This window comes from Zosterops lateralis, assembly GCF_965231275.1.
Source record: "Zosterops lateralis genome assembly, chromosome: W".
Lineage (NCBI taxonomy): Eukaryota > Metazoa > Chordata > Aves > Passeriformes > Zosteropidae > Zosterops > Zosterops lateralis.
In genome coordinates this window covers 2852809-2996987 of record NC_139801.1, presented here as the reverse complement: position 1 = coordinate 2996987, position 144179 = coordinate 2852809, and the positions used below count along the sequence as shown (strand labels likewise).

At 42.8% G+C, this 144179-nt stretch overlaps 1 protein-coding gene across 3 annotated transcripts; it reads left to right on the top strand.

Moving 5' to 3' along the window:
- Positions 1–45759: 45759 nt before the first annotated feature.
- On the top strand, positions 45760–136546 carry LOC310922013 (microtubule-associated protein 1B-like). Of its 3 annotated transcripts, XM_083882284.1 has the most exons (7): positions 45760–45952; positions 52048–52143; positions 107623–107705; positions 115187–115327; positions 120476–126674; positions 130774–131012; positions 131707–136546. In XM_083882284.1, exons 2-7 carry the CDS (start codon positions 52065–52067, stop codon positions 131860–131862), a joined length of 6897 nt encoding a protein of 2298 aa, XP_083738410.1. In that variant the 5' UTR covers positions 45760–45952; positions 52048–52064; the 3' UTR covers positions 131863–136546. The 3 variants fall into 3 exon arrangements, with proteins under 3 accessions (XP_083738410.1, XP_083738412.1, XP_083738411.1); XM_083882286.1 differs by lacking the exon at positions 52048–52143; XM_083882285.1 differs by lacking the exons at positions 45760–45952; positions 52048–52143; positions 107623–107705 and adding an exon at positions 110097–110148.
- The last annotated feature ends 7633 nt before the right edge of the window (positions 136547–144179 follow it).

Sequence of the window (144179 nt, the reverse complement as noted above, 5' to 3'; positions counted from 1 at the left end):
CCTGCTCTTCCGATAACCATATAAATGATTTATTCCTGTGGGTCCAGATCCCAGACAGAGACGTGTTCTCGGCTAGAAGAAGGAGCGGACTTACACTTGGTGACCAGGAAGGATTTAATCAGGCCGTGGCCCAGATTCAAGTGTCCTGTTCTAGAGCTTACCTGCCCTTAAGTACAGAGGGCGTTACCTTTGGGAATGAAGGGGAGTGACTTAGGAACAGGGGGCATTGGCATGGCCATTTTGGGGCAAAAGGGGAGTGGGGAACCTGAAGCCTGGCTGAATCACCTAGCTCTTGCCAGAGCAATCAAGCACTAGGGTGTGTCAATGGATCTTATCAGGGAAGGATTACAAAGAATTGGGAGATGCCTATTGTAAGGGGAATGACAGGGATTTGGGAAAGGGTGGTTGGTAGGGATGAACTATTTACAGAAACTTAATAACAAAAAACCATACAGAACTTTAGAAAACCCAAAATGCACATTCCAACATGGCCCTGCTTGAGCAGGAGGGTTGGGCAAGATGACCTACAGAGATCCCTTCCAACCTATGCCATTCTGTGATTCCACAATCTCTGGCATAAGATGGCAAAGCTTAATCTTGAAAATGTTTTATTGCCTCTCCATATGAATATCTACCCACTTCATGGCTCATTGTGTGGTCTTCAGATTATTAAATCACTCAGTGAAGACAAACTATTAAAGAACCTTCTGAACCACTTCACTTTAAATAAAGTTTTTAAATTGATCTGAAGTAATGCACATGGATATGTAAAGTGAGGGAAAACCCTTAAAATAATGGGAAGTTGGACGGGAGCAAATGCAGATCCAGTCAATATGGTTGATGCTACGTTCTCCATTTATTTAGTCTAAAATGGCAGGTTATATACACTTCTATATAGTTTACAGTTGCAGTTACATTCTCATTGCCATACAGCAGAGGGAAAAATGCAAACAAACATTGTTTTACTTGTTCTTAAGGTGGCTAAAGTGTTTACACTAATAACTATACTTATTAACGTCTAGAAAACCCACTGTCTTTCGTTAACACCTTAACATCTAATTTCTAACTGCGCCACAGGCTTCACAGGCTAATTTCTAACTGCACCACAGGCTTCACAGGCCTCGGTCTGGGGCCCAGGCTCGGGTAGCTCAAACCTCACTCCAAATATAGATCATGCCCTCTAAGAAATTCTGCAACAGATATGTATTTCTTTTATGCTAGGAGTGACATCTTGCCTTGGACAAAGGGCCAGTCTAAGGGTTTGTGCATCACTGAAAGGTCATTCAAAACCTGAAGATAGTACTTAAACAAAACCTGAATATTAGTGGGTAACAAATGGCATGCACCATCAGGAAGTATGTTCTAGTCTTAGATTTCAAGTGCTTTATTTAAAATTACTTGTTTGATTTTAAAAAATACCAGATTTGGAAGAAAAATACATCTTTATTTGTAACGTTCAACTATATCCAATTGTGGGATGCCAGTTTGGTATTAAATATACTAAAGGAACAAAGGCAAACCAAAACAAAGCAAACAAAAAGCCAGACAGCTGTGGGTATCAATCATTGTCTCCTTAAAAGGGCAGGACATATTCCATAATCCACATGTGCTTTGCTATTTTACCTACCGAGGTGGCATATCTTTGTGATTTGGTTGCAGCTAAGAAACTGGTCTCTCAAACATTGAGGATCACGTGTAACACCCCAGAACACTTAAATGTAAGGGGGTAAACCTAGGTTTATTTACTCTAGTTTGGCACAAGAAGAAATACCAACCAGATATTCTCAAGAGGTCAAAAATACAGAAAAGTTTACTGGCAAAATATAGAAAATTAGGGAATTTTTTCAAAGGATTAAATACAACACCAAATTCAATATAAAACCACTTATCATAGTGTTGCCTATGAACAAAAGGAAGAAACCTTGCAACGGTGTTAAAATGGTAAGATAAAAGCAACTCTTTAATGAAAGCTTTCAGGTGCACAAATATGGCTCTGCACACATGATAAAGGATTTCTGCAATTTTTATAAGGTTAATTAATTAGTATACCTAGCCAGTACATCCAATAGGAAATCAGTTACCCCAGTAACCCAAGCCTAGATCAGCCCCTTGGAGTTGGTCTAGGGCTTCTTTGCCCTATTTTCTTGTTATATCTCTTAAGCTCTGGTGTAAAACAAAATGTCCTTGTCAGAAATTCTCTTCTTAAGAATAAGACTTAACAGAATTTCAAGAATGTGCTCGTAAAGGTTAGCTAAACTATGAGAGAGGGCAGGAAAAGTACTAGAAGTTATAACTATGTATTAAGTCTACAAAACCGTGAGTATATATAAAAAAAATAAAAAGCAAACATCTTTAGGCATCAATAGCATTAACTTAGCAGTAACTTCATTAACTTAGCCAATTTAACCCAGAAACCTTTAAACCCATAAGATGCTAAGTTACCCAATATGTTCCATGAAGAGAATTAGGGGAGGAAGAGAGACAGACAGACAGAAAACCAGAAAATATATAGAAAAACACACATATAGCTACCAACTCCTAGAGTTCTAGCATAAACTCCAGGAAAGCTGGCAGGATCAGATGCAAGATCAGATGCATGAGGTAAGCACACAGAGCCCCAGGGCCTCTGTGGGCCCTCCCTCCTAGGTGGGACTTCTGGCTGCTCATCCAATCAGGGGCTGGGTTAGAACCACCCTTGCTGTGTGATTGACAGCTCTGTCAGGTCTTGGGGGGTCTGGGGGCGGGGCAGGGCATTGCCTCACCTATGCAAAGCCCAGCCTGCCCCACCTCTCACCAGACACACACACAGGCATTCCAAGCATCCCAAAATGTCTTGAGACATTGATCTAATACAGTCTCTGACAACATGACACCGAGTCAACTTTATACAGCATATCTCCACATTTCACCCAGCAGTGGATCTGTTGATACTCTTCATATTGTGTATGGGTTTCCAGATACAGAAGGATGATGACCTGAGTAACGTGATCTAGTTGAAGATGCACCTGCTCATTGCAGGGGCATTGGACTAGATGATGTTTAAATGCCCCTCCCAACACAAACTATTCTATGACAAACATAGCTACCGGAATGAGACCCCAACTCAGCAAATTCTAGGATGAACATTGACCATGGAGCTGGGTACCTGCAGCTTTCTCAGAGACACATCCATGAGGTAAAGCATATTTTCTTGTCTCTGATGCCTATATAACTTAGGTCAAAGTTACAAGGTGCTTACATAGCTTGAGTTATAAGATATCAATATAACTTGATATATCTATATAACCTGATATCAATATAACCTGAATCATATCTTTTTATACCTATATAACTTGATATAAATCACTTTCTATACAGTGTAATGTCTAGTATATGGTTAGCTAGTTGTTTCATGCTAAATAGGCAAAAAAGAAGAAAAAATTCTCACTAGGTGGATAGCTTCAGAGATTGATAAGTATAGTACTAATGAGAAATTGGCAAATGTAAAGCCAATTAGCCACAAAATAAAGAATTTAGGCTGGTTAAGATCAGACAGACCAAGCAACACTGTAACTGAGCATGCTCCGAAGCCTGAGTTGAAAAGTTCAGATGCGAAGAAGACTTTGGAAGCCTTCATCAAAGACCCTCCAAGGACTCCCGAATTGGGAAGGCGCAAGTGCAGTGCAAAAGAACTATCTAATAACCATGAGATCGTAGCATGTAAATTAGTTCCGGAGCATATATGATGATGTTATAATGACATAGTAACACTAAGGAATACTTCCTGTATAAATATACCACAGCACTTGACAAAAGTGGGTGAGTTAGGAGGAGAAATCCCCCTCACCTCCAGCGCTGCAATAAACAAATATCTGCTTTTATTTCCAGCCTATCTTTCAGGCATGAGTTTTGGCAACCTAGCGGGACAGGACCTCTCTGCCTGGCTGCAAGATCTGTTGGAGTTGGGGACTCCCTTGGTGTATCCCAGGATTTTCTGCTTCACCAGCTCTCTGCGGGGGCAGACAAGGACCAACCAACTGCAGAAAATTTAAGGCATTTGTAATTTTAAATATTCTTGGCTTGTTTAGTTAGGAAACTCCTGTAAGATGGGGGAGACATCCCTCGCAGGGTGCAGTATCACAGGAGAATTCCTGAAGTTGATACAAAGGGGTTAGAGTCCCCAAAGGAAGGGGTTAGAGTCTCTGAAAGAGATACAAGGGGTCTCAGTCCCCAAAAGAAATCTGATGACTTTTACTATTGGTTTTGGTCTTGGAATTTTGAGTTTGATTATTGTATGGTCCGTTTTGTGTATTTTCTGTAAAATTAGTGTTTCTTTTCCATGTGTGTGCTAACAGCTGTTACTGGCTGCTGTGTGTTTGCCAAAAGTTTTCACTGTCTGTGTTGGTGCCTTTACAGCTGTTACTGTTTGGGTGTTTGCCAAAAGTTTTTACAGTTTACTTTGCTAACAGTTTTAATCCATGTCCCATCCTGCTCAAATACCCTGGTTCATTCCTGCAATTTATAAGACCTCAATTCCTTGTTTTGTGTGTGGAATACCATGTCAGTTCAGTGTCCTGTGGTTGTGTGACCCTTGGGTGCATATTGAGTGTTTGTCCTGGTTTAGGGCAAATTTGGGAGGAAACTTCCAAAGGGGTCCCTCTAGAAAGCACATTCAAGCAGCCGTTCCCCCAACTGGTTCAGGAAAAGATTTCCTTGGAGAAAAGTGGAAAAAACTGTTTATTTAACAAGCAAAGTATTCACAAGCATTTAAAAAAATGAATAATATTAAACAATAAAACCTCTCACTGTTCTGAAGAGATGGCAAATTCAGAAAGTTCTTGTTGTGGAGTGTAGCTTGGCTTACTCAGTCTCTTATCAGTCCCTCCTGCGCTGGAAAATGCCATGTCCTGGGCCCTGGTGGGCCACAGGTGTGTGCTCCTGTTGCTGATTTTCTTAAATCAGGAGGTCATGATTTATATCAAGAGTTTGAACTACTGTGACTGAGTTCTGACCTGAGGCCTTGAAGAGGCCTTGAAGCCTGTTGCGCAGATAAAATTCCATCAGGTGTGTGGCGCAGCTAGAAAAAGACACCTTAAGGTGTTTGGGGAAGATAATGGGAATTTGAAGGTCACTGAGTGAAGTAGTTAGTAGGCACATGTGTAGCTACCTTAATTGTAACTAAAATAATGTGTGTTTACATTCTTTCTCTTGCTGTATGCCAATGACTGAGCTATCCAAACTGTAAACTATATAGAAGTGTATAAAAGACGCCATTTCTCTTGAAATAAAGGAGTTACGTAGTGTTACTCACATTGAGCGGACCTACGTTTTCTCTGGCCAGTCCTCCCTTTTTTTTATCAAGGTTACCCTGGCAAGATGCTCCCAGTGTTTTTCTGGGTTTTAAGTCCAGAGCAGGGCCAATCAGTTCCAAGAAAAAGAAAAGCCACAGTCTGGAGAACTTCTCTGCCTCAGCTAGCTAAAAAAAAACTAACTAAAAAGCAAAGGAGAGCTCTCTCCCACTGTCCGTGCTGCAGACAACACAGTCCATAAGAGGGAATGTGAGGGAGCAACTGCAATTTCTGAAAACAAACTCCGCACTTCTTTTCCCTCCCCTTCACTCTCGGAACCAGTCTTAAAGGTGCAGAACTTAATATTCAGCAGAAACAGAGCAGACGATTGGGGATACATGCATCATAAAGTCACCCTAGGACAGTGTTTTTATTCTAAAAGAAAATATTGGAGTCTGTCACACCTCCAATATCCACTGTGTGTGCAGTGTTGTGCGTGGGGGCTGAGAGCTGATGAAAGTAGGATTCGTATTCTTGCTATAAAGTGCAATCATGTACAATTGAAGTTGCACTGAAATGGGTAGTTCCAGCAGTAAAGAAATAGTCAAAAAGAGCCCTTTAGGGTGTGTTTTGGCCCATTGGAGGGAGTTAGGAGGCATTCCAGGAGTTAACCTAAAGAAAAGTGATTTATTTAAATATTGCAACCAATGGTGGCCCCTTTATCGATTGGACAGCAGGGAAAAATAGCCTGTGAATGGTACCTTAAATTATAATACTTTGTTGCAATTAATGTTGTTTTTAAGGAGGGAATCAAAGTGAGATGAGGCAATGTACGCAAATCTTTTTTTACTCTGAGAAATAAGCCCGAGTGGCAGAGGAAATGTGGCATAAATTTGGCTCTGCAGGATTCTTTTATGTTAGCATTAGAAAAGGATAACAAGCGGAAGATGAAGAGATGTTGTTCTGCATGCAGTATAGGGCAGAAGTGTTTGAAGTTAGCAGACAAGCATGAAAGGAACAGTGTTATAGACGTTCAGGATTTACAGCTGAATTATCCAAGGCCAGCTGCACAGTCTCCTCCAACTGTTCCCCCTCCGTCAAGCCCAAGCAATAGTGAGGATGAGATGGATGAACCTGGGGAGGTAACAAGTTCAGGGACTCCAATAACAGCATGAATGAGAAGTTAAGCGAAAAAGGCTTTGCCTCTGATAGCCCCTCTGAGAGAACTAATAGGTCCCAGCAGGGAAACAATGCGAGTGAAGGTTCCATTTTCCACTAGTGATCTGAATAGCTGGGGAAAAGAAGTTAGAAATTACAGAGACAATCCTGGGAAAGTTGCAAAAAGGTTTGAGTTGGCTGTAAGGAACCAGGACCCTTATTGGTGTCATATTGATTTAATGTCATCAGAGCTTACAGAAACACAAAAAGAATTGGTAATTAAAACAGCCAGAGCACATATAAAGGGACAAATTGCTGGCAGAGACCTGCAGGGCACAGTGGAACAGGTGTTTTCCACTTCCAATCCCTAATGGAACCCAAATGATGAAGGAGATTATGTGTTGTTGGTTAGGTGTCAAAATTTAATTAAAATCAGATTGGAAAATGCTCTCCCAAAGGCAGTGAATTGGTCAATGATATTCCAGGTTAAACAAGGATGGCAGGAGTCTCCTACTGCTTTTGCAGACAAACTCTGTCCAGCTTTGTGCAAATATACAACCATAGACTCCTCATCAGACATGGGAAAGCAGCAGTTAGTTTCTCTAATGTTAGGGCAATCAAGCCCAGACATGAGATTTAAGCTTCAGAAAATGAGAGAGCCTGCAAGCAGGGACCTGGAAGCATTAATGGCAGAATCTTGGAGGTATATAATAACAGGGACAAGCAAGAACAGAAAAAACTGACCACCGCTATAGTAGCTGTGCTGGATCAGCACCAGAATGGTGGGCGTGGTTGAGTGTAACAACTGAGACACAGACCCAGACTGGCAAGGAATCTGAATCATTTATTTAAAGAAATGAGCTAGTTTTATACACTTTTTCAAGGCACAGTATTTCCTTACATGGTAATTCTCACTACATGACCTATTCCACATTGCCACGTCAGCAACACGCCTTCTTAATGTCCTTCTATGGAGTGATCATGCACTGTTCACCCATCTGTCAGCTTCCGGAAGGCTCCTCTTCTGTAGGGGTCTGCTGCATGGCACCTCTTCCCCCCAAGGTCAGGCAGAGACAAACTGCTCTGTGCTGCCATGTGCTTCTGCAAGAGTGTCCCACAGCTTAACTTCATCCTACCTCTCCCCAAAGTTGAGGACAGAGCAGAGGCAGAAGAAGTGGAAGCAGTAGAAGGGGCTCAAATCAATCGCAACCCAGATTGGGACCAATCAGCGTGCGTTTTATAAAAGAGGACACTGTAAGCGCCAGTGCCCTGACTTGGCAAATCAAGTGCAAGAGGCTGTCACTGCAGCTGTAGGTAACAGTAAGTGATGGGGAATGGCAGATCTGACCCTAGCGGACCCGCTGGTTGAAATGCAGCTAGGGAATGATAAAGAAGTTGAATTTTTAATTGATACTGAAGCCACATTTTCAGTTTTGAATCAAGCTTTGGTGCCTAAAAGTGAAAAATACATTAGAGTCAAGGAAGCCATGGGCCAACCAGAAAATGCATTCTTTTTAAAACCACTTGAATACAAATTTGGGAAAAGGATGGGAATACAACAATTCCTCTATTTACCAAATTCACCTAATTCTTTGTTAGGCAGGGATTTACTTGAACAAATATTGAATTGGGTGTACCCAGGGGTATGGGATACTGATACTCCAGGAAGATCAAAATTAGCTGACCCTATTAAAATTGAATTACAAACAGGAGCCAGACCAGTAGCTAAGAAACAATATCCCCTAAGATTGGAAGACAGAAAAGGCGTAGAGCCCATAATTAATAAGTTTTAGCATCAAGACTATTGAAAAAGAATTTAATACCCCCATATTACCAGTAAAGGAACCTAATGAAACCTACAGATCAGTACAGGATCTGCGAGCAGTTAATGGAATTACTAAAAGTATCCATCCTATAGTTGCTAATCCTTACACCCTGCTAACAAAATTACAAAAGGATTTAATCTGGTTTTCAGTAATAGATCTCAAAGATCCCTTCTTCTGCTTACCTCTTGCAGAAGACAGTCAAATGATTTTTACATTTGAATAGGAAAATCCTAGTAGAAGAAGGAAAAGCCAGCTTACCTGGACAGTGTTGCCTCAAGGGTTCAAAAACAGTCCCACACTTTTTGGAAATCAATTGGCTAAAGAAATAGAGCAATGGGAAGCTACACTTCTACAATATGTAGACGACTTGTTAGTTGCTACAAAAACTTCTAGAGTGCCTTGAGTGGACAGTGAGCCTGTTGAACTTTTTGGAACTGAATGGCTATTGAGTTTCTCAACAGAAATCTCAACTGGTGCAGTGACAGATGACCTACCTCAGATATGAGATCTCTGGAGGACAACGATCTCTGGGAACTGCACAGACAGAAGCAATCTGCCAAACAACTAAGCCACAGATCGCAAGAAAACTTTGCACTTTCCTTGGAAAGACAGGTTGGTGCCAACTGTGGTTGTATATCTATGGATTGATTGTGAGGTCTTTATATGAACTGGTAAAATCTCTAAAAATGCTGTGGTATGGACTCCTGAAGCTGACAAGGTCATCAAAGAATTGAAGTGCAAACTTATGAGAGCTCCAGCCCTCAGACTTCCTGACATGAGTAAGCCTTTCTTGCTGTTCTCACATGAGAGACAGGAGATAGTTCTGGGAGTCTGTAATGGTTTTATGTTTGTTGAATTTTTGTTTTGCTAAATTTAGAGTAGTGGTTTTAGTGTGTTTTTTTTTTTTTTTTTTGGAAGATAGGAATTGGGAGAAAAAGGTAAAACAGGCTTAACTTAAAAGTAAACAGATAGATTTTATTAATATATACTATGAAGAAAATAAGAAAAGACAAAAAACAAATGAAAATTTTTAACTAACTTTTTTTTTACTATAAACTGTTTATTTTTTACAAACAATGTAAAGAGGCAAAACTTAGAACTTTAGGTTAGTATTATTTATGAAACAGTTTTTTATTTAGTTTTTGAGAGAGAGAAGTTTTTTTTGTGGTTTGGTAATTTATTATAAGAGAAACAGTCTGTTTGTGGTTTTTAACTTCTACAAAAGCAGCCCACTCAGAAAACTTTTGCAGTTGTAGAATTTTTTATATTACGTAGGTTTTTATGTGACTACATATGTGCTGTAGATTTATATATTGGGGTAGCACTTTTAAAGATAAGTAACTTTAAAGGCAAAGGATTTTTTTATTTCAGGAAATAAAGATTTTTTTTTTTACTTTTTTTGATGGCACAGGGGACTTTTTTCTTTTTTCTTTTTTTTTTTGTTTTGTTTTGTCTAAATTTCTTATGGGATTACCAAATCATAACTTTTAATTTATTATTCATTTAGTAAATTACAGATACTTTTGCTCAAAAAAATTGTTTACAATTTAAAGGATTATTTTAGCATATTTATATTACAGTTTGTTACTATAATTTATATGTGATTTTTAGTTTAGAACTAAGGTAACTTGGGTTTTTTTTTATTTAAGAGGTCACTTTTTTATTGACTTTGAGATTTTTATATATTTTTACATGTTTCTAATTTTTTTTTTTTTTTTTACAAAGGAAAAAGGGGTTTGGAAATTTCATTTGTGCCAAGAAAGAGTTAAATTTTGCTCAGGTTTTCTTTTTGGCTGCAGCAGACTTTAAGGCTGTGCAGATGGGGAAAGGGAGGGAGAAATTTATGCTGAGAGATTGGAGCAGTTTGGGCAGAGATTTCAGCAACTAGGATTATAGGGAGGCCTCCTGCCTAGTTTCAGTTTTATGAGGTAGGGGGGAAAAAGAGAACATCTTCTCCGTCCCTGGCCGGCTCAGGGGTAAGCTTTAAAAGTTTACTAGATGTTAAACTGCAGCCTCCACCCTCATCTCCGGCAGCTGATGGGGGGCCTGGAGGCATGACCAGACCACGGCTGGCTCCCCCCCCCCCCACAGGGGGGGAGCAACAGGGCCTGGCCAACTTGGGCCACCCCTCAGAGCTGTGTTACCTTCTTTTCTGGCCGGAAGTAAAAAAGGAGTTGGCTTGAGCACACTCAGCTTTATATGGGTATTACCAAAAGTCACCTTCAACTCTCTCAGTGGTCAAATCACATGCCAATAGAAAAAAACTGGCTCCTGATAAGTCCCTGTCTTTTTTAAAACAAAGTGCAAAGTCCTAGCCAGGCAATATTCTATTAACCAAAAAATCAAACTGTGTTAACCTATGACAGAGTCTTATCACAGCGATTGGGACCCTATAAAAGAACTGTTGCAGCAGTTATAATGAACATTGAGGAAGCAAGAAAATTCACACTAGGACAAAAGATGACTGTTCTAGTGTCACACACAGTGTCGGCTGTCCTAGAGCAGAAAGGAAATCACTGGTTGTCTCATTCAAGATTTCTGAAATATGAAGGAGTTCTGGCCAAATCTGATGACATTGATATTCAAGTAACTAACATTGTTAACTTTGCTTTCTTTCTGCAAGGAAAATCTGAAGCTCAACCAGTGCTACACGATTGCCTGGAAACCATCAGGGCTGTGTACTCCAGCTGCCCAGATCTAAAAGAAGAACCACTCCCAGATGCCAACAACTGGTTTACTGATGGCAGCAGTTTAATGAAACAAGGGACCTGGATGGCTAGGTATGCTGTGACCACTGTCTCTAAGGTAATCAAGTCAAATTATTTACTTGCAAGAACGTCAGCGCAAAAGGCTGAGCTGATAGTTCTAACCCGAGTGTTGGAGCTAGCCAAGGTAAAAATCATCACTATTTGGACAGACTCTAAATATGCTTATGGGATTGTCCATGCTCATGGCACAATTTGGAGAGAAAGAGAACTCTTAACAGCTCAGAAGAAAGTTGTAAAATATGCAACTAACATCCTCAGACTCCTTGAAGCAGTGAAAATCCCATCACAGGTGGCAATTATGCATTGCTGGGGACACTAAAGGTAACACTCTCTCTGAAGAAGGTAACAGATTGGCAGACTATGAAGCTAGGCTGGCTGCTGAAGGAAAGGAGGCAGTAGTGACTGTGTTGATACCCACTGAAGTAGATACTGGGAAACCAGTAAATTATCAGCTATCAGATTACAAATGGATGCAAGATAATAAAGGGAAACTTCTAGGGAATGGATGGGGACGGTTAGAAAACAGGCCAATTTGTAATACCTGAAAGAACTTTGAAACACTATGTGAAGTCTGAACATGATAAAACTCATTAGGGAGTAGACCCCCTCTACCAATATCTCAGAGCACAAGTTGGCAGGCCCATGTTTGTTAGAAGTCATTAAGGAAGTAATATCACAATGTGACATTTACTTAAAGAACAATCCAAATACAACAGTTAGGCTAGAACAAGGAGTGATTGACAGAGGAACTTTTCCAGGGGAAGTATGTCAAATAGATTTTAGCTCCATACTCTTTTACAGAGAAAAATAAAATAGAGGACTATCTCAGCAGAGTATTTCAAGTATATCTGTATTACCTACCTGTATGTGTCCTGGGTTGCAGTGTAGGATGTACACAAAGTATTTATTCTATCACCATCTTCATGAACTGTTGAAACCAGGTGGGCTAGTGTTTTCCCAAGGGTGTCTTCTGCTAATGGCCTTTGGGGTGTCTTCTGCTAATGGCCCATCAACGCCTGGCCCATGACTCACAGGTAACTCCCTCCAGGAGTTATCTCTGTTTAATGGGCCATCAAGGACCCACTTCACAACTCCTCATCCTATTGTGAGATGCTCTGCCCAGGGGGAGGAGCCAAGCATTCTCACCTGGATATAAGCTGGTATGTGGGACAGTGCAAGTAGCCCTGACCCACTGGATTCCCAGAGGAGCAGAGCTACCAGACCTTTCTACAAGATCACTGCTTCAGGAAGACCATCTCATCTGGACTGCTTCCACTACCCTGCTCAGGTTGTATTCTGACTCTGTCAGTGGTCCTTTGTGTTATCGCATTTATTTTATTTGTACCTTTTTACCTTTTTTCTTATTAAATTATATTTCTGACTTAGAGCCTCCCACTCGTTTTGCTTTCAAACCACGACATTTTTTGGTGCCCAACGTGGGGCACGAGGCACTGAGAAAAGTCAGAACTACAGTTTTGTATTGAAGAAGACGCCTGTTTGCTATGATGCTCAACATGCTTACATGTGTCTTATACCTATCTCTCTATATTTTTCCACACATGGGGCACTATCTGCCGGTCTTAATGCTCCTGCGTAGACCAGGGTATGGTACTAAAATTGCCTTATTGGTCTATAATGTCCATTGCTTTATAAACTCCGAGGCAATGAACAGCATTCAGAATATATACCCAGTTTTGGATTCATGTCCTGGTCTAAGATGCTACATCTGGGGCCTCAACAATTTCACTCAGCCCCTGTGGGGAGGAGTAAAGAATGATTTTTTCCAGCTTTTCAGGCATCACACAGCAGTTTTTGAAAATATTGAGTACCCTCTAGATGCCAAGGACAGTATTACGTTATTGTTAGTCCTGCTTTGTCTTCTCTGCACAGCCCTTTGTTTTTTCTGCACCATGCTTAGGATCAAAACACTACCTAGTGTGATACAGCGTGTTCTTAAGGAAGAGGAAGAGAGAAAGAGAAGCAAAGCAACAGCATCAGCGTCTACACAGACCATCGCAGAGGAGAAAGAAGCCAAAAGTGAATCAACAGTGTCTGTGTCTACACAGACTGTCACAGAGGAAAAGGGAACCAAAGACAAGGCAACAGTGTCCTCATCTACACAGACCATTGCAGAGGAAAAAGAAGCCAAAAGTGAATCAACAGTGTCTATGCAGACTGTCACAGAGGGAAAGGGAACAAAAAGTGCCGTCAGCATCTCCACACAAACCATCACTGAACTGGAACAACCTAAACCAGTAGCAGTTGCCACCATTCAAAAAAAGAAGTCAAGGAGCAAATCAGTCCATGTAGTGACTGACGAGGATGCAGCAGGACCTTCACAGCCAGCAGAGGAGACAGAGATAGAGATTATTACTCGCTCTCTATCCCTGGGTGAGCTGCATGACCTACGAAGGGAATTCACCCACCAGACCAACGAGTCCATCCTGACCTGGCTGCTCCGCATCTGAGATGCTGCAGCCAATGACACCATTCTGGATGGAATTGAGGCCAGACAACTGAGATCGCTGTCCCGGGATGTGGTCATTGACCAGGGGATTGGGAAAACCCAAGAACCTCTCAGCCTCTGGCAGCGACTGCTAACAAGTGTGAAAGACAGATACCTTTGTAAAGAAGACCTCCAAGTGCACCAAGGCAAATGGAGCACAATAGAACAAGGTATCCAACGCCTGAGGGAATTGGCTGTGCTGGAGATCATTTTTTCAGAAAACGAGAGATTTCCTAAAAACCCAGGTGATGTCCAGTGCACATCACGGATGTGGCTGAGACTTGCACGGCTTGGACCAGAGATGTACTCGCATTACCTGGCAACACTGCAATGGAGGGAAGGTGAGGACAAGGTGGGTGTCTTGGCTAATAAATTAAGAATTTACGAGGACACTGTCACCGCCCCAGTTCGTACCCATGTCTCATCTGTGGAAACAAGACTGGCTGAGCAAGTCCAGAGCTTAACTGAAGAAGGCCATCAGAAACTGAAAAAAGAACTTAAGGAAGAAATTTATCATATTTCACCAGAGCCGATGAGAGTCTCTGCCATTAGAAGCAGGCGTCCTCCAGACAGGGAGAGAGGATACAAACCACGAGGTAACCTCTGGTCTTTTCTTCGAGAGCATGGAGAAGACATAATGAAGTGGGATGGAAAACCCACCTCCTCCTTAGCAGCCCGGGTACGTGAACTGAAAAGAAAAACACCTACCACAAGAAGCCCATCTAGAATCAAGGTTGCCCCAGTCTCTCAGAACTCCAGACGGTACAGAAATGATGATATGACTGATCCTCTGGAAGGGACCTCAGAAACATACGTACAGGCGGAGAACAATGTATGCCATGACCAGGAATAGGGGGGCCCTGCCTCTAGCCAGGAAGAGGAAAGGGACAATCGGATCTACTGGACTGTGTGGATCCGATGGCCTGGCATATCTGACCCACAAGAATATACAGCATTGGTTGACACTGGGGCCCAATGTACCATGATGCCATCAAGGTATGTAGGAACAGAATCCATCTCTATTTCTGGGGTGACAGGAGGGTCCCAGGAACTGACTGTATTAGAGGCTGAAGTGAGTTTAACTGGGAACGAGTGGCAAAAACACCCCATCGCAACTGGTCCAGAGGCCCCATGCATTCTCAGCATAAACTATCTCAGGAATGGATATTTCAAAGACCCGAAGGGATATCGCTGGGCTTTTGGGATAGCCGCAGTTGAGAAAGAAAACATCAGACAGTTGAATACTTTGCCTAGTCTCTCAGATGACCCCTCTGCTGTGGGACTGCTCAGAGTCGAAAAACAACAAGTACCAACTGCCACAACAACAGTACACCGCCGCCAATACCGCACTGACAGAGACTCTGTGATTCCCATACATTAGATGATCCGTAAACTGGAGAGCCAAGGGGTGGTCAGTAAGACTCATTCACCTTTCAACAGCCCAATATGGCCTGTGCCTAAGTCAAGTGGAGAATGGAGACTGACAGTGGATTACCGTGCTCTGAATAAAGTCACGCCACCACTGAGCGCTGCCGTACCAGACATGTTAGAGCTTCAATACAAGCTGGAGTCCAAGGCAGCAAAGTGGTATGCGACCATTGACATCGCCAATGCCTTCTTCTCCATTCCTTTGGCAGCACAGTGCAGGCCCCAGTTTGCTTTCACCTGGAGGGGCGTGCAGTACACCTGGAACCGACTGCCCCAGGGGTGGAAACACAGCCCCACCATCTGCCATGGACTGATCCAGGCTGCACTGGAGGAAGGTGAGGCTCCGGAACATCTGCAGTACATCGACGACATCATCGTATGGGGGAACGCCCCAGGGGAGGTCTTTGAGAAAAGAGAGAAGATTATCCAAATTCTGTTGAAAGCTGGTTTTGCCATTAAACGAAGTAAGGTTAAGGGGCCGGCTCGAGAAATCCAGTTCCTGGGAGTCAAGTGGCAAGATAGACGTCGTCAAATCCCCACAGAAATAATAAACAAGATCACTGCCATGTCCCCACCTACCAACAAGAAGGAAACACAAGCTTTCCTAGGTGCCATAGGCTTCTGGAGGATGCACATTCCTGAGTACAGTCAGATCGTGAGCCCTCTTTATCTGGTTACCTGCAAGAAGAACAATTTCCACTGGGGCCCTGAACAGCAACAAGCCTTTGTTCAGATCAAACAAGAGATTGCTCACACAGTAGCCCTTGGCCCAGTCAGGACGGGACCAGATGTGAAGAATGTGCTTTACTCTGCAGCTGGGAACAATGGTCTGTCCTGGAGCCTTTGGCAGAAGGTGCCTGGGGAGACTCGAGGCCGACCATTGCGATTCTGGAACCAAAGTTACAAAGGCTCCGAAGCCAACTACACTCCCACAGAAATGGAGATCTTGGCCGCCTATGAAGGAGTTCAAGCTGCCTCAGAAGTGATTGGCACTGAAACACAGCTGCTTCTGGCACCCCGATTACCAGTGCTATGGGGGATGTTTAAGGGAAAGGTTCCTTCCATGCATCACGCCACTGACACCACATGGAGCAAATGAATTGCTCTCATCACACAGCGCGCCTGTATTGGAAACCCAAATTGCCCTGGGATTCTGGAAGTTATAACAAACTGGCCAGAAGGTGAGAATTTTGGACTATCATCTGAAGAAGAAGAAAAGCAAGTAACGCGTGCTGAGGAAGCCCCACCATACAATGAGCTACTGGAGACTGAAAGACGATATGCTGTCTTCACTGATGGCTCCTGTCGAATTGTAGGCGCTAACCGGAAATGGAAATCTGCAGTTTGGAGCCCCACATGACAAGTTGCACAGGCTACCGAGGGACAAGGTGGGTCAAGTCAGGTTGCAGAGCTTAAAGCTGTCCAGCTGGCTTTGGATATTGCTGAACGAGAGGAATGGCCGAGGGTCTATCGCTACACTGACTCATGGATGGTAGCTAATGCTCTGTGAAGATGGCTGAATCGCTGGAAAAAGGCCAACTGGCAGCACAGAGGAAAACCCATCTGGGCTGCTGACATTTGGCAGGACATCGCTGCCCAAGTAGAGAAACTGACCGTAAAGGTTTGACACATGGACGCGCACGTACCCAAGAGCTGGGCTAACGAGGAGCATCACAACAACGAGCAGGTGGACAAAGCTGCCAAGGTGAAAGTATCACAGGTAGATCTGGACTGGCAGCACAAGAGAGAACTGTTCTTAGCTCGTTGGGCCCATGATGCCTCTGGTCATCAAGGAAGAGATGCGACATACCGATGGGCCCGTGACCGAGGGGTGGACCTTACTATGGACAGCATCTCACAGGTCATCCACAACTGTGAGACCTGTGCTGCAAACAGGCCAAGCGAGTGAAGCCTCTGTGGTATGGTGGACGATGGCTGAAGTACAGGTATGGGGAAGCCTGGCAAATTGACTACATCACCCTTCCCCAAACCCGCCAAGGAAAGCGCTACGTGCTGACCATGGTGGAAGCCACCACTGGATGGCTGGAAACCTACCCTGTGCCTCATGCCACTGCCCGGAACACCATCCTGGGCCTGGAAAAACAAGTCCTGTGGAGACACGGCACCCCTGAGAGAATTGAGTCGGACAATGGGACCCATTTCAAAAACAGCCTTATAAACACCTAGGCCAGAGAACATGGTATTAAATGGATATATCACATTCCTTATCACGCACCAGCTGCCGGAAAAATTAAACAGTGCAATGGACTACTAAAGACTGCCCTGAAGGCACTTGGTGGGGGGACCTTCAAGAATTGGGAAATGAACTTAGCCAAAGCTACCTGGATAGTCAACACCCGAGGGTCTATTAATCGAGGTGGTCCTGCCCAGTCTGAACCCTTGCACACAGTGGATGGAGATAAAGTCCCTGCAGTACATATGAAAGGCATTTTAGGGAAGACTGTTTGGATTAATCCCGCCTCAGGAAAAGGCAAACCCATCCGTGGGATTGTCTTTGCTCAAAGACCTGGTCACACTTGGTGGGTAATGCAGAAAGATGGGGAAACCCATTGTGTACCACAAAGAGACTTAATTTTAAGTGAGAACAGTGTGTAACATTTTATTCTCTATGTGTATGCATATCTTTGTAAGAATGTATTGATTTGGATATGATGTAGATGGTAATAGAATAAGGGGTGGATTATGTCCTGGGTTGCAGTGTAGGATGTACACAAAGTATTTATTCTATCACCATCTTCATGAACTGTTGAAACCAGGTGGGCTAGTGTTTTCCCAAGGGTGTCTTCTGCTAATGGCCTTTGGGGTGTCTTCTGCTAATGGCCCATCAACGCCTGGCCCATGACTCACAGGTAACTCCCTCCAGGAGTTATCTCTGTTTAATGGGCCATCAAGGACCCACTTCACAACTCCTCATCCTATTGTGAGATGCTCTGCCCAGGGGGAGGAGCCAAGCATTCTCACCTGGATATAAGCTGGTATGTGGGACAGTGCAAGTAGCCCTGACCCACTGGATTCCCAGAGGAGCAGAGCTACCAGACCTTTCTACAAGATCACTGCTTCAGGAAGACCATCTCATCTGGACTGCTTCCACTACCCTGCTCAGGTTGTATTCTGACTCTGTCAGTGGTCCTTTGTGTTATCGCATTTATTTTATTTGTACCTTTTTACCTTTTTTCTTATTAAATTATATTTCTGACTTAGAGCCTCCCACTTGTTTTGCTTTCAAACCACGACAGTATGTAAGTGTTTTCTTCTTTGTACATAATACATTCATTTCACTCTTTAATTTTCAAATCCACAAGCAATTTTCCATTTATGTATGTATTAATTTTTTCTTAAAATAAGCAAGTGCTAAAAAAAGCACAAATAATTAATTTTGTTTACTGGCATGCATTTCTCAGAGTAATGCATTTAACATGCTCTTCTTGTGAGGCAAGTAATTGTTTTACCTTTATGTACAGGAACCACTACCAGTCTATTCTGCAACCAGTTAGCAAGTCCCCTTGGAAAGCCCCTTCCACACTCTAGAGATGAGATGTTTTCGTTGGTGATTGAAATATGTTACATGATTGTTGTGGGTTGGAGGCAGGCACACGACACAGTACATACTGAGGGTCACAGCAAACAACCTCTTTTATTGTTTAGAGCTTCTTTTTATAGGGAGTTTGAATTTCCCGGGCTTGGATGGCCGATTGGTTGGGAATCTCTGCACTGCCCAGATCTCTGGCCAGTGATGTGTCTGCATCCAGGGCTTGGATGGGGTTGGCTGAGGTCTCTGTTCACTTGTTTCTAGAACAAGCCAGGTTAGCTGAATTGGATTTGTTATGATCAGAGTTATTTTGTCCAGCTACAGACCAGCTGTGCACCACAACAGAAATAAAGGCATATCCCAAAGCTATGTATTGCAGTGGGAGAAGCCAGAAGCTGGCTTCCTCCAGTGGGCACCATGTGGCAAGTCTTGGGGGTCTATTGATAAGGACGGTAGAACAGAATAGCATTTTACTCTGAAGAGGACTGTAAAATAGAACAGTACAGCCTTGAAGAAGTAGATAAAGGATGTAACTTGGGCAAACAAAAGTAATGCAAAATGCAAGCAGGATGCCAGCTCAGCTCTGCAAGGCTGACAAAGTACAAGTTATGCAAAACAACGATATCGTACTTACTCGAGAGCAGGGGTCGAGAAACAGCCACCTAAAAAGGCCACTGGATGTTGAAGATAGACCCCAAACAACCATATAAGGACTTCTGATAAGGGGTGCGACTATGTAAAATAAAGTAATACATATACATCAAGTAAGCAGGGATAGATAATGAATATGTAATCAGTGTGTATGATAAAAACTCTGTTTAACCAACGCTCAGGGCACTTGATTAGAGGAAGGATCCTCTAAGAGACCAGCATGCTGCAATAAAGAATGCATGTTTTCTAATACTCAAAACTGTGTTAGAAAGTTTCTATCTGACCAATTTTGATATCACTATAGCTAGAATACAGACTGTTAGGGCAGGGAGCATATAGGGCATGGCCACATAGGACTAGACCTTATTTCGAGATAGGCATCTATACCACTTCATGCTGAACTCAGACAAATGGAGTACCCATAGAGCAACACTGTTATCAGTAATACCCTGTCATTAGTACCTTTGGAACTGCTACTAGTTCTTCTACACCTATGTCATTGCATTTGTTCTATTAGCAGTGTCAACTCTAGTGAAGAATGAGTATCACTGCTCTTTATCACCATGTCATCGCGGCCACCTGATGGCTGTAAAAATGCTTGTCCACAGTCTAGAACCTTCAATGCAATGGTAGCTCAGAAAAATAGTCTACTTTGGATGCAAGATCCAAACACATTGCACCATAATAATCAAGGCTTTCAATGCTATATTTATGCAGAGGAACTATTCATATTAAAAATACTAGGCACTATAGGCAGATATAACATTATTATTAATCAGAACCTCCAACAACGTTTCGATCTTTCTGGATTCCTCTAGGCAAATAAGACGTGCTGTTTTGAATGAGTCCAGTGTGCCCTGAAACAAAGCATATATTCTAAGAAACAGGACTGATGAATTGGTTCATCCAGGCAAGCTCTCTGTTTCTGAGGAGCAGGCAGGGAATTTGAGCAGTCAGTACTGGAAGGATGTAGAGAGCCTGACTGAAGAATGGCTGCGTTCCAAAGGACATATACTATGCGGCTAGTAAAAGTTTAAAAGGTCAAAATGTCATTGAGGCAGATCTGGTTTAGTTAACAAAATGCAGAAGCTTCCTGAGGAATGTAGAGTAAGCCATAAAGATAAGGATAACACTAACAGTGGGATTAGTACTTAGCAACGTGTGCGTCATTGGCTGAGAGCCAATAAGGAGCTATACTTTTGCAATATGTATGAACTAGTTATGAAGTGTATAAAAGTGTAAGACAAATTGAAATAAAACGAGATATGCTGACCATGAAAGCATGAGGCATGTCTACCACGGCTCAATAAATCCCTTACAGAAGGAGCTGTACAAAGAGGAAGTGTCTTCTCAGTCAGACACCAGAGGTTATCTTAAAAAAACCAGGCTATAAAAATTTATATCCTTTCATAAGTCACAGTGAGATTTCTCCCACATCACTTTAGCCATATTGTTGCCTAGAATCAGAAGACAAACTTTCCAAACAATATTAAAAGTGGTAATGTAAAGAGCAGTTCTTTAATGAAAGCTTTCAGATTCACAAATTATAGCTATGCTTACCCACAACATTAGATTTTCACAATTTTTATAAGTTTAACCAATTAGCATATCTAGCAAGTACATCCAATAGGAGACCAGTTGTCCTGGTAACCCACCCTTGGACCTGACACATTGGAGTCCCTCCAAGGGGTTCTTAGCTCTATATATTGTTATGTCTCCTAAATGCTGATGCAAAACAGGATGTCCTTGTTAGAAATTATTTTCTTGGAAATAAGAGTAAATAGAATTTCAAGAGTGTGACGTGAGAAAGGGTAACTACTGTTCAAAAGTGTAAGAAAAGTGCTAGAAACTATACAACTATATATTAAACATCTACAAAGCTACAAATATATGAAAAAGCTAAAAATCTTTAGGTATCAATATGAACAAGATGCTTAGTATAAACCAGTGCCTGGCATCTGTCAATAAAGTGAGGGGAACACCTTAGAAAGGCTGATTTATCTCAGACTGCTCTATCCCATTTAAGAGGAGGATAAAAAAATTTTAGGAGGTGACTGAATTTATCTCTTCGATGAGTCACTGAGTATTGGGGACCAGATGTCTAACTTTTACATGGTAATCAAGAGGAATCAAGCTTTTGTTTTGGTAATTGTAGATTTTTTTTTTTTTTTTTTTTTTTTTTTTTTTTTGATACCAGTTCTCCCTGGAATTGCTTGAGTCCACTCAAAATTAGTTTCACAAAGCCCTTTGAACTTCTGGAGCCTTCAGAGTATGGGTATAAGCATCTTGTCAAGAAACAGTGCTTTTCTGGCATAAGTCATATATCTATATCTATACCTGAATGTGCAGAAAATCTATGGTTTTAGTATCTTATTAAGTGAACTGCTTTAAAACCGAACAAAAAAGGTAACAAGAATATTTAGATTACCAGTAGGGAGGGAGAGAAATATGGCTAAAATTTTGCTGCACTGCCACAGAAAGATGCAGGAGACTGGACTCTTGGCCTTGCACAGTGGAGCTGCTTTCTTCATCCAATATCAGGGTTGCAGCTGGAGCGTCATGGCACGGCCATGATGCTTCAAGGCGGAGATACTGGGAGAGCCTCGGGGAGTGGCAGTCAGGGTCTGGTAAGACAAGGTAAGACAGCAGGAGGGCAAAGGAGAAGGTTGTGTATGTGAGGGACGACGGACCTGCGCCAGCCAGGGGAGCACAGGCGGAGGGGTCACGTGGAAGGTCGGGGTGCACCTCAAGGCCACCCTTGTGGCGGCCCCTCGGGAAATTGTTCTCCCCCCTGCGTTCTTTCTGCTTCCGGGGGCCGCCGCGGGGAGCATTTGCCGCAGATGACATCAGCTGTGCATGCTGGAGAAGTGGCGGTGCGGGGATGCGCCGGTTCCCTCTTCCCCCCCCCCCCCCCCCCCTCCCGCCCCTTTTCCTTCTCCTCCTCCTGGCCAGGTCCCTGCCCTGCACCGTCTCCATATAAAACCGCCGCCGCCTCCCCATCCACCCTCATTCCCTGCTTCCTGCGGAGCAGCTGCGGAGCGGCCTTACTCCCCACAGCACCCCGGAGCCGCGGGGCGGAGGAGTGAGGCGCCCGCGATGGCCACCGTGGTGGTGGTGGAAATGGATTCAGAAGCCTCCTGTAGTATCCCCAACCCTACCTCCCTCTCGCTCAGTCTTTCGCACCGCTTCCTGGACAGCAAATTTTACCTGCTGGTGGTTATTGGCGAGCTGGTGACCGAAGAGCATCTGCGGCGGGCTATCGCCAACATCGAGCGAGGTGAGACGGCGGGGAGCGGGGCCGACGCAGGCAGCGCCGGAGCCTCCACCCCGTAGACGCCTTCCCCTCAGAGGGCAGGCAGTCGCTCCCCGTTTTCTTCCCCTTCCGCGCGGGGCCAGCGGGGCGCTGACCGGGTTCGGCCGATGGGGTGGGGGGGCCAGGCCGCTCCTTGCTTATGATCAGGGAGACACACGCACGGCACAGACGCATAAGCTGCGAAGTCTAGTTCTCTGGTTTCTTCTTTTTATTGCACGAGGGACTCTTCATCCCATCTGCGCGCATGCCCCTCCCGTCCTACCGGACTCAGAGTCCCTCCGTCGGGTGCGAGCGCCGGGAAGCCGCCCGCGGCGGTCAGCGACTGCGGACCGGGCCCCCTGAGACGTCTGGAGGCAACGGCGGCTCCCTGCTGCCGCCCGCACAAAGATCCGCCGTCGGCTCGACGTGTACCGTCCCACCACTGTCCATCCCCAGGAACGTCTAGCGGGCAGCGGGCAGAGGGAGCAAGCCTCCTCCTCACCACTGTTGGGGTGGAGGGGCTGCGGCAGTGGCCTAGCGCCGCCGAGACCACCTGCCCGGAGACAGTGGCCGGTGGGCGTGGCGCAGTCCGCACTGCGGTCCCTATGGCAGCCCGGAGCTGACAAAGGGCATCCGCGCCTCCAAAAAAACCGGAGCTGGGACTGAGGCCGTCGGGCTGCGGGGCGACCGTTTGGCGTTTCCATCGGTTCCTCAGCAAACCCTTGTTCCCTACCGCGAAACGAAATCAGCGGGATTCAGGGCGTTTTCCTTCTCAGTGGCAAAGATCCCTGAGCAGGAATGCGGCTGTACCTATTGTGTCTAACTTTCGGCTACGAGACTTTTCTCTTGGCTGGAGAATTTTTCAGGACCTAGGCTCTATATGCACATATATATTTCAAAAACGAAAATTATATGGGTAATAAGGATAATACCTGAGTGATCAGCCTCATTATTTATTGTCCAGCTACAGGATGCTATGACTCACTGTTTATTTGTCCTTAAGACAGCAATACAGGAAGGTATCTCTAGTGAAATGACAATATTATAACTTCTCAATGTTTCTGATACAATAAATCGCAGTGTGCATGGAGAGGGGAACAAAGTCCTTTTGCCATAATAGTGGCATGAAGCACAAAGACAATTATTGCTGGACTCTATAGTTTGTTAAATTCAATTGATACATGATTTTGTAACATATTTTTGTTCTGGGCTGGTGAAAACAGAAATATCAGAAACCTGCCATTGTTAGGAGACAAAGACCTTGGAAAGGGGAATTGGTAGCAGCCTTGTCTTATAGATGTGGTTCAGCAGTCCAGCTAGGGCTTCATTTGTCTCTAGTGTTTTCTCAACTATTGTTGCTTTAGTTGACAATTTCTCTTGATTCTTTTTTTCATAACTGTTTATGGTAAAAAGCTCTCTCATCACTGCTAACCAGCTTCACTGCGACCTGTGTATCTTTATTGCTACCATTGTCTCCTAGGGGCAACTACTGAGTCAGATGCTTTGTCATTTAGAGCCTCTTCAGCAGTGCACTTGGCTAATACTATCTTAAGTTTTGGTTGTGCCAGAAGTAAATTGACTGCATTTATTTACACTTTTATCCACTTGCTCTATACATTTTAATACTTATGCTCTCAAAACATTTGATGTCATCCTTTTCTGAAAAAATGTTCTTCAGTTTCTTCATTACATTCTTCTATTAGTCTCTTCTATTGTACACTTACTGCTACATAGCTCCGTTGCCTCTTGCCTCTGTTGCCTCTGTCTAGCTCTTGCCACTTGCAGTTTTAGATCTTCAGAGGGAACGCTTTTGCCTTTTGGGTCAGAAGTCACCTTACTGTTCCTGGTGTCAGACAATCTGATTGGAATTTTGCCTGTCAGGAAAAAAAACTTGATCAAATTTTGAGGTGCATTGTTCTGGATGAGTATACTAGGACTCTGAAGCTCTATATGAGGCAAATATGGTCTTGGCTAATCTCCTTCTTATGGAAAAATATGCTGTAGTCTGGAAAAAATGGCTATTTCAACCTTTATTCTCAACATAGCCTTAGGGTTCTTAATAACTCTGCCTCACTGTCTTCTCTGGTACATCTCCTAAGTACCATCACTGAAAAGTGGGTATTCATGCACTGAACTGCAGCATGTGTCAAAGAAAACATCTGCTGAAAAACACATCAGTGGTGTGATGCCCTGCAACCTGGTGGAATGTAGAGTCATTTCTCAATATATCATGAAGAGGGAATGGTATGATGAGCTGCATTTTCAGTAATTACACTTAGGATGTCACTTTGCTAAGCGGGCAATCCTCCAACCCATTGTCCACCAAAAAAGAAGGAGGGAGCAAAGACAAAACTTCAAGATTTTTCCACTCATTTGGCAGATGCCATTGGCCTGCCCTGTCTGCTGTCTGATCAGTCCTATGTCTAGTGGCATTGCACTCCTAAGCCTGCAGAAATAGCTCCAGTTCAGTCATACTTCCAGTAGTTACTTCCATGCTTTTAATGATATACATAATTGGATTGATCTTGGATTTTAGTTCCAGAATTGCCTCTGTTCTACCCAAACCTGATTTGGTATATAATACATTATACTACATTATAATGTATGTCCAGATTCTTTGCATCCAGAATGGTGAATCATACAGCTGCAGATTTGAGATATTCTATTCAAATCCCAACTTCAGCTTCTAGGACTATTGTGTGCGTGGTACATCTAGGCTTTTTCTTTTTGGACATTTTTGAAATTACCTGGCTCATCAGTCTATGTCTAATCAGAATCTTATCCCTACTGCAAATTAGGATTAATGACAAAAGCAGCTAGGGATGGATGGTAGACAGATCCTATCATTAGTAGTATGTGGTGGTTTGACCTCATCTGGATGCCAAGTGTCAATCTAAGCCACTCTATCACTCCCCTCCTCAACAGGACAGGGAAGTGAAAATATAATGAAAGGCTCGTGGGTTGAGATAAGGACAGGGAGAGATCACTCACCAATTACTGTCACAGGCAAAACAGACCTGACTTGGGGAAATGAATTGAATTTCTTATGAATCAAATCAGAGTAGGATAATGAGAAGTAAACCCAATTCTTAAAAAAACACCTTCCCCCACCCCTCCCTTCTTCCTGGGCTTTAACTTTATGCCAAATTTTCTACCTCCTTCTCCCCGGTGGCACAAGAGAATGGAGAACGTTTGTTTCTGCTGCTCTCTCCTCAGGGGGAAGACTCCTTCCCCTGCTCCAGCATGGGCATCTCTCTCCGTGGGTGCACAGGTTCTACCAGGAGCCTGCTCCAGCACTGTCTTCCTATGGGGTCACAGCCTCCTTCAGGGCACATCCACCTGCTCTGGCATGGGGTCATCCAAGGGCTGTATGTGGATATCTGCTCCACTCTTAACCTCCATGGGCTGCAGAGGGACAGGTGCTTCACCATGGTCTACACCACAAGCTGCAGGGGAATCTGCTCTGGTGGCTAGAGCACCTCTTTCACTAACCTTGGTGTCTGCATAATTGTTTCTCTCACATATTTTCACTCCTTCCTGGCTGTAATTTGCTTCTGCACAATAACTTTTTTCCCCTTTCTTATATATGCTATCACAGAGGTGTTATTACTGTCACTGATTGGCTTGGACTTGGTTCATCTTGGAGCCAGCTGGTGTTGGCTTCACTGGACATAGGAAAGGCTTTGGCAGTTTCTTGGAGAAGCCACCCCATAGCTCCACCACTACCAAAACCTTGACATGCAAACCCATGTTAGGAACTGGTTTAACACGGAAGACCAAAGGAAACTAAGCCTCTCTGAATAAAATGGATTGGACTCAAAAAGGTTTGAAATATACACAAAAACCGTGATAAAAAACAAACAAGGTTAGATGTTGGTGCCAAAAAATTGATATATGTTATTTAATAGTAAAAGAGGCAAAGAGCAAGAAAGAAATAAATAAATAAAGAAAGAAAGAAAGAAAGAAGAAAGAAAAGAGAGAGAAAGAGAGAGAAGTGTGTGTGGGGGTAAGGGGACAGGGAGAGGGTGACAGGGGTTAGGTAGAAACATCACCCATCCAAGGGTCTCAACAATGTCTTGTGGCTTCCCTCCATCTGATCTTTTTGGTGGTGAGGGTCCCCCGCTGCCATGCTGTGCCATGCCATGCCACATCAAAAAGTATGGAATCCAGTGGATTAATAAATGTTTGGGCCAGGTGGGAATGCCCAGCTCCCTCCCTTGCAGGGAGCCACTTTGATACTGTCCCTTGCAACACTGTGGATCTGTTGCATCATGTTGCAGTGGTCTGGTGCAGGGTCTGGGGACCCTTTTGGTAGGGGGGCCTTTGATGGGCCATGATACCCCTTTGCTGTGGATAAGCTTTTCCCAGGGTGAAGGTGCCCCTGCAGCTGGGCCCCTCTGCGCAGCAGAGGATGGGCATTCCCTGACTCTGACCAGAGGCTTTTTCACCACAACCCCAAAGCCCTTCTTTCCCCCCCACACCCTTTGGTGTGAGGGTCTCTTTGAGCCTGGCAGCTGATAGCCCTGGGGCTATAGTCTCCACCCTGAAGCTCTCTGTGAATGTATTTCTTCTCTCCCCAGACCTGAATTTACTTTATCTTATCTCCATCATCGAGCAGTCCAGGGCCTCAGTCAGAAGGTCTATTCAGGGTGTGTTAGTCTTCTCTGCGGCTTTTGTACAGTTTTGTTATAATAGGCAAAGGTCCTTCATGAAGATGTTTAAGCCATAAATTATAACATTCAGTCTCCCAATAACCCAGTAACCCAATGCACAGCATTGCTGAATCATAGTCCATATTGCTTAATTGATCTCTAGAAAGCTTTGTAGTCTCCCCACACGAGCCTGCTGTCAGAGGCCAGTGAACTATTTATCTTCTAGTTTCTTGAAGTTCAGCACCTTGTTGAGAGGAAAGGGTTAAAAGTGGAAGAATGGTGAGGAGATGGTAGATTGTCTCAAGTCACCTTGCAGCTGGGAATGTCAAGGCCTGGAGAATAAGTGTGGCAAACCCCAAATATTGTGCCTACTGCTGTTTATCCTCTCTGTAGTAATAACAGGTGTTTGGAGAGACTTGGAGGCACTCTCATGGACATTCTTGAGCTCTCTGTTTTAGGAGAGAGATCAAAGCTCAGAGATCATTAAAAGCACGTGCACGGGCCCTTGATAAATTGGTGCAAACAGGAGACCTGCCACCTGTCAGAATGGACTGAGCCTAATGGCGCCTGCGTTCCCACTTGTGTGTTTCTACCTGGGTGTTGCTTCAGGATCCTCCAGTTAGCCAGGTGATGAAATAAATTTACTCTTTGCATTTCAGCTGTGGTTTTGTGGTTGTTCTTCTGGCCAACTGCCTGTGTCAATTCACACAAACTTCTTTTCAATATACTTTGGCTTTGTGATCAATGTAAGTTTACTAGTCATAATTTTCATATGCGCTTTATGTGTGTGGTATATCATCATTACTTTCTTGCTCTTAGAAATTTCCAAGACCTGGAAAAAGTTAAAGCCTGCTGAGCTGTATTTGTCTGACAAGATTACACTCCAAAAATGTACCATATGGCCAAGAGATTTTTGAGAAATAAAGATAAGGAGACTTACAGAACTCTCACTGCTTGTGCCTGTGAACAGTGATGCATAAATTCAGGAAGTGGAGGTGGCCGGTTATAGTTCAGTTATTTTTCTTTTGAGTGGTCATGAAACACACAGGCAATACTTTATTTCCAAAATTATTTAGTTTCAAATGGCAGCTGCTTAATAGCTGGCAGCATATCACAGTAAGAAGTATGATCCTACCTTGACTGGGATGCTGACAAGGAAAAGCCCTGGATGAGTTACCCCTGAAGAGGCTTCAGGCTCTTGAAATACAAAGATTCACCTACTCAGAGCTGCAATGGGAAACTACCAGCACAGATCTGGTTTCTCTGCTCCTCCCCCTTTTTCTCCTTCTCTACCTTCAGCCCTACAACATGGTTTCTGACAGTGTAAGACTTGACATTTCTGCTGTCTTGAAAGAGAATAAAGCATGAGAAGCAGCGTTGACAATAAGGTTTGCAGCCTGAAATCCTGTCAAGAGTTATGAGAAGAAATATTAGTGCTAGTCTCATTGTAAGGGGTTGACCACGCAGCTCTTCAAGCATTTCTGTACTCCAAAGGTACCAAAACCCAAAGTGATTTAACTAAAAAATTTAATGCAAAAACATGCTCAGGAATGTGGGGAGGGGCCACTTGACAATTCCTCACATGCAATCCCTTATGTATTTGCCAGCTAATTTGTGTATGTTTAATGACATTACTTTAGGGGAAAAAAAATCACTATAATGTTGGTGTTCAAAATCACTGCAGTGCTTGGATTTACCAGTAGTGAAACTGTTTGCTCATTATTTTTAAAACAATGTAAGAAAACTATAGAAAAAATCATAGAATCATAGAATAGTTTGGGTTGGAAGGGACCTTAAAGATCATCTAGTTCCAACCCCCCTGCCATGGGCAGGGACACTTTCCACTAGACCAGATTGCTCAGAGCTCCATCCAAACTGGCCTCTCTTGTAGCTAGGTCTTTCCAGTATCTTCTCTTTTCCAAGCTGAACAACTCTAACTCTCAGTCTTTCCTCATAGAAGAGGTGCTCCAGCCCTCTGATCATCTTCGTGGCCTTCCTCTGGACCCAGTCCAACAGGACCTTCTTATGTTGGGGACCTCAGAACAGGACACAGTACACCAGGTGGAGGTCTCATAAGAGCTGAGCAGAAGGGGAAAATCACCTCCCTCAGCCTGTTGGTCATGCTTCTTTTGATGCAGCCCAGGATGCGGTTGGTTTTCTGGCGTGCAAGGGCACATTATTTGATCATGTCAAGCTTAGAATCATATCAGGGATCTCTGACCCAGGAGACCAGGGTAAAGGAATCTAGAGGGTAGTGGTCAATGGCTCAGAGATCTGTGCCTCAGGGTTCCGTATTGGGACAGGTGTTATTTAATATCTTCATTAATGAAAGACAAAGGCATCAAGTATACCCTCAGCAAATTTGCTGATAACACCAAGCTGAGTGGTGACACACCTGAAGGACAAGATGTCATCCAGAGGGACTTGGACAGGCATGAGAAGTAGGCCCATGGGAATCTCATGAAGTTTAACAAGACCAAGTGCAAGGTGCTGTACGCAGGTCAGGGCAGCCCCTGCTATTAATACAGGCTGGGGGATGAACAGATTGAGAGCAGTCCTGCTGAGGACTTGGGAGGTGCTGGTGGATGAGAGGCTGGACTTGAGCTGGCAGTGTGTGCTCACTGCCCAGAAAGCATATTGTATCCTGGGCTGTATCCAAAGCAGCGTGGCCAGCAGGTTAAAGGACTTGATTCTGCCCCTCTGCTCTCATGAGACACCACCTGGAGTATTGCATTCAGCTCTGGGGTCCCCAGTACAGGAAGGACATCGATCTGTTGGCGTGAGTCCAGAGGACAGGCACCAAGATGATAAGAGGTATGGAGCACCTTTCCTACAAGGAAAGACTGAGAGAATTTGGGCTATTCGGCCTGGAAAAGAGAAGGCTTCAGGGCGACCTAATTGTGGCCTTACAGTACCTGAAGGGAGCCTATAAGAAAGATGAAGAGAGACTATTTACAAGACCATGGAGTGACAGGACAAGGGGAAATGGCTTCAGACCGAAAGAAGGTAGGTTTAGATTAGATATTGGGAAGAAATTTTTTACTGTGAGAGTGATGAGGCACTGGAACAGGTTGACCAAAGAAGTTGTGGATGCCACATCCCTGGAGGCCAGGCTGGATGGAGCTCTGATCAACCTGGTTTAGTGGAAGATGTCCCTCCCCATTGCTGAGGGCTTGGAACTAGATGATCTTTAAGGTCCCTTCCAACCCAAACCATTCTGTGAATCTTGGAAGAAAGACTCTTGGGTCAAGGGGGATTAGATTAGAGAACACTTATGCAAGCTTGTCATCCACAACTCCATGGGCCCTGACAGGATGCATCTACAAGTGCTGAGAGAGCTGGTGGATGCCATAGCTAGGATATTCACAATCATCTTTGAAAGGTCATGACGATCAGGAGAAGTGCCTGAGGATTGAAAGAAAGCAAATGTCACCCCAGTCTTCAAAAAGGGCAAGAAAGAGTACCCACGGAACTACCAGCCAGTCAGTCTCACATCGATCTCTGGAAAGGTGTTGGAGCATCTCATTTTGGAGGCCATCTCTAAGCACACGGATGACAAGAATCACAGAATAAGCTGAATTGGAAGTGACCTACAAGGATCATCAAGTCCAACTTCCAGCCCTACACAGCACCATCCCCAAGAGTCACACCATGTGCCCAAGAGTGTTGTCCAAACTCTGTCATGCTGGTGCTGTGACCACTGCCCTGGGGTGCCTGTTCCAGTTCTCAACCACCCTCTGGGTGAAGAACCTTTTTATTAATAACCAACCTAAACCTCCCCTGACACAACTTCAGGTCATTCCCTCAGGTCCTGTCACTGGTCACCACAGAGAAGAGATCAGTGTCTGCCCCTTCTCTTCCCCTCATGAGGAAGTTGTAGACTTCAATGAGGTCTCCCCTCAGTCTCCTCCAGACTGAACAGACCAAGTTACCTGAGCCACTCCTCATACGGCTTCTCCTCAAGGCCCTTCACCATTTTTGTTGCCCTGGTTTGGGCACTTTCTAATAGTTTAATATCTTTCTCATATTGCGGTCACCAGATCTGCACACAATATTCAAGGTTAGGCCACACCAATGCAGAGTAGAGTGGGACCATCACCTCCCTTGACCGTCTGGCAATACTGTGCTTGATGCATCCCAGAATATGGTTGACCCTCCTCGCTGTCAGGGCACACTGTTGAATCATATTCAACTTGCCATCAACCAGGACCCCCAGATTCCTTTCTGCAGGGCTGCTCTCCAGCCTCTCGTTCCCCAGTCTGTATGTACATGCAGGGTTGTCCCATCCCAGGTGCAGAATTTGGCACTCATCTTTTTTAAATGTTGGGGATTGCCCAGCCCTCTATTTTGTTATGGTTCCTCTGCAGGGCCTGCCTTCGAGGGAGTCAGCAGCTCCTCCCAATTCAGTGTCATTGGCAAACTTAGTATTTATGAAGACAATTAAGAGCACTGGCCTAAGATAGAGCCCTTCAAAACACCACTAATGACTAGACTAATTCATTGGTTTTGTGTCACTAGAGGACACGAAATGAAGGACATGCATGCAGTCAGTTGTCAGGGCAAAAAGAGAGGCATTTATTTCTTGACCTCGATTTATATAGATTCTAGACAATGACCAGGCATTGGACAAACGAGGTTGACACCTCTCCAACCACACTGATCAAACTAGAAGTCCATCAAGAGGAATGGTAAACAATCACTTTGTTTGCCTGAAAGTCTGTGATAAACTCCACTACAAAAATCCAAACATCAGAAGGCTGAAAAAGATCAGGGCAACAGTTTTGTGGTCCTGGCTGGGTGGCCTATAGTAGACTCCCACGATGACATCCACTATATTTGTTTGTCCCTTAACCCTTACCCAGAGGCTCTCAACCACATGCCATCACCAACTGCAAGCTCTGCTGTGTGAGTTGACACCGTCAGGCAGCCAGAACAACCACAAACTCATGGTTAGAACACAAAGAATCAATTTATTTCTGTTATCTCACTAACTGGGTGATCCCTAAAGCAAAACCCAGGCAGAAGGACTCAAGTGGAGGCACAGGCACCATTAAACTCGGTCCATGCTAGAGGATCACTGGCCTGCTTTTCACACAGACTTATCTAGAGAAATTCCCAGCTGCAAGGTCACTTGATCTATTTACAATCTGCCTCACCAGTCTTCTGCTTTTAGCCCATTCCTCTCAACGTCCGTACATTCCAGCCCCTCCATTACATACAATGCCCCTCTCCCACCTTGCCTGCTCTGCCTATCCCTCCTGAAGACCCTATAACCATCCATCATGGCACACCAGTCACAAGACCCATCCCACCAGATTTCACTTATGCCAATGGTGTCATATGTCTAGGACTGGGCCAAGGCTTCAAGCTCCTCTTGCTTGTTCCTCATGCTGTTCATGGTGGTATAGAAATGTTACCCCTGCCCTTAGAGGGGCAACACGTTGCGACGTGGGAGCGGACCTTCACAGAGGACGGCAGGCAGCAGCTTGGTGAAACATGGAAGGCTCTTTATTATCTGACTCCAATAGCTTATATACATTTTGTACAGAGGGCCAAGATTGGCCCAAAGAGATTACAACCTCCTGACTCCATTGGTCAATATGACCATCAGTCAAGTTCTCTCTCAGAGAACAAGAATGCAAAACATACTGATAAATTCTAAGAATGCAATATTGTTTACATGAAGCAGCGTGAGAAGCTGCTGCAAAGACTCAAACACTTGAAAGCAAGAAATGCAGGGATGACATAGAAACATTTCAAGTGCAGTTCTGTGTAGCCAACAACTCGTGGAACAGAATGAAGGATCTTACTAGTACTCAGTCCCTCCAGTTTTGGCATGTCCCATTGCTTATCACTGGCAAGCCTGGTTTTATCCCTTTCCCCCTTTCCAATCTAGTTTAAAGCTCTATCAATCAGCCCTGCTAAGTCCTGAGCTTCTCATTAACTAACACCCCCAAGTCTTTCTCCTCAGGGCTGCTCTCAACCCATTATCTGCCCAGCCTGTATTTCTGCTTGGAATTGCCCTGACCCACGTGCAGGACCTTGCACTTTGCCTTCTTGAATTTCATGAGCTTTGCACAGGCCCACATCTCAACCCTGTTAAGATCCTTCTGGATGGCATCCCATCCCTCCAGCATGTCAACTGTACCACACAGCTTCATGTCACTGACAAACTTGCTGAGGGTGCATTCTATCCCACTGTCCATATGTCACTGACAAAGATGTTAAACAGCTCTGGTCCCAATACCAACTCCTGGGGAATGCCACTTGTCACTGGTCTCCACTGGAGATTGAGCCATTGACCACAACTCTGAGTGCAACCATTCAACCAATTCTTTATTCACTGAGTGGTCCATCTGTCAAATCCATGTCTCTGCAATTTAGAGACAAGGATGTTGCATCAGACAGTGTCAAATGCTTTGCACAAGTCCAGGTAAACTCAGTTGTTCTTCCCTTATCCATCAACACTGTAACCCCATCACAGAAGGCCACCAAATTTGTCAGGCACTATTTGCCCTTAGTGAAGCCATTTTGGCTGTCACCAATCATCTTATTTTCCATGTGCCTTAGCATAGTTTCCAGGAGGATCTTCTCCATGATCCTGCCAGGCACTGAGAAGAGACTGACTGTCCTGTAGTTCCTCAGGTCTTCCTTATTTCCCCTTTTAAAATTGAGGGTTATGTTTCCTCTTTATTCAGTTAGTGGGAACTTCACCGGACTTCTCAAATATGATGGGTTGTGGCTTAGCAACTTCATCTGTGAGTTCCCTCAGGACCCATGGATGCATCTCATCATCAGGTTCCACGGACTTGTGTACCTTCAGATTCCTTAGATGGTCCTGAACTTGATAATCTCCTACAGCGGTTGGTTCTTCATTCTCCCAGTCCCTGCCTTTGCCTTCTATGACTCAGGCAGTGTGGCTGAAGCACTTGCCAGTGAAGACTGAGGCAAAACCATCATTCAGTACCTCAGCCTTCTCCATATGTTGGGTTACCAGGTTTCCTGTTTCCTTACAGATAGGGTCCATCCTTTCCCTAGTCTTTCTTTTTATCATCATTGTACCTATAGAAGCTTTCCTTGTTGCCCTTGACATCCCTGGCCAGGTTTAATTCTCTCAGGGCTTTAGCTTTCCTAACCTGATCTCTGTCTGCTCAGACAATCTCTCTGTTTTCCTCCCTGGCTACTTCTCCCTGCTTCCACCCTCTGTTGTCTTCTTTTTTGTTTGACTTTTTCCAGGAGCTCTTTGTTCATCCACACAGGGGTCCTGTCATTTTTACAACTTCCTCTTCTCTGGAATGCATTGCTTCTGAGCTCATAAGAAGTGATCCTTGAATATCAACCAGCTTTCTTGGGCCCCTTTTCCCTCCAGGATCTTATCACATGGTACTCTACCAAGCAGATCCCTGAAGAGATTAAAGTCTGCTCTCCTGAAGTCTGAGAGACTTTATTTTTTTAAAGAAAAATATTAAAATATGTTCTGTTAGTTTGTTGTAGGTTTTGGTGGCTTTTTTTTTTGTTTTTGTTTTTTTTTTTTTTTTTTTTTTTTTTTTTTTTTTTTTTTAAATTTAGTCATCATAATGTTATGGTAGGAAACTATAAATTTGCATTTTGGCTACAGTGATTTATTTTTTTTTCTGGTCAAATTTCAATCCTTAAAAATACATTTCAGAAAAACACATTTGTAATGGTTTCACATTCGCCTGTCTCTGTTGGTTAAATCTAGTGTAGTGGTTTGAGTGTTTTTTCTGCTGTGAGATAGGATTAGAAGAAAAAGCAAAACAGGCCTAACTTAAAGGTAGAAAATAGATTTATTAACACACACTAAAAAGAGAAAAAAGGTATCAAAATGAAACTTAAAACATTCTTCTTCCCCTCACAAGTGTTTACTTTTCTATAAACAGCATAAAAGAGACAAAATTTGTGATTTTTAGTCAATTTCACTATTTTAAAAATAATTTTTTTCAGTTCTTTGGGAGAAGAGTTTTTTTTAGAGTCTTATGGAGACATTGCTACAAAGGAAACAGTTTTCTGGTGGCTCCCATGTCACAAATCTGCAGCCACCTGAAAGAAACTTCTGTAAACTGTGAAATCCTACTTATTAACAGCCTTTCTTATGGCTTCATATGGACTTATTAGCTTATTAGGGGTATTGTTAAAGGATGCCTCTTCTAGTATAAAACAAAGATTCTTTTCTTCCATTTCCAAAATTATCTTCATCTCTAAAACTAGAGATCTCCTTTTTCCTTAGGAGCAAAGGGCTTTGTATCACTTTTTCTTCCTCTATTCAAAATTCTCTATTAAATTTCAATTATATTAGTCTACAACTTTTAACTAGAGCTATGCATCCCCCCTAAACAGTATTTATATGTAATAGGAAATAGTCCATTTTCTATGGTTTCACTAGAAAAGTCCAGCTAAATGAGGCAACTCTTCTTCCTTTGTCCCACTTATTACTTTCACTCTCTTTTCACTGACTTCATGCTGTAATTCCTTATAGTTCAATCACTTTGTCCTTTTCTTCTCTCTTAGGGAAGGTTAGAGCTCTGGAAGTTTCATTTTGTGATAAGAAAGAGTTAATTTTCTTTTGTCAAGGTCCTCTCTCTCTCGGATGTGGCTTATGGTGTCACATTTTAAGGCCACGCTGAACGGAGGGGGGGGGGAACTTGCACTGAGAGATCAGAGCTCGGAGCAGCTGGGCAGTCAGAAATTATAAATGCTATAAAATACCTCCTGCCCACTCTTTAGTGATAATCGGGGTCGGCTTAGCCCAACCGGGCCTGTAGTTGCTATCAAGGGGGCCCGGTGGACATCTCCCCTGGTTCAGCTAGCTCGGGGTAGGCTTTAAAATTAGCTGATATTAAGCTGCAGCCTTCCCCTCTCCTGCCGGCAGCTGATGAGGCCCGGCCAGGCTAAGGCCGTCTCCTCCCCCAGCAGGGGGGAGCAGCAAGGCCTGGCCGGCCTGGGCCGCTCCACAGAGCAGCCCCGACTCGGTGTTACCTACTAGCAAGCCGGAAGGAAAAAGGACCATCTTGGACAAAATCGAGATTTTATAAGAGTATTCCCAAAAGTCACATTCAGCATCCTCATTGGTCAAATAATATGTTAGTATCTAAACGTAGCCTCTGATCAGTGCTTGTCCCTTCTATAAGAAATCAATAAGTCCCAACAAGGCAGTATTCTTCTTTAATTAAAAACTAAACTGTGTTAACCCATAACAATATCCACCCTTATTTTATGATCATATATGTGCCAAGTGTCTCACTTTCTAAGTATCTGGGGGAAAAGTGGTAATGAATAGAGATGAGATTTTTTTCTTCAAGAAAAAAGATCAAGCATAGCATTTTAAAGTCTTAAAACTAGGATTTTGATATTACATTAATAACAGAACACTTAAATTTTAATTTAAATATGGAATATTTCAAAGCTTTTGAATGAAGAAGTCAGCATTTTAATATTTTGTATTTAAATATTAGTTTGCAACATGCTATGTGTTGTCTTTATTTTTCTCATACAATTGTCTTGCAATAGGGCTAACATATCCCCTGGTTGATTCAGTCTTTTCAGTTTCATAAAACAGTGTATTACTATTTTAAAGTAAATTCCAGAACATCTCATAATGTGGCTATTAGAATGTTGGAACCAGCAGTCATAAATCAGGGACCTTCAATGATTGTTACCTTTTGGAAAGGCAGATTTCCTCTTGCTTGTGATTGATCCCCATCCAGAGTGCTTTTTGTGAGTGCTCAGCACTTTGCAAAGGATAGCTTCATGGCTTAAAAGGAGTAGAGGTTGGTTTTGAAATTTAGAAATATGCAAATGTCATTAGTGTAAATGGAGAAATAATCAATTAAAACAGTACTCATATATCAAGGTAGACATGTTTTGCATTTTAAATTTTAGGAATCCGATCATGGGATACAGGCTTAATTGAATGCAACTTGGATCAAGAACTAAAACTTTTTGTGTCTCGCCATTCAGCTCGATTCTCTCCTGAAATTCAAGGTGAGTTTTGGAAATGTTGGTCAAAGTTTTGTATGTTTATTTAATGAGCAGAATTAACAAATACACTCAGGTATTGGATGGTCCTCTTTCATTTGTAATTCTTTACAATTAATACTTTTTTCTTTGTTTTAAAACAAAGCCTGAAAATTATACTTTGTTTTAACTTTCTGACAACAGGAAACATCTGAAACATTTAAATAATCAGCCTTTAAGGTTAGCTTCATGTATCTCACCATGATTATTTTGGCAGTAGATGTTAGTTTTAGGCTGCTTTTAAAGTTAAGTGAAACTCACTTTTTAACTGAACAGTTTGTTTGTGTAGCACCAATCTAATTGTCCTGGAGACTGAAGCCGTTCCTCACTGTGGTAGGTAGAGCACATACAAAAAAATAACCTGAAAGGTTAGCTCTACAGTTTGATAGAGCCAGAAATGGCATCATGGCTGTTGTACGAGCATGGCTCAGAGCCCATTTTGTCCCTAAAGGGCTTAGACTCTTTTTCTTGGTATGGAAAAGCTGAGGGGTAGAGGGTCTAATTCAACTCACAGGAACTTTCTTTGGCTTGTATGAAGAAATTAGAATTTTAAAGGCTACATCTCTTCTGCTGCATTTTCTTCAAGACTGTCCTTCCTTTAGAGGATTCATAAAATAAATTTAAAAACCCAACAATTTTGTGAAGTATAAAATTTCATTTTATTCTCAGTGCATGGAAATCAAGTATTTGGTAAGTTTTCTAACATCTCATTACTTTAACACAAATGGTTAGCGATTATATGAGAGATTAATCTTGGTTTTTGTATTAAAATATGTAACTTTCTTCAAGAAGTATAGGTTGCTTATATTGGTGTAATTATTGTGGCCATGTGCACATTGACTAGTACAACCTAGTATTGATGAATGTTATAAATTCCAACTTCAGGAACATCTTTGAAGTATGGTGATGTCATGGTTTAGCCCCAAGGAACAACTAAATACTACACAGCCACTCTCTAACTTTTCCCCCATCCTGGTGGGATGGTGAGGAGAATCAGGAATAAAAAAGTAAAACCTGTAGGTTGACATAAGAACAGTTTAATAATTAAAACCAAAGTATAATAATAATAATGGTAATAAAAAGGAGAAGGAGACAGATAAAACCCAAGAAAAACAAGTCATGCACAATACAATTGCTCACCACCTGCTGACTGATGCCAAACCCATCCCTGAACTGTTATTGGCACCCATTCTGGGTAACTCCCACAGTTTATATACTGAGCATGACATTCTATGATGTGAAATATTTATTTGGCCAGTTTGGGTCAGCTGTCGTGACTATGCTCCCTCCCAGCTTTTTTGTGCACCTTTTCACTGGCAGAGTGTGAGACACAAAAGTCCTTGACTTCAGGTAAGCACTACTTAGCAACAACCAAAACGTTAGTGTGTTATCAACATTATTCTCATACCAAATCCTAAACACAGCATTGTAGCAGCTACTAAGAAAAAAAAAAATGAACTCTATTACAACCAAAATCAAGACAAGTGAAAAGTGATATGAAATGTTTTATCATACTACTGCATCACATTCCTATGGTCAGTTGCTATACACTGTTGACAAAGAGGTCTTGATGTCTTGCTAGCATGACATCATTGACCTGATGGTCTTGAATAATGTACCAAATTGTAGAGGCATCCGTGACTTACAGGGACAAGGTACTCTGCAAACCTGATATTCTAGAATATGTGGTTTTATTGCAAGGGTCGTGGGTAGAAAGGGCCTTCCCTTCAGCCACCAGCCTCGGCTGAAGGGAAGTCCCAGAGAGAGAGCGAGAGAGAGCAAGAGGGTAAGCTGGCAAGAAGAGAGGAGAGAGCTAGAGCAAGCTGGCAGGGGACAGAGTGCAGGGGGAAGAGACCAGAGGTAAGAGCAGGGAAAGGAGAGTGAGGTCCAGAGAGAAAGAGCGAAGAGGAGAGCCAAGAGCGCAGGGACCAGAGAGAAAGAGCGAGGGAAAGCCAAGAGAGCGAGGTCCTGGTTACAATACATTATATCTCCTTTTGTGATGAATATTCTAATTTACAGTGACCAACCAATACAAGACACAAAATCCTATAGAATCTACATACAGCCTATAAGAACTACTACATTACCATACTGTGTTATATTTTAAACTCTAAAAACTACTCTTTAGATTTTCTGTTTTGCTACATTGACCTTTGGATCCCTTAGCCAGCAGAAAGGTATTGTTCAATCAAAAGGGATTCTCCTTCAGCTGGCTAGGCTATTGTCTTTAGGTTATATAGTAACTAAGACTCGGTATCCTACAACTCAAAGTAAGCTTCCATTTCTATCTCGACTACAGGTTTCACATTTTCAGAATCTTTTGCCAAGCAATCATATTTATAAGGTTTCCCTGATTAATCTTTCCCAACACCAAATGTGTTGTGTTACTAATTCTTCCTCTTGCAGCATAGATTATAGCAGATTTTTCCATATCTACAGAGAGTAAAACATTCTTTTTCAGCACTATTCAGTCTTTAAACAATAAGCTGCCAAAATCTGTGTTTAAATAGCTTTAAGGGAGCCTGAAACTGGGAAAGAAGGAACATCCAGGAATAAATCTTGCCCTCTTGACCAATTTAATTTCTCAGATTTTGTGGAGAAGCCCATTGACACCTTCAGAATTCCACTTCACAGATCAGAGAACAATATTTTAGTTTCTCTATTCTCTTTGTGGTTGTCTGATGTAGAATTTTTATGAGGCTCCTTTATGTCTTCTATGTTTGATAGGAAGCATGGGTTTTTTTCTTGCCATTTGTCAATAAAATTTTAGAATTTTTGATTTCTTTTCAACAAATGTTGAATTTTGAGTGTTTAATCTGGGAAACTGGCAACATTTATAATAAAGATTGTAAACATGTATTCTCTTAAACACAGAAATTCTCTAGAATTTTAAAAACTAGGTGACCTCTTGTCTAAGGAAAGTATTCATCCAAGATGATGGAATAGTCTGTGGGATTTAATTAAACATCCTTTTTTTCAGTCTTTTGAGATTGAACTCTTTGTGGAACTCAAACATAGGGACAGTTTACTCTCGGGTTGGTTTTCTCACCCAAGATTCAAGTTGTTTAAAGTCCTTGGCCCTCTAAAAGCCCCGAGTCGCGTTGGTACAAAGAAGCGGAGTCTTCAAGGCCTTGCTTTCTGGTTTCTCAAGGTTTTTTTTATTTGATATCACAAAGTTTTTCTCTGCTCCCAGACGAGGTCCGGACAGTGGCTGGGACACGAGGCGACTGCCCACCGATGGGACGTCACCTTACATTTATACAGATAATTACGTATAGGATATTTACTATTTCACACCAATGCCTAGTGCTTACACTAAGAGGGTCACTTCTGCTTTGACCCAATCTACTCTAACTATCTTATTTCATCACCACCCCAGAAGATGGAGGACGAGGAAGAAGGAGAGGGACACGAGGTACCACCCAAATTCCACCATCTTGTCCCCCATTTACCTCTATTCTAAGAATCCTAAAACTACTGAATTTTGTATGTTCTACTGTATTAAACTACTATTTTCACTTCCTGGTGATTTGCAATTCCTCTCCTAATGCTGGAAGTTTCTCCCATGGGCTAAGATCAAACTCAATGTCTTCCTGGGCTCTGTGCCAAGGTTTCCAACCCCCCTGGACCGGTTCCACATCCCCCTGTCCAGGGCTCAAATTCTCTTTCCCAGGTTTCAGGTCATCCAAGGGGATGTCCTGGACTCCAACATCTCCCCCTCCTGTTTGCACCAAAAAGACCTCTTTTGCAGCCTTGTGCATGAGTCACCGTATGCATTGAAAGAAGCACGGCACGACCATGAGAAGAATTACAAATCCCAACAGGATGCCAAAACCTGTTTTTGAAATTTCCTTCCACAAAGGTGAAAGGTCTAAAAAATTGAACATGCCATCCAACCACGACCCTGTTTCCTTTCCAATTTTGTTCACACTTTCCCGCAATTGTTTGATGTTCTCATGGATTGATTTAGAATGATCTGACAAGTTCATGCAACACATCCCTTCAAATTCCTCACACCCGTGCCCATGTGACAGCAAAAGATAATCAATTGCTGCCCTGTTTTGGATAGTTGCTCATCTTACACTATCGGTGTCCATTAACATGTCAGCAGTGTAAGAGAAATGGCTCGGGCATGCTTACTCAGCCAAAAAGCCATATGATCCAATTGTGTCAAGGCTACTCCTGATGCTGTCTGCGGTGAAAAAATTGCAGCTGCAATTCTCTGTGCCTTAGACCAAGTATGAACATCATCATCACATTTTGGATCATATTGCTGGATAGATCTTTTCTCTTTGGGATTTCGCTCTCTCAGTAACGTTATGTTGGGTGTTAACAATGAAAGTCTTCCAATGCTGCATGGACCGCCTTTGACATTTGCGGGGATTGCGGGCCAAACTCTGTCCCCACAAATAAAAAAGATTCCTCTTGGCAATTGCACTGGATCATGGTTGGATTGTCTGCTCACCATCTTAGTGTAGTTACACCAAGATGATGCTTTTCTATAAATTATGTGATTTGGAGTGACATCTATTGTTTTGTTTTCCGCCACTCCAGAGTGATCAAATTTCACACAAAATTTCATTCTGACCGATCCAAGAATTTCCAGTTCCTGAGGTTCAAAAGGAGCCACAGGAAGGAACTTTGTCCAAACATCCCATTTGTCCACTGGATTTGAAATGATCTTTAAGATTGCTGGAGGGACGTTTTTTGGAATCGGCCATTTGCTCACTGGCAACCCTACCAAACATGTTGAAAAAGGCTTCCCTGGTCTTGAGTGTGTCAAACAGATGGTGTCCAACCCTGATGCATTGGCCAGAGTTTCCCAAACATTTTCCTTTGGTTGAGCCATGGGCCAATCTGCCGCGTTGCTCAAGGCAACCAATGAGAAAATGAGGCAAATGTGTGCTATCAGAGGCCTCCTTCCCCTAGGAACTCCTAAAATGCACCACCACCCAAGTCCCAAGGGAAACCCAAATCCCAAAGTCTCTCTTGCATGTAGAACAAGGGGACGTCCGCTGTCTTGACATCTGCTCATGTCTGCGTGCCTGTGTTCCTGTTTCCAGTCTTGGGGTCCGCGTCTGCTTGCGTTTGGACTCGGTAGGGCTTCACGTTCTTTGCAGCCACCCATCTCGGTCCAGCTCCTGTGGAGACACAAGCATAACCCTTGCCCCAAGTTACTAATTTGAATGGTCCTTCAATTTGTCCTGTGTCTGGGTTCCTGACCAAAACTAAAGGATTCTCCTTCAGTTTTGCTTTTGTATTATTGAAAAGTGTCTGATGATTGGCGGAGTGGGCTCTGTAAAAGAGCCATTTAGAAAGTTCAACACATACAAGGCTTTGTTCAAGCGCATGTGTGGTGTTGCATCCGCCTCCCCCCTTTTCTGTTTTTCAAAAAGGGCTTTTAGTGTTTGGTGTGTCCTTTCAATGATTGCTTGACCTGTTGGAGAATGTGGGATACCAAAAGTGTGATGGACGCCTCACCTTTTCAGAAATTTGTCAAGCACTTTCCCTGTATAGGTTGGACCATTGTCTGTTTTGATTTCTTGCGGCACACCTAATGATGCAAACGCTTGTAAAAAGTGTCGACAAGCGTGTTGTGCCGTCTCGCCTGTGTGCAACGATGCAAAAGTTGCACCTGAAAATGTGTCTACTGAGACATGGATGTTTTTAAGTTTGCCAAAAGATGGGTATTTGGTGACATCTGTCTGCCACAGTTGCAGACTGTGCAATCCTCTTGGATTGACTGCTCCCATGGATGCAGGAGGCTGTACACGCTGACAGTCTGGACAGGTATTGATGATTTCCTTTGCCTGGCTTTTGGAAATGCGAAAGGCTTCCATCAATGCCTGAGCATTCTGATGAAAAAATGCATGACTCAACTTTGCCTGCTCAAAGATGTTTGGCAAAGTGTTTGAAATTGGCATAGCCAATTCATCTGCGTGTGCATTGCCCTCTGCTAAGAATCCTGGAAGGGAAGAGTGTGCCCTAATGTGAGAAACAAAATATTCATGTTTTCTCTCTTGTAATAGAGTCCTCATACAAAGTAAGTATGAATACAAATCTTCATTGTCAACTTCCTTTAAAAGTGAATTTTCAAGCCTTCTGACCACATTTGCTACATATGCTGAATCTGTGATCAGATTGAGAGGTTGAGAAAACAGTTCGAAGACTCGAACCACTGCTGCCAACTCCACTATCTGTGGTGAACCTTGCACTGTTTCTATGTTTGATTCCCACTTTCCTGTTGTTGCATTTTGCCATGTGATTACTGATTTGTGAGTTTTTCCTGAGCCGTCGGTAAATATGGTTATTGCATCCAACAGCACCTCACTTATTTTTGGCTTTTCTCTAAAACTTATTTTTGCTTTCAACAATTTGTGGCTTGGAAAGTGGATCGTGCAAGTACCATTGTTTGCTGCACTTGTATCATTGTGCTCCTGAAAGTTTTGCTGTCATTTCTGTTGTGGAATTATTTTGTCGAAGAGCTGCCAAAGCCTCCTTAAGGTTTTCAGTCTGGGCTTTGATGATTTTTTCCATCTGTTCTCCCCAGATGCTTGCTTGAATGGATGCAACATGCTGTGGTGTTCCTACTTTGCTGCATGCTTCCAACATTTCTGCCAAGGACAGCTGGCCTGGCATTGCACTGATGATGCTTTTGCAGTCTGCGCTGGCATTTGCAAAAGCAAGACTTCGAAGCAGATGTGGCTTCGCTCCCTCATCATTGACTTGCCTGTCTATTGCTTGTGTTAGACGATCAATGAATGAGGAGAAAGATTCTGTTGGGCTTTGCTTTACCTCTGTGTAAATGCTTTCTGGAATTCCTGCTGGTGGAATTTGCACTATTGCTTTTCTTGCTGCTTCTTTTATATCTGTCAACACCTCTCGTGGCAAATTTCTTGCTTGACGACCTGAGTCATCATTTGGTGGATCACCTGCCATTTCTGCCACGGTGATGCCTGCATTTGGTCCTCCTTGATATCTTCTCCTGAGCTCTTCAAGGGCTCTTTTCCATTTCGCTTCCCAGATAAGGACTTGCGAATCTGTTAGAATCATTGATGCGATAGATGTGAGATCAAAAGGCGTCAGATCATATATGTTGAATGTTGCCTTCAAAAGCTGCTTGAAGTACGGGGATCCCAATCCATTATCACGGATGGCTTTCACTAATTCCTTGATGACGTCACGATCCAATCGCTCCCATCTCGGATTCTGACCTTGTGCATCGTATGCCACTGGCAATGCTAGACTTCTTGCACCTGTTAAATTGAATTCTTTCAATGCTTTTTTCTTTATCTCAGTCCAATCTGTTGCACTGGGTACCTGTGCATCAGATATCTGTGAATCTTCCAAAAATGGAATTAATTGCTGCGATTTCCATGATGATGCTGCTCCTGTCATTCCGGAGTCTTCTTGTGTTTGGTGTTTGTTCACATCTTCTTGAGATGTGATCCCTTCATCCCTGAGGGATATTTCTCATTTTGACATTTCTTTTCCTCCTAATTGAGGAGTAGGAAGCTGGGATTTCTGTGCAGCACGTGATCCCTGTGCAGCACTACCAAAGGAGAGGGTTGATCTATCGGGTAGCCGGAGGATAAATGGAGAATGCGTCTGTGCAGTTGATTGAAGAGGAGCTTGATTGGCTTTTGGTGAAAGGAACACTTGAGGGAATTGAGTGTTTGAATCTGGGTTGAGCTCCAAAGCTGTTTCTTTAAATTGCAGGAGAAATTGCTTCATGAAATCTTTGGATAATAAAATTGAAGGAGCTTGAGATGAAGAATCTGCAGTTGCTGTTGTTGTTGATATGAAAGGAATGCCTTGCGAAGCAGTGATATGAATCATGCTTTCATCCGTGCTGACTGCTTGTTGTTGTAGTTGAATTGCTTCGTGATCCTCTAAAGTTGACACAGGCTGTGTTTGTTCCTGTTGAAATTGCTGCTTTGGAGAATAAATCTGTTTTTTGTATGTAATTGGGAAAAAATGATGTAATGTGTGTGTTCCGCCACTAGGTGGCGCTGTTGCTGGACTGGCTGAGTATGGAAGTTGCCGTGATTGCTGTAATTGTACAGTCCCGCCACTAGGTGGCGCTGTCATCGCGACAGCTGGACCCTGTCCGGCACTAGGTATTTTTTCTGGGATCTGTTCCATCAGCTCCGTCAAAAGACGCTGTGCTTGTAACAAATTCTCCGTTTCTGGATCTCTGGAAACTGTTGTAATATTTTTTGGACATGCGCCCATGCATATGAACGAGCTAGCTGATTTTGAATCACTGAGCGCCTGCTGTGCTGGTATCAAGGCGCCGCTCGTGGGCGGGGTCATGGTCTGCGGCTGCCGTGAGGAGGCGGCTCCCTGGAGAAATTCTCCGCCCTGGCCACTCTCCATCCCCGCCTGCGCCACCCCCGCCTGCTCCGATCCTGCTTGCGCTGTCCCGGCACCCCCCTGGGAGGCGTTCCCTCTCGGCCCGCCCCCAGAGACCGCCCCGTCCCGCTCGCCATCGGCGTTTACCCCGCCCCGAGCAAGACTGCGGCTTGGGATCCACCCCACTCCCACCGCGCCTGCGTCAAAATCCGCCGCAAGCGCCTCTGGGGTTCGCAGTGCATGGCTCTGCGCCTGCGCCTGCGCCGCCCTTTCTGGCTCTTTGCCCATGCTTTGCGATGCGGACGCAACTTGGTCCACATTGCTCCCCGTAGCTTGCGTCATCAACCTGCGCTCAGCTACCGGCATGGACTTTCCCCCCGTTACTGTCCCGGTCCCGCGGTTTGCAAAATCCCGACGATCGGCCGCGTGTTGTTTTTCCCCGCGATCCGCGCCCCCTTGACACGGTATGTTTTCCCACTGCCCCCCGTTACGTTCCCCGTCACCGCCGTGTGATTGTTCCCGGCGCGCCTGACTCTGATCGCTTTAGCGCGCATGCGCTGCGGTCTTATCTCCCGCGGCTGACGCGATTTGGGGTTGTTTTCCCTGCTGTTCTGGTGTTTGGCGCCCTCCCCCTCCCCCCTGCTGTGTTTGTCCTTGCTCTGCTGGAGGGAGAGGCGGCGAAGCGATTTCGCGTGATATCTGCGGGGGGGTAAACGGGCTTCTAGGTGGAATATGTTCTAAATCTCCCTGTTTCCCCCCCTGGGGCAATTGTCCCATGTCCAGGGGACATGTCTCAGAAGAACGCATGTCTCTATCTTGATCGCTGGGATAAAGTACAAGTTTTTGCTTTCCCAGGACTGGCTTTGGGGAATCAGGTTTTGGGGTTTGAGGCACCGAGACAAGCTGCTGTGCATCATGTGCCTCTGATTTATTAAAAAACTATGGACATTGATCTAATACCAATATCCAACTATGACGGACAGACTCTCTAACAGTTTAAAGTTAGAAAGTGTATGTTTATTACGACGCCGGGCAGCGTGCGGGATAGCTCCCAGAAACACACGCGCAATTTACAGATCATCACAGGGTCTTTTATCTTCAGGAGTATTGAATACACAAACTACAAATGCATATTCATAGCTCTGATACCTCCCATTCCCCGCTTCGTAGGGTAATTAGCCCAAAAAGCCATCAAGCATGCGTAGTTTGTTCTTTGAAATGGGTCGGTGGTCTTTTTAATGGGGTGGGGTCCCAAAATGATGAAGTAAGATTGTCTTCCTCAGCTCTGACTTTTTAACCTTTAGTGTTCATGACAGCTAAATCCTGTTTTTCCCAGGACTGTTTGATTTATGATTGTATTGTGTTCATAGGGCCTATTGATTATTCAGGATGCAGAAGCCCTAGTTTGACAGTTCTCATGATTTATCAGTTCCTTATCAGTTCCTTCAGTCTGGCTTCTGTTAGCAAAAGGGAAGTCCTAGCTACATTATCTCAGCACTATCTATTTTGACTACAGTCTTCAATGCCTCACCTCACCTCGGGGAAGCTGCTGGCTTTCCCCTGATGTTGCCTGGGTGAGCTGATGGCTCTCCCCTCCCACATCCCCACTAGGAGATTTGGGATCCGCCTGCTGCTGAGAGGCAGTACATTTCGCTGCTGGCTGCTGCTCAGCGGAAGAAACCTTGCTTTGTCCCTCTTGCGCAGTCCTCTGCTGTTGTAAAGAAAGAGGAACTGCTTTTCTGTTACGTGAAATGGACTCTAGCATGGTTCTCGCTGCGGGCAAAAGCTTCGCAGCTGCTTTATCTTTCTTAGTTGCTCTGTTGTAAAGTTCCCTGTTTGCCTCTTGCCAAAATGCAGGCTCAAATACAACGTGGGTCTCATAATGTGGAAAGTTACACCGAGCCCACAAAAGAAGAGCTTGAAGCTCCTTCTCAGAAAGGCCTGCAGGATGTGCAGACACAACTACCCTTAATTTTGCTAGGATCCTAAGCTGTTCCTGGGAGATTCCCACCCCCCTGTGTTCTAAATTCGACCGGTCTTACCAAAGCCGAAAAATAGGGTGCAGGTGTTCTCAAATTCGTCCCGGGGGTGTCCTGATCACCGACCAGCAGATCTCAGGGTGACGACTTCAGGGCCCTTGAAGTTCGTCTGTCCAAGGCGAATTTGAAGGCAGCTGCTTTGGCCAAAAATCTTCCCCTGTCTTCTCTGGCTGTTTTCCTGGCTTCAGAGGGCTTGGTGTGTCCACTGGAAAGTACCCAGGGATGCCAATTCTCGGGTTGGTTTTCTCACCCAAGATTCAAGTTGTTTAAAGTCCTTGGCCCTCTAAAAGCCCCGAGTCGCGTTGGTACAAAGAAGCGGAGTCTTCAAGGCCTTGCTTTCTGGTTTCTCAAGGTTTTTTTTATTTGATATCACAAAGTTTTTCTCTGCTCCCAGACGAGGTCCGGACAGTGGCTGGGACACGAGGCGACTGCCCACCGATGGGACGTCACCTTACATTTATACAGATAATTACGTATAGGATATTTACTATTTCACACCAATGCCTAGTGCTTGCACTAAGAGGGTCACTTCTGCTTTGACCCAATCCACTCTAACTATCTTATTTCATCACCACCCCAGAAGATGGAGGACGAGGAAGAAGGAGAGGGACACGAGGTACCACCCAAATTCCACCATCTTGTCCCCCATTTACCTCTATTCTAAGAATCCTAAAACTACTGAATTTTGTATCTTCTACTGTATTAAACTACTATTTTCACTTCCTGGTGATTTGCAATTCCTCTCCTAATGCTGGAAGTTTCTCCCATGGGCTAAGATCAAACTCAGTGTCTTCCTGGGCTCTGTGCCAAGGTTTCCAACCCCCCTGGACCGGTTCCACACCCTCCTGTCCAGGGCTCAAATTCTCTTTCCCAGGTTTCAGGTCATCCAAGGGGATGTCCTGGACTCCAACAGTTTACTCTTGAGAGTCTTTTAGTATGTCTGCATAGCTCTTAGTATAGTGAGGTCTGACTAATGGATGAAACTTTTTTTGATTATAATGTTTATTATGGTAATTGTATGCTTCTCAAAGCAGCTTGAGAATATATGCAACATACTGTCTAAGAAGATATATGTAAGAGAATGTCTGTCAAAGCATTTGTGTGTTTTCACTTGAGGAATTTGAGGTCTAATCCTTTGCCATGTATAGTGAAAAACAATGTGCATATTGACATTGCAGGGACCACGACCAGATCTGCTCTTTTTGTGCTTTTATCAAGGAAATGGATTGTCACAGTGGTATTTGTGTATCATATATTCTTCTGCTGGAAAATTTATGAATGATTTATGATTCCCTGAAAAATAGGATTGAGAATGGAAATGCCAGCAGATATTTTCTGACACTTTGTAAAGCAGCTCTTAGCAGACTCCTTAATAATATCAAATCTTGCAGAGATGTTGTCAGGTACTGATGAAAAAAGAGTAATGAAGTTTATTAACTGGTTGCCAAGACAACAGGCAACATGACTTAAAATAGGCACTCCAGTGCTTGCCTCTGTTTTCTCTGTCATATACTGATGATACCTTCCATCTTATGTTAACTTCACAAGGACAAAAAATTCAAACGAGTTGTAACGCATACATGCTGGAAAAGGAATTGTGTATCTGGTAGTGAGAGCAAGTTGAGAGTGTTGGAAAGACATCTGTTGAAATTGCAGCTGTTGCTATCAGCCTTAATTTAAAAAAAGTTTCAGCTGCATAAAGCTGCATATCTTGCTTCACAAAAGATGGAGTAAAAGAATTCTGTGTGTGAATGAAGCCATTGAGGTCCCTTTTGCAAGCCTTCCACACCTGCCATTTTTATCATCAGCTTCCACCTGGGATACATGACTCTATCATTGGTTTGTATTCAAGTCCTTGTATAGATTAAAATCTGTTTTAATTAAGGTGCAAATGAGACCATATGCCAAAATCAAAAATATGATTTTATTTAACAATAAATGTGAGGTAGAGAGATGGAAAGAAATAGAAAAGAGGAGAGAGAGAGAGAGATATCAAGCAGGAGATAGTCACCACCCATGGATCCAGTGGTGTCCTGTTGGTCCTTTTTCACCCTGGGCTTCTCAGTGGTGAGGGTCCCCAGGTCATTCTTATGGTGGTACCACTTTTATCCAATCCATGTTCTGTGTATCCACAGAGGCATATTCCTAATTTACATGTGAATTTGCATGCTAAGCGAGGATGGGTGTGTCCTGCCTATGCTGCCTCCAAGATTTCAGGGGGCTTTGGTGGTTGTTGGTGGCCACAGATGCCGTATGTCCCATAGCTTGGGGTGATCTTTATTTGACTGGTGATACGCGTATAAGCAGTTGCTTCCTTTCACACAGTTCACTGCAGTGGGAATTTTTATCTGGATGCATTAACCAGTATGTGCTAACCAGATCTTGCCTCTGCCAGGCCTGGAATTAGTGCCTTCCTGTCATAAATTCTTCCCTTCTGTGCTTATCCCAAGTTTCTGTTGCAGTGGCTTATTTTATGGCAAGTTCCTCCTGTGGCCTTGACAGTATTTGAGACAGGCAACTGTGCTCTTTAAGTCCTTACAACCCCTCACTACAAGTGTCTCATCCCAGAGTGAGACCAGGGGAATTCTAAAGAGTCCTAGGGCAAAATTAGATGCAAATGAGGTCAATATTACACCCATGAACCATTTATTGATAAAAGAAAATAAATGGCCCTAACAGGGATATAGAAAAGTCAGAGAAAAGAGGGAAAGACAGTGTTACCACTACAGCATTGCTATGGCACTTGTGGCACACTGTCGATGTTCAGTTGGCAGGTGACACGTGTGCAGTCGGTGCAGCACTCACAGCGCAATTCTAACAGCCTGAACTGCATGCAACAGATAGCAGGACACTCAGTAAGCGACACGACATTTGGGCAGGAGACGTGGCAGCAGCAGGGAAGGAGGCAGGGCAGCAAGCTGCAGTAGGGACAGTGTGGGATTGGGACAGCGGTGGCTGCAGGCAAGAGAGAGCAAGGGCTGGAGCCAGGAGTGAGGCTCAGCTTGGGGTTTGGAGGCAGTTACTTATATACTGTGTAATCCCTTCCATGGTCCTATCATCCGAGGAAGGTCACCTGGAGAGTCTCCTAGTGATAGAAGCTCTCTTCACCCTGATAGGCTTTCAGAAGAAATTTCCTCCGGTGACAGAGCCATTACTGTGCACGTGCTGTCACATGTTTGTACTGCCAAGACACATGCAGCTTTCCTAGTACTTTCCATTAACGTTAAAAAAACCAGATTTATAACCAACAGTTCAAAATAAAATCCCAACAATGTTGAGGCATTCTAATTCTAAAATTAATTGGTCCCTTACAACAAGAAAGATGTTAAGGTGCTGGAGGCTGTCCAATGAAGGGCAGTAATGCTGGTAGAAGAGTCTGGAGCACAAGTCTTGTGAGGAATGGCTGAGGGAACTGGGGTTGTTTAGCCTGGAGAAAAGGAGGCTTGTTATGGGGAGTACATGTTTATCCTTGTTACCAAATGTAGCATGAGAGGTGCCACTGTAACTGCTGCAATCAGTCTCACAGTATCATGGGGAGCTCCAGCCATCATCTACCTTGAAGAGACAAATGCAGAAAGAATTGCAAGACATTCATTAATGCTGGCTTCAGATCCAGGTGCTCCTGTCTATGGACTGCTGGGAGTATCCCTTAGTACCTCATAGTCTGCATGAATAGGTGTTTTCTTTTAACACACTCTGGGTAGATCTGTCCTTATCTCAACCCTTCAGGCCTCATGTTGGGTGCCAAAAGGACTGTCTGGTTTTAAGCCCAGCTGGAGATAAAACACCATGCACCTGCTTGCTCAACCCTTCCTCTCTTCCCCTCCAACGCAGTGGAATGGGGAGAAGAATTGAAGTAAAACTTGTAGGTTGGGATAAGAACAGTTTAATAATTGCAAATGAAGCAAAATACAATAATAATGGAAAATAATTATGATAATAAAAAGAAAAAAACCCAAGTGATGCACAATGCAATTGCTCACCACTCACTGACCAATGCCAGACCTCCTTTCCCGAACTCAGATTGGCCACCCTTCTGGGTAACTCCCCCCAGTTTATATAGTGGGCATGACATTCTCTGGTGTGGAATACCCCTTTGGTCAGTTCAGATCACTTGTCCCAGCTATGCTCCCTCCCAGTTTCTTCTGCGAACCTCCTGACTGGAAGAGCATGAGACAAGGGAAAAAAGTCCTTGACTTAGGATAAACATGTGTCTTGGGGATTGTTTTTTTAATCTCTTATCAGTTTTTGTTTTGTGTCCGGGGTGGTCGCTGCCTCCCCTCCTCCCTCCCCTGGCTCTGGGAGTATCGTGATAGGTGAGAGCCAGCCCAGGATTTCCTGTGAGTTGCGGGTGAGGGGCAGCTGCTTCCTTCTGGTGGAGCAATCATCTCTACGGCCCTGCGGCATAGTGTCTCTGACTAGACATATTGTTGTCTTGTGGGTTTTGCCCACTTTTTTCTTTTCCTTTGGCACTGTTACTGGAGCTTACTGGTTGCTTCTCTGCTCCTTTGCTTGCTCAGGAGCCCAGAGCCAGTGCATGCTGCACTGGGAGCCCACCACCTCCCCGCCAGGGCTGCACCCTCTGCGCAGCTGGACCCTGGGAGCAGCCATCACAGGTGAGCTATCCATGAGAGTGACTTCCCACCCAGCCCCACTGTTCTTGCCACTGCTTCAGGGCTTCTTGCTATACTGGAAACCAACATCTGGGCACTTTGGGCAGGGCCCCAGAATTTCTGCTACATTTTGTCACCCCCGGGTGTGCCCACCTCTGCTGTCCACCTTGCTGCTTCTGAGGTTTCCTGCTCCAGTCCATTCAGTTTCCCAAGTGGCATTGAGACTAGCTGCTTCCTGTGAGTTTGCAAAGGAAAACCTCATTTCTCTCTCCCCTGCTGGCGCACCCGCCATTATTTTGTGGAGAGAGGTGGCTGAGCTTGAGCCACAGCGCCCTCTGCAGCCGCGGGGAAATCATTGCACTGTCCCTGCCTGGCCAGGAGCCAACAGCGCCCCTGCCGGCTGTCACTATAACTACACCAAAGGGGAAAGTGCTTGAAAGCTGAGAGAAGGCTGTTGTTGGGTCTCTGTTTTTGTTTGCTGTTGCTGCCATCGTTGTTGTTTTTTTGCCATGTTATACATATATATACTAGTAAACAAATGTTATTCCTTTTCCCATATCTTTGCCTGAAAGCCCCTTAATTTCAAAGTTATAATAATTTGAAGGGAAGGGGGGGGGGGGTCATATTTTCCTTTCCAAGGGAGGTTCCTTCCTTCCTTCCTTGGCAGACACCTGTCTTTTAAACTAGGACAACATGACTTAGCAGAAACCAAAACGTCAGTGTGTTATCAACACCATTCTCATTCTGAATCCAAAGCACAGCACTGAAATGGCTACTGAGAAGAAATTAACTCTACCCTAGTTAAAAACAGGACAATGTGTACTTTAGTCAGTAATATGCACTTTAGTCAGTAATAGTCACAAATAGAAAGCTGGATAGTTCTGTAACAGAGACCCATGCTTTTGCATCAAACCCCCAGATGGTCCCACCAAAAAGACATGATAGGTACTTTTGACTTGTAGTTACTGGTTGCAATCTGTTCCTAAAGTTAAGAAAAGCCAGTGCTCCTGTTGACTTGGGTTTGCATACTGTCTGTGTGGGATCCATGTGTGCAACATGGACTCATAAATGTAAGAACATTATTTTTCTGGTTCTTGGATGTTCTACTGGTCAGAATTAGTTTGTTTATGATTCGAAAGCAATTGCTGATATCTAAAAAAAATCAAGTTAAAATTATATAAAAATAATAACTAAATAATGCATTCAGAAATTAATGTTTGAATTTCAGTATTACTTTGATGTTGCAACTTTATGTACTTTGATACTTGAGGGCTTTTCTATAATGATGAGATGAGTGACTCTCCTGTGTCCCCTATGTTCCCATCTCCTTCATAGCTGTATTTGTGAGATTCTGCCTATCAGAACTGTGGAATGCTCTTCCAATTTTATGTCAGTTCTGTAGCTCTTCTAGTGAAAAGACTGATCCCACCTTCAGCTTCCATGTCTTGAGTCACAAATAAGGTTTTCTAAGTCTCTGTCATGGTTTAAGCCCAGCCAGCCACCAAGTACCACACAGGAACTTGCTTGCCCTCCCACCACTGAAATCAGGGAGAGAATTGGAAGAATAAAAGCTTGAAAACTCATGGATTGAGATAAAGATAGTTTAATAGGGAAAGCAAAATCCACATATGCAAGCAAAGCAAAACAAGGAATTCATTCACTGCTTCCCATGGGCAGGCAGGTGTTCATCCAGCTCCAGGAGAGCAGGCCCCCATCACACATAACGGTGACTTGGGAAGACAACCGCCATCACTCAAAGCATCTGTCTTCCCTTCCTTTTCCCCCCCACTATATACTGATCATGATGTCATATGGTCTGGAACATCCTTTTGGTCAGTTGGGGTCAGATGTCCCAGTTGCATCTCCTCCTGTCGTGGTTTGACACTGACAAACGCCAGGCACCCACAAAAGTCATTCGCTTACCCTCTCCTGCTACAGTTGGGCAGAGGAGAGGGAAAAATAATTAACAAAGGGCTCATGAGTTGAGATAAGGATTGGGAGAAAACACTCTGTCGTGATAGGACATGAAATAAAGATGCTTGACTCCAGTCAGAAAGCAGTAGAAATCAGAAGGCTTTATTTACAATTCATTCAGCCCTTTTATAACATGCTGCGTTAAGAAGACATGCCATTGGTCCATAGAACTGAGACCTCTCCCATTGACTAAGTAACAGAAGTAGCAAACAACACTTGTTGTTATGGGAAAGGAATATTGTTTACACAAGGTTGTTTTGGGAAAAAGAAAAACTGTGGAAAAGTTTCCCTTGAGAAGAGCTAGCTCTTCTCAAGCTCAGAAACTATCGAGTCCACAACACTCTAAGGGCAAAACAGGTTCAAATTTAAAGGTATGAAGTAAATTTATTATTAGCAGTCAGAGGAGGATAATAAGTAAAATAAGCTTTTAAAACACCTTTTTCCCCCCAGCCCCTCCCTCCTTCCCACTGACAGCACAGAGAGACAGGGCATAGGGGTTTTGGTCAGTGTCACTTGAGATGTTTTTCTGTTCACTCAGGAAGAGGAGTCTTTGCTATGCCATGAGGTCCCTCCCACAGGCAAACAGTCTTCTCAAAACTGTTGTGGCATGGGTCACTCATCCATGGGGTGCAGTCTTTTAAGGATAGGCTGCTCAAGTTTGGAAGCAAGGTCTCTCTTTATCTCTGGAAGCAGGGACCCTCTCTCTCTATTTAGGTCTCCCACTGGATCACAGCTTTCTCTGGCATCCACTAGTTCCAGCATGAGCACTTTTTCTACAGGCTGTGAGTGGATTTCTGCATCCCCCATGGACTTCATGCATTACAGGGGGACAGTTTGTTTCACCATAGTCCTCACTATGGCTTGCAGAGGAATCTCGGCTCTGACACTTGGAGCACCTCCCCCCCCTCTCTTTTTTTCCACTGACCTTGGTGCCACCATGTTGTTTTCCCTCACATGTCTTCACTTCCTCTTCTTCTCTGACTAGAAGAAAAATTGTTGCTCGTAGGTACAATTGCCAACAAGTTCCACCAATTCAAAGATTCCTATAGGATCCTGCAGCACCGAGAGGTCAATTTCGTCTAGGTTCCACATCAGGGAATTGCTCATCATGCTTTTGCTGCTGCAATGGTGGCACTATTTAACACCTCTCTTAATGCAAGGCGCCAGGAGGAGAAGCTGCCTCCCCCCTTCTACCCGCAGCGCTGCTGTCTAGGGGCGGCCAGGCAGACAAGGCTTGCTGTGGGCTGCACCGAGACAGTGGCGGCCATGGCACTTTACCACCCCTGGAAAAAACTGTGTTCAGCACAAATCCAAAACACAGCCCCATACCAGCCACTGGGAAGAAAATTCACCTTATCCCAGCTAAAACCAGCCCACCAGCTTAGAGAAGAGGGCAAAACATAAGGTCAGAGCCTGCTCTAAGTAGCCTCCAAGGCCAGGCACAAGGACAATAATCACAGAAAAAAGGACATTCCTCATCACATCAGTTTTTATCTTTGCCACAGCACTATGTTGGCAGGGCTCTACTGCCATGTTTCAGAGACAGCTTTGGTGTCTCAAGGGCAGTTTTTGCAAGAACAAAGACCCACTCTCTGCTGGGTTAGGGGTCTGTGCTGGGACCAGCTCTGTTCAATATTTTCATTGATGATATGGATGAGGGTATTGAATCTTTCATTAGTAAATTTGCGGATGACACAAAGCTGGGAGCATGTGTTGACCGCTTGGAAGATAGGAGGGCTCTGCAGGGAGATCTGGAATGGTTGGGTCAGTGGGCAGAGTCCAACAAAATGAAGTTTAATGAGTCCAAGTGTCGAGTCCTGCACTTTGGCCACAATAACTCCCTGCAGCGTTATAGACTGGGGACAGTGTGGCTGGACAGTGCCCAGGTTGAAAGGGACCTGGGGGTTCTGGTCAGCAGCCGGCTGAACATGAGCCAACAGTGTGCCCAGGTGGCCAAGAGGGCCAATGGCATCTTGGCCTGTATCAGGAATGGTGTGGCCAGCAGGAGCAGGGAGGTCATTCTTCCCCTGTACTCGGCACTGGTGAGGCCACACCTTGAGTATTGTGTCCAGTTCTGGGCCCCTCAGTTTAGGAAGGACCTTGAGATGCTTGAACGTGTCCAGAGAAGGGCAACAAAGCTGGTGAAGGGACTGGAAAACAAGCCATATGAAGAACGACTGAGAGAGCTTGGGTTGTTTAGCCTAGAGAAAAGGAGACTCAGAGGTGACCTTATCACTCTCTACAACTTCCTGAAGGGTAGTTGTAGACAGCTGGGGGTTGGTCTCTTTCTCCACGCAGCAACTGACAGAACGAGAGGACACAGTCTTAAGCTTCGTCAGGGGAAATATAGGTTGGATATTAGGAAGAAGTTTTTCACAGAAAGAGTGATTAAATATTGGAATAGTCTGCCCGGGGAGGTGGTGGAGTCACCATCCCTGGATGTGTTTAAAAGGAAACTGGATGTGGCACTTGATACCATGACCTAGTTGAGGTGTTAAGGCTGGGTTGGACTCGATGATCTTGAAGGTCTCTTCCAACCTACACATTCTGTGATTCTGTGACTCTGTGACATGCAAAGAATTTCAATTTCCCTAAACAGTGTAGACTTGCTCTCCATTGCATTGAACAATATAATACAATCATGAGTTAGGGCTGTACTTACCAAAAAAGAATGTAGATTTGAACTCTGGATTGTTTCATGGCCTGTGTGATCCCTCTTTAATTAAATTAATTAAAATTAAAACAAAATTACAGACCAAGGGTCAGTTTCTTTCAGAGAATATGGAAGAAACATAGAGATTTACTTTGTTTTACAGGTCTCCCCTTTTTTCAGTTTTGCACAGCATGCTATAGATTTGCAGAGTTGTTCTTTCAGTCCATTCTGAACTTGATTCTTTTTCCCTGGTGATGTTGGACACAGCTGGCTATCTATTAAATAACCTGTGTCCTCCTGTACTTTTCAGGCCTTCCTAAGTACTCTGAGTGTCAAGTGAAATTTTAACACAGTGTCTGCTGCTTTCCAGGGACATGGTAGTTTGTGTGGTGTGTTCAGCCCAGGGCAATGTTTAGTCCTGGTATAGTAACACTTTCTCCCTTCTTGTCTTGACTTGTAGTCACAAAAGAAAACCACGGATGACTTTAATAGGAGGGGCCACTCTCTAAAAGTTTTTTTTCTATTATCAGAAATAAAAGAAAGAAACGAAAGAAAGAAATGGTGCAAGGCAGCCCTATGTAGATCTATCCTACAAGGACCAGATAACCTGGTACATTTTCCCAGGACAGTACAGCTTCAGACTTCAGTCCCTGGAAGCAGAATGATCACATGAGTGATGGCTCTCTCAGAAGACCATCAGGAGGGATTATCTTACATTCCTCATCACATCAATTTTTATCTTTGCCACAGCACTATGTTGGCAGGGCTCTACTGCCATGTTTCAGAGACAGCTTTGGTGTCTCAAGGGCAGTTTTTGCAAGAACAAAGTATACAACATAGACTATTCTGTGACACTGACATCTCTCCTAGGGTGACTTTATGATGCTTGTATCCCCAGTTGTCTGTTCTCTTTGTGTTGGATATTGTGTTCTGTACCTTTAAGACTGCTTCCGAGAGCAAAGGGGGAGAAAAGCGAAGCACAAAGTTTGTTTTCAGAAACTGCACTCACTCCTCCACATTCCGCTCCTGGACCGTGTCGTCTGTAGCACAGACAGACAGTGGGACAGAGATCTCCTTTGCTTTTAGTTAGTTTTTAGCTAGCTGAGGCAGAGAAGTTCCCTGGATTGTTTTATTTCCCTTTTTCTTGGAACTGTTTAAACCTGTCCTGGACTGAAAAACCCAGAGAGACACCCGCCGGATCTCATGCCTGCAGCCCACCGGGGTCTGGACCTCAGCATTTTCCAGCACTGGAGGGACTGATAAGAGACTAGGAAAGCTGAGCTAAACCCATGGCAAGGACTTTCTCAATTTTGCCATCTTTCTTCAGAGTAGCGAGATGTTTTGTTGTTTCATATTGTTCTTTTTCTTCTTTTTTTTTTTTTTTTTTTTTTTTTTTTTTTTTTTTGTGTTTGTAGACACTTTTTTTCCACTTTTCTCTAAGGAAATTCTTTCGCAGACCAGTTGAGGGAGGGGCTGTTTGGGTTTGCTTTCCAGAAGGACCCCATTCGGATGTTTTCTCCCAAATTTGCCCTAAACTAGGACAAATACATTTATTGGTGCCCAATGTGGGGCTTAAGAAATTGGAAAAAACTTGTACTGATTGCATTTTGGTTGTACTTATTCTGTGTTGGGATAAAGCAGTCAGTAGCCATGTTGCTGCTTGAATTCATAAGGTCTCTTGGAATGGAGTTCTTTCTGTGTTTCTGTTCCCTAGGCTTTTTTGAAGTTTTAATACCTTTCTAGTCCCTAAGTTTATTTTCTTATCTGGAAATAGCTCCAGTATTATCCCTAACACATAGCTTTTACAGTAGAGAGGCACGAATTAAAATAGCTATTGTGCTGGGCTCAGTGATAATGTGATATATTACCCTCCACCTGCCTCTTGGGGGTCTTTGGCTAGCTCAGTCCTTGAGAGGCTTTGGAAGGAATATACCAAGGACAAGACAAAAGATATCAAAAGAGGCTCTTCCCCGGATTGTTCCAAGGCGTTTATTCCCGAAGGGATCCAGAGGGAGAGAGAGAGAACAAGGAAGAACAGGGCATTATGTAGTCTACTGCACAGGAAAAAGATAGCTGGACCTCAGCCAATGAGGTCAAGAAGGGAAGAAAGGGTCAGACCATATGGTCACAGACTCCAGGGGACGCAGGGGGGAAAAGCCATTCCCCAGAGAAATACAACAATAATGATTTATAGGAAGTTTATAAAGGTACTAGATTGTGTACCAGCTACGTTTAATGTATAGTTTCTTTGTCCTACCCTGTGTCCTAGTTCTAGTAGCATGTTTTGGGGGTTTATTAGTAATTGCACCCAGTTTTTTAGAGGAGGAGTAGGGGATGAAGCTTTTCAGCCTTTCCTTTCCCTTTTCTCTTTTGAATCTGTTACATCACTTTTGAAGAATGTTCAGTTTCCCCTGAATGTTAGAGACCACCTTCCTGGTATTTAATCTGGTAAGCTTCTTCTATATAGTCTGCAGCTTCTCTAGAATGAGGGCTGAGATTTCCAGAGGGGATGATGAGACCCCTGACCCAGAAGTAGACCTAGGCGTGGAGAATCCTGAGTGGTGTAGCGAATAAGAGGATATAGGCCAAACCTTGAAAAAAATCTTTTGACCCTATAGCCTAGGACTTTCCACATGAACAAATTCAGAACCCAACTGAGGTGGGGAGATACTTGAAAAATAACTACCATAATGACTCTAAAGAGAAAAACCTCATTACAATAATCTGGGCCCTGGCATATGCTTATTGCACACTGCTAAATACTGTAAGGCAGCAGATAGAGGCAGGGGGGCAAGAAGATAAATAAACAGCTACCCCAGTCGCTCAGGCTCCAGCCAACACCCCAGCTACTCAGGTTGTAGCTTAGCCAGTAGCTAAACCAGACAGTGAGCCTAAGTCAGTAGCTGAATCAGATAATAAGCCTAAGCCACTAGCTAAACCAAATAGTGAACTTAAGCCAGCAGCTAAACCAGATAGTCTAAGACAGTGGCAGTCGCTGCGGGAAAGAAGAGCACACACAAAGCTGATTGACCAGTAGATGATAATCCAAGAGAAGGACTCTCAACACTTCTCGACACAAAATCAGAAGTCACTATTAAGTCCTTTTCCCTGAAGGACCTTTGTGGCCTAAGAAAGGATTACACTTGACAACCTAATGAATCTAGAATTAATTGGTTAGTCCGTCTTTGGAATGCTGCAGGCGAGGCTACAATGCTGGACAGCACTGAAGCAAAGCATTTGAGATCCCTATCACATGATCCAGTTATCAACCAAAGAATGATGAGGGGGGCTAACCCTCACAATCTCTGGGAATGGGTCCTGGGAAATGTAGAACAAAGATATCTGTGTGCAGATAATCCCTATATGCAGCAAACCCAGTGGAAGACCATAGAACAAGGAATTCAACACTTGAGAAAAATGGCAGTGGAAGAGATTGTCTTCTCAGATAACCTAAACACTAGGAACCCAAACTTGGTACCATGTACACCCATGATGTAGCAAAAGCTTGTATGACTTGAGCCACAAGAAGATGCTTTTGCTTTAGCAATAATGAAGCAGGATAACAAGGAGGAGACCATGCTTGATATAACGAAGAAGCTCCGAGCATATGCAGATGCCGTTCATAGTCCAACACATAAAAGAATCACAGCTCTGGAAACACGTATGGAGGAATTAAAAGATAAGATAGAGGAAAAATCGCAAGAAACTCCAAGAGGAGATTAAAGAAGGCTTTCTCCAAGTCTCTGCAGTACAGATCAGAGGTTCTGGCACCAAATGTAGACATCCCCCAAATAAGGAAAGAAGGGGCACCCCACAAGTTGAGCTGTAGTCCCTCCTGCATAATTCTGGGGAAAACATAAAGAAATAAGATAGAAAATCTACTACTACTCTAGCACAACAAGTACATGGATTGTTAGAAAGCAAAACCCAGAGATGAAGTTCCACCAAAAAAGAAGCAGCTCCAATTACCCAGAAAAATAAGGATAACCAGGCTCGGAGAGGCCCTGCCTCTAGCCAGGTAGAGGCTAGGGAAAACCGTGCTTTTTAAACTGTGTAGATTCATTAGCCTGGCACATCAGAACCACAAAAATATAAGACCTTAGTCAACACTAGTGTGCAATGAACATTAATCCCATCAAGACATGTAGGGGCAGAATCTGTTTCTGTTGCTGGTGTGGCAGGGGGATCACAAGATTTTACTTTAGTAGAAGCTAATATGAACCTGACTAGAAATAAATAGAAAAAACACCCTATTGTGACTGGCCTAGAGGCCCCATGCATTTTAGGCACAGACTTCCTCCGAAATGAGTATTTCAAAAACCCAAAAAGACTCAGGTAGGCATTCGGGATAGCGGCTTTAGAGACAGAGGGTGTTAAGCAACTGAACACCTTGCCTAGAATATCAGAAAACCCATCTGCAGTAGGACTCCTGAACGTGGAAAATCAATGAGTACCAGTTGCCATTTCAACAGTGCACCACTGACAGTACAGAACAACTCGAGATGCTGTGATTCCCATCCACAAGATAATCCATGAACTAGAGAGCCAAGGGGTAGTCAGCAAAGCACGTTCACCCATCAACAGCCCCATTTGACCTATACACAAATCTAAAGAAGAATAGAGATTAACTGTAAACTATCATGCCTTTAATAAAGTGACTCCACCATTGAGTGCTGCTGTGCCATATTAAAGCTCCAGTATGAGCTGGACTCCAAAGCAGCAAAGTAATACACCACTATTAACATTACCAATGCATTTTTCTCCACTCCTTTGGCAGCAAAATGCAGACCTCAGTTTGCCTTCACGTAGAAGGACATGAAGTACACCTAGAACCGATTGCCCCAGGGGTGGAAGCACAGTCCTACCATCTACCATGGACTAATTCAGACTGCAATAAAAAAGGATGAGGCTCCAGAATATCTACAGTACATCAATGACATCATTGTGTAAAAGAACAATGCAATGGAAGTGTTTGAAAAAAGAAAAAAAATCATCCAGATTGTCCTAAAAGCCAGTTTCACTATCAAGAAAAACAAAATTAAAAGACCTACTCGAGAAATCCAGTTCCTAAGAATAAAGTAAGAAGATAGACGGCGTCAGATTCCCACCAATGTCATCAACAAAATCACAGCAATGTCTCCACCAACCAACAAGAAGGAAACACAAGCCTTCTTAAGTACCATAAGCTTTTAGAGAATGCATATTCCTGAATATAGCCAGATTGTGAGCCCTCTCTACCTAGTCACCCATGAGAAGAACACTTTCCAGTGGGGCCCTGAACGGCAACAAGCCTTTACCCAAATCAAGCAGGAAATCACTCATACAGTAGCCTTTGGCCCAGTCAGAACAGGTCCAGATATAACGAACATACTCTACTCTGCAGCTGGGAGCCATAGTCTGTCCTAGAGCCTTTAGCAAAAAGAACTTGATGAAACTCAAAGCCAAACACTGAGATTCTAAAATCAAAGCTACAGAAGATCTGAAACCAACTACACTCCAACAGAGAATAAAATTTTAGAAGCCTATGAAGGAATCCAAGCTGCCTCAGAAGTAATAAGCACTAAAACACAACTCCTCCTGGCACTCTGACTACCAGTGCTAAGGTAGATGTTCAAAGCAAAAGTTCCCTCTACCCACCATGCCACCAATGCCACAGATAGTAAGTAAATTTCTCTCATCACACAGCGCACCCGTATTAGAAACCTAAATTGCCCTACAATTTTAGAAATAATTACAAATTAGCCTAAAAGTAAAAACTCTAGTCTCACTAATAAAGAAAAACACAAGCAACATGTACTAAAGAAACTCCACTGTACAACCAACTACCAGCAAAAAAACCCACGTTACTCTTTTTAGAGATGGTTCTCATCGCATTGTAAGAATAAAACAAAAGTAAAAAGCAGATGTCTGGAGCCCCACATGACAGATCGCACAAGCTACTAAAAGAAAAAGTGGGTCAAGCCAACTCACTAAACTCAAAGCCATTCAGTTGGCCTTAGACATTGATAAAAGAAAAAAGTAGCCAAAGCTCTACTCCTATAATAATTCATAGATAGTAACCAATGCTCTGTAGAGATAACTAAAAAAGTAAAAAAAGGCTAATTAGCAGCATAAAAGAAAACCAAATTAGGCTACTAAAAAGTAAAAAGACATCACTACCAGGATAGAGAAACTACCTGTAAAAGCCCACCATGTAAATACCCATATCCCCAAGAATAGAACTAATAAAGAGCACCAAAACAACAAGCGAGTAGATCAGGCTGCAAAGATAAAGGTGTCAAAGATAAACTTAAATTAGTAACACAAAAAAGAGTTGTTCCTAATTCGATAAGCTCATAATACCTCAGGTCCTCAAAGTAAAGATGCCACCTATAAGTGGGCATGAGACTGAAAAGTAGATCTAACCATAGACAGTATTTCTCAAGTTATCCATAACTGTAAGATGCGTGCTGCAGTCAAGCAGGCCAAGCGGGTGACGCCCCTATAGTATAGTGGGCAGTGGTCGAAATATAAGTATGGGGAGGCCTGGCAGATTGATTATATTGCACTATCCCAGACACGCCAAAGTAAGCACTATGTGCTCACAGCGGTAGAAGTCACCACAAGATAACTAGAGACCTATCCTGTACCTCATGCTATGGCCCGTAACACCATTCTAAGCCTTAAAAAGCAAGTTCTTTAGAAGCATAGTACTCCTAAACAAATTAGGTCAGACAACAGAACTCATTTCAAGAACAACCTTATCAACACCTAGGCTAAGGAACATGACATTAAGTGTACCATATTTCCTACCATGCACCAGCTCCAGGTAAAGTAAAAAAGTACAACAGATTCTTAAAAACAGCATTTAACAAAAGCCACCTAGTTAGTTAACACCCGAGGTTCCACCAGCCAAGCAAGCCCTGCCCAGTCTGAGCCCCTACTTACAGTAAACAGAAATAAAGTACCAGTAATGCATATCAAAAGTTTATTAAGAAAAACAGTTTAAATCAATTCTGCCTCGAATACAGACAAACCTATCCATGGGGTTGTCTTTGCTCAAGAACCAAGTTACACATAATAGATAATACAGAAAGACAAAACAACATAATGTGTATCTCAGAGAAATCTAATTATTAGGTAAAAACTATGTGCAAGCATCATTATTTACTAAATGTCACTACCATTGTCTCTATATAACTGTATACTGTATATGTATATATATATATGTATATATAATATATGTATGTGTAAAGTTAGAATATATATTAGTTTTAGTAGTAAGTTGACAATATGGGAAAAAAAGGTAGAATATCCCAAATCATCTGTTCTGTTTATGTTAAATATTGTGTTCTGTTCCTTTAAGACTTGTTCTGAAAACGAAGAAGAAAAAAGAGAAGCACTAAGTTTGTTTTCAGAGACTGCACTCACTCCTCCACATTCTGCTCCTGGACTATGTCATTTGCAGCACAGACAGACAATGAGACAGAGATCTCCTTTGCTTTTAGTTAGTTTTTAACTAGCTAAAGCAGAAACGTTCCCTAGATTGTTTTTTTTCCCTTTTTCTTAAAACTGTTTGAACCTGTCCTAAACTAAAAAACCCAGAGACACCCAAATCTCACACCTGCAGCCCACCAGGGCCTGGACCTCAGCATTTTCCAGTGCTGGAGGGACTAATAAAAAACTAGGAGAACTATACTACACCCATGGCAAAGACTTTCTCAATTTTACTGTCTCTCTTCAAAACAGCAAAAAGTTTTGTTGTTTCATATTGTTCATTTTTTGTGCTTGTAAGTACTTTGTTTAATAAATAAATAGTTTTTTCCAAGGAAATTCTTTCCCAGAGCAGTTAGGAAAAGAGCCATTTGAGTTTGCTTTCCAGAAGGACCCTATTCAGAGATTTTCTCCCAAATTTTCCCTAAACCAAAACAAATACAATATCTGAAACTATTTTTCCCATTTTCCTGATTTGTTATTTCTTCAGCCTATTTTAGCAGTTGTATTCTCTTTCCTTCTACTTTTCTAAAGTGTGTGAAATGCTGAATTCTGATATTAGCAGATATTTTCAAGACTTTGAAAAGCTTGTTTTCATCCTAGATGACACTTTTTCCTTTCCCTGTTGCTGTTCCTCCTGCAGTCTTCCTATATGTCGCAGTAAGTCAAGGTGATTTAGTGGTATATTGTGAATGATACTTTGTCACTACTGGCACTTCCAGGCCTTTTCCCCTTCATGAAACCATGCTGTAATTATTAACCAAGGAATTTAAATTTTATTAAATGAATTTAGAAAAAGCTGTGGTCATGGATATCTTTGCTGACAAGTCATGCTTTGTAGTCTACTACTACTCCTGGCTTCCCTCTGCTATTAAATACATTGGAGGCTACTTCTGACACTTCCACCTTTTTTTTTTTTTTTTTTTTGTCCTCTGAGCAAATTGCTGTCTCTCTTTCGGTGATTGTTTTAGATTTAGACCAAAGTTCTTTCTGAAACCCACCAAATATTACTCCCTGTAATATTCTCCCACCAAATATTAGTAATGTACTTTCCAACAAATACTACTTCATATATCTTACTTGCAAAGATAGGACACTCTCAGAGAATATTGGTTCAATATATGACCAACTGGTTTTCATTAGATAGTCTAAGTAACCTGTTTGTTGACTAAGCATAGACTAGACACAGTAAAAAATCTCATTAGTAATTGCAAAAAAAATATAAAACACCTGCCTTTCTTCCTTGCCATAGTGCTATGACAACAGTTATTGCTTTGTAAACAGAGTTAAGAGGACATATATTCTCCACCAAGGTGACTATTTGTGATAAAATCATGAATTGGCTGTGTAAAGTTTGGAATCAGGGTTGCTATAGCTGACAGCACAATAACCATTTCATTGCTGATTTTGATGCTTTTTCAGATTCTTACTGTATGTGGTGGTCTAAAAGTAAACTGGAGGGAGAAATGAACCCCACTCCACCTCAAGAGAGATTACAGGTCAGAGTTACAATTTACTAAAAAGATTACAACAAATACAATGATGAACCAGGAAAAGCCGGTTTTAACACACAAAGTCAGAGTACAACCTGGCAGCCTGTTGGTCAGAGTGGTGGTCACAGTCCTGTTGATATTCTGATCCTCCTCCAGATCTACCAAATGGTGGTGGTCAAAGTCCTCAAACCTAAAGATTTTATAGGTTCTGATGGGAATTCTCAGTACCTCCCTCCGGGCGAGGGGGGGGGGGAGTGGGGGTGGCATTTCACCATTTCACAATTGAATGATGATGTAGTACTGTGAGTAATGGGTTATTTTGGGACTTTTGATGGTCTAAGTCGTTGCAGCTGCCTATTCTGCTAGTGCCATTGAGTCCCTTATCGCCCATTAGCAGAGATGACCCCTCAGGCTCGTGTGACTGTGCTGGTGCTTCACCGGAGGGGAGTTATCACATCTGAGTCATTTGTGTGAAGAAAAAGAAACACTACCCGGCCTCCAAGGGTTTGCCTCTTTTTGCTTATCTCAACACCCAGTTTGTAGCCTGAGGTGCTGGGTGTGCACTGGGCAGCTACTGCAAATGATCTATCATTAACAGTTTATCAGAAATTATGTAGACAGGTGTAGGAATACAGAGTTTGGTTACATCCACTTAGTGCTAAACTGGCACCCTACTCCTGTAACCAGGGCAGTGTGAAAGGCTTAGACATTGAATAGCCTCACCAAATATTTAAAGAAATTTAAAGAGTTATTTTTTGAGGTTCTGTGAAATAAGAGACATCATAGGAAAGTAAAAGGAATCTCAGTCTTGCAGGTCTATTAATATTTTCTCATTATGTCTGCCGTCTTTTAAATTGTTACTATTTTCAACCATTAACCTTTTCTGGTACAAAATTAATTTGCAAAAATTTTAACAACTTTCAGAACTCATACCCAGCAAAGTTTCCACATAAAATTCAACATCATATAATGGAGTTAGAACTGCTTATTAAAAAAAAAAAAAAAAAAAAAAAAAAAAAAAAAAAAAAAGAGTGAAATGAGTAACTTTAAAAAAAACAAACACCAAAATCCAACAAACGAACAATCCACATCAACCCACAATTTTCTTACCCTTTCCCTTTTTTTGGAAATAGCCTGCCATGGAATTAGGCTTATTTGTTCTCTTTTTGTCAGTAGATGGCATTGTCAATGCCTATATTCATTCCTGTGCAGTAAATGAGTACATATTAAAAGTATGAATACTTCTCTACTATTTTTAGGTCATGGTACTTAATGTGATACATATGTTTCTGGTTTGCTCAGATCTTGCTTGGAGTTTAAATTTCAGACAATTCAGATCTGTTGACTTTAAAGTACAAATCGCTCAATGTGAAATGAGCTCAGCAAACAAGATCTATCATAGAAGCAAAATGTAGCTCAGCCAGGGCGAGACCTCTCAGTTTAAAGACCACAGATAGTGATCATTTATGAAAATACTTAACATTATGTTGATGACACCAAGCTATGTGGTGCGATTAACATGCCTGAAGGATGGGATAATGTTGGGGGTTAGATTTGTTCCTTTTTTACTTTAAAGATTTTTTCCCCATAAGTTACCAAGGAGACTAAGTGTTGGATACTTAAGAGTACTTGACCAAAACAAAGAGGTGGCCAAAGCTTGGTTGGGGAGATTTTTCTTTATCTGTTGTAACTCCAGAAGGGAGGGGGTAACTGCCTTCTTTGATAACAAGCCAGCTGTTAAAAACTGGGTGGGGCATTGTTTCTTATCTCTGCTCAGTCTTCCACTGCTTCCCAAGCCAGCTGTTAAAAACAGATGGAGTAGTGTTCCTTATCTCTGTTCACTCTTCCACTACCCCCACGGGAATATCTTCTGTTAATGGACCATTAAAGCTCACCAATGACATGACACATTACATCATCCCTTTGTAAGATGCTCTACCCAGGGAAGAGGAGCCAAACCATTTTCCACCTAGATAAAAAGGAGCCACAAGTGTCACCAGTAATCCAGTGTTCCCATGGGACTCCCAAAGGAAAATCGGACCCATCTCTGGACCCTTGGCTCCACAGGATCATCTCTGCTTCCAACAGGACCACATCTGCCACTCCAGCAGGGCTTACTTTTGGACTGTTTCCAACACCCGGGCAAACAGAGAGTCAGGTTGTATTTCTGACTTTGTCTGGGTTTTCCAGGATTTCTTGTTTGCTTATTCTCTTGTACTACAACATTTTTTTTAATATCCCTAGTAAAGAACTGCTATGCCTATTCCCAAAATCTTTGCCTGTCAGCCTTTTAATTGCAAAAATATAATAATTTGGAAAGGGAAAGGAGGGGGACTTACATTCCAAGGGAGACTTCAATCTTCCCTGACAGATACCTGTCTATCTAAACCAAGACAGATGCCATCCAGAGGGATCTGGAAAAGCTTGAGGAGTGGGTCCATGGGAACCTCATGAGGTTCAACAACAAGTGCAAGGTCTTGCACCTGAGTCGGGACAATCCCAAGCACAAATTTTATCTGGCAGGAGAATAGATTGAGAGCAGCCTTGAGGAGAAAGACTTGGGGGGGGGGGGGGGGGAGTACCAGTGGATGAGAAGCTTGACATAACCCAGAAATCATAGAATCATTAAGGCTGGAAAAGACCTCCAAGATCGAGTCCAACCTTTGACTGAACACCACCATGCCAACTATATCATAGCACTAAGTGCCATGTCCAGTAATTTCTTGAACACTTCCAGGGATGGTGACTCCACCACCTCCCTGGGCAGTCTGGTCTAATGCTTTACTCTTTCAGTGAAGAAAATCTTCCTGATGTCATGTCAAACCTGAACGTCCCTAGGCACAGTTTGAGGCTGTCCTCTTCTCCTGTCACTAGTTGCCTGTGAGAAGAGGCTGATCCCCACCTTGCCACAACCTCCTTTCAGGTAGTTGTAGAGAGCAATAAGGTCTCCCCTGAGCCTCTTCTTCTCCAGACTAAACAACCCCAGTTCTCTCAGCCACTTCTCATAGGTCTTACCCTCTAGACCCACCAGCTTAGTTGCCCTTCTCTGCACACACTCCAGCACCTCAATGTCTTTCCTGAAGTTAGGGGCCCAGAACTGGACACTACTCTGTGCCAAGTACAGAGGGACAGTCAGTTCCCTAGCCCTGATGGCCACACTGTTTGTGTGTTTGCAGGAGTACTGCATCCGGCTCTGGGACCCCCAGCCTAAGAAGGTTGTGAGTCTATTGGAGTGAGTCTAGAGGAGGGCCACAATGATGATCAGAGGGCTAGAACACCTCTCCTATTGGAAAGTATCTGCTCATTGTAGTGGGGTTTGACTAGATGAGGTCCCTTCCAACCCAAGCCATTCTATGACTATAATAATTATGCAGTGCCAGTGGGGAAAAAAAGCAAGAGCATTATACATATGGCTATATTTGTGCATAAATGAATGCATGCTGTAGATCTATCTGAGGAAATACTTGTTAAATCAGCCTTACAGATCATATATTCTCTGTGTTGTCAGAATGCCTTTAACAGACATGAGCTTTCCCTGTTTTGAAGTTGCAATATAACCACAACAAGACATATAGTAGTGCCTTCTCTCCCTTGATGAATGTAAAGCACAGCATGAAATAAAAGACCTGACACCTATGCAAGTAAACTCTGACTCACTTGTCAAGTTTAGTATATCTCAGCTTTTCTCCTGTCTCAGTCTGTTGTATGACTGTCTGTTGGGAATATAGGACTATAGTAGCATATAGTTTGACAAAGCATTTCAGTGTCGTCTACCTAAAAATAGTGATTCAAACAAGTTAAATCCCACTGTGGCCTTGTCCTGGTTTAGAGCAAATTTGGGAGGAACACCCCCGAATAGGGTCCCTCTGGGAAGCAGACCCAAACAGCCCCTCCCCCAAGCCAGTCTGGGAAAAGAACTTCCTCGGAGAAAAGTGGAAAAAACTATTTATTCAACAAAGTGCCCACAAGCTTAAAGAATGAATAATATGAAGCAATAAAGCCTTTTGTTCTGGAGTGAGATGGCCAATTGAGAAAGTCCTTGCCATGGGTGTAGCTCGGCTTTCTCTCAGTCTCTTATCAGTCCCTCTGGAGGTCCAGGCCCTTGGTGAGCTGCAGGTGTGAGCCCTCAGTGCTCCTCTGGGTTTTTCAGTCCAGAGCAGATTTAAACAGTCCCAAGAAAAAACAAAACAAAACAAAACAAAACAAAACAAAACAAAACAAAACAAAACAAACAAAAAAAAAAACCCACCAAAAAAAAAAAAAAAAAAAAAAGTCCAGGAAGCTTCTCTGCCTCAGCTAGCTAAAACTAACTAAAAGCAAAAAAAAGATTTCTGTTCCGCTGCTGTCCGTGCCTCAGCTGAACACACTGGAGAAGGAATGAAGAGGAGTGAACGCTATTTTCTCAAAACAAACTGGACGCTGCTCCTTTCCCTGCTTCACTCTCAGAACCAGTCTTAAAGGCACAGAACTCAATATACAGCACAAACAGAACAGACAATTGGGGATACAAGCATCATAAAGTCATCCTTGGACAGGCCTGTTGCCTTTCTTAGAGGATGGAAAAAAATTCATGACTGTAGAACACATGACAAATCCTATATCAAGACACCTGAAGTTTAGTTCTTAACTTTGGCCCTAGACTGCATAAAGATGGTCTTGAAATGAGGCAGAAAGAATTCCACAACTAATAATAGTTGTTAGAGAGGTATGTATTGAGTTGACGTTGAGATGTGTGGGGAATAATTTCACCAAAGACATGCAAGAACACCAGAGAGCTTGCCCCTCTTATTATTCCCTGAGATCTTACATATGCATGACATTTCACAATTCCCTCCAAACATATTCATTCCCTGACCCCACCCATCCTTGCTTTATGTGGTAATTGACTCCACGCCCTTCTGGGCATGCTCAGTTCATTGTGGTGGTCTCTGGTGGTCTTCCAAGGATGAAGGAACAAGTTTTTCTTTGTGTGTCCCTTCACCTTTATCTCTTGTGTGTGCTTTGGCCCCTTTGGCACTTTTTCAAGGGAACACACCATCTTAGAGTCTGTGTTCTTTTCTTTATCTGCATTCTTAGTTCTGTTTAGGCTAGTTCTTCTCATATCACCGAAGGCTCCTGATGATTGTAGTGCTTAAAAATACACAAAAAGGTAACAGGCACAGCATTCAGTATTCGCTGAATGTCTTCTAAAATGCAATCTCATATATTCTAAAGCACTATTCTAACATACCATGCATGTTCTTAGATTAACTATAAAGGATCATTTGGAATTTCCAAATCTCTGTCTCAGGTCTGACTCAAACTTGGATGTTCTGGACAAGCCTTGATCTGGATAATTCAGTTGCAGTGACCTAACAACTTTTTTTTTTTCTTGCTTCAGCTTCTCATCAAGGACTAGTCTGCCAAGTGTGCCAGTAGAGAAGCTAATGTCAGTGATTTATGTGGTGTGGTCTTCATTAAAATTTAGAATGAGGCCACCAATCCTCTTCAAATAAACTACCAACCAGATGTTACAAAGTAATCACTGCAGGGATCAACCAACTTGATTAGATTATTAGCTTAGATGTTAGAAAGAAATTCTGTACTCAGAGGGTTGCAGGGCACTGGAACAGGTCGACCAGAGAAGTTTTGGATGCCCCATTCCTGGAAGTGTTCAGGCCGGGTTGGATAGGGCTTTGAGCCATCTGACTTAGTGGAAGGTGTCCCTGCCCATGGCAGGAGGTTGGAACTAGGTGACCTTTAAAGGTCCCTTACAACCCAAGCCATTCAATGATTCTATGATTTGAAAATAACAGAAAAGTTGAAAAGCTGATATTAGTCATTCACCATTTGTGGAACTTCTTCAGATTTCTGAGTTGTGTTTAAAAGAAGGTAAAAAAAATAGATGAGGGCTATTTTATGAAACTGAACACCTACCTACATCTGTATGGGCAAAAGCTTTTGATATACATCATTATGTATTAGACAAACATTGGAGCTCTGTAGAAAAATTGCAGTTTTCTAGATTCCATCTATAGGTGGTGTCCTGGGTTGACAGTGCTTCTTATCTTATATTGTGGACTACTTTGTTATGTCTAACAGCTGTCCCTGTTTTCCTGTTGGCTGGGCAGGCACAGGCTGCCCCCCTTTCTCTCTTAGCTCTGCTGCTGCTCTGGGCTAGCTCGCTGCGCTTTTCGCTTGCCGCTTTCTCCCTTTCTTTTTCCTTTACGCTGCTCATCTTTGCTGTTTCTGTTTTTTTTTTTTTTTTTCTTTCCCTTTCTTTCCCTTCTTCCCTTCCCCCCCCCCCTTTTAAAATTTTGGACCGGCACCAGAGCTAACCTGACCGGAGGAGTCCGAGGATCTCCGGGGCCCGCGAAAAAAGCTCTGCGCTCTCCCCCTCACAGTAACCTGAGCTTTTTTTTGCTTTTTTTTTCCCCTTGTGTCGGGGGATGTTTATTCATTTGTTAATAAACCAGTTTTTTCCACTTTGTTCGAGAAATTCCTTCCCAAACCCAGGGCTGGGGGAGGGGTGGTAGATTAGGGGAGTCCTTTGGAGGTTCTCCCCTAATTCAACCTAAACCAGGACAGGTGGTTTGAGGGAACTGGTTTTAGTTTGTAACAGAGTTCCACATAAAATGAAATGCAGCACTGCAAAGGTGTTGCAGCACCACACAAAATAAATCTGAGCAATTCTCTCAGATGGTTTCTGTGCTAGTTTAGTGCTGAAGTTGGCTATAAATCAGCTGACTTCCATTAGACCTTAACCCCTCTAGGAACCTCAGAATCTGTGCACAGCACAAGCTGGTGAAATATTGTCAGCCATCTCTATACAAAGCTTCATGTTAAGTGAGACTGAAACGCTTTTAAGTGCTGCTGCATGTTTGTGGAAATGTATGCTTTATGATTACTAAAACCTTTTTGTCAGTCCTAAATCCAGAAATGCTTACAAGGTAAAAGTCAAAATGCTATGGAGAGATGAAATAAATGACATTTTTATTACCCCCTCAGAGACTGACTTAGTGACTGACACAACCTTTAAATCCCGGGAGAAAACAAGAGGCAAGGAATAGTCTTTTCCCTTTGACACGTCTGCTATGCTATCCCTGCCTCTGCGTGACTGCTTATCTCATGTCAATGGGTTAATTAGAAGACTTTAGGATGAAGTTGTGGAAAAGAATTTAAATTCCATCTGTATGGATTATGATCTGCTGGTGTTCATTAGCATGCAGATAGACTTCAAGTGTAATTAGTTTTGATGTGTACTGAGCATTGCAGTGGATTTCCTGGGAATTTAGTGAACATTTTTCTAATTAGAGATGACACAGTTCTCCGCAACAGTTCTTATATGTATAGGATGAAACTATTTCACCAGGTGCAAATTCTGTGCCCTCCTGTAAAAGCTTGCTGTAGTTATGCAGGCAGGAAGTATCCTCCCTTTATGGGACAGCAAGAGTAGTTCTCTGTTCCTCAGCTCAGAGGCTGTCTAAACTCTTTTGGGAGGCATCTGCTTCTTCCTAGGGTGAAGTAAGAGATGATATGAGAAATGATAACTCGAACATTTGAAGATGCAAGTAGGTGCTTTCAGAACTAGATCTGTTTCTCGCTTTTTTCCATACTTAAGTTGGTGCAGGGACAGTGTACAGATTCAGGAAAAAAAAGTAAATCCAAGCAAGACTCTTGACTGGCTTCTGGAGTCTGCCCACTTTTATCATATAGATGGACAGCTTTTGCCTTCACATGTGCTGGTTCATTGATTTCTGCTTTCCAAGCCCTTTGACTTCTGATAGCAGGTATTTTTTTCTAGTAGTGTATCAGTGGATATGAACTACCGCTATTTGTTGTTCATACATTTCTTTTTGATACTACAGTTTCCATCACTGAAAAATTTACTGGTTGCCAGACTGTAGGAAGATTCAACCATAAATAATTTCATATACTACAAAGTTCAGTGTCTATTCTGAAGTGCAAGGCTTGCTGCAACAACCCTTAGTGCTTGTGAACAGATCCATCATTCATTATTCATGGGCTACCAAGCCAATGAAATTCTCTGAATTGAACTAGGAGGAAAGACAGAAATTGCATATAAATTGAGAAACCATAATTTTGTATTAAATACATGTCAAAGAAAATCCGCTTGAGGGAAGGAATGGATTCCTTGTGTGTGAAACCCCTATATAGGTTGTATTGTCTTATCTGACTGAACAGAGGTGATAGATGAACTTAGTTTTAAGTTGCATTTGTAGTAATGACCGCAAGACCAGACATTTTACCCAGAGGATTTTAATTTGCAGCTTCAGCTGCCTTATTGATGAGAGCCCATTAGTAAGCAGATTGTGGCAATTTTGAAACATTAACAGAGAATTTCTGAAGCTATCAAAATTTTGAGACTTTTCCCTCAGGAAGACTAAAAGTCTAAAAATGTGTTCAGGTAGAGATGTCTGAGAACAGGAAAGACAGACTTCTTACATTTTTCTGAAATAATAATTTCAGTATTTATTCCTTTGCTGCACATTTTGCATTTATGGACTTTTTCCTGATGCTGCTTGTCCTGGTTTAGGGCAAATTTGGGAGGAAACCTCTGAATGGGGTTCCTCTGGGAAGCAAACCCAAACGGCCCCTCCCCTCAGCCGGTCCGGGAAAAGAACTTCCTCAGAGAAAAGTGGAAAAAACTATTTATTTAACAAACAAACTGCCCACAAGCACAAAGAATTAATAATATTAAACAATAAAACCTCTCACTGCTCTGAAGAGAGATGGCAAAACTGAGGAAGTTCTTGCCATGGGTTCAGCTCAGCTCACTCAGTCCCTCTGGAGGTCCAGGCCTCGGTGGGCTGCAGGTGTGAGCCCTCAGTGCTTCTCTGGGTTTTTCAGTCCAGAGCAGATTTAAACAGTCCCAAGAAAAAGGAAAAAAAAAAACAAAACAAAAAAAACAGTCCAGGGAACTTTGCCTCAGCTAGCTAAAACTAACTAAAAGCACAGGTCATCTCTGTCCCACTGCTATCTGTGCCTTTGACAAACACACAGAGTCCGGAGAAAAAAATGTGTAGGAGTGAATGCTGTTTTTTCAAAGCAAACTGCGTGGTTCTTCTTTCCCTGCTTCGCTCTCAAAACCAGTCTTAAAGGTACAGAACACAACATACAGCACACACAGAACAGACAATTGGGGATACAAGCATCATAAAGTCACCCTAGGACACTGCTCCATTTCCCATATGAAGGTGGGAGTTATGGTCATATGCAAGGAAGGAGCTGCAGAGTGCTGCAATGAAAAAGAAAAATTCTGAGTGTTGGAACCTTGGAGGCTAACATTTTCAGGCTTTCTGAGATGAAGGGTGCTGACCCTTGGGCAGGCACCACATTTAACTTAAGGCCTTGGAACAGGCTTCCGAGATTGTGCAATAGCACAGGGATTGTGGGTGTGTAGTTAGAATGGTGTTGTGTGATCTCACAGGGTGAAAACTTAGGTTTAAGGTTTTTAGTATATAGTAGTGTGTATGAGCCAAGATAGAAGATTCAAGGCGTTGCCCAAGTTCTTCTTCACCTTCTTCTTCCGTCTTCTTTCCTGATCTGAGTGACTTTCTTTAATTGTGTGAAAGATGTCTGCATTGCAAACATCAAATGGTCACTATTAGATCAAAAACATAAATAATATAAGTGTCACTTTAGTATTTGGTAACTATCTCTTAAATAGCCTTAGTGAAAGTTAAAACCCCTCCATTTTGCCTCATTTCTCTAGCTAGCAAGTTAGAGCTCACGTTGTAAATACTGTAAGTAAATAAGATATAATAAACAACCAAGACTGAACTTGATTCTACGTTTTCCGTGTCTTTCATCCTAACCTCAGCCAAAATAAAGCAAACAAAACTGTAACACTGGGCCCACATTTTTCTTAGCCTTCCTTTTATCTCTGACATACCTATAGAAGCTATTTTTTTTGTTGCCCTTGACATCCCTGGCCAGGCTTAATTCTCTCAGGGCTTTAGCTTTCCTAACCTGATCCCTGGCTGCTCAGACAGTCTCTATATTCCTCCCAGACTACCTGTCCCTGCTTCCACCCTCTGTTGTCTTCCTTTTTATGTTTTGAGTTTGTCTAGGAGCTCCTTGTTCATCCACACGGGCCTCCTGGCTTTTTTCCCCTGACTTTCTCTTCATCGGGCTGCATCACTTCTGAGCTTGGAGGAGATGATCCTTGAATATTAACCAATTTTTTTAGGCCTCTCTTCCCTCCAGGGCTTTATCCCATTGGATTCTACCAAGCACATCCGTGAAGAGGTCAAAGTCTGCTCTCCTGAAGTCTAGGGTAGTGAGCTTGCTGTTTGCCTTCCTCATTTCCCTAAGGATCTCAAACTCCACTATTTTATGATCACTGCAGCCAATGCTTTTCTTGAGCCCCACATTACCCAACCAGCCACTCCATGCTGGTGAGCTCAAGGTCCAGCATAGCAGATCCACAGATCAGCTCTGCAGCGCATTGTAGAGTTGACCTTGCCATTTTCTATGCATTTAAGGGCAGAAGAGATTAGCATAAAAAAACGGAAGGATTACAACCTAAACATTAAGTGCGGACTATATGTTTTGCCAGTGGGTAGGGTCAGAGACACAGAGACACCAATTAAAGGAATAGTGTAATTTACTATAATGTAAAACTGCAAAGACTCAGAAAAGGATAAGTTAAGCAATGCACATAATCATTACTACGAAAAAATGCCTATAGTGATTAAGAAAGATACATAACCAGTAACCCTAATACTTTACCATCATCCAAGTCCACACATCAGCTGTGGGGGGAAGCTGTCACAGTGAAGGAATGGAGAACCATGCCCAGAAACTGCAGTGTGTCTACCTTGCAGGCCATGAGGCTCTCCAACTTTGCTGTGACAGTAGCCCAGTAGCCCAGCTTTTATATTGTTAAACAATAAGCTGACAATTTCTAAATTCATTCTCCTGTTTTCTTTCTCCCAAAGCCTGGCCAGGGCTCAAGGAGGAACCAAGGGAATTGTCTTTGATCCTATACCCCCTGATGTCTTAAAGATCTATAAATAAAACAACACTCTTCTGAGACATTATTAGTATAGGATGTAATATAAAATCTGGTCTTTATTGGAGGCCTCCAGTGGCAGATATGGAAAAATGCCCACATAACATAGGATGAATGCAGTTTTATAAGTTTAGCAAATAGCATAATTGACAAGAATTCCCAATTAGAAGCACAGGTGATGAGGTAATTCCCCCTTCTGCTTCAACCCTTTTCTTGAGCCCCTCCCCCCTTGGTACTAGCTGTACATTGTTTATGAGAAAGTGTCTGGAGAGAGTATTTCGTCCTTGGCTCCCAGAGAAAGCAACAAGATAGGATAGGAGCCTTGGACCCCTGGGGCTTGGAGTCTCTGGGGAATGTATTTTGCCTTTCTGTCTGATAGAGCAGGAAAAGTACTGGAGTTAGCTAGGAACTATATAACTATACAACAATGGTCTACAGAGCTACCAATATATATATGAAAAAATATAAAGAATATATAAAAGCAAAAAGGCAAAAATCAATTCGGCATCACCCCTAATAAGGCCAGATGTGACCTTATCTGGTTTCCAGATATGGAAAGGTAAATACATGTTTTATGAAAAAATGAACACATATGACAATACTTTGTTAATGAATGAATATATATACAATATTTGGTTGGAAGGTTCATCTAGAGGTCAACTTTGGCTCAGGGCCTGTTGTTCAGGCCTTAGTACCTCACCATAGTATATGTGCCATTAATTCATTTAGCTGCCATTAACCGCTTTTTAAGGTTATTATTTGTAATGGAGAAGTATAACTCAAGACAACAGAGAATTTAGCATCTGACTGTCTGTCTGTCTCAAGCTTATGAAATACAAAAACTGAGAGAGGAAAATATTAAATTGACTTGCTTTTTATTGATAGTCCCAGAAAAATTTCTCACTAAGTCCAGTAGGTGCTGTTTTCTGTTGTCATTTGCTTCAAGGTCTGCAGGGATAAAATTATTGTTTCTTAAATATTATACATATCTTAATAGTCAGGTGAGGATTTTATGGAATTTCAGCCATGATGTTGGGAGTTAGGTTTTTTTTTTCTTTAGGGAATTTTATTCCTATTTGTTTTCATAGAGATGGCGAATGGATGTCGATTTAAAAGACAAAAGATGCAGCCAGTGCTTTGGCATAATGTTGGAATGGTTCTGGTGGAGGGGGAGAAGCAGTGTGGTTTTTGGCAGTTTCTTATCTCGGGATGGTTCGGTCTTTGCCCGGCTTAGAGGGCAGACAATTGTGGGTTTTGGTGCTGAATTTCTCTTGCCAGAGGACTTGCTGCTGTTGCTGAACCTTTGTCCTGGTTTAGGGCAAATTTGGGAGAAACACCCCTGAATAGGGTCCCTCTGGGAAGCAGACCCAAATGGCCCCTCCACCCAACTGGTCCAGGAAAAAAACTCCTCAGAGAAAATTGGAAAAAACTATTTATTCAACAAACAAAGTGCCTGCAAGCTTAAAGAATGAATAATATGAAACAATAAAACCTTTCGTTCTGGAGTGAGATGGTAAATTGAGAAAGTTCTTGCCGTGGGTGTAGCTCGGCTCTCTCAGTCTCTTATCAGTCCTTCTGGAGGTCCAGGCCCTGGTGGGCTGCAGGTGCAAGCTCTCAGAACTCCTCTGGGTCTTTCAGTCCAGAGCAGGTTTAAACAGTCCCAAGAAAAAAACAGTCCAGAAAGCTTTTCTGTCTCAGCTAGCTAAAATTAAGAGCAAAGCAGATCTCTGTCCCACAGTCTGTCCGAGCCTCAGTTGAACACACAGTCCAGAGAAGAAATGTGTAGGAGTCAGGCAGCTTCCTCAAAAACAAACTCAGCGCTTCTCCTTTTCCCCTGCTTCACTCTCAGAACCAGTCTTAAAGGCACAGAACTCAATATACAGACCAGATGATTAGGGATACAAGCATCATAAAGTCACCCTAGGACAACTTTCCTTACTACCTCTCCTTACCATTAGTAAGCCACTGCTCACAAGAGCAGCCATTGGACTGGGACTTTTCAACACCCGACCCTTACTGGGAGAGACCCTCACCATCTGCATGGATGCCTCAGGGGAAAACTGGCCCCCACCTCCTCCTTCTTTCTGGAGGGAGCACCTCCTAGCTGCTTATTGGAGCCTCAGCTGCTGCTGCCATTGCTAGGACACTGCATAGGACATGTGAGAGCCTGGGGAAAACCAAAACACCACCTCTCTTCACCTTCTCTCTCTCCCAGGGGCTGCCATTACCCCTTGAGGAGGCTCAGATCTTTGTCCACCCTCTGAAGCTCATTGAGCCAACAGTGCCCTCTGGAACCATGGATGAGTCACTGCAGCCTCTCTGCCTCACCAGGAGCCAACAGCGCACCCTGAAGCCACGGGGGAGTCACTGCAGCCTTTCTGCCACAACACGAGCCATCAGCATCCCCTGCCAGTTGAGGTTGTAACTATGCCAAAGGGGAAAACTGCTTGATGTGCAGGAAAAGGCCTGTTACAGGGTTTTCTGGGTGTTTTTGTTGTTGCTGTTGTTGTTTGTCTATGTGTATATATATATTCCAGTAAAGAACTGTTATTCTTTTTCCCATATTTTTGCCAGAAAGCCCTGTAATTTCAAATCTATAATAATTTGGATGGAGGGGGTAATCTTTTCTATTCCAGGAAGGTTCCCACCTTCCTTGGCAGACACCTGTCTTTTAAACTGGGACACATGAAAAGTAAAGGTGACTTAGAGAGTCCTTCCATAAAAAAAATCCATTATGCATAGTTTTTCAAGCATTCACTATTTTCTAACACGCAACATAGTGATGTGCCTAGCAGAACCAAAAGGGTTGTGTAGCTAAAGCACTCTGGCTTCTAAAGATTCAGGGTTTTGTTTCCGTACAACCCTAAAAATTGTTAAATTATTTCTATTTTATGGGATTTAAGTTCTTTTATGCCTATCAGATGTGTTCTAAAGATAATATTCATTGTGAAAGTAGTTTTTCAGAGATCACAGTGTCTATAGAATTTTAATCTACAAAACCAATATGTGCGAATAATAAACAAGATTAAAATATGCATTTCACGAAGCCACTCTAAACCATGAATATTTTGGAAGAAGTTTTGTTTATATGGTGCATTAATAAGTGCTACCTATTGTCTTGAAAATAAAGGAAAATACTACAATTTTTATAAAAAGGCTTTAAGAGCAAAACAATTAGGAAAAAAGACAAAGATAGATATGGAGATTTCCAAGTTGGTGAGTGCTGCAGTCTTCTAACTTTCTGTGAAACCTTTCATTTCAAGGTTGGAAGGGTGATTCCTGAGGATGATGGTGCCTTGAAGTAAATCAATTGTTAGTGAAAGCTCATGTCAGACACTTGTGATGGATGTTGGCTTCTCAAAGCTATACTGACTACAGCCATGCTATTGAACAAGACAGTTCTCATGACTACGGACATTGCATGGCCCTTTGATAAACAGCCATCACTCTTCCCTCTCTGCCCACACATGAAATTGCCCTCTGTACTAGTTTGAAAGCAAACCAGTGGGATATTCCAAGTCAGAACTACAATTTAATAGGAAAATTAAAATAAAGGCAATAGTACAGAGACACTGGTCTAGACTGACAGAGTCAGAATACGACCTGACACCCTGTTGGTCAGGATGGTGGTAGCTGTCCAATTAAATGGTGGCTACAGTCCTGTTGGAGTAATGGATGTGGTTTTGTCGAAGCAATGATCCTGTAGAATGATCTGGTCTTTCTCTGGAGGTCCAGTGGTGGTTATTTAGCTCCTATCCTCTGGGAATCCAGTGGTAGTGCCCTCCCAGTGTTCCAAGCCTCAGATTATATACAGGTAGGAATGTTCAGTTCCTCCCCCTTGGGCGGGGAATTTCAAAATGGGATGATGTAATTCTAGGAGTCATGCTGGGAGACCTTGATGGCCCATTAACAGAGATGGCCCTCTCAGGGTGGCAGCTGTTTCCCCAGAGGGTGTTATCAGGGCTGAGTCAAGGAGAAGATAAAGAACACTGCCTACCTATATTAAGAGTTTATGTAGATTGCAATAGAATACATACTTTTGGTTACATCTTCCATTGTAACCCAAGACACCCTGCTTCCTAAAAACTCCATTTTTTTTTTTCTTTCCGTCTTATAATTACAGCAGATCATGTTTTGGAGTAGGGTTATAAAGCCTCACTCACCTCTTTGAAAAGTGTAATTCCATCTGTGCCAGTCCAGATTTACATCCTTTGCTAGCCATGCTCTCAATGAATTTATAGTGCTGCCAAATAGTGCTAGACAAGGCTTATGGGATCTGAGCTTTATCCACCACATGTGGATTGTGAATGACTCAGATCACTGAAAGAAGTGGCAGAGTTCAGAAACAGCCCATGGATGCATTTGTCTTTGCTCGAGGCAGAAATAATCCAGTCTTTCCTAACATGCCTCTCATATGCACCACCAGAACCTTATCTCCATTGGTTGTACACAGGGGTTTGGATTGGGCAGGGCCTGCTTGGTTGGTGGAACCTCTGGTGTTAACTATGTAGCCTTTCTTAAATGCAGATCCCACTGCTTGGAAGGCCCTACCCTCCCATTGCCTTCAGTGTTGTTTTAAGAGTCCATTGCTGGCTCAACTTTCCTGGTAGCTAGTGGTAAGGAATGTGATGCACCCACTCAATACCATGTTCTCAAGCCCAAGTGTTTATAAGGCTGTTCTTGAAATGACAAATGGACAGTAGCATGAGGCATGGGGTACATTTTCAGCCATCCAGTGGTTGCTTCGGCATCACTATCATGTGAGTATAGTGCTTGCCTTGGCAGGTTTGAGGCAGGGTGATGTAACCAATCTGCCAGGTCTCCCCATACTTATATTTGGACCACTGCCCAGAATGCCACAGGGGCTTCACCTGCTTGGCCTGCCTGATTGCAGTGCACATCTCACAATAATGGATAACCTTGGAGATACTATTCATGGTTAAATCCACCCCTCCATCTTGTGCCCACTTGCAGGTGGCATCTCTGCCCTGATGGCCTGAGGCATCATGGGCTCATCAAGCTAGGAACAACTCTCCCTTGTATTACAAATCCAAATCTATCTGACACCTCTGTTTTTGCAGCCTAATCTACCTGTTCGTTGTTGCAGTGCTCCTCATTAGTCCGACTCTTGGGCACATGGACATCCACATGATGGACTTTCACAGGTAGCTTCTGTACCCGAGTGGCAATGTCTTGCCATTCTTCAGCAGCCCACATTGGCTTTCCCTTATGCTGACGACTGGTCTTTTTCCACTTTTCCAGCCACCCCTCAGAGCATTGGCTACCATCCATGAATCAGTGTAAAGGCAGAGCTTTGGCCACTTCTCTCTTTCAGCAATGTCCAGGGCCAACTGGACAGCTTTGAGTTCAGCAAGTTGGCTTGATCCTGCTTCTCCTTCAGTAGCTTCTGCAACCCGTCACGTGGGGCTCCATACAGCTGCTTTCCATTTTCTGTTCATCCCTATAATGCAATAGGAACTGTCAGTGAAAAGAGCGTTGCATGTTTTTTCTTGGCAGTTGGTTGTAGAGTGGAGCTTTCTTAGCACATGTCACCTGTTCCTGCTCCTCTTTGTCCGTCACACCAAAGTTCTCACCTTCAGGACAATTTGTAATTATTTCCAAGGTCCAAGGGCGATTCAATTTTCCAATACAGGTGCACTGTGTGATGAGCGCAATCCATTTACTCCATGTGGCATCGGTAGTGTGGTGGGTAGAGGGAACCTTTCCTTTAAACATCCACCGCAGCACCAGTAGTCAGGGTGTCAGTATCCAGAACAAGTGTGCTTTAGATCAGTCAAAAAATCACCAGCAAGGCTATGAGCAAAAGTCATATTTAATATTAAACTACAAAGCACAACAGATTCATTGGCAAGATTCACTCTGCTTACAAAGGGCAACTAAGACACAGTGGGGAAAGAAAGCAACAAAACCAAACAAAATCAAGGCAATTAAAAGCAGAAATAAATTGAAACTACCTACGTGTGTGTGTGTGTCTGTGTGTAAAGACAGTGTAAACAAGGATGAAAAGGAATGCGGCCTAAAGCTTAACAACACTTAAACTTAAGAGTACTTTATCTTATACCTTAATTTATAGCTTAACCTTAGCAATCTAACAGAGAAATAACACTCAAGAGCATTTATCCTGAATTAAAACTATAACTTAACCAAACTTCCAGATTTCCTATAGCATATGTGCAAAGGGTATGCATGCAGACATAGTGCAAGATAAGGTACTTGTGGAAAAATCTCCCTCAGAGGTCAGTGAAAATATTCACTTCTGATGATTTTGCATCTCCCGACGGGTGAAGGATTGGGCCTCGAGGAGTGAGGGTATTGGCCCAGGACACGTTGTGGTTTGGCAATCCTCCAGGTATAGCAAACCTGAGGGTTTGCTGGCTCTGAGAGGCGTCCCACTCAGAGGGAAATTGCTGGTCACAGGCCCACTCCAGTCCAGGAGAGCTCAAGGGGCCCCATTTTGGACTGCTGTTTATAGGGTCACAAAAGAGTGGACTTTAGTCATAACCATGTTTCATCCTGGCCACAGTTTGGGTCAGCACTTTCTTTTAAAGTGTGAGAATAGGAATGTTATGCCATTCGGGCCAGAGAAATATTTTCCAAGTCTGGTCATGAGAAAAACAGAAGCTCATTAGGAGTTCCTTAGAGTGGACAGTGTTTTTTGATAAACTCAGAAAGAGATGAGACCAGGTGGCGTTTTCAAGGATGAGGCCTAACAAGCATTTTCTCAGATCACACTGCAGCCTGGAAAGGAGTTAAGGGGGAATGCACCATCACAGCCAGGTCACAGTTGTGCTTCCATGCTGATCACCTCCGAGGTGGCTTGAACTCCTTCATAGGTGGCCAAGATTTCCTTCTCTGTTGGGGTGTAGTTGGCTTCAGACTCTCTGTAACTTTGGCTCCAGAATCCCAGTGGTTGACCTTGAGTCTCCCTAGGCACCTTCTGCCAAAGGCTCTAGAACAGACCATTGCTCCCGGTTGCAGTTGAGCATGTTCTTCACCTCTGGTCCCATCTTAACTGGGTCAAGGGCTACCTCATGAGTGATTTCCTGCTTCATGTGGGCAAAGGCTTGTTGTTCAGAGCCCCAGTGGAAATGGTTCCTTTTGCCAGTAACCAGGTACGGAAGGCTTACAATTTGGGTGTACTCAGCAATGTGCATTTTCCAAAAACCTATGGCACCTAGGAAAGCTTCTGTTTCATTTTTGTTGGTCGGTGGAGACATTGAGGTGATCTTATTGATTACCTCAGTGGGAATCTGATACCATCCATCTTGCCACTTCACTCCCAGGAACTGGATCTCTCAGGCAGGTCCCTTGACCTTACTCTTTTTTGATGCTGAAGCCAGCTTCCAGGAGAATCTGGATGATCTTCTCTCCTTTCTCAAATACTTCCATTGCCATGTTCCCCCACACAACTATGTCATCAATGTACTGCAGATGTTCCGGAGCCTCATCCTTTTCCAGTGCAGTCTGGATCAGTCCATGTGTCCTGGGTTGCAGTGTAGGCTGTACACAAAGTATTTATTCTATCACCATCTTCATGAACTGTTGAAACCAGGTGAGCTACTGTTTTCCCAAGTCCCCTGCCTTTCTACTAATGGCCCATTAACGCCTTTGGGGTGTTTTCTGCTAATGACTTTTGGGGTGTCTTCTGCTAATGACCCATGAGTCACAGGTAGCTCCTTCCAGGGGTTATCTCTGTTAATGGGCCATCAAGGACCCATTTCACACTTCTCATGCTATTGTGAGATGCTCTGCCCAGGGGGAGGAGCCAAGCATTCTCACCTGGATATAAGCTGGGATTTGGGACAGTGCAAGCAGCACTTACCCACTGGATTCCCAGAGGACCAGAGCTCCCAGACCTTTCTACAGGATCACTGCTTCAGGAAGAGCACTTCACCTGGACTGCTTCCACCATCCTGCTCAGGTTGTATTCTGACCCTGTCAGTGATTCTTTGTGTTATTGCATTTATTTTATTTTATTTTTACCTTTTTACCTTTCTTCTCATTAAATTATATCTCTGACTTGGAGCCTCTCACTCGTTTTGCTTTCAAACCACAACACCATGGCAGATGGTGGGGCTGTGCTTCCACCTCTGAGGCAATCGGTTTCAAGTGTACTGCATGCCCCTCCAGATGAAAACAATCTGAAGCCTGCATTCTGCTGCCACAGGAATGGAAAAAAAATGCATTAGCAATGTCAATAGTGGTGTACCACTTCTCTGCCTTGGACTCCAGCTTGTACTGGAGCTCCATCATGTCTGACACAGCAGTGTTCAGCAGTGGAGTCACTTCATTCAAGCCACAATAGCCCACAGTCAATTTCCATTCTCTGTCAGACTCGCATACAGGCCAAATGGGACTGTTGAAGGGGAATGGACCTTGCTGAACACCACTTGGCTCTCAAGTTCACATATCGTCTTGTGGATGGGGATCATGGCATCTTGATTCATCTGATACTGCCAGCAGTGCACTGTCAAGGTGACAATTGGGACATATTGCTCTTCCTCCACTGGAAGGATTTTCTGATAGTGAAGGCAAGGTGTTCAATTCCCTAATTCCTTCTGCCTCCACAGCAACTATTCCAAAAGCCCACCAGAGTTCTTCTGGGTCTTTGCAATAGCCATTCCAGAAGAAGTCTATGCCCAGAATACACAGGGCCTCTGGGCCAGTCACAGTGGGATGTTTCTGCCACTCCTTCCCAGTAAGACTCACCGTGGCTTCCAAGAGGGTCAACTTATGCCTTCCTCTGTCACCCCAGCAAGAGCAATGAATTCTGCCTCCACATGTCCTGATAGCATTAGAGTACACTGCCACCATTATCAACCAACCATTTCTGTGACTTTGATGTGCCAGGCCATAGGATCCACATGGTCCAAAAGATCTGATTTTCCCGTGCCTCTACCTGGCTAAAGGCAGGACCCTCTAGCCCTGGCTATCATTCCCTCCCTGGGCATACATTTTAGAGGTTCCTTCAAGGGAATCCGACATATCCTCTTCTGTTATACCTGGCAACTCAGTCATGGGAGGCTGAGGCTACCGTCACATTAGTAGAACTCCCTCAGTGTTTTCCTCCTTGAGTTGACACACCCGTGCTGCCAGGACAGAAGTGGGTTTCCCATCCCACCTTTTCATGTCTTCTCCATGGTCCCACAGAAAGAACCATAGGTGAGTTAGTGGGGTGTTCCCCCTCTCCCTAGCTGGGGGATGTCATGCTGACTTTAGGGCCTATGACTCACACTGCTGCCACACTGTTCTTCCTCACCTCCTCCCTCACTTCCCTAATCTCCTCTTTAAACTCCTCTTCGAGGTCCTTAACCACAGCAGAGATGTGGGCGTGCATTGGCCCATTGACCATACTCTCATAATACCTGAGCCTGTTGGCACCAGAACCCACTGTTTCTTGGTTGTCCTCGGCATTAATCATTGCAATGATGGTGGTGTATTGGTTTGGCCCTAGATTTGTCAGGTTCCACAACATTTGCTCTGTGCACCTGACCTTGTCAGGGCCATTATCATGCTGTTCATCCCTTCCAAAGAGCACCTCTAATACTGTCACTTCTCTCAGCTATTGGATCCCATCCTCAAAGGGTCTTCCAGTGCATTCTATGATGGTACTCCTGCATTCTGTCTCTGTGAACAAACCTCTCTCTTACACTCATTAAAAGTCGGTCTCAGAGAGAAAGGGGCCCTTGCTCCCTCACAAATACGTGATCCACACCCATGTCCTGGGTCAAGTATCCCAAATACCTTGCCTCGCCACTATCCAGTTCAACGTCTGTACCCATAAGGTCCCAAATCCAAAGTAACTAGGTCAAGTAAGCCTCGTGCTCACATCACATAATGTCTTTTTGCATATTACAGAGACTGTTGTATGACAGGGACTCAGTGATGATTTCAGGCTCCAGCTCCCCTGCTGGTTGTGAGGGCCCTGATTCCCCATTATCATTAACTGGGTGCACTGATTTGGTTTTATACTTCCTCCATTGCACAGGGGAGACTGCTGCTGGCTGTGACTGATCTTGCGGTTCAGCTTGGACCTGGACGGTTGTAACATCTGTGGGTTCCACTGCTGTACCATCAGATTCTCCCTCTTTGAGGCAGGGAAAAGGTTTCTCACCACCTGGGGAAGTGCATTCCTTCAGCATCTGGCATATCTCCTCCATTACTCCCATCTAATCTGGGTGGCTCATTTCCAAGGTGGGCTTTTAGGCAGGGTCAGACTGTTGGGCAGGGTCAGGCTGTGGAGCAGGGTCAGTCTGTTGGGCAATGTCAGGCTGTGGAGCAGGGTCAGTCTGTTGGGCAATGTCCAGGTCAGAGGTGGCATCCCTAGTCTTTGGGGTAGATGTTAGAGTCATTGCCCACAGCAATCTTACTTTACCTCTGTATGCTAAATAGAATAGGCCTATCAGCAGTGCCAGCCACTGTACAATATCATTAGCATTTAGAGAAGATCTGAACCCTTCAAAAGCTGGTGAGGTAGGCCCAAAGAAATGGGTGAAGGGTTGGGAAAAACCTTCCCCCAGTGTTACTTCCTCACAATAAATACCATTATTAATGTAACCCCATAAACATACACGTAGTGTGTGATAGTCATGTATCCATCTGCCCACTTTCCAGAGGAAGTTAAAAATCCATGAATTCATCACCTTATTGACCCCTAGTGCAAACAGGATAACAGTCACAGTAGCCTTAGTCATAGGACCCATGTTTAGATAAGGAGCTGCAAATGGGAAAAATATAGCCACAACCATTTGCCACCTGAACCAGGGTAAGCTAGACTACATGGTGCCACCTAATGAGGTTTCTATTTTCAACACACAAAAAATAAATTTACCTAGGAACTGTTATTCCTTTTTGACCCTTTCCTCTTGATGCCCTCAGGCCCCATGTTGGGTGCCAAGATCTTAGTTTCAAAGACAGGTATCTGACAAGGAAGGTGGGAACTTCTCTTGGAATTGAGAATATGACCCCCTTCCCTCTGAATTATTACAACTTTGAGATTAGGGGTTGTACTAGTTTGAAAGCAAACCAGTGGGAGATCCCAAGTCAGAACTACAATTTAATAGGAAAAATAAAGTAAATGCAATACTACAAAAACACTGACAGAGTCAGAATACAACCAGACACCCTGTTGGTCAGGGTGTTGGTAGCAGTCCAATTAAATGGTGGCTACAGTCGTCTTGGAGTGATAGATGTGGTTCTGTTGAAGCAGTGATCCTGTAGAAGGGTGTAGTTTTCCTCTGAAGGTCCAGTGGTGGTGCAGAAGGATCTTTTCTTCCTCTGGGAATCCAGGGGGAAAAGGCTGGCTACAGTGTTCCAAATCTCAGATTATATCCAGTTAGTAATGCTTGGTTCCTCCCCCTGGGTGGAGCATCTCACAGTGGGATGATGTAATTTTATTAGTCATGCAGTGAGACTCAATGACCAGTTAACAGAAGATAACCCTCTGGAGGGAGGATGGGTCATGGAAGAGATAAAGAACACTGCCCCACCTGGTTTTAACAGATGATAATAGAATACATACTTTTGGTTGCATCTTACATTGCAACCTAAGACAGGGGTTTTCAGGCAAAGATATGGGAAAAGGAATAACAGTTCTTTATTAGTATGTATGTGTATAACAAGGTAAACAAATTGCAACAATAGCAGCAATGACAAACAAACAAACAAACAAACAAACAAACAGAAAACCCAATAAACAGTGTCTTTCTTTTTCTTTAAGTAATTTCCCCTTTGGTGCAGTTATGGTCACAGCTGGCAGGAGTGCTGGCAGGGTCCTGGTGGGAATGGCAGGTGCGATGATTCCCCTGCAGCTGCAGGGAGTGCTCCAGTTTGAGCTCAGAGACCACGTGGTTAATGGCGGCTTGGCTGAGACAGGAAGTCATGGCTCTCAGCTGGTCACGGTTGCTGAGCTACCATGCAGAGGTGGCCCATATGGGGGCACCCCACACATCTGCTCCAAACAACTGGGAAACAAAAAAAAAAGAATTAAGCAGATTTGCAGTGCAGGAAAACCACAGCAGACTAGGATCGCAGAGTCCAACACACAGGAGTGGCCATGGCAACACACTGCGGGCAGAGGGAGCCGATCCTGATGTTTCAGCACCACATGCGCTGGTTCTCAGCTCTGAGCAGCCAGGCAACAGGGAAGCAGGCAAACAGCTCCGTCCTCAGAACCTGGAAACTGGTCTGACCCAAAACTCTGCCCCAAAACTTCCAGGGTAGCCTCCTCTCCTTTTCTCCCGCGCATTATCACTTGCAACCCACCCTCAGCCAGGGCCATTTCAATGGAATATTGTGACACTCAGCTACATCTTTGTTTTCTTAAGTACTGGTAGTTATTGTTTCCTAGTAACATATGGGACAAAACTCCATGAGGGAAAGAAACAAAAGGAAAAATCCAGACCCCCGACAGCCCCCTTCAGATACTGAAAGGCTACAATAAGATCTCCTCAGAGCCTTCTCTTCGGGAGGCTGAACAAACCCGATTCTTCCAGCCTTTCTTAATAGGAGAGGTGTTCTATCCCTCTAATCATATTCATGGCCCTCCTCTGGACTCACTCTAACTGAAAACCATGAAATAAACTCTCCAACCAATTGGCTAGGTTAGAAAGCCAACATTAATTAGCAGTGCTGGATGCGTGGAGATTGGTCCTCAAAGCATATATGCTGAGTAACCTAACAGACAAGGTTATATTCCTGAAACTAATACATATTAATCACATTTCCTGAATACATGCATATATGCTAATTATTTGTGTGGACTTATTTGGATATGATTTCAGATCTGATTAATCTTTTCTCCTCGAGGCTATCTCAAATATGTGGTCAGGTCATAATGTACTTCTCTTATCATTCTTTTCTCTGACACACAATCCCATTCTCTAAACTAAGATATCAGCTACTACATATTAATCACTAATAGAAGTAAAAAAGGAAGCATTAACTGGCACAAAACGTTTTAATTGTAGAGATAGGGAGTTAACACAAGGCTGCAATAATCTCTGGCATTTGTACTAAGCACTGGATGGTACAAAATTTAGCATTAACCATGAATGTAGGGAGCATACACTTGTCTAAAGTTAAGGGAGTTTTCCAACGTCTTCCCCCACTGCTGCATAGACTCCTTAAGGAAATATAATTTGTTTGGCAACAACTCCAACTCGAGGAACAACTTTCCTGTGCTGATGATACACGGAAGACTTTAGAACTCAAAGACAAAATTAATTTTAAAGTAGGTATGTAGTTTATTCAGCAGCCGGGCGCATGGGGGATATTTCCTCCAAAGACGTATCTGCCCACTTGCCCACTCACATCTTCTTTTATCCTCTAGAATGTTACATATGCATCAAGTTTTGCAATACACCTATACATATTCATTCCCTGACTCCACCCCTCCCTGCTTTGTATGCTGTCTTATCAGTCCTTATCAGTCCTGCACCTGTGCAATTATCTCTGGTGGTCCCAAAGGATGAAGTAAAGTGGTCTTCCTCAGAGCTGACCTCACCCTGCTCCTTTGCACATGATTACTGATCCTTTGGCCACAGTCCAAGACATGAGGCCAGTTTCATCTGGTTCCAGGGGCCCCAGGAGCCTTGTTATCTCAGCATCCTTGGCAGTTTTGCATACTTGTGTCCTATTCTTGGTAAGCATCCTTCCCCTTATCAGGCATCCTTGCATTCCTTCTTCCTGTTCTTGCACATCGTCCGGTCCTTTTCCTTCTCAAGCAACTAATACAGTAAAAGATGCAGCAAATATTAAACAATTCACATCATCTAAATGCCTATTCTTATTCAATACCTTCTAATTTCTGTGATTAATATCCTCTAGTTTCTAATCCCATATTTCACTGAGGACCCCAGAGCTGGATGGAGTACTCCAGGTGGGGTCTCATGAGAGCAAACTTGTTTCGGTAGGGAGAGTCCAAACAAATTAGCCCATTAAAAAAAGGAAAAATCCATCATGCACTAATTTTGTGTTTTGCATCAGTGCAATCAGTAGCTTCCCTGGCAAGTGGGCCACAAGGTTTAGTTAAAGTCATAGACACAGTACTGATGCATAGTAGATTGAACATCACAGGCTGTCCTGTCTGTAATGTCGTTGTATATTATCTTTTCCCAGTAAGTGGAACACTAAGCTCATTTTTTAACAAAGAATACTCTGTTTACAGGGCTTCCAATAGACCTGTATTGATTATTTAATTGATGGAGCCCTCCGGGAAGTCTCATATCTCATTGACCTTTGTGTGGTTTGAGATTCCTCTTCAATAAGCCATTAGCACTTTCTACCATTCCATTTGATTGAGGGTAGTATGGGGTATGGAATACCCATTTAATTTCCTTTTGTTTTGCCCAATCTTTCACTTCCTTACACAAAGAATGTGAGCCATTATCACTTTGGATAACATCAGGAGTAATTAATTAATGAACGAAAATTATAGCCTTTTGACGATGTTTCACTGATTTTCTTTCTGACAGTCACCATAAGCAAGCCACTACTTCCACTCCTTTGAGGATGTATTGATATCCCACAGAGGATTGAATAATCAATTTGCCATGTAGACCATAACATTTCCCCTTTGTTGGTATGTAGAGGTGGTGCTTTAGCAGGGTGATCTACTCTTAATTTCAATCTACACTGGTGAAATTCAGTAAGAATAGTTTCCCCAGTTCTTTCTGTTTACATTTCTTTTTATATTTCTATATTTTGTTTCTATTTCTTTACTCTGTGGAGAAAAATAAAGTGCTTCTTTATGTGTGTGGCCTAGGTTTTGATGTAACCATTTTCCCAATCAATACCACTCTGGATTTAAGATGATTTTCCTAATTTTAGTTAGCTCATCTGCCTTTTGATTCCACTTTGTAGCTGGTTGATTATCCTTTGCATGAGCTTTTGCCCATCTCATCTTGAAAGGTGTTTTCCTGGCTTTATATAGCAATGATTGCCAATCTTTGCTTCTCCAAACTAGGGATCTCTTCACTTCCCAATTCAAGATTTCCCATTGTTACTGAATTTTTGGAACTCTCTTAACATGGAAAAAGAGTCAGGTTTAGAAAGAAGGTGTTTATTCTGCACAGGGTGTAAAGTGGAAGTTTTCCAGAATTCAAACAAACAGGGAGAGAATTAACTCATTGAAATCTACATAAATCTGCCTATCTAATAAATAGTCATCACCTACTAGTGCATAATTGTTTAGCTTGTGCAACCTTATGTAATACATGTCACTGTACCTGCGCAGGCCTCTTTGGGGGTCTCGAGTAGTCATTTGGGGAGGTTCCCCTCACTCAGTTTTAAGCAAAGTTCAGTTCAGGATGTGTAGAATGCCAGGTTGAGTGCCAGTTCTGGTTTGTTGTCATCAGAATCACCCCAAAAATCTCCATCCCAATCTTCAGGGGACACCACTAGTTTCCTAATCTGTAGGATCTTAGGGGAATGAGTAACCTGTAAAAGCATAATTTTGACCTGTTGTCACGACTTTTGTGTTTTTAACTTTTCTTCCTGTAATTATTTTTGCAGCTTTTTGATTTTTAAAGACAGCAATAACTCGGTTGCCTTCCTACCCTCTATTTCTTTCTCTACATCCTGTTCTTTCTTTAGTCTATTCTCCCTTTCTTTTGATGCAGCCCAGGATACAGTTGGATTTCTGGATTCTGAGCATACACTACCAACTCGCTTTGTCCTTCATGTCCATCAATACCCCCAAGTCTTTCTCCTCAATCTATTCTCCACCCAGGGTGTATTTGCGCTTGGGATTGCCCTGACTCAGGTGCGGGACCTTGCACTTGGCCTTATTGAACCTCATGAGGTTTGCACGGGCCCACCTCTCAAGCCTGTTGAGGTCCTTTTGGATGGCATCCCTTCCCCCTAGCATGTCAACTGCACGACACATCTTCGTGTCATCTGCAAACTTGCTGAGGGTGCACTTGATCACACTGTTGCCAACAAAGATGTTAAGCAGCATCAGTCCCAATACTGACCCCAGAGGGACGCCACTCATCTCTGGTCTCCACTTGGATGTTGATCCATTGATTGCAACTCTGAGTGTGACCATTCAGCCAATTCTTTATCTGCCAAATGATCCATCTGTCAAGTCCATGTTTCTCCAGTTGTAGTGGTTTTGGTTCAGCACACCAGTTTAGAGACAAGGAAGTCATGCAGGACAGTGTCAAATGCACCACTTATATACCCTTGTTCCAGCACCGATCCTGTGAGCAGTTGCATGGGGCATTTCAGTCCAATCAGTAGGTGCATCCTGTGGCCCAACTGCTGCCCAAAGGTGGCACCTGAGCTTGGGCCCCTGAGTGTTCCCATTCCAGGATGACTACAAGCAATGCTTTGGGTCTTCCTTATGTCATCACCAAGGGAAACTCTATTCCCTTTCAGGGAGTCCTCCTGTCTCTGGCATCCCTGCTTCCAGCCAGTTTAACCCCTTCTGAAGTTGGACCTTCTTGCCCTCCATTCCTGCCAGATCATTTCTTGGTCACAAACTACCACTGCCAAGCAGTTACAATTTGAATTTCCCTTCCAAGGAGGAGGCTCTGTTTTCATCCAAAATATGAACAATAAGTGATACTACTGAAACTGGGCAATCACTTAAGCACCCAGGGACTGAAGTGATTTCAGAAACCACAAAGTGTCACTAATCCCAAGTGAAACACAGCAAACATTAATACCATTCATTTTGAGACATAAAACTTAAAATGTACCAATATTTTTTCTACAAACCAAGGACAATTAATAATTCTACACTGAACTTTTGCAACTGAGTCCAAATGATAGCTTAGGGGTAAAATGCTTCTAAAAATAATGAGAATTGTATACAATAGATTCAGGGGAGATGGAAAGAAAGGTTGGGCCTGGATCGGCCTGGGAAAGGGAACCAAAACTACGTAGGCCCTAGAAACGAAGGTTGGGCTTTGTCTTTACTAGGTCATGTGAAACTGCACCTGCATGATCATAATATGAAAAATTATATGATTGTTAAATGTAATGATTGTTTGGTTATTGAATATGATTATCGCTTATTCGTAACAAGAATCATGAGAAACAATGTTTGGGGGGTCTGATTAAAACTACAAGAATTCATACAATAGAACAATATGGGTTTAATAATTAATATGTAGTTATGTAACGAAAGGGTATGAAAACATATCCATCTCAAATCCATGTCGGAGTCAGATTTGGGTCCATACCTTGTACCCCTGATTCCCAGAGCTCTTCAATAAAAGCACCTGCATATAATCATTCTGTGATTATGTGTTTCAATGCTAACACAAATACTCACATCATAGTGCCTAACTCTTAATAAGCAGCAAAGAATTTCTAGAACAAACATTAAATAAACTCTATATTTTGCAAGTGAGCATCCCCAATCAAAATTTGGGCTGTTAACCAGGATGTCCACCAGGGTCTTTCAGCTGTCATCTGTGGGCTACTCCTGAGAAAGCTGAATAAGAAAAGCAGGTTGGTTCTGCACAGTGACCTGAAAGCCCATTTCCAGAGTTGTGCTAACTGAAATGCTGCTTTTCTAGCTTTGTTACTGGGCTTGCATCCAATTTTTACATTGCATTACCAATATCTGCTCTATATTGTTTCTTTCACAGTGTTTCATATAGCATACGTTTTTATTTTATAGCTCTTCTGCTTGTCTTTAACTTATGACATTTATTGAAAATTAACTCATTACCTTGCAGACAAAATGGTTAAATTGCAGGGGCTTGGCATCTGTGAAATGCTTTGCAATCTACTTCAGCGGTATCAGGAAAGCAGTGATGGAAAACCATAAACTGCCTGAGATTAGAAGTGTTTTCTGCAGGACTCCAACTTTCCTTAGGAAGGCCAAGCACATTTCAAGCCCTCCCCAAAATAAAAACAAAGGCCTGTCAGGAATGGACATTTTGATGCTTCTCTAATGCATTTCATTATTGATTTTTTAGTCTTTAAAAAGCATTTCAATCCTTTTCTTCATACCTTTACTGCTCATGCAACTCACAGTCCTCCTTAATGGATCCTACGTGCTTGCACAAAGTGTTTCCGAAGCCAAAAGTGACTGGGTGCATTCCAGAACTCGGAAAAGTTTGGCAGTGGGAATGCAACAGCAGTGCTGGCACATCGCACATTACAAAACAGAGACAAAAAAAAAATTTGCTTTTATTTCAACAGTCCACTAAAGCCTAACCACTCATGTTCTTATGATGTCTGCATTGTTTCCTAGCAACTTAAAGGATTCTCTCAGTTTAAGAAATGCATATTCAGCATGCATCGTGTTCAGAGCAGAGCAGGGTGAGCTCTGCACCAGTGCCCCTGACAAGGGGAAGGGTTTTGTATGCTTTCCAGGAGGAGGATGGGACAGGTCTGAGGCTGCTTGTCTATATATGCTGTTGCTGCAGATATGCCCACAACAAAAGTCTCTTCACACCCAGACTTGGAGCTAAGCAAGCCCTACCTGAAAGAGCCTTTTAGGAGACTAGGCATTTTCCCAGGAGTTTAGGTGGAAGTCAAGACTGGATTGAGTAATCTGTGGAGGGCAACCACAGGTAAAGCCAATCTTCTGCCTGCTGTCCCCCACTCCAGTGGTAATGCTCTGGAAGTATGCAGTGGCAAGTACATGTGTAGTTGCTTGCACTGGGGACCTTTGCTGGATATCTTTACTTCTCTGGGTGTGGCAGAATGGAAAACCCATGGCAGCTTCCCTGAAATGGCCACAGTCTTCAAAGTGGCAAAGGGCTGAGATGCAAAAAAAGAACAATGAGGTCGGTGGAACAGGCTTATTTACCTGGCTACTGAGCTCTGGTGCTTATGCTCTCCTGCTAGCTATTGACAACTCATACAAGTTCTAACAGCCTTGGCACCAGTCAGAAAAACAATAGCATCTTTACTGAACCTGAAGGTTTGGAGTTGGAGAGCTTTGAGCTTCTGGGATAGGTATGTTTGGAACACGATTTTCAAAACATAACTACCCCTCCCCTGTCCCCCTGGCCATCCCCAACAAAACATAATCAACAACCACAGTAAAGTTGAGAGTGGCATTTATGTGTGGTCCATACAACTGAGAGTTAAGCTTACATCCTTGTAAAACATGCAATTCATGCTTACCAAAGTTTTTTGGAGGCTCAGGGCAATACCATTTCATCAAAGTTAAGATGGAATGGGGAGAGGAAGGAGCAGCAGGGTGGGGAGACTTTGCTTTCTTTGAGCAGCACGGGTGCTACTTCCCTGCGCTGTGGAGATGATCCATTCACCGCAGGCTGTGGGGCTTGGAAACTTTGCACTATTTGTGGCGATATTTGCGCTATTTGCGTAACTGCAGTAGTATGTGCAGTGGCTGCGCAGTTAGCGTAAGTTGCGAGATTTGCATTATAGCCACTTTTTGCATACGGATGCATTCACCTGGTCCCGTACTGTTCTGTGAGCTCCATTTTGTCTCGTTTCTCTAACTTGCAAGTTGGAGCTCATGCTTCGTGAGACTGTAAATAGATAAGATATAATAAACAACCAATACCAAACTCAACTTTATGTCTCCCGTGTCTTTCATCTTGACCTTGGCCGAGATAAAGCAGACAGAACTGCAACAGGGAGAGAGAGAGTGTTACTTGATTCCATGCCCTTGATAAGAGATATACAAAATTTGGATGCTATGAAAGGAAGAGGAAAAGAATTGAAAATTGAACTAGAAACTAGAACACTACTCACACCATTGTTCAGGCAACTCCATCTGGTGAGATACCATGGAAGGCTACTATACGTAACCATGATTCCTATACTGGAGTATTCCCCCACTGCAGTGCTGTTACAGGTTGAAACAATATCGCTCTGCTAGGACCTTAGGATTCTCTGGAAAGGACAGGGACCTATGGGGGGGCAGGTTTTGGATTGACATGCAGTTTTGACTACTCAGAAAACAGAAGGTGACTTTTGGTAATATCCATATAAAAAGCTGAAGCTGGGTTCAAGACTTCCTCTTTCCTCTCCCCCCCCCCCCCCCCCACCAATGATCAGGTAACATCGTGGGCAACCGAAAAGAGCCCAGTTTAGGCCCTGGCTGTCCCAGGGCGGCCGGAGCCCGGCTGGGCCTCCAAGAGTTGCTGCCTGTTAAAAATGGGTGGAGATAATAATTTTCTCCTTAAAATGCCTTTATTAATCAGCTCTTACAAGGGTAGCTCGAGGGATCTTGCAACCGGGTTCGCCCTTGAGGAGGAGGGTCCTGGTCAGCTCTGCAGCAGGAAGTTTCAGCAGAGCTGGAGAACTCTTCCCTCGCTGGGAGTCTCCAAGGAGTTCTGATTTCCGTTTGTTTGCCTCGAGGTCTCACCTTTTGTTTGGTATTTTTAGGTTACAGTGAGTTACAAAAATTGTATTAATTAGCTCTATTGATACTCTAGGGTATATACAGCTTAGTACTGGGTTTTGTGGGTTTAAATCTTACTTAGATTTATCTTTATAGGGGGTTTTTGGTGTTAAAAAGGGTCCCAGAGTTCATTGAGATTTCTAATTTACATGTTCTACAGGGTTGCCCCGGGGGAGGGGGCAGGGGCTGCAGCAGCCTCATGGCATTTCGCAACTGGCATCAGCGAGATGGCCGCGCTACATGGAGAGGGGGTGCCTCGGGGGTCCTGCGGTTTCGATGGGGGGGGGGGGAGGCGCCGGTGGCGGTGCCTCGGCGGCGATCCGCCGCGGCTCGGAGAGCGGGTCCTTTTGGAGCTGGTTCGGCAGCTCGTGCCACGCGGTGGCGGTTTTACGGGCTCTGGGAGCCGGGCCGCGCCGGCCCGAGGCAAGTGGATGCTCGGGGGGGGCGGCATGCCGGCGGCTCGGCGGCTATCCGCCGTGGCTCGGAGAGTGAGTTTTTGGAGCGGGCCGGGGTGGGGCAGGCCGCCCCGTCGGCAGAGCCGTGCCGGCGGCAGTCTGGCGGGAGGGAAAGGTGCGGGCAGACGGCATTTTGCGGGGGTTGGAGGCTTCTCCGAAGCGACGGGCGAGCCCGCTCCGGGGTCTGTGCAGGTTTTCTTAAGGTGGCGGACAGCTCGTTCCGGGGTCTGGGGGGGGGGAGGTGCAGGCTCTCCCAAGGCAGCGGGCAGTCCACTCCGGCGTCGGAGGGGGGCCTGCGGGCAGCCTCTAGCGACCAGGCAGCCCCCCCTCACTGCTCCCTTCAGGGAGACCACAGAGGTGGTTCTTTACTGTTACATTACAATTTACAATTATTACATTTTAAAATATTAATACACTTATTCTATGACAATCAAGGGTTTCAACTTTTTAAACCTTCAACATTTCTAATTTTCATTTTTATCACTGCCTGCAGAGGAGGCAGGGCCAGACGTGTGTCTGGGGCCGTGGCGGGGATCGGGGCTGGGCTGTAGCAAGGCCGTGCCCCGATCTCCTGGCTGCTGGCACCTCTGGCCCGGGGGGGAGGTCGGATCCCATCCATCCCCCCCCCCCCCCCCCCCTCCCCATGCTGGGCCTTACAGAGCAACTGAGAGTGGCTAGCACCATCAGATCGAAAAGTAGAAGAAAAGGTATCCATCAGCTTTCCCTCCCCCGCTACCAGAATGGCTTTAAAATTTTTGCAGCTGCCGCAGCAAAAATCACATAACCACCTCAAGCCTGAACAAACTTTAACCTTTTCCTAACACAAATTAAAACTTTAAACTCTAACCCTTCTCAAAAATAAAAAGAGCCAAATTGAAGACATGTAAAAGAACAACATAAAATTCTCAAAATCAATAAAAGAAGAGTAACTTTTTAGTAATAAAAATAACAAGTTGCCTTAGTTCTAAGCTAAAAATCTCCTATAAATTATAGTAACAAGCTGTAATATGCTAAAATAATCTTTTAAATCATAGACAATATAAATTGGAAAGATGATTTGTAAATATGAGCAAAAGTATCTGTAATAAGCTAAGTAAATATTAAATTAGCAGCTGCAATTTTTGTGACTCCATAAAAAGTTAAACAGAAAAAAAAAATTAAAAAAAATCTTCTACCAGTAAAAAAGTGAGAAAACATCTCTGTTCCCTAAGTTTAAAAAAATCCTTTGCTTTTAAAAACAGCTCATTTTTAAAAGTACCACTGTAAGTCTACAGGCCATATATAATCATAAAAAGCTACATAATATAAAAAGTTGAACAACTGCAAAATCTCCTGAGCAAACTGCTTTTGTGTAAATTGAAAACCACAAGCAAAGTGTTTCTCTTAGAAAATGTTACCAAACAACAACAAAAAACCCTTTTCTATCTCAAAAACTAAATAAAAACTGTTTTATAAGTAGCACTAACCTAAAGTTATGAGTTTTGCCTCTTTACATTGTTAGTAAAAAATTAACAGTTTGTAGTAGGAAAAAGGTTGGTTTTAGAAATTAATTTGTGTTTTTTTTTCTTTTCCTTTGCTTCTCTTTGTATATGTTAATAAAATCTATCTGCTTTTACTTATAATTTAAGCCTGTTTTTGCCTTTTTCTTCCAAAATCCTATCTCCCAATTAACAAACAAATTCAGCAAATGTAAAACCACCACATAAATAGTACCATAACTCAAATAAACAAACCTAAACCTCAACAAGTGCATAAATACCTGATTGGTGGGAGTAAAGAAGTCAGAGGCAGACTTCTCAGTGGTGCCTACTGACAGGATGAGAAGGAACAAACTGAAGTATGGGATATGCAACTTGGACTTAAGGAAACATTTTTTTACTGTGAGGATGGCCAAGCACTAAAACAGGGTTCCCAGAGAGGTTGTGGAGTATCCATCATCAAAGATATTGAAAAAACAACTGGATATGGTCCTGAGCAATCTGCTCTAGCCCACCCTGCCAACCTCAACTATCCTGCGATTCTCCAACTGTAAACAGTAAATGCTGCAGTACAAATTGGGGAGGTTGTGTTCCATTTCACCTCACACTATGCACTGTCCTGCTTCCTGTGAAGTAGAAAATTCTGTATCTTTTCACAGGCATGCCAGATTTTTGCTTATTAATATTCATTTTGTATTGTTTAGATAGCTGTCTGATTTTATTGTTACCTAATTTGGGGGAAAGCTTACATGCTGATTTATTCTGTTACCTTAGTTCTGATGCCTTTTCCTGGTCTTAAAAAATTGAGAGCCAGACATGGTTAAGGGATAAGGGTTTTCTACCTCAGTATTTTAATAAGGATCCTTATTGGTGCACCACTTCACCAAGGCGGAATGCACTGCAATGCACCCACACAATAGATCACATATACAATTTATAGACCTTACAAAATAGTATATCCAACAAGAATGCCCCAATGGGAGGCCTGGATGAATGGCATGATAGTCCCCCATTCGAGGAATCCCCCCACAGATGGGCCAAATCCCTAGTTTACAGGATATGTTCTTGAGATGACCTTGGTTTCCCAAGATAGTGTAGGGTTTTCCAGCCTTCTACTACAAGGCCTATAGGATGTTTGGTCTCCTGGCCTAACAAAATACTAGGGCTATGCTACGTTATCAGAGTTAAGGAATTACAAGTATGTATGCTAAGAATACTGAGGATACATAAAAGTTATATAAAAATATATATAAAAGAAAAGGCAAAAAATCATCTTTGCATCAGTTCTAGTCCTGGAACTTATATACATTTTGACTGTCTAATTGTTTGAAGAAATTAGGAGGCCATGGCAAATCAATTGAAAAATTATAGCATGATCCTTTTCTTATCAATGTAATTTTTTTTTCACAATTTCTAATTTTAATTTGCTCTATTGCCCTTAATTATCTATGGCAAAGGTACGTTACATTGCTGGTATACAAGTACTGAAGCAGTGTAATTAGCAAAGCAGGTGGAGCTATGCTATTGTAAAGGACAAAAAGGCAGAAATAGGAACATTTAACTAAAGGAAATGCAGGCTAAATATTAAAGAAAAATTCTCAAGTGTTTGATTTTTTAGATTATGGTGACCCAAAGAATTAAGTGGTAGGTCATTCACTTGAGTGGTTTCAGAATATGCTGGGTATTACACCATATAAAAAATATGGTTTTGGGAGAGGTTTCTTTAGATGAGGTCAGGAAATTTTTGTCTATCTATTAAACAGCCACTACTGGAAATTTTTGGCACTGAAAATCTATGCATATAATGCCACAGTGCTAAAGTATACTTGAATTTGTCACATTTTGTTTAACAAAACACAAAGCTGGTGTTAGGAAATAATTTCATCTCAACACATTATAACTTCTCCAGTCTATAGAAACATAAATAACTGGTTCACATGACACTTCAGTTGTTTCAGGGGGCATTATGTCAGGATCAAAAGCATCTGCAAGTATATTTAATCTGTGAATTATTGCTTTTATTTCTATATATTAGAATAAGCTACTTGTTTGTGTTCAACAAGAGAGCTATAAATACTGGTTCCATTTTAAGTAGTTGCAAAAATTTGTAGATCCCAGTAAGATAAATAACATCTGAAAGTTTCCTTCTAAATGGTGCTACAGGTTAATGGTAGTGATAGAACCTGTGAAAATTATTTTATATCAGTGCTATCTCATTAAAAAAAAAAGTCCATAATTTTTAGAATACTTTGGTGGCTCCAGAAAATATATACTTTGACTTTAAATATTCAGAGGAAAATGAGTTCTTAAATTCATGCTGGTTTACATCCTGCAGATTCAGATGTCTACATTAAATTGGCTCTGTGACTCTCCATGCACAGGCGTCTTCCAGATGTGTTCATTTGGTTCAGATGTTAGCTGCACTGTAATATTTCATTTAACTTGACAGAACTTTGACACATAACTAGGGAACAGTATTGTTTTCAAGTGTTGTTCAAAGGATATGGTGACGTTATCCTAAGGAGTCTCATCTTTCCATTTATGAATGGGCATCCTATACCTAAAGATCTGTAAATAAAATTTGAAGCATACTTTGGGTCAATATGGCTTAACTGGTCCTCTTTTTCTTTGTTTAGAATTACAAAGGGCCATGAAAACACCATTATTGTTACCTCCTCTAGCTATTACAGGACAAAATGGTAATTTTTGTAAAGTGGAGGAAAAAAACCCCACAGTTACTTAAAACCAAATTCTCACCTAACAGGACAAGCTGATCACTAGCATTGATAAAGTTTAGTCCTAAGACATAGCATACTGATCCTCCTATAAAAGATTTTAAAACAGTACCAATGGAACATCCTCAACATTCAACCAAGCCTTTTGATGATTTCTCAAGTCTAAAATAGTGAAGTGCTGAGTAGCCGGAATTACATCTGGAAAAAGGCTTATCTTACAACCAAGGGAATATCATAGTATATGGCTCATATATCACAGGACACTTAGGCAATATGCTCCTATACCCACTCATCTTGCCTTGGACCACTGCTACATGCTAACACAAGCCTTGTGTTTTGCTTCCATATGGCACAGCTATTGACTGTAGTTGATTAAATGAAGTCCCATAACACTGTGATACTGAAATCAGCCAGATAGAAACTTTCTTACACAGTTTTGAATATTAGAAATCAGGCATTCTTTATAACAGCATGCTGGTCACTGGGAGGATCCTTCCTCTAATAGAGTGCCCTGAGCATCAGGTGAACAGTTTTTATAATACACACTGATTACATATTCATTAGCTATCCCTGCTTACTTGATTTTATTTTACATAGCTGCACCCCTTATCGGAAGTCCTTATATGGTTCTTTGGGGTCTGTCTTCAAGTCCAGTGTCCTTTTTAGGTAGCTGTTCCTTGCCCCCGCTTTTGAGAAAGCGCAATATCGTTGTTTTGTATAACTTCTCCTTTGTTAGCCTTGCAGAGCTGAGCTGGCATCCTGCTTGCATTTTGCCTGACTTCTGTTTACCTAAGTTACATCCTTTATTTCTCCAAGGCTGTTTTCTGTTCTACTGTCCTTGATAAGAGTAAAATGCTGTTTTGTTCTACTATCATTATCAAGTGAGTAAAATACTGTTTGTTCTACTGTCAGTATCAACTGTTGTTATTTTACTTCTTTTCCAGCTTTAACGGAGCATTGTTGATCTCAGTCAGGTTAGACACTGTCAGAGCCCAGTCTTGACACATCAATGACAACACGTATCAGAACAGTCAAAAGTTTACAATGTAATAAAAATTGAACTGAAGTCATGCATGCTATACTTTTGTGGTCTGAGTGGGATTGCAGCAACCAGTGATTTATTTTTATGGCTTCAATATGGCATCATGCTGAAACACAAGAATTGAACTCAAAAATGTATGGAACTCTCTGCTGTTTATGTGGGTTCTCATTTGCCTCAACAGGTTATCTCAGACAATGATCTGATCTAAAACAAACACCACCAAAAAAGCACCTCACAATAGACAATTATGGTTGAATCTGCCTTAAAGGTCTCGGGGTTTTAATCCGGTTGTTTCCACCCGAGATTCCAAAGCTGGCTGGTGGTTCGTGTGGGCACGAAGGGAGTGATTTTCCCTCTTGACCTCTGAAGGATTTAGGGTCTGCTGTCTGACTCTGTGTCTCTGTGTTCTGTGCTGAGCTCGGTGCTCGGTGTTCGGCGCGAGAATGAAGGGAGTCTCAAGGTCTTGGTTTTCTGGTTTCTCGCGTTGTTTATTAGTTCTTATCTTACTTTTCTCTGTGTCCGGCCATGGTGTTCTCAGCAGCCTGGACACGAGGCGACTCCCCTTCCCGTGTCCGGCCATGGTGTTCTCAGCAGCTCGGACACAAGGCGACTCCCCTCTGTGATGGGAGGTCGCTACCTCTTATACACATAACTACGTACCCATTGTTTACAATTCTATGCCAATATCTATCACCTATACTAACAGGGTCATGTCTACTCTGATCCAATCCACTGAAACTACTTTATGCCCACGTCACTACAGACAATGGATGCCAAGGGAGAAGAAGAAGAACCCAGGGCACCGCCCTAAAATCACCATCTTGTCCCTTTGCATCTACATTCTAAAAACCCAAAACTACAAAATCTTCTGCACAGTGATAACTACACTACTCTCAGTAACACCTTTGTGACTTGCAATTCTTCTCTGTGTTAGATGATTTTCACATGGACCAAAATCAAAGACTGTGTCTTTCTGGGCTCTGTGCCAGGCAAACCCCCCTGCACAGACCCCAGACCCTCTTTCTTGGGTCCCAGGCCTCTCTACCGAGGTCTGTGACTTCCCAGGGCGCCCAGAGGGATGCCCTGGACTCCAACAAAAGGGACATGTATTCTTTCCTCTCACATCCTGAGATGCAGCCTAGAGGAAGAAGGGCTGTCTGGTAGAGAGAGACCTAGACAAGTCACCTAGACTGGCCCATTGGCAAATAAGAATTGAGATGTCAGAAGCAGATAGGATTTCTGAAATGCGTAAACTGTGTGTTTATGTGGAAAATTCATCCCCAGAGCTCAGTTGTGTTATTAGGGCAAATGCTAGTCTTCCATTAAAAAACCATGCAGGTTGCTTTAATTTCCCCTTCAGTCTTCAGAGAGAAGATATTGTCCCTTTGCCCTTTCTGCCAGAAACATCACACCACACCACATCATCTGCTTCCTCTGCAAATAGGTTATTCTGAATTTAATTTGTGTGGGAATGGCATTGATGGGGAGCAAGTTAGCACTGGTGCCCATCCGGGATGGCAGGAAGGACTGATGGGAAGCCCTCTGTTGAGTAGCTTGTTGCCTATAGCATATATCCCCATGGGCTGCTGGCACACCAGCATAGCCAGTAAGAAGTGTCAGTAGTGATCTTTGGTTAAACAAGACTTGAAGTACGACTTGCTTTTTCCCCCTTGCTAGTCATTTACATTTTGGTTTTGCACAAAATTGGCTGCAACACAATCACCATAAAAAGTGGGCCCCATGATCATGATGCTTAATCAGCCTGAAAAAAATCAAATGTGTAAGTTAGGAACCTTTTCAGTCACTTCTCTAGAAAATGTTAGGCATCATCCCAATCTCAATAATTCTACCATAAATATCATCAATATTTGGCTGCATAGGTGAGAAATGGGATTTCATGGCTGTGGGAACTAGGATGATGCACATGGAAATCACCCTTTAAGCAAATGTCATGTGGTATTTACTTCTTTGTATTGGACTGATTCTGAATCAAGCAGCAGTCGAGTCTCTTTATTTATATCTGATTTTTATTTGAAGTTTTACTTAATAAAATCAAGGATGAGGAAATGCTTCCAAACAGATAAATATTTTTTCCAGAAGTCTTTAGATAGGATTTTAACCTACTTTACAAAAACTAGAGGTGGATACAATCTAGCTAGTCAATCGCTTCTGTGCAACCTGTAAATATCTACCTTTCTTCCTTTGACGTGTCACAAAAATATTTTGTCCAATGTGTAGAGATAAACTGCAAAAACTTGGTAGAGTTACTTTAAAGCAACCTCAGATCTTTTGTGCATGTCTCAGATTCTCCCACTTCATCTGTAGTTTAATAAGTCTCAGTCTCTTGCCAGTTTGTAAAAGGCTGTTGCTGCTCTCTACTCCCACACTTTGATACTTCATTTCTGTTTGATAAAAGTCTTTCTGAGGGAGACTTTCCTTCATTCCAGCTGAGTATCTGAGTATCAGCCTGAGCATTTAGCCTGAGTTACTCTTATAAAAATAAACTACCAGCACCCCACCCTGTAAGAAAATCAGTTATTGATGCTAAGGAGTGGAGGAGGGAGGCAGTCACACATAAAGCTCTAAGTAGGCACATTTACATGGTCAAGACCACTACACTCACCTCTGAAATTGTGCAAAGCATTTGACACTGTCATTCATGGTATCCTTGTCTCTAAACTGGAGAGACATGGATTTTACAGATGGGTCATTTTTGCAGTGGTTAAGGAATTGATAGGATGGTCACTCTCAAAGAGTTGTGGTCAACAGTTTGATGTCCAAGTGCAAATCAGTGACAAGTGGCATTCCTTGGGTCGGTATGGGAACTGATGCTGTTTAACATCTTTGTCAGTAACATGGACAGTGAAAGGGAATGCACCCTCAGCAAGTTTGCTGATGACACCAATCTCTGTGCTGCAGTGAACACGCTGGAGGGAAGGGGTGCCTTCCAGAGGGACCTTGACAGGCTTGAGATGTGGGCCTCTGCAAACCTCATGAAATTCATCAAGGCCAAGAGCAAGGTCCTGCACCTGGTTCAGGGCAATTCCAAGCACAAATACAGCCTGGGCGGAGAATGGATTGAGAGCAGCTCTGAGGAGAAGGACTTTTGGGGATGTTGGTGGATGAGAGCTTGACATGACCCATCAGTGTTCACTTGCAGCCCAGAAAGCCAGCTATGTTCTGGGATGCATCAAAAGAAGTGTGATCAGCAGGTTAAGGGAAGTGATTTTGCCCCTCTACTCTGCTCTTGAGACACCCCACCTGGAGTACCACATCCAGCTCTGAGGTCCTCAGCACAGTAAGGACATTGACCTGTTGGAGCAAGTCCAGTGGAGGGCCACAAAGATGATTAGAAGGACAGAGCACGTCTCCTTTGAGGAAAGGTTGAGAGAATTAGGACTGTTCAGTCTGAAGAAGGCTCTGGGGTAACCTTCATGTGGCCTTTCAGTACCTGAAGGGAGCCTACAAGAGGACTGGAGAAGGACATTTTACAAGGGCATGTAGTGATGACTTTTTCTCTGGTCCTAGAATTATGAGCCAGACACGGTTAAGGGATAAAAGGGTTTTTACCTTGGTATTTAATAAGAATCCTTATGGTGCAAAAATTTGTCAAGGTGGAATATGCCAAAATGCACACACCTGGTATACCACGAATACAATTTTATAGACATTGCAAATTAGCATATTTGACAAAGATTCCCAAATGAGAAGCTTAAATGAATGTCATGACATCTCCCTAATCTAAAGTATTCCTCCCAGATGGGGCTTGAACGTAGTTTACAAAATATGTTCCAGAGAGTCTTGGTTTCTCAAGATAGCATAAGGCTTTCCAGCCTCCAACTGTGAGGCCTTTAGTATGTTTGGTCTTCTTGCCTAGTAGAATACCGGGACTAAGCTGAGATATCAGGCTAAAGAACTACTGTTGCATATAGGTAAAACCTTACAAAGGGAAGGCCTTGTAAAATCATGGTTCAGGCCTGCTACTTCGGATAAGCAGAAAAGAACTATGGGAAAGTGACTCAGCTGAATTAGAGGTGGAAAAACAAGTTATGTAACCATTGCATGTTCACATCATGGTGTATGGTGACTGGTTGAATTGTTTGTTATGATTTAAAACTATGTAGCTGATAACCAGCTAATTGCTTTAAAAGGCTGAGTTTTTGGAATAAAGCAACTCTCCTTTGCACCTGCCTGGGGACTCTATGTCTCTACAGACCCTCACCTCACAAATTACAAGCATGTATGCCAAGAATACTGAGAATACATAAAAGGTATATGAAAAGAAAAGGCAAAAAATCATCATGGCATCAGTAGTGATAGGACATAGTGGGAATGGTTTCAAACAGAAAGAGAGTAGGATTAGATTAGATATTAGGAAGAGTTTCATTATTTTGAGGGTGGTGAGGCACTAGAACAGGTTGCCCAGAGAAGTTGTGGATGCCCCATTCCTGGAATTGTTCAAGGTCAGGTTGGATGGGGCCCTGAACCAACTGGCCTAGTGGAAGGTATCCCTGTCAGTGTCAGGGGGTTGGAATGAGATCATCTTTAAGGTCCCTTCCAACCTAAACCATTCTATGATTCTATGAATTTTCTAGAGTGGTGTTTCTGGCCCATAAGACCACATGCCATGGGTATTCCTGAAGACATGAGCCAGCACAGTAGTTGCTGTGGCCAGTGTGCACTGTCCTGGGTAACCTGAGGGCTGTCCCACAGTGGAACATATAAGTAGCTCTGGGAAAGCACTGGTTTGAACCACACTGGTTGAATTTAATGTATTCTTTTTCCTCTCTGTGCTTGCAGGTCAGAAGATTCTTCACCACAGAAGTGATGTCTTAGAAACTGTAGTCCTAATCAATCCCTCAGATGAAGCAGTTAGCACTGAGGTAAGTCAGTCAGAAATATTTCACTGGATGTGTGTGACAGCTATAGCTGGTCTATAGCTGCACAGATTATTTGGCTTAACAGATACCAACTCGACTAGATAAGTTCATTAGAAGTTATAGGTGAACAAATCCCCAGGTATGAAAGTGATTGGCTGAATTCAATCTCAAAGGGACCCCAGCCAATCCCTATGAATCATGGATGCACACATATAATTGGTCAAGTGAGCTGGGCGGTACTAAGACCTCAAACAATCGCATGTGAATGAGCAGGAAATTTGAAGTCCTTATATAGGGGAATGCCCATCAATAAACGTTGGCTGTTGCTGCATGAACTTCAGCGTGTGTATGTTGCATACCTGTCTCCATCATCAGCTACAGATGTGTCATAAAAAGCTCCATTAAGTGAACAGGTTGAGAGAAGCTCCTAACTGCAGACAAAAGAACATGTTAGAAGCAAATACCATCAAAAACATAAAAAAAGCCCCTTGATTTTTTTCCTGTTTTCCTGGACTTCTGATAAAGCTTCAAAGACATAGGACGGAAATACACCACTTAGCCAGCACTCATTTCCTCATAACACACCAAATTCTTTTCTTGATGAAGTGAAGACAGCTGTGGTGAAACTACAGCTGGTTTTCTTATGTTCCTCCATTGTTTGGTAGATCTGGCTGCTTTTTTTGCATATGAAAAAGTGCCTGAAAAGAAATCTGTTTCCTTCAGATAAATTTAGGTCCTCAAGAATGACCATCTATGTGGTGGTGATGCTAGGTTGATCTATGTGATCTGTCCTTCAAAATCTGTATGACATGATCAATGGACTCTGAAGAGTGGCCCAGAAGAGTTCTGTCAATTCCTCATGAACTTGCTAGAGTAGAGCCAAAGAGATGAGGATGTAGTTGAAAGAAAAAATTGACAAATTTAGCTAGGGATATTGAAGGTTGTAAAAATTAGTGATATTTACATTGCTAGCCAGTGCTGAGAAGCACTGACATAGTACAATTTCTTTTGGGAAATGAAATGACTGTGTGGTGGTTTGACAGTTGTCAGATGCCAGGCAGCCACAAAATCCACTCTCTCACCCTCCTCTGATACAGCTGGACAGAGGAGACGAAATTTAACGAAGGCTTCATGAGCTGAGATAAAACACTCCAAGGGCAAAACAGGCTCAATTGAGAGATATAAAGTGAATTTATTACTAACAAAATCTGAGCAGGATGATGATAAGTAAAATAAACCCTTAAAAACACCTTTCCCCCTCCTCCCACAACCTCTCCCTCCTTCCCATCAATAGTGCAGGGAGACAGGGAGTGGGGGTTTTGGTCATTTATCATGCATAGTTTCTCTCGCTGCTCAGGGAGATGAGTTGTTCCACTGCTGCACCGTGGGGTGCCTACCACAGGAGACAGTTCTCTACGAATTTCTCCAATGTGGCTCCATTTAACAAGCAACAGTCGTCCCAGAACTGCTGTTGTGTGGGTCACTTCCACGGGGTGCAGTCCTTCAAGGACAGGCTATTCCAGCCTGAGAGCAGGGCCCCTCTCTCCATGGGTCTCCCACAGGATTGCAGCCTTCTCCAGGCATCCACCTGCTCCAGTGTGGGCACCTCCTCCATGGGCTGCGAGTGGATCTCTGCATCCCCCATGGACCTCCATGGGCTACAGGAGGACATTCTGCTTCACCATGGTCTTCACCACAGCCTGCAGAAGAATCCCAGCTCCAGTGCATGCAACATCTCCTCCCCTTCCATCTTCACTGACCTTGGTGTCTATATAGTTGTTCTTCTCACATGTTCTCACTCTGCTCTTCTCTGGCTGGAATTAAAACTGCACAACATTTTTTTGTTTTTCTTTCTTCTTAAATATGTTATCACAGAGGCATTACCACCATCTCTAATTGGCCCAGCCTTGGCCAGCAGCACGTCCATCCTCAGAGCCATCAGGGATTGGGTCTGCCAGACATGGTGGAAGCTTCTAGTAGCTTCTTACAGAAGCCACCTCTGCGGCCACCTCCCAATACCAAGAACCAGACCATACAAAACCAACACACTCTGCTTGCAGTACTTGCAGTATGTTTTGCATAGTTCTTCTCTGAGAGAGAATTTGACTGATGGTCATAATGACCAATGGAGTCAGGAGGTTGTAACCTCCTTGGGCCAATCTGGGCCCTCTGTACAAAATGTATATAAGTTATTGGAGTCAGATAAAAAAGAGCCTTCCATGTTTGACCCTGCTGCTGCCTGCTGTCCTCTGTGAGGGTCCATACCCACGTCTCAACGTGTTGCCCCTCTAAGTGCAGGGGTAACAGTTATTCACTCTTGGTTTTGGTTTTTCACTCCCCTAGATTCAGGCTGGTGGTTTTGGTGGTTCAAGAGAGTCTTTTTCGCCCTCTGCCCTCTGAAGGCTTTGAGTCTGTGCTTGGCGCGAGAATGAAGCGGAGTCTCAAGGTCTTGTTTTTCTTGGTTTCTCGCGTGTTTATTATTTCTTATCTTACAATTCTCTGTGCCCGGCCAAGATGTTCACAGCAACTCAGACACGATGTGACTCTCCTCATGATGGAAGGTGGCTACCTCGTATACAGATAATTATGTATCTATTATTTACAATTTCATACCAATGCCTAGTAGCTATACTAGAAGGGTCATTTCTACTTTGACCCAATCCCCTCAAACTACCTTGTGCCCACATCACTGCAGAAAATGGATGCCAAGGGAGAAGGAGACGGACTCGGGCTACCACCCTAAATCCTCCATCTTGTTCCCCTGCACCTATATTCTAAAAACTCCAAAACTACAAAACTTTCCACCCGGTGATAAACTACACCACTGTCTGTCACACCTTTGTGACTTGTAATTCCTCTCTGTGTTGGAAGTTTTTCTCATGGACTGAAATCAAAGCCTGTGTCTTCCTGGGCTCTGTGCCAGGGTCTGCAACCCCCCTGCACAGACCCCAGACTCTCTTTCTCTGGTCCCAGGCCTCTCTGCTGAGGTCTGTGACCATCCAGGGTGCCCAGAGGAATGCCCTGGACTCTGACAATTCACAGTACAACAGCTCATCATCTGCTGACCAATGCCCAGTTAGTCCCTTCCTGGCCAACTCCCCTCAGTTTATATACTTAGCATGACATTCTATGATATGGAATATCCCTTTGGCCAGTTCAGGTCAGCTGCCCCAAACTGCCATCTCTATTCCTACACCTCTCAAGTGGATGGACTACAAGATAGGGACTGGAGGAGCAAAGTCCCTCCCACTGTAATAGAACATTAGGTCTGATAGCTTAAGGAACTTGAACATATATAAGTCTATGGGACCTGATGAGATGCATTCCAGAGTCCTGAGGGAATTGACTGATGTAATGGCCAGGACATGCTCCATGATATTTGAAAAGTCATGGCAGTCAGGTGAACAAGAAAAAAGGAAAAACTGCACCTGCGGAGTCCCTTCAGCCACTCAATGTAATACCCAGGGTCTGGCCTTGGCAAGACAGACCCTAGCTACCCCTCCTTCCTGAGGGGATACTTCCAATGTGCTCTGTACACAATGGTTTGGCCAGTTCTGCTCCCCCTCAATGACCTTGGCCTTGTGGTTCCTTCCCCCTCGGTGTGTCTCCATTGGCTATAGGTCAATGCCCTTACCTGCCCTTTGCCCCGCCCCCAGACCCTCTACTTAAGGGGAGATGGGGGATGGGGTTCACCCTCTTGGCCCTGGCTCTCTTTGACTCCTGCAATAAACCTGACTGGAATTGACCTGAGGTCAAAGCCTTCTCTTCTCCTAGCTGAGCTACCTGTGTGGTGTGTGTAGGTGTGGTAGCTGATCCCCCTGCCTGAGAATTCCCAAGGGGCTTTTCCATGAGAGAGGCCTTTTGAGTTCAACTTCAGCTCCACTCCTTAAAGACACACAGCTCTATGCACCCATCTTAAAAAGAGTAGAAAGGAGGACCCCAGGAACTACAAACCTCTTCTTTGTGCCTGGGAAGATTATGGAACAGATCCTCCTAGAAGCTATGCTAAGACACATGGAGGACATGGAGATGATTTGAGACAGCCAGCACAGCTTCACCAAGAGCAAGTCCTGCCTGACCAATCTTGTGGCCTTTTATAATGGAGTGACTGCATCAGTGGACAACGGAAGGGCTACGGATGCCATCCATCTGGACTTCTGTAAGGCTTTTAATACTGTCCCTCACACATCCTTCTCTCTGAATTGGATATATGGATTTGATGGGTGGACTGTTCAGTGGATGAGAAGTTGGTTGAATGGTCACATCCAGAGGGTAGTGGTCAACAGCTTAATGTCCCGATGGACACTGGTGACAAGTGGTGTTCCTCGGGGATCTGTATTGGGATCAGTGCTATTTAATATCTTCATTAGTGACATAGACAGTGGGATTAAGTGCCCCCTCAGCAAGTTTGCAGATGACACCAAGCTGAGTGGTGTGGTTGCCAAACCTGAAGGGCAGGATGCCATCCAGAGGGACCTTGGCAGGTTTGAGAAGTGGGACCATGGGAATCTCAGGAGATTTAATAAGACCAAGTGCAAGGTGCTGTACCTGAGTACAGGCAACCCCTGGTATCAATACAAGCTAAGGGATGAATGGATTGAGAGCAGCCCTGCCAAGAAGGATTTGGAGGTGCTGGTGGATGAGAGGCTGTACATGAGCCAGCAATGTGCACTTGCAGGCCAGAAAGCCAACCATGTTCTGGGCTGCATGAAAAGAAGCATGACCAGAAAGTCAAAGGAGGTGATTCTGTCCCTCTGCTCCACTCTTGAGAGACCCCACCTTGAGTACTGCATCCAATTCTGGAGCTCCCGACATAAAAAGGACGTAGATCTGCTGGAGTGAGTCCAGAGAAGGGCCATCCAGAAATGCCAGTAGGATGGGATGCCACCCAGAGGGACCCTGATGGGCCTGAGAGGTGGGTACGTGCAAACCTTATGAATTTCAACAAGGCCAAGAACAAGATCCTGGATCTGGGTCAGGGCAATTCCAAGCACAATATAGGCTGGGCTGATGTGGACTTGGGGTTGTTGATTGATGAGAAGCTTGACGTGACCTGCGAATGTGTGTTTGCAGCTGAGAAAGCCAACTATATCCTGGGCTGCATCAAAAGAAGAATTACCAGGAGATTCAGGGAGGTGTTTCTCCCCCTCTGGTCTGCTCTTGAGAGACCCCACCTAACCTAGAGTACTGCATTCAGCTCTGGGGTCCTAAGCACAGTAAGGACATCAGCCTGTTGGAGAGAGTCCAGAGGAGGACCATGAAGACGAGAGGGCTGGAGCATCTCACCAATCAAAATGGACTGAGATAATTGGGGCTGTTCAGCATGAAGAGAAGGCTCCTTATAGCAGCCTTTTGGTATCTAAAGGAAACCTACAAGAAAGCTGGAGAGTGACTTTTTACAACAGCTTGAAGTCATAGGACACTACATACGATATGTGATAAAAAGGCTTGGTGAGGTCATGGCAGCCACTGAAGGTCAAACTGTGGGAACTGACAGTGGTCAGAACATGGATTCTTAGGCTCCAGGCAGAATCTTGAAGCCTGTGGGAAAATCAAGTACAGAACTCTCTCAGTCTGGCCTGGGAAACCATAAGGAGGAACCCAAAACAATCCTTGTAGATATCCTCCTCCTGACACCTGGTGTTTTTCCTACTTGTTTACTGGTAGAGATGTTTACAAAAAGGTGGTGCCCTAAAGCACCAATCCTATTCATTGTACTGAAACACTGTATAAAAAGAATCTGTCTTTTAATAAACTTTGCTATAAGCCCTCCGAAGAAACTGGAGTTCTATGTGTCATTACATGAGCTGTCCTGAATCCTAACAATATCAACTCATCACATTTGCAAAAAGTTTACTGAACAGTACAGAAGTATACTGAATATATGGATTTTTCTTAGCATAAAAGTAAATCTCCTTCTGGAGGGAAATAGTAATTATTACTAGCTATAGTGAGGCTAAAATAAAATAACAAAGCTCTAGCTTAAAATATTTATCAGTTATTTCAAAATGCAGTTGTTTATTTCTCCATTGCAAGTTACTTTGAGCCATCAGGCATCTACATTATTTATTATTGTTTTGAAAAAGGTCTTGGGCTGGTATGCTTAAAATTTATACTGTCCATAGTTAGTGGTATCATGAGATGTAAACAGTACATGTGACTATATCTGAGTGCTTGATTATAATTATGGTGAAACAGAAACATCCTTTAACTTTGTAGGGAATTGAACAGAATGGCAGTCTAAATACGCAACTTTTATGTGTGATTTAAGGCTATTACTTTTTAGTGACATTTTTGTAACAGAATGACAAGTAATGCTGTACACTGGGAAAATAAAATTGTCCTTCCAAAAACAGTCTGACATATTAGCATGTGGGATACAGTTGCCCAAGGGTGTCCTGATACAGTGTTATTAAAATTCAACAAGAGTTATGGAAGGAATATATACTTTTTCATTCAAAATTGGTTCTCTTCTGCTCCTTACTCTATTTCCCCTTGTGTCGTTACTTTTATTCCTTTCTCTTTTTCACTTGCCATGGTTTTTCCCCAACTGGCCACTAAGTACCATGCAGCTGCTCGCACGCTTCCCTCCCATCCTGGTGGGATAGGGAGGATAATCAGGAAAAGAAAAATAATCATGGATTTAGATAAAAACAGTTTAATGATTGAAACAAATAATATAATATAGTATAATATAATATAATATAATATAATATAATATAATTAATATAATATAATAATTGTTGCAAAACGGTGAGAGAGATTTCCAGCCTTCTTGGACTCCTTTGCTCTTCAGGATTGCCTGCCTCTTAAGGAACTCTCTCAACCAGTCTCCTTAAGAGGCCAAAGTCTGCCCTCCAGAAGTCCCAGGTGGTAGTTCTGCTGACACCTCTCCTTACTTCTCTGAGAATTGAAAACTTAATAATTTCATGATCACTATGCCCAAGACAGCCTCCAACCATCACATCACCCACCAGTTCTTCTCTGTTCACAAACAGCAAGTCCAGGGAGGTGCCTTCCCTAGCTGGCTCCCTCACTAGCTGTGTCAGCAAGTTTTCTTCCACACACTCCAAGAATCTCCTAGGCTATTTTCTCTCTGCTATATTGTATTTCCAGCGGATATCTGGTAAATTGAAGTCCCCCAGGAGAACAAGGGCTAGCAGTCATGAGACTTCTCCCAGGTGCTTATAGAATATTTCATCTGCCTCTTCATCCCGGTTGAGTGGTCTGTAACAGACTCCCACCAGGATATCTGCTTTGTTTGCCTTTCTCCTGATTCTTACACATAAACACACAACTCTATTTGTGCCATCATCAAGCTCTAGACAATAAAAACACTCCATAACTTGAAAATGTTTTCACAGTCCTATGGAGGCTTTGGCACAAAATATGCTTTAAATTAGATGAGGTAAACCTTATGTTCTCAGAGGAATGTACAAACACGATAACTCCCATTACTAATATGTTTCTCTCCTTCTCTTTAGGTGCGCTTAATGATCACAGATGCTGCAAGACGCAAGCTCCTTGTACTAACTGGACAGTGCTTTGAAAACACAGGAGAACTCATTCTTCAATCAGGGACCTTTTCCTTCAATAATTTCATTGAGATCTTCACAGATCAAGAGGTGTGTTCAGAAAAGTGTTTTTCATATATTGTCATGTGATGGCACAGGTTTTTAAGAGACTAAAAATGGCCCTCTTGTTAGAATTAGCATTAGCTAACTAATGCTGATGCTTTTTACTCTTTATTATAGGCTTTCGTTAAAAATGTTTAATTTACTTCAGTTTTGATGCAAATTACTTTACAAAGGAATTACATTTTAATTTGGGGAATTAAACTGTAGTTTCAAGAAAGAGAAAACCAAGGAACATTTTGACAATGGAAGGAGACAGTGCTGTATTTAAAATATACAGCTTGTTTATCTAGGGTGCACATACAAAGCAGTTGAATTTGACAGCAGGTTCTTGCCTGATGGCAGTTAAGTAATAAGTAATATGAAATAAGACAGACTGTCTGTTGGAATGGCTGTAGATTTTGCACCACCTACATCTTTGGCTTCTTTACTGTAGTGTTTAACATTTTGATAGTGAAAAACGGAACAGACGATTTGGGATACAAGCATCATAAAGTCACCCTAGGACAGGCAGGAACCCATAGTAAACAAGCTGTCGCACTTAATTTGGATGCTGTGTAAAGTATATATTTAAATAATCTATACTGCTGTGTCCCTAGGTATTTAGTTCCTAAAATTAAATATGAGCATTTCAATGGAGTGAATTTTGAAAGTTCAGCACTGAAAAATAAAAGTTTACATGAGCTTCAGTGTTGGAGTGCAAGCCCCCCGGTTCCCCAGGGGGGGAGAAGGATACAGGGGTTGAATTAAAGCCTTTAGAGAAACTAAAATATATTAAGCCATGTAAATATGAAGTAGAAGTTTAGACTTTAGTTTTAAGCAAATAGACTCTAAGTGCCTTAAGAATCAGTCAGCTAGCACAAGATCCCAGAGCCCTAAGGCCTGGTAGCTCAGCTTTAGACATAACAAAAACGTTTTAGAACATCACTCACAGTACTAGATAGAGTAGGTACAATTTTTACATGAATAAGATAGAAGCTTTTACATTAATAGATATGCTATATGATAGAGCCTTTTACATTAATAGATATGCTACATGTGTAGATTTTTGTGTAAGGTCTGATACCAATTTTCGTAGTTTTTTGTAGTTTTACATACTTTCAAAATTAGGTTTAGATTGCTGTGGAGAGAATGTTTTAGAATTGTGTTCTTAGTTGCTTGGATAGCCTATAGATAAGGATATGAATATGCATTTATGGTTTATGGATAAAAATCTCCTGGTTTCGGGGGCAATGGCATCGATCCATGGATTCTTCTATGATCGATCCATCCTCCTGCCATCTACAACAAGAGAGAATGGGGCTCTGCCAGGGAGCTATGGCCAGGAAGCCATTGCCAGGACTTTGTGAGGTATTGCTGCTTGGAGGCTGCTGCTGCTATTGCTTGGGGGGTGTTGCTGCTGCTATTGCTTGGGGAGTGTTGCTGCTGCTGCTGCTGCTGACGCTGCTGCTGTCACGGCAGAAGCCTTTGCTGCTGTGGCCGCTGCTGTGGCCACTGCTGCAGAGAACTCTGCTTGAAATGGGACTCTGGGCCAGGAATCTGCCTTTTCCTTGTGGCTGAGACCCCTTGTCAAATCTGTCTTCCCGCCGTGGCTGGGATTTCTTGTCAATATGTTATTGCCCCCGAGGCTGAAACTCTCTGTTAACCTGCTTCTATGCCCCACTGGGACTTTAAGTATTGTAACTTTTAGTAAGACTGCATGCTTAGAACTCTTGCCTTCAAGACTGATGCATTTATATAATAAACACCTTTGTAATAACCAGAAAATGCTCTTGGCCTTTTAAGACCCTATACCCATGAACAGCTCGACACTCCAGTGTGACCTTGTATCCATTTGGGGACAGATTTTTTAGCAGGGCCTGTTGAAATAGGACAAGGTGTGATGTTTTTAAACTAAAAGAGGGTTGATTTAGACTAGATATAAGAAATAATATTTTTTACAATGAAGGTGGTTAAACACTGAAACAGGTTGACCAGGGCAGTTGTAGACCTCCTACAATCAAGTCACCCACCTAGTGGATGAAGGGAAGGCGATGGATATAGTTTTTCTGGATTTTAGTAAGGCTTTTGATACTGTCCCTCACAGCATCCTTCTGGAAAAGTTGCCCAGCTATGGGATGAGTGGATTTATGGTGGGCTGGATGGGAATGGCTCAAAGGGTTGTAGTGAATGAGGCTATATCTTGTTGGTAACCAGTCACTAATGGTGTTCCTTAGGGCTCAGTTCTAGGGCCAATTCTGTTCAATATATTTATCAATGATCTCGAGGCAGGAGTTAAATGCACCATTAGCAAATATGCTGATGATTCCAAACTGGGAGGTGCTGTTGATTCTCTTGAGGGACAAGAGGCCTTGCAGAGGGATCTACATAGATCAGAGCATAGGGCAATAAAATATAACAAGTCCAAATGCTGGATTGTGCACCTGGGATGGAGTAATGCCAGACATGAGTATAGACTGTGAGACGAGTAGCTGGAGAGCAGCCCTGCAGAAAGGGATCTGGGCATGCTGGTTGAGACAAATTTCAGTTTGTTCTTTTTGCTTTGTTTTTTTACAGACAAATCCATGTCTGACAGGAGTGAGATTTATTTATACTCATATCAAATGGTTGCAATACAACAAAAATAGAAAATACGCATTTTATGCTTTATTTAGTTATTGGTATGATAATTTTTCTTTTGATTACAGCCATTGTCTTTGTTGCATTTTATTACTGGTAAGTGCTGAAAATAAATTATGTAACACAAAAAAAGGAAGCAAGACATACACAGAGGACCACAGAGATCTGCTCCAATCAAGAATCTTTTTTTATATATCCATTTCTTCTGCTGATGCTGATTCAGTTTGTAGTCCAAGACTTTCAAATTATTCAGCTGCAGTCTAATCTATATTATCTTTATGAAAACTACTCCTTTAGCTTGAACTAGCAATTGAGTGTCTGCAAAGAAGTTTGTGGTATTTTGAATGATACCATGTGGGTATATTTTGCATTGAATTTTATGTCTGAATTAATTCTATAAGGTTTATATAATTTGATGGTCTCTATTAAGTGCAAATAGAACAGAAATGGCCTACATTTGACCTATTTTCCTGTTTGTGTACTACTGTGGAAACACCAAATATTGGGTTTTAGTTCAGACTGGAATAGAGCAATAGGTCTTCATACTATTGCATAGAACTTTTTGTTTTCTGTGTCTTTATTTCAGTAAATTGTGTTAGTACTAGCAAGTTGTGGTTTAGGAATGGTAGTCTCCAATTCAGTGCCCCCACCAAGACACTCCCAAAACAGACACTGCTCACTCCCCCCTCCACCCCCATTGAAAGCACAAAAGGCAAAGATCATGGGTTGAGAAAAGAAAAATTTACTGGAAACAACGAGAGAAAACTAACAGCAAGAATATTAATAATAAAAGCTATAAGACAAAGAAATTATTTACATGGAAAACTTCGACAAATACTGACTGGCTCTTCCTGACCATATTTTTCTCCTGACCAAAAAAAGTCACCCTCCTCTGAAGCCAGAGAGAGTCCCTTTCCCCCATCCCTAGCAATGACATGAGGTGGTATTGAATAACATTAGGGTCTGGTCATGCCCTCCTCCTGACTACTGTAAAAAATTAGCCCTGTCCTGGCCAAAACTAGGACACATGTTTTCAAACACTGTCAAAATTAATGGAGTTATTCCAGATTTTCACTTCTGTGATCCATGAGTTGAAAATAAAAATAATGACAAGATTGTTTTTAACCTTAACACTGTTTTCTGGCTCTTTCTTTGGCACTGAATTTTTTTTTTTTTTTTATTTATAAGACTATATATATAAAGCATTATAAATATATATTGCATAATATGATATATGTATGTTTATATATATTTGCAATAGCTTAACCCCAGCTGGCAACTAAGCCCCACATAGCAGCTTGCTCAAGGATTGGCAAGACAATCAGAGGGGGAAAAATGAGAGAACTCTTGGGTTGAGATAAAGACAGTTTAATAGGAAAAGCAAAAGCCACACATGCAAGCAAAGCAAAATAAAGAATTAGTTCACTGCTTCCCATGGGCAGGCAGGTGTTCAGCCATTTCCAAGAAAGCAGGAATCTATCATGGGTAATGGTGATTTGGAAAGACAAATGCCATCACTCCAAACATCCTCCCATTCCTCTTTCCTCCCCTAGCTTTATATGCTGAACATGACATATGGTATGGAATGTCCCTTTGGTCAGTTGGAGTTAGCTGCCGCAGCTGTGTCTCCTCCCAACTTCTTGTGCACCCACAGACTACTCATTGATGGTATGATATGAGAAGCAGAAAAGGCCTTGTTTCTATATAAGCCTTGCTCAGCAACAGCTAAAACATCCCTGTGTTATCGACACTTTTTTTAGCTCAAATCCAAAACACAGCCCTATAATAGCTACTATGAAGAAAATTAACTCTATCCCAGCCAAAACCAGAACAATAGAACATATACAAATATATTTGCCTCACAATCTCACAAATACAAAACTTGCAACTTTTTGCATTTTTGACGGAATAAATATTTTCTTAGTGTTATGGAAAATTGTCCTGCAGTCTAGGAGTCAGGAGCCAGTCTGCAGAAAGAACTGTGGTGGTGTGAAATATATGTTGTGTAAGGATGGGGCGAGGAAGGCAGCTGCTCCAGGAGGATGCTAGCCTCCTCTGGGCTGCAGTTATTCTTTCTGCCTGTTAAGAGGATGTGCTGTTTCCCTTAGGTATTTGTCTGGCTCTTCTGAATGGACAGGGATGGCAAGGAGACTTGTGAGCCAATGGCAGAGATAGTGGCAGCTCTGGCAACATTAGCTTCATAGTCCTCATCCCTTCTAAATTAAAACTTGTTCTGTCCTCCTATAAAGGGTAGAGGAGGGAGGGGAGAACCTTGGGGTACTTTCCCCCTTTAGATAGCGAGGAAGGGACCTTTCCTCATAAGCTGATTCTTTGTATTTTAAAAAATACAGTAGAAAACTAATTGCGATAACTGGTTCCTTTAGCCTCTAGGATGTATACTCAACAGTGCAGAAGAGAATTAAAAAGGTTTTATCTGATCAGGAACTTTTATGTTCTGATATTAATTGCAATTAAAAAATGAATTTACATGCATCTTGTGGTTTTGTTTTACAACTTTAGATTGGTGAATTATTGAGCACCACACACCCTGCCAACAAAGCCAGCTTAACTCTTTTCTGCCCTGAGGAAGGAGAATGGAAAAATTCCAACCTTGACAGACACAACCTTCAAGACTTTATTAACATTAAGCTCAACTCGGCTTCCATATTGCCCAAAATGGAAGGACTCTCTGAATTCACTGAGTATCTGTCAGAATCAGTAGAAGTGCCATCACCCTTTGACGTTTTGGAACCTCCAACTTCAGGAGGCTTCTTGAAACTCTCCAAACCCTGCTGTTATATTTTCCCAGGTGGAAGAGGAGACTCTGCATTGTTTGCAGTGAATGGATTCAATATGCTTGTCAATGGAGGATCTGAAAGAAAATCTTGCTTTTGGAAACTTATCCGGCACTTGGACAGGGTGGATTCCATTCTACTCACTCACATTGGAGATGATAACCTGCCAGGAATCAATAGCATGCTTCAGCGAAAGATAGCTGAATTAGAAGAGGAACAGTCCCAAGGGTCTACTACCAACAGTGATTGGATGAAAAATCTGATCTCACCTGATTTAGGTGTTGTATTCCTTAATATACCTGAGAACCTGAAGAACCTGGATCCTAACTTTAGAGTAAATAGGAGTGTAGAAGAAGCTTGGTTTACTCTCCAATATTTAAATAAATTGTCTTTGAAACCAGAACCTCTTTTCAGAAACATAGGAAATACCACTGACCCTATCATTTTATTTCAGAAAATGGGAGTTGGCAAACTTGAGATGTATGTGCTTAATCCTGTCAAAAATAGCAAAGAGATGCAGTATTTTATGCAGCAGTGGAGTGGTACTAGCAACAATAAAGCTGAATTCCTGCTACCAAATGGCCAAGAACTAGACATTCCATTATCCTACATCACCTCTGTCTCATCCCTGATTGTGTGGCATCCAGCTAATCCTGCAGAAAAAATAATCAGAGTTCTGTTTCCTGGAAACAGCACACAATATAATATTCTAGAAGGATTAGAAAAACTCAAACACTTAGACTTTCTTAAACAACCAATGGTTACACAAAAGGACCTAACTGGAAACATTGCTAGTCCAACTGTGAAACAAGCAAAGTTGAAACAGAGAACAGACAGCAAGGAGAGTCTGAAGCCTGCTGCAAAGACACTAAGCAAGCCTGTCAGAAAGGAATCTAAAGAAGAAACACTGGAGCCTGTAAAACCTAGTCCAGCACCGGAAAAGCTTCAGAAATTGGAAAGCAAAGAAAAAGTTCCAGTTAAAAAAGAGAAACCAACAAAAGGGGAGACCAAACCTATAGTGGCAGAAAAAGATGTTCAAAGTAAAGAAGAGCAAAAATCTGAAACTCCTAAAAAACAAGCTACAGATGTAAAAGCAAAAGTGGCAAAGGACAAGCCAGTGAAAAAGGAAGTCAAAGCAAAACCTGAAGAAAAGAAAGAGGAAAAAGAAAAACCAAAGAAAGAGATTTCTAAAAAAGAGGAGAAAACACCCATCAAAAAAGAAAAACACAAAAAAGAAGAAATCAAGCAAGTTAAAAAAGACATGAAAAAGGAAGAGAAGGAAACTAAGAAGGAAGCAAAGAAAGAAGCTCCACCAAAGGAAGTTAAAAAAGAAGATAAAAAAGAAGAGAAGGAAATTAAGAAGGAAGAAAAGGGAATAAAAAAAAACATCAAGAAGGTTCCTAAAGAAGCAAAGACATCTGCTGCTTCAACTGAAGTCAAAAAGCCAGCAGGAAAGCCTAAACCACAAAAGAAGGAGGAACCTACTAAAAAAGAAACTATATCTGCTGAAAAGCCAAAGGAAAAAGTAAAAATCAAAACTGTCAAGAAAGATATTAAAGTCAGTGGAGCTCAAGCTACCCTTGCAACAGTTCAAGCCACCACCACAACTGTAGCAGCTGCAGAAATTGCAGCTAGTGGAAAAGAACTTCAAGTTGAGAGATCCCTTATGTCGTCACCAGAAGATTTAACAAAGGATTTTGAGGAATTAAAAGCTGAAGAAAATGAAACAATAAAAGAAACAAAACTTCAAGTTGCACTCATAGCAGATGAACTGAGACTTACTGGCACAGAACAAAAAGAGACCTCTGAAGTCCAAAAAGAAAAGTTAGATCATGAAGGACCTGCTGAGTCCTCTGATGAAGGCATAACTACCGCAGAGGCAGAGGGTGAGTGTGAACAGACACCTGAAGAATTGGAATCTGCAGAAAAGCAAAGGGTTGATGACCATGTAAGGTTTGAAGATGAGAGAACTGTCTTGGAAGAATCATATGAAGAAGGAAATTATGAGGAAAAGGCAGAGACAGAAGAAGCTGAAGAGCAAGGTGAAGATGAGGAGGTAAAGACACAACTGGTCACTACAAAACCATATATGAAGAAATCAAGAAAAATGCAAGAGAGTTCAGAAGAAATATTGGCTGATATTAAAGCTGAAAAATATATTGAAAAGGCAGATGATGAGGCATCAGATGAACAGGCTGAGGAAGACAGGGAAGAAGCAGTAGAAAAGGCAGAAACTGAAGAGACTGAAGAAGACAAGGAAGACAAAGCAAAAGACATTAGAGATGAACAGGAGACTGAAAAAATAGAAGCTGAAGAATATTGTGTGATGACTGTAGTAGACAAAGCTGCAGAAGTTAGTGAAGTTGAAGATAAATATGGCCTATTTATACTTACACCAACAAAACACTCAGAGCCTCAGTCTCCAGCAGTTGAACTGGCTTCTTCTATCCATGATGAAACATTACCTGGTGGCTCAGAAGGTGAAGCCACTGTTTCTGATGAAGAAGATAGAGAAAATCCACCTGAGGAATTCACTGCTACTTCAGGTTATACACAGTCTACCATCGAAATATCCAGTGAACCAACTCCAATGGATGAAATGTCAACACCCCGAGATGTCATGAGTGATGAAACTAACAATGAGGAAAGTGAGTCACCTTCTCAAGAGTATATGTACATTACCAAGTATGAGACATCATTGTACTCTCAAAAATTTGCTAGACTTAAACTTTCTCCACTTCCAGATGCTTTTAATGGATTATCAGAGGGATCCAAAACAGAGGCCACAGAAGTTAAAGACTATAATGCCTCAACCTCTACCATCTCACCCTCTTCTTCATTAGAGGAAGACAAATTGTGTAAATCTGCATTCCAAGATGTATATTGTCAAAAAGGAAGTGAAATCCAAGATACTGACAAATTAGAAATCAAAGAACCCTATCCAGAAGATGGTGGAAAACATCGTCCAGCCAAGAGCCCAGCTAAGAGTTTGTCCCCTCCATCACTTGTTGCCAAAACACCAGTGAGTGAATGTAGTGTAAACTTTTCACTTACTCCCAATGAGATCAAAGTCTTGGCTGAGCCTGTCCCCATTGCTACATTGTCTGATGTACATCAAGAAGTTGCCAAAGACCACTGTGCAAGCCCTGAAGATAAAACATTAGAAGAAGCATCTCCCTCACAATCTGCTGCTGGTAGTGCTGGCCACACGCCTTATTATCAGTCTCCCACTGATGAAAAAAAATCCAGTCAGCTTCCCTCTGAAACCAGTGAAAAATCAACAGAAGTTCCTGTTATCTTTGAACTCAGTGAAGACAAAGATGAGTCTGCCAAACCCAGAATTAGCCCTATGGATGAACCTGTGCCAGATTCAGAATCTCCTATTGAAAAGGTTCTCTTGCCTCTACAGAATCCACCACTGATAGGTTCAGAGACCACTTATGATACATTTTTGAGTGTGGATGCAAAGTCTCCCACCAGAGATTATGGAAATCCTTCTGAGGGGAAACTCAAAAAAAAAAAATCACCTCTTCAGATGAACCCAGCTTTTGAAGCCAGCTCTGTGAGCCTTTTCCAAGAAAAACAAGGTAAAAAAAGTATAGAGTTTATGGTAATTAAGGAAGGTTTCAGCCTAGAAAGGAAAATGGAGGATACAGAACCCAGCAGCTCTCAGTCTTCACTGGCCTTGGATGAGCGGAAGTTACTAGGTGATCTCTCACCAACTCAAATAGATATCGGTCAATTTGGTTCCTTGAAAGAAGACACCAAAATGTCAATTTCGGAAGGCACTGTTTCTGACACATCTGCAACTCCAGTTGATGAAGTTGTAGCAGAAGATACCTATTCCCATATAGAAGGAGTAGCTTCTGTCTCTACAGCATCTGTTGCTACTAGTTCATTTCCGGAACCAACTACTGATGATGTATCTCCTTCTTTACATGCCGAGGTTGGATCCCCCCACTCTACTGAAGTTGACGATTCCCTTTCAGTGTCAGTTGTACAAATACCAACAATGTTTCAGGAAACAGACATGTCTCCATCTAAAGAAGAATGCCCAAGACCCATGTCAATTTCTCCATCAGATTTCTCTCCTAAAACTACAAAATCAAGAACCCCAGTGAACAATCACAGATCTCCTGAGCAGTCAACTATGTCAGTAGAATTTGGTCATGAGTCCCCTGAGCAGTCTTTAACAGTGGACTTTAGTAGGCAATCTCCAGACTATCCTACTGTAAGCACTAGTATATACCATATATCTGAAAATGGACTGAAAGAAGTAGATTATAACCCTTCAGATATACAGGAGCCTATTTTTGCATGGAAGACTTCCCCTGTGGAGCAGTCATCTTGCTCTCAGGAGAAGGATATTTCAGAAATTATTTCAGTTTCTCAAATTGAAGCTTCATCCTCAACTTCATCAGCTCATACACATTCCCAGTTAACTTCACCACTGCCAGAAGAAACTTTTTCAGGTGCTGTTCCACCCAGACATATGTCACTACATTCTTTTACTTCAGAAAATATGCAGAGCCTAGGAGAAAAGCTTTCACCAAAGTCTGACCTTTCTCCATTAACTCCAAGGGAATCTTCTCTGTACTCTCCTAGTTTTCCAGATTCACCTCCTGCAATCACAGAAGCCATGTCAGCTACTCACACATCTTCATTATCTTTGCAAGTGTCCTCTGTCAAAGCATTTGTTTACCAAGAACCCCCAACAAAGCACAGTCCAGAACCTTTAAGCAGCCCAGTAAAAGAAGATTTAGAGAAAAACAGCATGTCACCAGAAGAACCTAGTTATTCTTACAAGGCCCCAGAGAAAACTGTTAGGTCACCAGAGGATATTAGCTACTCCTATGAAGCAGTTTCAACATCTAGATCACCTCAGTCCACAGATTATTCCTATGAGATGACAGGGAAAACCATGGGGTCACCAGGAGTCACAGATTATTCCTATAAGTTAATTGGGAAAGCTACCAGAATACCTGATGCAATGGATTACTCCTATGAGACAACAGGGAAAGCCACCAACTCACCTGAAGCCACAGATTTCTCATTTGAGACAACTGGGAAAACCACTAGGTCATCCAAAGTTACTACCTATTCCTATGAAGCAAGTGCATATTTTACTCCAGAAAAATCTTTAGCAGAATCCCATCAAGATGTTGCCTTATGCCTTGTGTCCTCCTGTGAATATAAACATCCTAAAACTGAACTTTCACCGTCATTTATCAACCCAAATCCCCTTGAGTGGTTTGCAAGTGAAGAACAGTCTCAATATCAAAGAAAACCATTAACTCAATCTATGAGAAATCAGCCACCTTCTGGAGGAAAGCAGCAAGGGCCGCAGTGTGATGAAACCCCTCCCACGTCCATGAGTGAGTCTGTCCCATCTCAGACTGATTCAGATGTTCCCCCTGAGACTGAGGAATGCCCTTCCATCACTGCAGATGCTAACATTGATTCTGAAGATGAGTCAGAAATCATTCCGACAGACAAGACAATTACATACAAACAAATTGACCCACCACCTGCCCCAATGCAGGATCACAGCCCTTCCCCCAGGCACCCTGATGTCACCATGGTTGATCCAGAGATTTTGCCCACTGATCAGAATTTGGGTAAACCTTTGAAGAAGGACCTCAAAGAAAAGACAAAGACAAAAAAGCAGGGTACTAAGACCAAGTTGTCTTCTCCTTTTAAGAAAAGTGATGGTAAATCAAAAGAAGTGGCTTCACCAAAACCAGCTGTAAAGGAATCTTTGGACAAAACTTCCAAAACAGTTTCTCAAAAAAAGGAATCTGTGGAGAAAACAACCAAAATTATCTCTAATCCAGAAGTAAAGTCTCAAGTGGAAGAGAAAGATAAGGACACAAAGAATGCAGCAAATACAACAGCATACAAGTCAGCAAAGACTGCAACCACAGGTAAAAACAGGAGTTCCCTAATGTTAAGATTTTCTTTGTTGTGGCAGTAAAGTTAGGTTGCCTTTTCATCAGCTGACAATGTGGTTTGTAGGAAACCCCCAAGGAAAGTTCATGTTTTAAATATAAATCTGGAGTATTATAGCTACATTTAAATGAATGAAATTCACTGAATTAAGTTTTGCAATCTGATAAATTTGATGTGTCAGTTTGCTCAGATGCAAAGAATTAGAGACTACATCAAATATAAAAAACTTAATACTGTCTGAATTGATAACCAACTATTAGAATTAAAAGTGCCACTTTTGTGGGTGAAATCAGTAGTGAAGTAAATTATTTTTAGTAAGAATCATATAGGGATAATGCTCTTAACATAAAGTAATGCAATTCAATATTGTGAGAGCCATAGGTACAATAAGACATTGGATGCTTTTATTACTTTGCTTGATTAATTTTTAAAATAGTATTTTTTTTTTAATTATACAGTAGTAAGAGCACTTTCAGTGAGCTGAGCATGTGCATCACATAATCCAGTTGTGGTTGGTTGACCTTGGCCGGACACCAGGTGCCCACCAAGTAGCTCTACCACTCCCCTTCCCAGCTGAACAGAGGAGAGAAAATCAGATGGAAAATAACTCGTAGGTTGAGATAAAGCAGTTTAGTAAAGTGAACGTGAAAGTTTGCGCACGCACAAGCAAAGAACAAAAGAGTTTATTTTCTATTTCCCATCAGCAAGCAATGTTCAATCACTTTCTGGGAGGCAGGGCTTCAACTCATGCAGTAGTTGCTCTGGAAGGCAAACGTAGAATAACCAATGGCCTCCCCTTCTTCCTCTCTCCCTTAGCTTTTTTATCTGAGATGTTGTCAGATGGTATGGAATATCCCTTTGGTCAGTTTGGGTCAGCTGTCCAAGTTGTGTCCCCTCCCAGGATCTTGCCCACTTCCAGCTCCTTGATGGGGGGAGGGAATGTTAGACAGCGCTGATATTGTACGAGCACTGCTCAGCAGTAGCCAAAATACTGGTATGTTGTCAACGCCTTTCCAGCTAAAAATGCAAAGCACAGCACTGTGAGGGCTGCTATGGGAAAATGAACTCTAGCTCAGCCAGAACCAGTATATGGTTAAAGTTTTATGTCATCAGTGATGACTAAACATCCAGAAAACTAATGTCATTTTGAATGACTGTTGTGTATTCCAAGTAGTAATAAAATATGAATTAGATTTCCAAAGGAGACGTGCTAATATTCTGTTTCTGGCACATCTTGTTAGACAGTTGTGGTTTGAAAGCAAAACGAATGAGAGGCTCCAAGTCAGAGATATAATTTAATAAGAAGAAAGGTAAAAAGGTAAAAATAAAATAAATGCAATAACACAAAGGATCACTGACAGAGTCAGAATACAACCTGAGCAGAATGGTGGAAACAGTCCAGGTGAAGTGCTCTTCCTGAAGCAGTGATCCTGTAGAAAGGTCTGATAGCTCTGGTCCTCTGGGAATCCAGTGGGTAAGTGCCCATTGCACTGTCCCTCATACCAGCTTATATCCAGGTGAGAATGCTTGGCTCCTCCCCCTGGGCAGAGCATCTCACAATAGGATGAGGAGTGTGAAGTGAGTCCTTGATGGCCCATTAAACAGAGATAACCCCTGGAGGGAGTTACCTGTGACTCATGGGCCAGGCGTTAATGGGCCATTAGCAGAAGACACCCCAAAGGTCATTAGCAGAAGACACCCCAAAGGCCATTAGCAGAAGAGGCAGGGGACTTGGGAAAACAGTAGCTCACCTGGTTTCAACAGTTCATGAAGATGGTGATAGAATAAATACTTTGTGTACATCCTACACTGCAACCCAGGACAACAGTGTTTTGGGGATACTTGGATTTTGCTGTTTTCAGGACTGATGTTTTATTGAAAACTTTTTACATGGAGCAAGTGCAGAATTCACTACAAGCAAACCAGCATTCAGCTCTCTGTAGCTTCATCATTTTAAGTGGTCCACTATTCCTTTCTTACACAATTATTTGCATGTTGCTCCTAGTAGATGTTTTTCAAAGCAGCAGTGCAGCTCCTCATGCTGTAAATTTCTCCAGCACTTCAGTTTTATATTAAATTCTTCTTCCTTGAGGCATACTTCTAAGGTATATTCTAGTACTGAAGGCAAGGGCCTATTTGATAATGGCATTTAAGTGTAATGTCTAATAAATTATGCAATGTTAGCATTTGTAATTCAGAAAGATGTATCACAGATTTTTTATGATAAAATATGATGAGTTTTTTTAATATATCCAATAGTTAAAAACTCTCTAATTCAGGAAATCTTATCATGATTATTTGACATATTGCCCTGTGATGAATAGCAGGTCCTGCTAGACAATTGTATTGGACTTGCCTGTATTTTCAATATGTAATCCTAAATAGAGTGTATTGTTCAGATAATTTAGTTTACCAAATGTAATGAGTTGACACTGGCTAAATGCCAGTGCACCCACGAAAATTATTTATTCATTTTCTTCTGCTATAGTTAAGCAGAGGAGGGAGAAAGAAAATTCATGGGGTAAGATAAGGATTAGGAGAAAAACACTTTAAGGGCAAAACAGGCTTAAAACTTTAAAAGGTATAAAGAAAAAAAATATTAACATAATTAAAAGAAGATAATGAGAACTAAAAATAAACTGTTAAAACACCTTTTTCCTCCCCCCAGCCCTTCTTTCTCCCTGACAGCACAGGGAGACAAAACATGGGATTTTTAGTTAGTCATTTCTAAAAATTTTTCGTCAGTTTACTTAAGGAGAGGAGTCTCTTTTCTTATGCCATGGGGTCTTTCCTATGGGAAACAGTTCTCTGTGACCTTTTCCAATGTGTTTTTAATTTTCACGGCTAACAGTCAACCCGGAACCTGCTTGCAACATGAAGTCCCTCTCATAGCTTGCAGTCTTCCCATGACTGCTTTTCGTGGGCCATTTAGCTTATGGGGTGCAGTTTTAAAGAATGAACTGTTGTAGTATAAAACCAAGGATGATCTTCTATTTCTGAAAGCAAAGGTTTTCTTTCTCTCTGTTCAAGCCTCTCACCCGATCACAGCTTTTCAGTATCCGCATCCTTTTTCTCATGGGCTATGGGTGAATGCTGCATCTCCCCCTTGCACTTCATGAATTACAGAGAAACAGTCTGTTGTATTATAATCCTCACCACAGCTTGCAGAAGAATCTCAGCTCCGACGCTCGAAGCACTTCCTTCTCCCCCTCCCTCTTTTGCACCGACCTTAGTGTCGCCATACTGTTCTCCTCACGTGTCTTCACTTTTTCTTTTTCTCTGACTTGGGAGACAATTGGTGTTCGTAGGTTTATTTGTTCTCAAGTTCTATCAATTGAAACAGTTTTTATAGAGCTCTGCAGCGCTGAAAGGTTAATCTTGTCCAGGTTCTGCAATGGGGAATTGCTCACCGTGCTTCTCTCTCTATTGGTCACGTGGTCTCTGCCAGCACTGCACAAGCCACGCCAGCTGCTGGCTCCACTCTGCACCTTTTCTTCATGCGGGACATCAAAAAAAGAAAAGCTGCTGCTGCTTTTGCCTTTCTGTCCGCAGCATGGCTGGTTAAAAGTGGCTAGGTAAATAAAGCCCATTGCAAGCCTTGCTGAAACAACCGTGGCTGCCCTGGCTGCATGGTTGCTTGCGGCGCCAGCATGACCCCCAGCAGCATGGCCCAGAGGCCGTGCCAGGACAGAGTCTAGCAGCCCCCTCTGGGAAGGGGGCCCAGCCTGCCCCCCCCACCCCTCTTTTGAGAGCAGGGAGAAAGAGAGGGTTTTCATTCTTAAATGTTATCATAGAGGCGTTATCAGTTTTTTTTCTAATTGACTTAGCAGTGTACTAATTGTCAGAGCTAGCCAGCGATTGGTTTTGCCAGGCACAGAGGAAGCGGCTAGCAGCTCCTCACAGAGAATCACTTCCATGGCTGGCTTTTTCCCTCTTCACCACAAATTGTAGCTATGTAATGTTTTACTAAGGCAAGCAATTTTAAGAATATAATCTCAGCAGTTATAGTGGTAATTAATAAATGCATGTTTTAACTAGCCTGTGATATGTTCTTTTGTTGTTTGATTTCCAAAGGAGCTGGGAATAGTAAGTCATCAAAATCTACAGCGGTGCCTCCAGGACCTCCGATGTATTTGGATCTGGTGTACATTCCCAACCACAGCAATAGAAAGAATGTTGATGTTGAGTTTTTCAAGAGGGTGCGGTCATCCTACTATGTGGTGAGCGGGAACGATTCTGCAGCTGAGGAGCCAAGCAGGGTTGTTCTGGACTCCCTGCTGGAGGGCAAGGCCCAGTGGGACAGCAATATGCAGGTAGGCTCTTCACTAGTATTTCTACCTGGAAATGTAATCTCTGGAAAGCAACTACAGGAAGCCAGAGTGCTTCTGGAGTGGGCAGCAGCTGCTGGAGACAGGAGTTCCCAGCTTGGATGCCTTGTTTCACCAGTGATGTGAGAGGACATCCAAGTGAGGGACAGACCTGCACCATGCTCAAATACTCCTCCATTTCTGACCCTTCTGACCTGTCTCTGGAGAATAAAACGGTTGGGAACTGGTTTACAGGGCCATTTGTCTACTTGATCTTGTTGCTATATATGATCCAAGTTTGGAAACCTTGCAGGTTTTAAGTAGGAAAGAAAAGTGAATGTTTCATGTTTTATACCGTCAATGTGTACACATGGAAACTTCATGTGCCTTTCCAACATGATAAATAAGTAAACAAAATATTTGGCCATAATCTGAAGAGCTATTGGTGTGGTGCAGACTACAGACTGCTGTTTCTCTGGAAAGTTGCACCTCAGTACCTTAGGGAACCAAAGTTTTATTTGATAAACTGCTTATTCTCAGTCATTTTATGTTATCTACAGATTTATTTATTTTCTTTTATCCGATCCACTCTTTCCAAAAGGGAATCATAATTGTTGGGTAGGACTTCTTAAAAAGGCATTTTTCTTATCAGTTGCCTCTGTTGTCCATTCCTCAGGAGTTCTCCTCTTTTGTGTTGCAGGTGACCTTAATCCCAACCCATGACTCAAAAGTGATGAGAGAATGGTACCAAGACACCCATGAGAAACAGCAGGACCTCAACATCATGGTTTTGGCAAGCAGTAGCACTGTTGTTATGCAAGATGAATCTTTTCCCGCCTGCAAGATTGAACTGTAAGAACCAGACCATGCACTGCAAGATTTACTTTTTGTCCAGAAATTCTCCAGTTTGAAAACACCTTTTCTAAAAATTCAACCCATCTATTTCAACTGCTGAACTGTATACCTGCAAAATGCTATACCCTATCACAGTGATGTAAGTCACAAAAAATTGTTAGTCTTTGCTGATTACTAAGGAAAATAACAGCATTCCCATAATAGGGCCAAAATTACTGTGAAAATACAGATCCAGTTTCATATTCACTGAATGTTTGAAAACCATGTACTAGCAACTCCAAGTGACTTATGCCAGGTAGAGTCATTTGCCCTTTAAAGAATTACAAAGAGAGAAAAAGAGAGAAAGGGGGAGGAGGAGAAAGTAATAAATAATTAGATCTCCAGTAGTCTCATGGCAACAGCTGTATTGCTTACTGCAGTTTATACACTCACATGAAAAGGAGGTTTGAAATTTGTATCAATCTGAGCTATTTTAAAGGAGGTCCTTGCTTTACAGAATCAAGTTAGCTGCAAAATAAGAAGAATGTAGCTAGGAAGTGACGTATAACCTAAATGCTCATTAGCAGTTTTCCACTTTAATTTGAACCCTGCATACTGACATCTCATAACAATCATAGGCGAAATACGCATGTAGTCTGAACCTCATTGTGAATTCTAAAACCTTTACTTCAACATGCAAAACTGTTGATCTAAGGCATGCTCACAGTAAAAATCCACTCACTCCAGTTAGAACTGAGCAGTATACATGCTTAAACACCCATGTCCACTGTCAATTAACCAAAAAATACCAAAGTAGTTGGGAGTACATACAGTAGACAATTTGCCTTAGAAAGTGACTTGAATGTACAAAGAAACTTGATGCACTTATTTTTTAATGTTGAGACAGCAAATTTATAAAACATCTGTGTAGGATCATAGTTACGCCAGTAAAGAAGTGTGAGTGTGCATGAAGTGTATACTAGAAACCTATTTGACTGGTCAAACAGCTTTGTGCTATGAAGTACGTATGTTAGTTCTGTGAACAATTCATTGGTGCACCAGGACAGCTCAACAAGGCAAGATGAGCATTTTTTATTTCAAGGTTCTTTTGTACCGTGGAAGCAAGATTGAAGTGGTCCCCACTATCAGAGTTGCAAAACTTGGTAAAATATTCAGGATTATTAAGAAGGTTATCTACAAGTCTGTACTGTATTCAACCTTCCTCTGTCTTACCTTATTTTATTTAAGAGCATATATGGGTACAAACATACAGAATTATTTTTTTTTTAGTGGTGCATGAACTTTTAATAAAAGTTTTCAGTTAAAGGAAAATTCAAAGAAAAAATTTTCAGGCTAAGGCAATTTTTTTAGTAGTCTTATAAGATAAATTAATGCTATTTAAAGTTCTAGTGAGAATGGATATTGAGGTAAGATTTGTTGAAAATAGTCAACTGCCTTTTTGGAAGCAGGGGGGAAGGAGGTCCCCAGTGAAAAAATTAATCTATGGATGATGACAGAAAATGGGATTTGAAATGCTGATTGCCTAATATTTACATGAGTGTAATCTACACACTCAATCCCCCCAAGATCTTGAAAAAAGATAGAATAAATTATAAACTAAGTCACTTTCCTCCTTCTGTCTCTTCCTTTCCCCCTCCCCTTCCTTCTTTAGACTGCTTGCAGCAGAACAGCATGTAGAACAGTGTCTTGGTTTAGGGCAAATTTGGGAGGAAACAGTTTGGACTTTTTCGTCTCAGAATTTTTATCCCAATTAAAAAGTCTTGTTACATTGTAGAAAGTTTGCAAATCTGAATTTATAGAAGGTGTAGAGGCCTCCAAAATAAAAATATGTGCTGGTCTGTATGATTCACCATTATGGCGGGTATTAAGGTTTGCAATGTATTGAACTATGACCATTTTATTTTCTTTACTTATAGTTTGTTTCAATTTTACATTGTTAGGATATTTTTGTTTAATAGGTATATGTTTGCACTCCTAATTTTTATGAGGGTTTTTTTAGTATTGCTTTAGGGCCCTTTATATGTGGGCTCCTGAGGCCTATTTAATGCTGTGAATTACTGTTTGTCCATTGTTGAGGTTTTTGACTTATTTTTAATGGCTTCTTCATTTTAGGTATCTCTAGTGTTATAAAATATATATCCAAATTAATAATTAATAAGGATTTATTAATTTATCAATATATGAGTTTTTGGAAAAGCCACAAGCGAAACAGTGCCGAGCCTGGGATCGACACTGGGTGAACAGCAAACCGGACTATATAGCTCTGATTCCTCATGGTTCACAAGTTCTGTCTTTGCAGGGTCCCGTTTTATACAGTCTTTCGACTGAACAGGGTTTTTTTCCATTCTTTTGTCGCTCTTGTTTCTTTAGCATATTCATGTCTCACTGCTGGTCTGACAAAAACTTTTCCAGGAAGGGATAAATATTTAATTTCTTTTACTGGAATTCGGTTCGGGGATACACATCTTTGGCGAGGCATATTATCTGATCCCAGTTGCATAGGAGGTGTTGTCAGAAAAAAATCCATTGGAATACACATTTCTTGGAGGCAGTCTATCTGTGCCTGATGATCCCTCCTTTTCGGGTGCAAATAGCTTTCTTCCCCTATTACTGGCTTTGCTTTCACAAAGGCTGAAATATTTAATTCTCCACCACGAATTATTTTATAACATATCACATCTAGCAATGTTGTTTTATTTATTGCTATCCTTTTAAGTTGTTAAGAACTTCACTCAGAATGACTATGGCAGAAAAGGCAGATGGAAATATATTGTGAAAACAAGCATGTTTGCTGGGTTCATAACCATTCACTTAAAATGGCTTTTGTAATACATAGACTTCAAAGTTATAGGCAAAATGTTTGAAAGAATAATTGCACAATTTCTATAATTCTGCTTTGTCTACATTCTTATATAGGTCAAATTTCAAACTTTTTAAATGGGTGGGAACTGATTTTATGATAATATCTGATATGGTTTGTACCTCTGCTTTGATAGAAAATATAAGTACAGCAATGGTCCTGAGTCTAATCTCACTTATGCCACTTATTCTTGTGAATCGAGCAATTTCACTAAAATCAGGGAAGTTACAGTCATTAGGTGCTACTGTAAATGAAATAAAAATCAAGTCTTAAATCTCTCCAAGTAAGTTTGTGATGGCTCAAGCATTTATTTTACTTTAAAAATAATAATTAGGCAGTTACAGCTGTTCTTAAAATATTTTTTGTCTTTTGCTTTTACAAGAATATTAAAAACCCAGTCTGACTATTCTGAGGTATTGTAATGCCTGTTCCATCCATTCCCTTCTAAATGTTAAACATGCCTGAGTGTAACACAGCAATGAACTCCTCCATTAGCTCCTCTTGCCTTTATGTCTTTCCTGCCTGTGCAACTAATCCAACTGTACTTATCACTACACAATCAGTTTAGAAACAGTCAGAAAAATGTTGCGTGTACATTAACAATGAGTACTGTTGATCAGCATAGATTTCTAGGAGCATAGTTTCTTATTGATTAATTATAAAGATGCAATAGGACACACCATTTAAATGATGGCAACCCATAATAGCATCCCCAGTCATGATCCTCATGCTATTACTATACTGCTTAATAGAATTCAATGAAGAATTATTTTAGAGGTCACACCCCACTCCTGAACTTAGGGCCTCTCTTTCATGTCTTTTCAAAGTCCTGTGGTGGGCCTGACTTCATTGACCTCTACTTTTCATGCCATCTTTCATAAAATTAATTTTTGATTTTTCTTTTTTATTATCTTGCATACTCTGGTGAATGGAGCTAACTGCGTATATGAATGGGGTTTTTTAATTGTCTACAATAGCTTATGCATTTTGGGAGAGTTCTGGTACTCATTAACTAAGATTTAATCAATTTGTTATTTGAATTTTCAATCCATCCTACCGCAAGAAAGTCATCTCCAAAGAACACTTACTGTGCATATAGGATATTTCTGTCATATGCTTCTCTTTGTTCATCTGTTGCAAGAGATTCTTGCTATGTTGTTTTGAGAGAAATAGTAATTTTGTTCCAAATAAAAAAAGAAAAAAGTCTGTTGTGACTTTACAAAAAAAAATCTAAAAAAAAAAAGTAACTAAATAAAAGAATGGCATAAAAAATATTGGGGGAAAATTAAAAAAAAAAAAAAAAAAAACCAAAAAAAAAAAACACAGCTCTGCACTAGACTAGCTAGGAGGTCCAGATGGCAGAGCTACCTCTTCAGCACTGGGCTGAAATCACAGCTGTAAAAGAGGAAATCTGAAATATGCTTTCACGCATTTGTATGCAGCCATCATCTTCCAAACCATGGAAAGAAACAGTCTTGTTGTTGGATGAGAAGCACCTCACCTCCTCTCTTGTTCTGAATAGTGTTTGTGTCAGTCTACAGCTGTGTATGGCATTATGTCTTATAATTCTGCATCACTTCTATCCAGTCATACCTAATGTAGAAAATTAGTTTCCAGTGAAAGTAATATGCAATGCTTTTATGATATTTGTGTGCAATTTCCCCCTTCCATTGAGCATATTTGATGTAAAAAAACCCACCTCAGTTCCACAATAAAATACTAAAGCAGTAAAGCTGTATTGACGTTTCGTCTTTGTGTATGTAAGTACTTGTAAGTTTTCCCTTTCCTTCAGTCATGATTACCTACTATATGGGCTTTTTCTCAAAAGTTCAATGACTATTTAAATGCTAGATAAGAAATAATCTTTATTTAGAAACTGAAAAATAAATTCTGAAAGTTAGTTTTATCTCTTGTGATGAAAAACATTACCATGATGCACTATGATGTGGCTTCTTTTTGTTCTCATTTCTGTATTCCCTCAGCAGCATGAGAAAACACCTAATTTTCAGTAAGTACATGTTGGGGGGAAAGGGTTAAAACTGGAAGAGGGGGATATTTTCGCTCAAATTGACCTTGCAGCTGGGAATGCTAAGAATGTCGGTAAGGGAAAACTCAGTTTATTATGCCTAATGTTATTCATCCTTTGCCTGTTTTGAGAAGTAGAATTCCTGTGGTGAGACAACACACTCTCACAGACATGCTTTGAGCCTCCTGCTGGGAGAAACAGATCATGAAAAGCACAACCTTGCAATAATCTGTGGGTGGGCAAAGCCCTTTTATATACTGGGGCAGGCAGCAGACCACCCTCCTCCTGCCTGCCCTTCGCCAGGATCAACTGAGCCTGTCTCCCTATGTGTCTGCCGCCAGGCATTGTTAGCAAGGTAATGAAATAAATCTACTTTTTGCATTTCAGTTGTGGTTTGGTGGTTGCCTTGGTTACCCGTATGCGCTGATTCACACAGTGCACATTCAAGGGGCTGTATCAGAGATGACACCATATAAAAACACATTGGTGTGTGACAGCTGCAGCTCGTCTGAAGCTGCACAGATAAATTTGGCTATAACTAAATTTAACTCAACTAGCTTAGCTTGTTAAAGCATAGAAGTAAACAAGTCCTTAGGTATGATAATGATAGGTTGGATTTGAACTCCAACAGGGGACCCCAGCCAATCCCATTTAATTCTGAATGCAGATATATCATTGGCCAGTGAGCTGGGTGGTGTTGAAACCCCAATCAGGTGTTCAAGCGCGGGAATTTTGAACACCCTATAAAAGAGGGCAACCATCAAGAAATCTTAGCTATTGTTCCATGACCTTTGGTGTGTTCAGTGTTGTGCCTGTCTCCAAAACTGCGACCCAAACATAACATCTCTGAGGCAAGAAGCGCCCATGCCAGCATGATCCACAGCAGAGTGCTCTAACGCAGTGCACAGGGGAATTTCCTGAATCAGGGAAACTTGGGGGAGCCAAGAGAGCCACCAGGAGGCTGAGATAGCAGCTGACAGGATCTGGGCACAGACAGGAATAAGCGTAGCCCCACTCTTTCACCCTGCCCCCTGTATGAAAGAAGCCCCTAGGGAACATGGCTGTCAGCAAGGATGCTCTAGTTCTGCTGGATTGATCTGGGAGCAATGGTATTCAGCCAGAAGGCGGCTATGTCCTCTCTAAACATCAGCACATCCCTGGAAGTATTCAAGGGTAGGTTGGATGGGGCTTTGAGCAACCTGGTCTAGTGGAAGGTGTCCCAATCCCGGGGGATTGGTGCTAGGGGATCTTTAGGGTCCCTTCTGTTGGAGTCCAGGGCATCCCTCTGGGCGCCCTGGGAAGTCACAGACCTCGGTAGAGAGGCCTGGGACCCAAAAAAGAGGGTCTGGGGTCTGTGCAGGGGGATTTGCCTGGCACAGAGCCCAGGAAGACACAGGCTTTGATTTTGGTCCATGAGAAAAACATCCAACAGAGAGAAGAATTGCAAGTCACAAAGGTGTGACAGAGAGTAGTGTAGTTATCACTGTGCAGAAGATTTTGTAGTTATGGATTTTTAGAATGTAGATGCAAAGGGACAAGATGGTGATTTTAGGGCAGTGCCCTGGGTTCTTCTTCTTCTCCCTTGGCATCCATCTTCTGCAGTGACGTGGGCACAGAGTAGTTTCAGTGGATTGGATCAAAGTAGACACGACCCTGTTAGTATAGGTGATAGACACTGGCATAGAATTGTAAACAATGGGTACGTAGTTATCTGTATAAGAGGTAGCGACCTCCCATCACAGGGGGGAGTCGCCTCGTGTCCGAGCTGCTGAGAACACCATGGCCGGACACAGGGGAGTCGCCTTGTGTCCGAGCTGCAGTGGACATCATGGCAGGACACAGGGGAAGGGGAGTCACCTCGTGTCCAGGCTGCTGTGAACACCATGGCCGGACACAGAGAATTGTAAGATAAGAACTAATAAACAACGCGAGAAACCAGAAAACCAAGACCTTGAGACTCCCTTCATTCTCGCGCCGAACACCGAGCTCAGCACAGAACACAGAGACACAGAGTCAGACAGCAGACCCTAAATCCTTCAGAGGTCCAGAGGGAAAATCACTCCCTTCGTGCCCACACGAACCACCAGCCAGCCTTGGAATCTCGGGTGAGGAAACAACCGACTAAACCCCGAGAATTGGCGTCCCTGGGTGGGCACACGAGTGGGCACACGAGTGGGCACATGGATGGGCACGAACGGGCACGAATGGACACCGGTGTGGGCATAATCGGTGCTTTCCAGTGGACACAGCAAGACCTCTGAAGGAAAGAAGACAAGCTGAGAAGACAGGGGAAGAAATCTCTAACCAGAGATGTCAGCGGATTGCAAATTCACCTCGGACCGACGAGTTCCAAGGGCCCAGGACTCGTCTCCTGAAATCTGCAGGTCGGTGATCAGGAAACCTCCGAACTGAATTTGAGAACACCTGCACTGCATTCTTCGATTTTGGTAAGAACAGTTAAATTTAGAACACGGGAGGAGACCCTCTCCCGGGAAAAATAAGGGAAAAACCTTCTCCGTGCAGCGGCAGTGTAGCGGGGAGGGAGGAAGAAACACTTTACCAGCTGGCCTCCAGCCAGCACCGGGTTTGTCTGTGGCCAGCAGCAGCAGCGGGTTCTTTTGCTGGCCGGCAGCCAGGCAGGTCCTGTCGTCTGTTATCAGCAGACGGGTCTCATACACCTCTTACAGGAGGTGGGGAAGGGGAGAGCCATCAGCCTCCCCTGGGATTTAATAGGAAAGGGGAGATACCAGCACCCTCAGGATTACCGCAGGGAGGTCAAAAAACCCTCGAGACAGGAGAGTCAGCAGATCTCCTTGAGTTTAGCACAGAAAAGTCATCAACTTTCCCTGGGTTCGCCACAGTCCTCAGGAATTCAGTCCCAGAAATTCGTCTCGGGAAAGTCAAAACTTCTAATCCATCCCGAGATAAGGACATGCTTGTTTTCGAGGCATGTTCCGTAAGCACGGGACACTTGCCGCAGCAGTGGGGGAGGGAGAAGTGAGACAAAGTGCATCCAGGAGTTTTTTCAGCCCCCCTCAGACACAGCGCGTTCAGACACAGCGTGAAAGTTTTCCACTGCCCTTTCCCCTTCAGCCCAGGGACAGACAGAGGGGAAGGGGGAGTGGAGGAGACACCAGGAAAACAGGGAAAACAAGCCCAGATCGCGTCAGTGGTGAGAGATAACACTGCGGCGTGTGCGCGCGAAAGCGATCGCGACTGGGGGCGGCCGGGGAGTGCCCCGTGTCGGGACAGCGCGGGCTGCGGGGGCGGCGCGGGCGGAGCAGGGCCTGTGTCGCGGAGCGCGAGTGAGGAGCCGGAACAGGCAGAGAAAGTACAGAGTTGGAAACTACAAACCCCAGAAAGCCTTGCGGTTGGTGCATGCGCAGTGGCAGAGCCAAGATGGACGGCGCAAGTGCAAAGCGGGAAACTACAAATCCCAGAAAGCCTTGCGGCAGGCAGGGAGCAAGTAGGATGCAGCTCGAGGATCACGATCGCTCCAGGCGGGAGAAACCCCAACAGAGAGCAAGACGGGGAGCCCTGGGGGGCGGGTTGAGAGAAGACACTCCTGCGGGCAGTGCCGAGGCAGGTGGTGCCAGCACAGGCAGGACCGGGGCAGGCAAAGGCAGAGCAAGGGAGGAGGCGTGGCCAGGGCGGAGAGTTTCTCCAAGGTGCCACCCCCTCAGAGCGAGTGCTGCAGAGCCTGACCCCGCCCACAAGCGGCACTTTGACATTGTCAGTCCAGTTCCCTCAAGTTTTCCTTTCAGCAAAAGGTAGCCAAGTTTCCCTTGAATCCACTGCACACATCCTTTCTTCATTTATCCTTCGGCTACATGCTGGGTTTACCCTTTTCTTAGAGTTTTAAAGTCTCCACTCCTCATCCAGGAGAGGGAGGGATGCCGGGGAAGGCAGTAACCCTCGGGGTTAGGAGGGGCTGCATTCAGGCAAAATAATAATTCAATTAAAATTACAGGTTTTGTGAATTCAGAAGCAGAGATCTGGAAATCATTGGATGTTTGCAAAGCAGCTGCATGATCAGGAGCAAAAGACTTATTGTCATGACATGGAAAAGGATTTTTGATTATAGTGTTGATGTATTTGGATCCAAGTTGATTTGTGTTTTAGTATTGTATTGACATTAGAAGTGATTTCTATGTGGTTTTAAGTTTAAGATTTGTTAAGTAGGTAAAGTTGAATTTAAGATAAGGATTGATAAAGTTTAAGTGATAGATTTATATTTTATAAATTTAAAGTTTTATTGTATGTAAGTTTTAAGTGTATTTTATGTTAAGTTAAATAAGTTGAGTATATTAAGTTTTAAGATAAGATAAATAAGTTAAGAGAAAGAGTTTTAAGATAATAAGTTAAGTTTTAAGTTAAGTAGGTTAAAGTTAAGATAAGAAATAAGTTAAAATAATAAGGTAATAAGTAAGATAAGTTGGTAAAATAAGATAAGTTTAAGATAATAAGTTTTAAGTAACAAGTACTGTGAATTGTATCATGATACACTTCCGGATCCTTCTTTATGTTCTTTAGTTGTTTAAGCATTTCATAATTGTTGTTGCTAAGAGCTTTGTTCTGAAAATGTATTAAAGGATATTACTCTAGATAAGGCCAAGGTTTTGGCCACACCTTGACTTTAACTAGAGGAGAGATGTGTTCATCAACAAGCACAGATGTTGCATGTGAAACTTTTCCTGATGGATTTCAGGTTTTAACAAGAGTTGTGCATTTTCCATCAAAGTACAGTTTTAACTAACCTATGGCAAAGAAGTAGCTTTTGTTTCTGCAGATACAGAACACAAGTGAATTTCTGCAAAGAGTGTGGAAATCATGTCAAGCGCAGAAGCTCTGACGGCTTCAAGAGTGGAAAAGAAAGCATGCAGATGTGAACCAGTGTCAAGACTGCAGACATCTTTCATTCTGCGTGCAAGGACTTATATCTTGCGTTTTCTTTTCCTTCTGTATTGCATGAATTTGTCAGATGGTTCAGAATCAATTCACGAGAGCAGAGAGCGGTTGGGAAATGGAGTGAACAAACTCAGAGAAGAAACCAGATCACAGATGAATGGCATGTTTGATTTCTTCAACCTTTCACGGTTGTGGAAGAAAATTTTGAAAAAAATTGTATGTATTTTATTGAGACTTGTAATTCTTCTCATGATCAAGTCGTGTTTGCTTTAATGCATATGGCAAAGCAGCCAAAGAGATGTTTTTTGTGAAAACAAAGGGGGGAGATGTTGGAGTCCAGGGCATCCCTCTGGGCGCCCTGGGAAGTCACAGACCTCGGTAGAGAGGCCTGGGACCCAAAAAAGAGGGTCTGGGGTCTGTGCAGGGGGATTTGCCTGGCACAGAGCCCAGGAAGACACAGGCTTTGATTTTGGTCCATGAGAAAAACATCCAACAGAGAGAAGAATTGCAAGTCACAAAGGTGTGACAGAGAGTAGTGTAGTTATCACTGTGCAGAAGATTTTGTAGTTATGGATTTTTAGAATGTAGATGCAAAGGGACAAGATGGTGATTTTAGGGCAGTGCCCTGGGTTCTTCTTCTTCTCCCTTGGCATCCATCTTCTGCAGTGACGTGGGCACAGAGTAGTTTCAGTGGATTGGATCAAAGTAGACACGACCCTGTTAGTATAGGTGATAGACACTGGCATAGAATTGTAAACAATGGGTACGTAGTTATCTGTATAAGAGGTAGCGACCTCCCATCACAGGGGGGAGTCGCCTCGTGTCCGAGCTGCTGAGAACACCATGGCCGGACACAGGGGAGTCGCCTTGTGTCCGAGCTGCAGTGGACATCATGGCAGGACACAGGGGAAGGGGAGTCACCTCGTGTCCAGGCTGCTGTGAACACCATGGCCGGACACAGAGAATTGTAAGATAAGAACTAATAAACAACGCGAGAAACCAGAAAACCAAGACCTTGAGACTCCCTTCATTCTCGCGCCGAACACCGAGCTCAGCACAGAACACAGAGACACAGAGTCAGACAGCAGACCCTAAATCCTTCAGAGGTCCAGAGGGAAAATCACTCCCTTCGTGCCCACACGAACCACCAGCCAGCCTTGGAATCTCGGGTGAGGAAACAACCGGATTAAACCCCGAGACCTTCCAACCTAAACCATCCTATGATTCTATGTGAAGGGGAAGTTTCCTACCCTGGTCCAGTGTGGAGGCCCCTGAGTCTGTCAGGGAAACTTCTAGGCCAATGCCTTGGAAGAATCTGTCATAGGCTTTGAGAAAGCCTCAGAGCTTAGGGTGAGCAAAAAGACTTCCCCCATGGTGCTCTGCAACACTGTTAATCTACCTCAGTTTTGCTTTCCCCATTGGTCTGTGGGCTTTGCCCACCTCTATTGTTCATATATGTCCCTAGTTCTCATGGTTTCTCTTTTCTCTGTTTCCCCATTGGTTATGGTATCCCTGGTGGTCTGCCCCCATGTCCCCTATAGGTCATTGCCCTTTGCCCTGCCCTTGTACCACCCCTTGCCCTCAAGCCATTGGTTCCTAACACCATAGTTCACCCTAAGCACTCCTTTGATCTGGGTCTTTTGTCCCTGATCCCTTTGGCGTGGTGGACGTAATAAACCTTTGCTGGAATTCTTAATACAAAAGGCCCTTCCTGTCTTTCCTTCACTGAGCTATCTGTGGCGTGTGTGTGCATGGACTTGAAATGGTTGTTCCCGTGGCCTACCTGAGCAGCTTCTGAAGGAGATGCTTCGAGAAGGTAGCGGCATTTCACCATCCTGCCACGCTGCTACAGTCCAGCCTTTATATTATTTTCCACAAAATGCGCAACGGGTCACGAGGTCTCACACTTTTATAAGTTTTGGTCCATTTGCATATTGGGGTTAATGTAGGGATGCATTTCCCACACCCAGCAAGTGTTTTCCATATAGGGAAAAGTTTTACTCACCCCTTGCAACTTCTTTGCAGTTCTGACAGTAATTGGCTCAGGGCCAAGAGATAAGCATCTATTGGACCTTGTCACTGTTCTTCAAACCCTATATCTCTCTCTATTGGCTGCAAGCCAGGTTGTCCCTCCTTAAACATTCAGTATTTAGGACAGAGCATAAAGTAAGAGGCTTTTTGGAGTGTTTTAGCAGGGTGTCAGAAGTTTCTCAGACACCTGTGTGCAGCTTATCATTTGTTTTCTGTAACGTTTGTTATTTTGTTATTTTTCTTTATTAAACCTTTGCTTTACAAAACACCCCTGAAGAGCAGTCTCGCTAGTTAATTTTAGCCACTTCTCTGCAAAGGCTGGACCCTCAGAGATTGATACATTAGCACCTGGTTTATAAGACTGACCACGTGCTAACCTGTATCAGGTTAATTGTCCAATTATAGCTTTAGGTTATTAAGTCCCATCCTTCTTGTTTGCTCCTCTCAGTTCTTCGTTGTTTATCCTTTTGGGCTGGGGGCTTGTAACGATTGT

Excerpts from the sequence above, each read along its gene's own strand:
- LOC310922013 (XM_083882284.1), top strand. The coding sequence starts at position 52,065 with ATGCTGCACTGGGAGCCCACCACCTCCCCGCCAGGGCTGCACCCTCTG. Across the intron at positions 126,675-130,773 it reads AGCAAAGACTGCAACCACAG|GAGCTGGGAATAGTAAGTCA; the intron begins GTAAAAACAGGA and ends TGATTTCCAAAG. Across the intron at positions 131,013-131,706 it reads AGTGGGACAGCAATATGCAG|GTGACCTTAATCCCAACCCA; the intron begins GTAGGCTCTTCA and ends TTTGTGTTGCAG.